Genomic DNA, 144,179 nt, shown 5'->3' with positions numbered 1-144,179 from the left:
CAGTGCGCCCATTTAACCGCTGAATTGACTGGTCGTGCCAGAAATGGAGATGACTGCGTTAATTGTTGGTTTGAAGCCATGACTTGTAATAGCTAGTAAAGCAGGCATCAGTAGACATGATAACAGGGTCACAATTTGAAAGAATATGTGTAGGAGGAAGTTGAAAGGTTATAAAATGTGCAAATACTTTGTTTATCAGAGCAACAAGAATAATATGTGTTATATCCTGTGCGGGGTCTCGTGAAACCGGGAATTCAGCTGCGTCACGAGACTCCGAAAGGAATGTGTGGCACGTGTGCCCGGTGGCGTTTGACGGCAGTTGGAGCCATTCTAGCTATCGGCCGGTGTTCTGACGCTTGACGCTCCCCCGTCCGAATCTGCACCCCCTACGTCAGAGGGTGCTTGTTCAGTCAGCTCCTTCCTGAATGTTTCAGCTCGTGCGCCCGTCTCCGCTCCCCCAGCGCGATGTTGCGCATGCGCGAGCGCTCACAGCAACACAGATTCAAACGAGGTGTTTAACCCCGTCGCTGCCAATGTTTAACCCCTTCGCAGCAACACAGATTCAAACGAGGTGTTTAACCCCGTCGCTGCCAATGTTTAACCCCTTCGCTGCCAGGACTTTTCCTTCTCAGGCGCCAGGGATTTTTTTGTCTATTTGGGGATCTTCGCTTTTAGGCCCTCATAACTTTTTGTCTATATAAGCTACGCAAGCCAAATTTTAGTCCTTTTTTCCCCACATCCCAGGGATTCTACAGGTACCCAGACTTTGTCGGTTCCCCTGAAGGAGACAAAGAAATTTGCCAAAATGCAGCAAAAATTTCGTTTTTTCAAACAAGGGAAAAAAGGGCTGAAGATGAGGGCTCGTGTTTTTTCCTTGAAAATGGCATCAACAAAGGGTTCGCGGTGCTAAAATAACCATCTTCCCAGCTTTCAGGAACGGGCAGACTTGAATCAGAAAACGCAGTTTTTCAACCCAATTTTGGCATTTTACTGGGACATACCCCATTTTAATGTAGACAAAATTTATAATTCACCAAGGGGTCATTTGTGTAGATCCTACAGTGTTTTCCTACTGAAATAACAACATAAATAAAAAATAATAAAATTGATGTAAAAAAAAAACAACTGTTTTTCTCCACGTTTTACTCTGTAACTTTTTTCTGCGAAGTTAGATTTTTTAAAGCAATATACTGTTACGTCTGCTGGACTCTTCTGGTTGCGGGGATATATTGGGCTTGTCGGTTCATCAATAACCCTAGGTACCCAGAGCCAATAAATGAGCTGCACCTTGCAATGGGTTTTCATTCTATTCCGGTCGAACATCAATTAATTTGCTGAAATATAAAGATTGAAAGATAGGATTCAAGAAAACCTTTGTATTTCCAAAATGGCCACAAGATAAGGTGTTGACAAGCAGTGGTTATTTGCACATCTCTGAATTCCGGGGTCCCATACTAGCATGTGAATTACAGGTCATTTCTCAAATAGATGTCTTTTTTACACACTGTCTTACATTTGGAAAGAAAAAATGTTGAATAAGACAAAGGCCAATAACACTTGTTCTTCTATTCTGTTTTCCCACAAGTCTCCTGATAAAAATGGTACCTCACTTGCGTGGGTAGGCCAAGTGCCTGCGACAGGAAACGTAACATGGACACATCACATTTTTACATTGAAATTTGACGTGTTTTTTGCAAAGTGCCTACTTGTGGATTTGGGCCCCTAGCTCATTCAGCACCTAAGAAAACCTAGCAAACCAGGACATTTCTTAAAACTAGACACCTATGGGATTACAGAATGGGTTGGCTTGTGGGGCACTCACCAAGTTCCTTTACCCAGAATCCTTTGCAAACCTCACAATTTGTCCCCAAAAAAACATTTTCCTCTCATTTCAGTGACAGAAAGTTCTGTAATCTGAGAGGAGACACAAATTTCCTTGCACCCAGCGTTCCCCCAAGTGTCCTGATAAAAATGGTACTTCACTTGTGTGAGTAGGCCTAGCACCTGCAACAGGAAATGCCCCAAAACACAACGTGGACACTTCACATTTTCCTAAAGCAAACAGAGCTGTTTTTAGCAAAGTGCCTAGCTGTGGATTTTGTCTTCAAGCTCAGCCGGCACCTAGGGAAACCTACCAAACCTGTGCATTTCCCCCAAGTCTCCCGATAAAAATGGTACCTCACTTGTGTGGGTACTCCTAGGTCTTGCGACAGAAAAAGCCCCAAAACACTATCTGGACACATCAAAATTATTAAATACAAAACTACCTGTTTTGGTGGGGAGGGGGGCACCTGCGTTTTTGTTCCTGGATTCAGCAGCCATCTAGGAAAACCTACCAAACCCAGACATTTCTGAAAAATAGACACTAGAGGGAGTGCAGGGTGGTTTGACTTGCGTGGATCCTCCAATGTTTTCTTATCCAGAATCCTCAGCAAACCTCACATTTAGCTAAAAAATCTAAAATTTCCAACATTTCTGTTTGGGATCACCCCACCGGGACACATTTCCTACCACCCAATGTTCCCCTCAGTCTCTCGTTAAAAATGATACCTCACTTGTGTAGGTGGGCCAAGTGCCTGTGATAGGGAAGAGCCAAAAACATGTGGAAATCGAGGGGGAAACAAAGCGGGTCCAAAAAGGCAGATTGAAATAAAAAAAATGTTGTCTGACAAATACAGCATAATCTTTATCGGTATAGATGAGACAATGTTGAGAGGTAGGAGGTTTGTGTATTCCTGCAGATTCCGGAAGGTTCCATCACAAAAATGTAGTAGAAATGTGTGATTCCCAGCAAAGTTGGAGGTTTGCAAGGCATTGTGGGAAAGAAAATGGTGTGGGGTGTATGTGAAGCACACTATCCTGGAATCAACTAGATGTTAAGTTTTCAGATGTGTCTAGGTGTTGTGGATGTTTCTAAATGGCAGCGTCCCAAAGTCCAAAAAGCGCAGCCCTCAACATTCCAAGTGGCATACTTTTGAGAGTTACCAAGCTCTCATGGCCCAAACGTAAAACCAAGACCCAAAATAATTGGGGGGGGGCAGGAATGGCCTAAAAGTAATTAGGCCCCACCGGGAGTGACCCTTGACTAAGGGGTGGCTCCCCACATATAAAAAATAAAAAAGAAACAAAAAAATAATTTATCCCTGGTCTCTAGGGGTTTTCTGCCCACCCTGGGGGCAGATCGTCCTAATTATATAAGGCCGATCTGCCACCGTGGGGGCAGAAATGGCCTACAAATGTTTTGCCCCTCCTTGAGAGCGGCTCTTGCCCAAGGGGCCACTCCCCTTCTGAGTAACTATAAAAACAATAAAAATTCCCTGGTGTCTAGTGGTTTCTGCCTCCCTGTGGGCAGTAATGGCCTAAAAATAATTTGCCCCCCCCAGGGGGTGACCCTTGCCTAAGGAGTCACTCCCCACATATAAAAAAAAAATATATATATATCCCTGGTGTCTAGGGGCTCATATTAGGCCGATCTGCCCCCTGGTTTGGTGGGACTGGGCAGAAATGGCCTAAAAATATTACGGGCCCCTAGGGAGTGACCCTTGCCCAAGGGGCCGCTCCCCTTATGTGTCAGCATGCTAAAAAAATAAAATTCCCTGGTGTCTAGTGGTTTCTGCCCCCAGGTGGGGCAGAATTGGCCTAAAAATAATTTGGCTCCTGGGGAGTGACCCTTGCCTAAGGGGTTGCTCCCCCACATAAAAAAAAAAAATAAACAAAAAAAAAATTATCCCTGGTGTCTAGGGGCTTTCTGCCCCCGGGGGCAGGTCGGCCTAATTATATTAGATCTGTCTGCCACCAGGGGCGGCAGAAATGGCCTAAAAATAATATGGACCCCTAGGGAGCGATCCTTTCCCAAGGGGCTGCTCCCCTTATTGACAGTACCTAAAATAAAAATTCCCTGGTGTCTAGTGGTTATTTCGGCTGCCCAATCGCATTGCGATCAAACAGCAGAAATGCTGTGAGAGACAAGAAAGGTAAGGTCTTTCCTTTCCTTTCTTGTCCCTCCCGCCCCACCTCCCGGTCGGAAGAGAAATGCAAAAGCATTTCTCTTCCGGTGTTCTAGCTGTCTGCGCATTCCCGTCTGTCTGCGCATCCCCGTCTGTCTTCGCTCCCCCTGATGTCAGAGGGTGCTCAGGAATACCGCTGCTGCCTGTATGTTTGAGTTTGTACGTCTGTCGGTGCCTCCCCAAACGTGATGTTATACAGGCATATCGCTGGATGAAATACTTATCCTTGCAAGGTCACACAATCAGTCCAATAGTCGCAGAGGACATGGATGCTGCCCTAGCGCGATCTGCTCCGGCACCAGGCCAGGCCAAATTGGGCACAGTAAAGGAAGAACGGGTTGACGCCGTCCAAGGATGCTACAATCAGCCGCATGTGGCTCGACCACCGAGACTGGAGAAAAAGAGGTACGGTAGCTGTGGTCTAGAGCACAGGATACCAGGAATATGCCCTGCCAAGGGAAAGAACTTCTCCAAATGTGATAAGCCCAACGATTTTGCCAAAGTTTTCCGAGGGAGGTGGCCCAGATCCGTGACCATGTTGGCCCGGAAGGCGGCAATAAAGCAAGTTACGCCAGACGATGGCACTGGGATGGTGGCGGTTGACGCATACCCAGGCAACAAACCCTACGAGGATGATGAAGATAAGGAGATATTTGTTGTTTCGTTTGCTGACAGGTTGGACCAGAGTGGAGACCACCACCCATGTGTACCATAACGGTAAATGGCACGACAGTGCTCATAGACACTGGGGCGTCAGTAAACGTTATGGATGTGGAACAATACAGCAAGATATCTCCCCCACCAGAGCTCACACCATGCTGGACCAAGATATATGCCCATAGGGGCGTGGACCCTTTACCCCGGCGAGGGGCGATAGAGGTTACTGTTGGTAGTGAGCGCCGTTCGACACATGCCAAATGCCATGTGTTGGAAGGCAAGAAAGGAACCCTTCTCCGATGCCACACGGTGGAAGACCTGGAGCTAGTGTTTTTCGCCTGGCAAGTCCACGACTCCCTGGCTGAGGCGGTGCTGGCCCATTTCCCGGAGTTGTTTCAGGGGCTAGGAAAACTGAAAGGAAAGTAGTTCCAGTTACATGTTGATCCTGCAGTACGACCCATTGCCCTAAAGCACCGGCGGGTGACTTTCCACTTACGAGCCCAGGTGGAGAGTGAACTACAGACAATTGAGGAGTGGGGGTCATAGAGAAGGTGACCGGCCCGACGCCCTGGGTGTCGCCACTCGTCATCGTCCCAAAGCCTAAGCAGCCTGACACCATTCGCCTGTGTGTGGGCATGCGCCTTCCCAACATTGCCATAAATTGAGAACGCCACATCACACCCACCATGGATGATATTGTTGTGGATCTTAACAGGGCCCAGTGGTTCTCTAAGTTGGACCTATACTCGGGATACCATCAGCGGGAGCTAACCCCAGAAAGCCGTAACGTCACCACATTCTCAAACCAGGTGGTGCTGTGACGTTACAAATGCCTTAGCTTTGGGGGCTCTTCTGCCGTGCATATCTTCCACAATGCCATACGGGAGACACTGTCCGGTTTGACCGGTGTCATTAATCGACATCTTAATTTTCTCCAACACGTTAGAGGAACATCAAAAACAGCTGAGAGCCACTCTCCAGAGGTTAGCAGAAGCAGGACTAACGTTGCACCGGAAGAAATGCGCCTTGTACCACAACTCCATTGAATTTTTCTGGTTACATCTTTGCAAGGGAACTTCTGAAGGTTGACCCCAAGAAAGTAGAGGCCATCCAAGGAGCAGCCTTACCTCGCAACGCCACTGAAGTCAGGAGCTTCCTCGGTATGGCAACGTACTTTGGGAGGTTCATCCCCAATCTGGCCACACTTTCCGAACCTCTTCGACAGCTCACGAAGGCCAACACCCCGTGGGAGTGGGGCATAGAAGTGGACAAGGCGTTCCAAGCAGTCAAAAGTTCACTGTTGGACTCTGTGGTCATGGCATACTTCCACCCGCACAAGAAAACGGAAGTCATGGTGGACTACAGCCCCATTGGGCTCGGAGCCGTATTGCTGCAGGACAGAGCCAACAGCAGTGGACGCCAGTGGCCTATGCCAACATGGCCCTCTCGGCAACGGATGCCCGGTATGCGCAAATTGAGCTGGAAGCGCTGGCCATACGACGGGCCTGTCAGCAGTTCAACTTGTATTTTTGAGGGCACAAATTTATGATGGTTACCAACCACAAACCACTGGTATCCCTCTTTGCGGGCACGGCCCGAATTGCCCCGCCAAGAATTGAAAGGTGGGCGGTGCTCCTCCAGCCCTACCGGTTTTACATTGTCTACTGGCCTGTAGTCAACAATCCTGCAGATTACTTATCACGCCATCCGTTGCGGCCACGCTCGCAGGTAGAAGAAGAGGAGGAGGATGGACGGACAGAGAGTTTCGTAAACATGATTGTGAACCTAGCATGTCCCACAGCGCTGATGGTGACGGAGATCATTGATGCCTCAATCCGAGATGCAGTCATCGGCTGAGCCAATCGGTCATGGAAATGTTTCCTTGACAAGAAGTACGATTTTGACTCTGAGGAGCGCAAGACGATGCAGTGGATTTTGAATGTGAGGGCTGGAGCTCTCTGTGAGTCCAGAAGGTCTTCCTCTCCAGGGCCAGCGCTTAGTAATACCCCGCAGTCTACACCTTAGAGTTGTAGAATTAGCTTACCAGGGTCATCAGGGGACAGCGAAGACTGTTTGCGTGAGAAGGTGTGGTTCCCCAGGATGAACGCCATGGTAGATGACCTGATACCAACAGGTGATCCCTGTGCGATCACCGCTCGAGATCCCGTCCTTGCTCCAGTGATGACCAAACCTCCCAGCACTCGACCATGGCCCCGGGTAAGCCTGGATTTTGGTAGTTTTCCTGATGGATGGCTGACGGCTGTCATGACTGACTTGTGCGCCCGGTTCCCGATGGTGGAACTGGTGACGTCCACGGCATTTGAGCATGTCCATCCTGTCTTGGAGAAGGTTTTCGCTCTCCTGGGTCTGCTGGAGGACATAACAATGGACAATGGTCCTCCATTTCACGGCCAGGAGTTTCAGGTTTTGTTCGCCATATCACACTGGTGAATTACCCCTCAATATCCCCAGGCAAACGGGGATGTTGAGCACTTCATGTGGACCTTGAACCCTGCTTTACGAACTGGAGTAAGTCAACAAGAGAACGCCAAGAAATGCCTGCATGCGTTCCTGAGGGCATACCGGCAGACACCCCATAGCACGACGGGGTGTGCCCCGGCAGCGTTGATGTTTCTTTCGCCACCACAGGACTGCAGATACGCTGATGAGCAGTGGAAACCTACTGAATTGGATATACTCAAGACGCAGGAGAAGCGAAAACAGACCAATGTCTAGTCCAGCAAGAGGAGAAGGGCGAAACATTCTGACCTAAAAGTGGGGGAATCCGTCATTCTGAAGGATCGCCACCCAGGTTGGAAGTTCCGTACCCCTTTTGAACCTGACATCTAGATAGTCGAGAAGAACGCTGGGACCATCGCTGCTGCCACAAAAGTGGGGCGTCAGGTGACCCGGAATGTGTCTTGGTTCTTGAGGGTGGAGCCTCGGGATGGCGATTCAGGAGCTGACCCGCTGGAGGAGAGTGGCGAAGAGCTTGAAGGAGGCTACGTTTCACAGCCAAGTTCTCCAGATGAATGCTGACCAGGAAGTGACGGAGGTCCCAGCAGAGATCTCGAAGGGTCCTGTTCCCCATATCGGGGACCCGCACGAGGGCTGAAGCAGAGCGGGAGAAGTGAAAGGTACGACCTGCTGCCCAACCCTGAACCCAGCCAAAGTCTTAAGAGACTTCATGTGTTTAAAAGAAAAGTGACTGGTGTGCATGTACAGCCAATAACTCCTGCTGTTATCTTCTTTTCCTTTCTCTCTCTTTTCTTTTGTATCTCTGGTTGTTATTGTTATTCATATGCCTTGTTCGAGGGTGAATGTTTTTGTAGTAGTTCACCTAAACATGTGGGGGAAGTAGACAATCACCCGGGCTCTCCCCTACATTGTTGCCTGCTCTGTGACACCATACGTTGTCCGGGGCGGAGGTTATAAAATAAAGAGGTGCCCGGCCTGCGCGGTATTGGCACACTAGTTAACTGTACAGCTTGCTCCAACGAGGTTTTGTTCCCCCATTAGGCCGTACAGTCCACAGTCAGCGCGACGCACCCAGCCGTGCTACAGTAACTAGAACCTCCGCCCCGCCATGCAGTTATGTCATCGAACATTTTCCTACAAATGTTATGGCCACAAATCAATTTTGTTATAACAGATGTAATGAGTGCTGTAATATATGGGTTAATTATCAGCGCACAGCGAGTGCACAAGTTATATTTAACCTCTATCATATTATTTTACTTTTAGCCCTGCGGAAGTGGTGGTCTCCAGGGTGTGGGGGCTAGGCGCAGCCCTTGCATAGTTACTAAGCTTAGCCCTGGGGAGGTGGTGGTCTCTGGGGCTTCTAAAAGCACTAGTAGGGGGGATCCTGTGTGCCCCCATCCTATTTTTAAGCCATAATGCCCTGAGGACCTGGCCAACCCTGGGGAAAAATAACTGTGAAACTTGGGAGACCATTTTTTTAAACCTCTGCAAAATCTACAGATCCAGCCGCAGATTTTGCAGATATTTAAGAACAAAATACCTTTAAGCCCTGGTGGGGTCCCAGGGGGACCCCTGGACCAAAGCTAGTCTGTTAGACTATACATATCCCGTTACATTTTCATTTTATGTTTTTATTGGGACTCTGGGAAGCTGAATTCCACAGGTGCCTGGAAGAATGTATGGGATTTAGGAGTGTACGTACGTCTGATGTCTTAGGGGTCACCTCCTCTCCATTCTTAGGTCTGCACTACCCACAGTGCATTTACTGCCTCTGCAATATATACAGCATACCTTTTGGGGTTTGTAGCCTATTCATTGCTTGCTGTTGGACCGGACGCAAAAACGACAAGGTGATGGATGGAATGCTTGAATTAATCCCGGCCCATGGAAATTGCTCGGGCAGCATCCCATTACAACATTTCTTTTGCCCACCATGCCACCATATCACCCCAGTTTGGAACCTGCCATATGCAAAGCAGTTTTTACCCTACTGCTCAAGGAACAGTCCAGCCTGAAATGCCAGGCCAGATCCTCCCTGGACCATAAACAAGCATTCTGGGACCGTTTTTAGGGTATCACCACCTATGGGCCAGGCTAGCTTGAATTCAGTGGCACAGTGACCACAGGATAAACATCTGGGCATAAGCTTCCTACGTAGGGCAACACCACACCACTCCACTTTACACTACTCCTCCCTACAACACTCTACATCACTTCACTCTGCAACACTCTGCTCCACTCTATGCCCTTCTACTCCATGCAAGCCTCACTTCATACCGTGCTACTCCACTCCAAGACACTCCACTGTAAGACTTTCTATGACACGGCTCGCCACTCCACTCCACACCACTATACTCCATTCTACCCCACTCCACTCCAATTCAATACAACCCAATCTACCCCACTCCACTGCACTACAATCTATGCCACTCCACTCAAACCTTCCAGTTCAATCTACCATACTCTAAATTACCCAATCTACTCTGCTCCAGTGTATCACACTCCATGTTAACCTACCCCCACTCTACTTCAGTCCAATCCACCCCACTGTACTCCACTACAGTTTAGCCCACTCCACTCTAATTCCCTTTACCACTCTGTATTTAACCCCAATCTACCCCACTTCACTCCAATCAATCCCACTAAAAATGTACCACACACCACTGCAATCTAACCCACTCCACCCCAATCTACGGCATTACAGTCTACTGCAGTATACTCCACTACAATCTACTTCACCTCAATCTACTCCACTATACCCTATTCTTATCCACTCCAACCTACACTATTCCACTATAATCTAACCCACTTCAAACTACTCCACTCCAATCTACTCCAGTATACCCCAATCCACTATTCCCCAATTTACCCCATTCCAGTGTATCTCAGTCCACTCTACTGCAGCTTACCCGGATATACCTCAATCCTATCTACCGCAATCAACACAGACTTATTCCTTTGAGACGTGCATCAGCTGCAAGGTGCTTCATTTGCATCTATCTTTACTTATATAGCTGAGCTGTTGTCTTAATGTATCAATGCTCATGCTGTATGACAGTTTATTCACACCTCATGATAGTATATTTCATTAGTGTGTAGCTCACTCTTGCAGGGATGCATTTCTTGCACTTACCTTGTTGGAGACTCAATAGTAGCCAAGCCTGGTTTGTGTTTATGTAACTTTCTTGACATAGAGAGGTAGGCCTCTTTTTGCCCTTGGTTGTGTGACCTTAGCTGTTCTTGCTAGTCCAGTTGATGCCTTGTTATTTGTTGTTTAGCAGGGCTCCTTCTCTGCCCCACCATCTCCTAGCACCGTTTTTGGTCTGCAGTTGCTCTTTTCATTGCTCAGCTCGGCCCCTAGGCACTGTTACTCGATGCTTGTTGTCGGTTATGTCTTGGCTGGTGGGTCTGTGTGTTTCTTTTGTACTCTTTGCATTTTATTTTGCCCTTTTATTGTTGTCCTACTGCTACTGCATTGACTTAATAGTGTCTTATTCAAATTCCAACATGTAGTCCTCTTTTGTACTTGGTGTACTCCTCTGTGTCTATGGCCGGAATATTGCTATTCCTCTTTTTCTCATAAGTCCATGTATATCTGTGGGTTCCAGTATGGCTCCACTCCACTCAATGCAACTGCAAGCCACACAGTGCCACTTCACTATACTCAGTGCCTCACCACTTCACACCTCACACCACATAATGACTACACTCCATGCCACTATACTCCAAGCCACACAATGCCACCCTACACCACACAATTACACCGCTCTTAATACCACACCACACAATACCAACTCCACTCCACCAGCACTAAGCCACTCCACCCTACACCACTGATCTTCAAACTTTTTAACCCCAAGCCCACACAGACACATACACCCACACAGACACACACACCCACACCAACTTTTTCACAATTATTCTATTAAATGTGCAATGTTTAAACTTTTTTAAATATTGCAGATAACTTGTGTTACTTTTATAAAAAATGCAATCAAATACATGATGCCAACCATACTATTCTGGTCAGGCATGTACTGTTCATTTTCTTCAGCTTAAGACACAGCACGGTTCTCACCGTAATGCTTCTCTTGGCCATAGCCTGGTGCCTCACCTCCCTGGGATCATTTGAGGCCCCCCCAGGGGAACCCACCTCCCAGTTTGAAGGCCCCCTGTTCTACACAATGGCACCGTACTTCACTCCTCTAAGTGCAACTCCACACTACTTAATGCCACTCCAGTACACTCCAAGCCACACAGTGCCACTCCATCCCACAATGTACCACACTACTCTAATCCACACAACGCTACTCTTTTACATGTTGCACAATGCTACTTCAAACCATGCCAGTCCACTAAATGACAATACACTACACTCCAGGCCACAAAATGACACTTCCCCCAAGCCAAGGCACTCCACTTCAGTCAGTGCACTATACTTATTGCAACATAACATAAGTCCACTTAATAACATTTCACTCCTCTACACTCCACTCCACACAGTGCCATGCAACACAATGCCACTCCACTCCTTCTAAATCAATATAGTTTACATATGTGCAGGAGCAGTGCGTGGTGGGGGCGGCTGGTGCAGGGGTGAAGAAAAATTAATAATTGAAGAAAAAAAACTTACCTGAATGCGCTGCCGCCATCACCACCACCAAGCATCACCTCTTTCCTTGGCAACAGGCACAGGCTCCCAGCCTGCCCTGCGGCCAATTTAAATGTTACCATCATGACACAAGTGTTCAGATTTGGGGGAGTGCCAAGCCAGGGTGCTCCTAGGCAGACTGTGAGAGTCTGCCTGTTCTCTCCAACCCAGCACTGCATTGCTGGATTGGACAGAGCTTAGTGCGCATGTATGTTTGCCCAGCCTGAGACGGCCGGCTAACATACATGCGTACTGAGGGGGAGTACTGAGTATTCCCCCTCTGTGCTCGTCAGGGCCCGTGGCCCCACCCCTTCTACAATACAACAATAATAAACATAGTTCATTATTGCTGTATTGTAGAGGTTTGGCAGCTGCCGCTGCTGGCGGGGGCGATGCTCCTCCGACCTAACGGAGGTTCCACCCCTGCATATGTGAGATCTATTGATTTTGCAAATGCTTGTTTTGCAACATCTTTGGCGTTCCGTAATCTTTGTGTTCCCTGGAGGTATAATGAGGGCAGATCTTCCAGTCTTTCCCACGGGTGAGTGAGAAGGACCATTAGAGTCCAAGGGGCTGGAATTCTGGTCTGAGGCTGGCGGTCTCCAAACATATTTTACTTTCATATTTTTAGATACATCTTTGAGTGCAATGGGTTTTTAACCACCCCTCATGCCCCCACCTCCAGAGATCATGACGTTTGGACTGTGGGTAATCCTCCAATATCATTGATAACTGTATTCGCAGCAACTGATGCTGTGACTGTTTGTTATGCGTCATATCATTTTAAATGTTTTTATTTGTTCTCTTTTTAAGTTAAATCAGAGTTTAACTTGTTGTGGAGCAAAATATACATGACAGATTAGAGGCTAACCGTAAACTTTCATACGACAATACAGGTGTTGGAAATATGGCTGAAGGTGGTCTAGTCTTTTCAAGGGCAGAAACAGACACACTTGCCACGATTCTTAAGGAAGTTAATTATATATGAAGATCTCAACCTTTAACACTACTCTACTAGACATGGCACCCAATGTAAAATATTTCATATTAGAACTGATTTTTATTCATCAACATGTAGATAACACTAATAAAAGTATAGATGAAATATATCATGTCTATGGTCAACCGCCTGATTGGGGTACAGATATTGCCAGGTTACAGTAGAAGTTAACCAATTTGAAAGTCCGTGGAGATATACATATTATGTCCATCCCATATTAATAGGCCTCACTTTTTCGGGCAATCTGTAAAATATTTCCGACATTATGATGTCATGTCAGATGGCTATTTTGTTCTTCGGTGAGTCTGACTGCCAGGGTACATTACAGAGCCTTATTGTGTGAGCCCTCTGAAATTCAAAATCTGCAATACTCAAACGTCCTATTACCTAACATTACATGGACGCTCTGGCAGAAAAGGTCTAGGTTGAGTTTTTGATGCCCTGTTGCTAGAACATGGCAAAGAGAAATCAAGACCTCCCCCCTCCCCCCGGAAAGAATAACTCATGGAAGGATTATAAAAATTACCTTTTCATCAAGGTTTTGTCCATGGTATGCTGTGGCTTACAATTGCTAAATCTTTATTGACGAGTGTTGAAAGAATGATAAAACAATTCGTATTGGGGGTCAACTAAACCTAGGACCCGGAGGACTAAACTGTAGGCTCACACAGAGGCTGAAGGCCTGCGTCTCCTAAAATGTGTTTTTATTATAGGGCTAGTCATCTGTCACAGATTGTATCTGATAAGTGCAAAATGAGATTGCAGAATGAATCCTATGTGCTGACAACTGGAGTTTTTTATGTTGCTAAGAAACTCTGCACTGGACTTGTTTCACTCAACTAAGGGCCCGGTTTAATTAGTGGCCAACCCATCATTGAGTAAATTATGAGAACACGGAGTCTTGCGTATATGGAGGGGGGCTGGATCCATGCACACGCCCCTACATGGAATACTGCTCAATTTAACTATACCCAAGGACCTCCCTGATATGCAAGCCCTAGTAGATCCAATGGGCTCTTAACACAATAAGATATTGGGGTATTAACCTAACTCCCACACTGCCACCTTGGACGCAGGCCAGTTGGCCGCAACACTGGTTCCACATGGATCTGTCAGTGGACTGCTAGCCCCTCTTGGTTCTAGGCTGGCTACCCAAGCACGTTTCATTGTTCAGCACCTACATAGCTACCCCCCATTAGGACGGCACTTGACATATGAGACAGATTGGGAATCAGGTGAGGGCTTACTACCTTCCCCTCCTCCAACACTCCAATTGCACGCAACCCGGATTTCACTCTTGTGCTACTGCCTCCATTATTTACTAGCTTGGAGGCAGAGGAGTTTAGGAAATTAACAGACCTCTTTGCGAGAGCCTCCATTAAGTCATTTGAACAGTGTAAGGCTTATTACTCTCTCCCTGAAACAACAAGGCTACAGTACTGCCAGCTGCATCATTGGGCATTGCACCCCTCCAATTATTTTGGGGCTACCATATCCTATACTGACTTGAAAAATTAGTGAGCGCATATGACGGGTCTAAAGGACTACTCTCCAATACATACCGGACCATTCAACACTCTACACCTCTTCAAACCCACACATTTCAAACTTTCAGGCAGACTACCACTGCAGATGGCATTTTGTCTAAGCAATTGGAACCCCTTTGGCGAGACATACCTAAAACTTAAGAAAGCTTATCCCACTGTAAAATAGCTTATATGATCATTTTTCAATGGTATTATACACTGGCTTACCTCTCCACCATATACCCCTCCACATCTTTTTTCTGCTGGTAAAGCAGACTAGTTGTGGGAGATTATTGACAAATCCGCTGTTGACCCCCAAGCAGGAATTGGAATGTTTGGGGATCAGAGTGTGCTGGTGTCATGCTAACTGACCAAGCAGGCCGCATCCCTTTTGCGACCCACCCGCCACCACAAAACTCTTGGCCACAGAAAGGCCTGATACCGGGGGAGTTCAGGGCATAGGCGACCTTAGATAGCATCTTACATTGAACTGCCGTAGCATAGGAGCTTGCACCACACATCAGTGAACAGACTTTGGTTGATACCAGTTACTGAGAATCCCGGCGACCCAGTGGGCCTGAACTTCGACCAACAACCCCACTGCGGGCTTCACGAAGGAGTGCAGACTGAAAGTGGGTGTGGGCTACCACCCATTTTTTCCCCAGGGCCTATAGTGACCACACTTGAGTATTTGCCAGTGCAGCACTGGGACTGCCTGCACCCTTTGCTACGTGGGGTAATTCGGGTCTTACAACATATATTACTGGGTGTAGAGTGCAGCAGGGGCTGACATTGCTGCTGGTCAAGTGGTGTGCACAGGCTCTCAGCTAGAACAGCAAAGCCATTCCGTTACAAAAATGCCAGTATTCCTCTTCCCGGATTATATCAGTGCAGTGCCGCAGGGCTCCCTTTTTGGGGGTGACGTGCAGATTGAGACAGGCTGACCTCCACTATTCCCTCCTTTTTCAAGTTAAACTGAAGGACATGGTTTGAATTAAAAGTTAATGCTTTACCAAGCCCATGGATGCCTGGGACTGGGTTGAGACATCCGCTTTCCCTTCACTGCCATGCCGACAACATGAGGCACAAACATCGCATCGCCAGAAGCACTGGGCACGCAAACATGGTGGTGCTGGATTCAAAGGGGCATCTACCCCAGAACAGGCAAAGGAGGGACAAACCCAGACTTGAGGTTGGAGGTTACATTGTGGGCAGACTGCATTCACCCCTTGTTTACTGTTCAGACGATGGCATAGCCGATGTCAAAGCATGGTCTCAGCAACCCTGCAGGAGCTGACAAGGGAAACAGCAGAGGAGCTTATATCACAACAAGAACCTCAGGTGAAGTAATCTGTATTCATCAGATTGTAGTAACAGGTCGTCCCAACTGACCCAGAGAGAGTAGAACTGCAGACTGCTTACACACTGTGGAAACTGAAGACAGCCTGGCTACCCCCCTTGCCTAGCAAACATGATGCATGCTGGTAACATGCAGGACCTTTTCAGCCATGGGCCTTTTTTTTTTTTTTTTTTTACTGTTTAGGTGATCATAATGTTTGAGGGCTGTCCACGGTAGGATTTTTTTTTTTTACAGTTTTGTATAACTGTGATGATGTGGCTTATGATCCGCTACAGAGCCCACACTCTCCCCCTTTAGGATACTGACATGTCTAAACTTAGCATAATCTGGTAGAATGTCCATGGTATGGGCTCCACACGTAACAGACATGCGGTTCAGCAGTATCTTAGGTGATGGGGTGTTCAAATTGCACTGCTATAAGAGACTCATATCATGGGAGGGGAGGGTTCCCGTTTTAAAAAATGCTTTAAGGAAATGTTTTGTACCACATAGTCTGGCTTTGCTTGCAGAGCCATAATCTTGCTTAGACCAGGTGTTCTCTTCAGGCTCACAGTAATCAAAATTGACCTGAAGGGCGGTCCCATGCTGGTCGAGGGGCAACTAGATGGGAGGACGGTCTTGTTTTTAGGGCCCTCCATTCAACATAGCAGGCCTACTTCTCACGTTTGTTCTCCATATTCACTAAATGGGCCCGCATCCCCTGTATCATTGACTCTAGGTGTTTAGTTGACCCACAGCGTGATTGATCCCACCTACAACAACTCCCATACTCCCCGGTGTAGGCTTCAACACTGGACTTTGTTGGACTGAAGAAGATTGCTGAACTCACTCTAGGGAATGTTCCTTTAATTCTCCCGCCCCCCCCCACCACCACCACCACCACCACCACCACCACATGCTTTGCGTATCTGATTCGATTGGATACTCTGTGTCACAGCTACTAGGCTATTGGCATCAAGGGCATAATATCTGGGGGAAGACCTATTCCAACCTTAATCCCCTCCAGGTACAGTTTTAGTGGGGTGTGTCATAGTCACAGGTTCCCACTAGGCATTTACAGCCCACCATGCTTGTAGATAAGGTATTCTGTGACACAACAGCAGAGACACTCTCCCATAGCCTACTCGACAACTGGGGAACATCTGTGTCCAAGGTAATTGACTGGGAAGCGATGAAAGTTATCCACAGAGGTCACTGCATCCATGCGGTTGTAGGGGTGAAGGCAGGCCCACACAGTGACATGTCCTGTATTTAGACATCCCTGGGTGCACTGCAAACTACGGCCCAAGCTGACTGTACAATGCTGGGTGCAATGATTAAGGCACTGCATAGACATGCTCAAATGAGTGAGCAACTACAACACCTCGACATCCGTGCGTACCATGCGAAGCAGTATGCAGATGTTTATTGTCCTTGCTCCTGCGCAGCATGAACCTGCCCACACAGATCACGATAATCAGGGATTCACCAGCAATTGTCACAAATCAGTCAGATTCACAAGGCATTTACTATGCATTATCAGACCGCATATGACCCTCTATTATGGACAGTCAGGTTGCAATATGTCACTTTCTTGCGTCTGTCAACTTAGTAGTCCGTCGTCCACTAGATAGGGAAGATCTTAACGCACCCCTTTCATGAGAGAAAGAGACGGTGTCAGGCGGGGCACAGCAACTCATAAAACACTGGGTATGAATTCCAAATCTAATTCTACAAAGCCTACAAGCACCTTTTAGCCCTGAAACTCCTCAAACCTTAACAAGAGTTCCAAACGGACGGTTGACTTCTGCCCACCCTCCGCAAATCTTAGTATCCTTTTCCAAGCCTGTGAAAGACCCCATGGAGCTTGCCTCTTAATACCCGCATTCTATGTTGAGGTCTGATTATAAAATCCTGAACAAGGTTATAACGGGCAGGCTGTGTGAACACATGCCACGTCTGGTGCACACAGGTAGGTCCACCACCACTTTAAATATACACCTTCTGCACAGGGTAATGAAGCTTCCTCTGGTCCAGTTGCCATTTGCTGCATGCTTGGTGCTGGACTTGCATGAAGCATTTGATATAGTGGATTGAAATTGCCCGTTTTTGACCATGACTACTTTTGGCATCAAGGGATGACTAGATGCGTTAATTTTACTCATATACATTGAACGCACAGTGCGGGTGAATATTGGCCAGTGTATCTTCCCCTGTTTCTGAGTGAGCAGAGGAATGTGGCAAGTCTGTCCGCTGTCCCCTCTGCTCTTTGGCCTCGCAATGGAGCCCTTATCCCTGAGGCTCCAACAGCAGGGGCGTTCCTGGAGTATCCCATTGTCTGAGGAGATCCATGTAGTCTTGTTATATGCAGATGATTCATTATTCTACATCCGAAACATACAGTAGGGTATAGCTGATATCCAAGACATACCCCTGGAGTTTCATGTTGCTTCTGACCTGGGGGTGACCTGTGCCAAATCATGCCTGTTTATGCTGCACCTGAACTGTCCCCAGCAGCATTTCATTGTGGATTCCAATCCTTTGTGTTAGGAGCCCCGCACGTTTTGATACCTTGGCATAAACATCTATCACGAGACAAAGTATCTAATAGATGACAACCTTATAAGAAGCATAGCAACCCACATCCCCACATGGCTTTTTGCAGCACTTTGCAAGGTAGAGTGTCCCTATCGAAGATGGTAATGCTCCCTCTGCTACTTTACTTTTCCTATAACCTCCTGGTCTGTCACCCAGAGGCACATCCCATCCATTACACTTGGCCATAAGGAGTTTCATTCAAAACAAGGGGAGTTGCCACATTGCACTCCGTAAACTACAGTTGTCCTTAGACTAAGGGGTATTTGGGGCTCCAGATTTTGAACATTACTAGTTGGTGGCCCAGGTGCATTGGTCGGCAAGTTGTTTGTCAGGTCATCACACAGAAGAACTTGAATCTCCCACAGCAGCCCGAGCACACTTTGTGGTCTAGCGGATCTTCCTCCCCCAGGACAAGGTTTCACAGTATGGTAATGGATTATTGCTGATCACATGAGAGTTTTAATCAGAGCTTGCGATACATCACGCAGATTCTTTGCTTGAGATACCACTGAGCTACATAACCTCATTCAGCAAAATGTTTGGTAGCGTGGGGACGAGGGCCTGGGTAGAGGCAGGCATAAGTACACTAGTTGCTTTGTATCAGGGGGGTACATTATTTTCTTATAAATGCTTACAGGAGGAACATGCCCTTCCAGCAGGTCATTTCTTGGCATACGGGCGCTTGCTGGGCCACCGTAGAAATACTCTGGGCCATCACAGACAATATGCCAGTACAGCGATGTAAGGAAATGCCTCCTTGGCATGGTTGCCCCCTGACTTTTTGCCTTTGCTGATGCTATGTTTACAATTGAAAGTGTGCTGAGGCCTGCTAACCAGGCCCCAGCACCAGTGTTCTTTCCCTAACCTGTACTTTTGTATCCACAATTGGCAGACCCTGGCATCCAGATAAGTCCCTTGTAACTGGTACTTCTAGTACCAAGGGCCCTGATGCCAAGGAAGGTCTCTAAGGGCTGCAGCATGTCTTATGCCACCCTGGAGACCTCTCACTCAGCACAGACACACTGCTTGCCAGCTTGTGTGTGCTAGTGAGGACAAAACGAGTAAGTCGACATGGCACTCCCCTCAGGGTGCCATGCCAGCCTCTCACTGCCTATGCAGTATAGGTAAGACACCCCTCTAGCAGGCCTTACAGCCCTAAGGCAGGGTGCACTATACCATAGGTGAGGGTACCAGTGCATGAGCATGGTACCCCTACAGTGTCTAAACAAAACCTTAGACATTGTAAGTGCAGGGTAGCCATAAGAGTATATGGTCTGGGAGTCTGTCAAACACGAACTCCACAGCACCATAATGGCTACACTGAAAACTGGGAAGTTTGGTATCAAACTTCTCAGCACAATAAATGCACACTGATGCCAGTGTACATTTTATTGTAAAATACACCACAGAGGGCACCTTAGAGGTGCCCCCTGAAACTTAACCGACTGTCTGTGTAGGCTGACTAGTTCCAGCAGCCTGCCACACCAGAGACATGTTGCTGGCCCCATGGGGAGAGTGCCTTTGTCACTCTGAGGCCAGTAACAAAGCCTGCACTGGGTGGAGATGCTAACACCTCCCCCAGACAGGAGCTGTGACACCTGGCGGTGAGCCTCAAAGGCTCACCCCTTTGTCACAGCCCAGCAGGGCACTCCAGCTTAGTGGAGTTGCCCGCCCCCTCCGGCCACGGCCCCCACTTTTGGCGGCAAGGCTGGAGGGAACAAAGAAAGCAACAAGGAGGAGTCACCGGCCAGTCAGGACAGCCCCTAAGGTGTCCTGAGCTGAAGTGACTCTAACTTTTAGAAATCCTCCATCTTGCAGATGGAGGATTCCCCCAATAGGGTTAGGATTGTGACCCCCTCCCCTTGGGAGGAGGCACAAAGAGGGTGTACCCACCCTCAGGGCTAGTAGCCATTGGCTACTAACCCCCCAGACCTAAACACGCCCTTAAATTTAGTATTTAAGGGCTACCCTGAACCCTAGAAAATTAGATCCCTGCAACTACAAGAAGAAGGACTGCCTAGCTGAAAAACCCCTGCAGAGGAAGACCAGAAGACGACAACTGCCTTGGCTCCAGAAACTCACCGGCCTGTCTCCTGCCTTCCAAAGATCCTGCTCCAGCGACGCCTTCCAAAGGGACCAGCGACCTCGACATCCTCTGAGGACTGCCCCGGCTTCGAAAAGACAAGAAACTCCCGAGGACAGCGGACCTGCTCCAAGAAAAGCTGCAACTTTGTTTCCAGCAGCTTTAAAGAACCCTGCAAGCTCCCCGCAAGAAGCGTGAGACTTGCAACACTGCACCCGGCGACCCCGACTCGGCTGGTGGCGATCCAACACCTCAGGAGGGACCCCAGGACTACTCTAAGACTGTGAGTACAAAAACCTGTCCCCCCTGAGCCCCCACAGCGCCGCCTGCAGAGGGAATCCCGAGGCTTCCCCTGACCGCGACTCTTTGAATCCTAAGTCCCGACACCTGGGAGAGACCCTGCACCCGCAGCCCCCAGGACCTAAAGGACCGGACTTTCACTGGAGGAGTGACCCCCAGGAGTCCCTCTCCCTTGACCAAGTGGAGGTTTCCCCGAGGAACCCCCCCCTTGCCTGCCTGCAGCGCTGAAGAGATCCCAAGATCTCCCATTGACTTCCATTACAAACCCGACGCTTGTTTCTACACTGCACCCGGCCGCCCCCGCGCTGCTGAGGGTGAAATTTCTGTGTGGACTTGTGGTCCCCCCGGTGCCCTACAAAACCCCCCTGGTCTGCCCTCCGAAGACGCGGGTACTTACCTGCAAGCAGACCGGAACCGGGGCACCCCCTTCTCTCCATTCTAGCCTATGTGTTTTGGGCACCACTTTGAACTCTGCACCTGACCGGCCCTGAGCTGCTGGTGTGGTGACTTTGGGGTTGCTCTGAACCCCCAACGGTGGGCTACCTTGGACCAAGAACTAAGCCCTGTAAGTGTCTTACTTACCTGGTTAACCTAACAAATACTTACCTCCCCTAGGAACTGTGAAAATTGCACTGTGTCCACTTTTAAAACAGCTATTTGTGAATAACTTGAAAAGTATACATGCAATTTTGATGATTTGAAGTTCCTAAAGTACTTACCTGCAATACCTTTCGAATGAGATATTACATGTAGAATTTGAACCTGTGGTTCTTAAAATAAACTAAGAAAATATATTTTTCTATACAAAACCTATTGGCTGGATTTGTCTCTGAGTGTGTGTACCTCATTTATTGTCTATGTGTATGTACAACAAATGCTTAACACTACTCCTTGGATAAGCCTACTGCTCGACCACACTACCACAAAATAGAGCATTAGTATTATCTATTTTTACCACTATTTTACCTCTAAGGGGAACCCTTGGACTCTGTGCATGCTATTCCTTACTTTGAAATAGCACATACAGAGCCAACTTCCTACATTGGTGGATCAGCGGTGGGGTACAAGACTTTGCATTTGCTGGACTACTCAGCCAATACCTGATCACACGACAAATTCCAAAATTGTCATTAGAAATTGATTTTTGCAATTTGAAAAGTTTTCTAAATTCTTAAAAGACCTGCTAGGGCCTTGTGTTAGATCCTGTTTAGCATTTCTTTTAGAGTTTAAAAGTTTGTAAAAGTTTGAATTAGATTCTAGAACCAGTTGTAGATTCTTAAAAAGTATTCCAACTTTTAGAAGCAAAATGTCTAGCACAGATGTGACTGTGGTGGAACTCGACACCACACCTTACCTCCATCTTAAGATGAGGGAGCTAAGGTCACTCTGTAAACTAAAGAAAATAACAATGGGCCCCAAACCTACCAAAATACAGCTCCAGGAGCTTTTGGCAGAGTTTGAAAAGGCCAACCCCTCTGAAGGTGGCAACTCAGAGGAAGAGGATAGTGACTTGGAGGAAAATTCCCCCCTACCAATCCTATCTAGGGAGAACAGGGTCCCTCAAACCCTGACTCCAAAAATAATAGTCAGAGATGCTGGTTCCCTCACAGGAGAGACCAACACCTCTGAAATCACTGAGGATAGCCCCAGTGAAGAGGACATCCAGTTAGCCAGGATGGCCAAAAGATTGGCTTTGGAAAGACAGATCCTAGCCATAGAGAGGGAAAGACAAGAGATGGGCCTAGGACCCATCAATGGTGGCAGCAACATAAATAGGGTCAGAGATTCTCCTGACATGTTGAAAATCCCCAAAGGGATTGTAACTAAATATGAAGATGGTGATGACATCACCAAATGGTTCACAGCTTTTGAGAGGGCTTGTGTAACCAGAAAAGTGAACAGATCTCACTGGGGTGCTCTCCTTTGGGAAATGTTCACAGGAAAGTGTAGGGATAGACTCCTCACACTCTCTGGACAAGATGCAGAATCTTATGACCTCATGAAGGGCACCCTGATTGAGGGCTTTGGATTCTCCACTGAGGAGTATAGGATTAGATTCAGGGGGGCTCAAAAATCCTCGAGCCAGACCTGGGTTGACTTTGTAGACTACTCAGTGAAAACACTAGATGGTTGGATTCAAGGCAGTGGTGTAAGTAATTATGATGGGCTGTACAATTTATTTGTGAAAGAACACCTGTTAAGTAATTGTTTCAATGATAAACTGCATCAGCATCTGGTAGACCTAGGACCAATTTCTCCCCAAGAATTGGGAAAGAAGGCGGACCATTGGGTCAAAACAAGGGTGTCCAAGACTTCAACAGGGGGTGACCAAAAGAAAGGGGTCACAAAGACTCCCCAGGGGAAGGGTGATGAGACAACCAAAACTAAAAATAGTAAAGAGTCTTCTACAGGCCCCCAAAAACCTGCACAGGAGGGTGGGCCCAGAGCCTCTTCACAAAACAATGGGTACAAGGGTAAAAACTTTGATCCCAAAAAGGCCTGGTGTCATAGCTGTAAACAGCATGGACACCAAACTGGAGACAAGGCCTGTCCCAAGAAAGGTTCCACTCCAAACTCCCATCCAGGTAACACTGGTATGGCTAGTCTCCAAGTGGGATCAACAGTGTGCCCAGAGCAAATCAGGGTCCACACTGAAGCTACTCTAGTTTCTGAGGGTGGGGTGGATTTAGCCACACTAGCTGTCTGGCCGCCTAACATGCAAAAATACAGACAGCAACTCTTAATTAATGGGACTAGAATAGAGGGCCTGAGGGATACAGGTGCCAGTGTCACCATGGTGACAGAGAAACTGGTTTCCCTTGGCCAATACCTGACTGGAAAAACTTACACAGTCACCAACGCTGACAATCAGAGAAAAGTACATCCCATGGCAATGGTTACTTTAGAATGGGGAGGGGTCAATGGCCTGAAACAGGTGGTGGTCTCCTCAAATATCCCAGTGGACTGTCTGCTTGGAAATGACCTGGAGTCCTCAGCATGGGCTGAGGTAGAACTAAAAACCCATGCAGCAATGCTGGGTATCCCTGAACTGGTGTGTGTGAAAACAAGAGCACAGTGCAAGGCACAGGGTGAAAAAGTAGAGCTGGAGTCTGGAAAAATGGCCCAGCCTACCAAGAGAACAGGAAAGTCAGTTGGGAAACCAACTGCAACACAGCAAAAGAAAGGGAACCTCTCTTCTCAGGAAGAAGTTCTGCCCTCTGAGGGAACTGAGCCTTTGGAGCTTGAACCTTATCAGGTTGAGCTCTTAGGCCCAGGGGGACCCTCAAGGGAGGAGCTGTGTACGGGACAAGAAACCTGTCCCTCTCTTGAAGGCCTTAGGCAGCAAGCTGCTGAAGAGTCCAAGGGCAAGAAAAATGGAACCCATAGGGTCTATTGGGAAGATGGACTCCTGTACACTGAGGCCAGAGACCCCAAACCTGGTGCCACTAGGAGAGTGGTAGTGCCTCAGCTGTTCAGAGAGTTCATCCTAACATTGGCCCATGACATTCCCCTTGCTGGACATTTGGGACAAACCAAGACGTGGGAGAGGCTAGTCAACCACTTCTACTGGCCCAATATGTCCAACATGGTTAAGGAGTTTTGCCTCTCCTGCCCCACCTGTCAAGCCAGTGGTAAGACAGGTGGGCACCCAAAGGCCCCCCTCATTCCACTTCCAGTGGTGGGGGTCCCCTTTGAAAGAGTGGGTGTGGACATAGTTGGTCCACTAGAACCTCCCACAGCCTCAGGAAATATGTATATCCTGGTAGTAGTGGATCATGCTACCAGGTATCCTGAAGCTATTCCCCTTAGGTCGACTACTGCCCCTGCAGTAGCCAAGGCCCTCATTGGTATCTTTACCAGAGTGGGTTTCCCTAAGGAGGTGGTGTCTGACAGGGGTACCAACTTCATGTCAGCCTACCTGAAACATATGTGGAATGAGTGTGGAGTGACTTATAAATTCACTACACCTTACCATCCACAAACTAATGGCTTAGTTGAGAGATTCAACAAGACATTAAAGGGCATGATCATGGGGCTCCCAGAAAAACTCAAAAGGAGATGGGATGTCCTCCTGCCATGTCTGCTTTTCGCTTACAGGGAGGTGCCACAGAAGGGAGTAGGATTCTCACCCTTTGAACTTCTGTTTGGTCATCCTGTAAGGGGACCACTTGCCCTTGTTAAAGAAGGCTGGGAGAGACCTCTCCATGAGCCTAAACAGGACATAGTGGACTATGTACTTGGCCTTCGCTCTAGAATGGCAGAGTACATGGAAAAGGCAACCAAAAACCTTGAGGCCAGCCAACAGCTCCAGAAGTTTTGGTATGACCAAAAGGCTGCACTGGTTGAGTTCCAACCAGGGCAGAAAGTCTGGGTTCTGGAGCCTGTGGCTCCCAGGGCACTCCAGGACAAATGGAGTGGCCCTTACCCAGTGCTAGAAAGGAAGAGTCAGGTCACCTACCTGGTGGACCTGGGCACAAGCAGGAGCCCCAAGAGGGTGATCCATGTGAACCGCCTTAAGCTCTTCCATGACAGGGCTGATGTGAATCTGTTGATGGTAACAGATGAGGATCAGGAGGCAGAGAGTGAACCTCTCCCTGACCTTCTGTCATCAGACCCAAAAGATGGCACAGTAGATGGAGTGATCTACTCAGACACCCTCTCTGGCCAACAGCAAGCTGATTGTAGGAGAGTCCTACAACAGTTTCCTGAACTCTTCTCCTTAACCCCTGGTCAGACACACCTGTGTACCCATGATGTGGACACAGGAGACAGCATGCCTGTCAAAAACAAAATCTTTAGACAGTCTGACCATGTTAAGGAAAGCATCAAGGTGGAAGTCCACAAGATGCTGGAATTGGGAGTCATTGAGCGCTCTGACAGCCCCTGGGCTAGCCCAGTGGTCTTAGTCCCCAAACCTCACACCAAAGATGGAAAGAAAGAGATGAGGTTTTGTGTGGACTACAGAGGGCTCAATTCTGTCACCAAGACAGATGCTCATCCAATTCCAAGAGCTGATGAGCTCATAGATAAATTAGGTGCTGCCAAATTCTTAAGTACCTTTGACTTGACAGCAGGGTACTGGCAAATAAAAATGGCACCTGGAGCAAAAGAGAAAACAGCATTCTCCACACCTGATGGGCATTATCAGTTTACTGTTATGCCCTTTGGTTTAAAGAATGCCCCTGCCACCTTCCAAAGGTTGGTGAATCAAGTCCTTGCTGGCTTGGAGTCCTTTAGCACAGCTTATCTTGATGATATTGCTGTCTTTAGCTCCACCTGGCAGGATCACCTGGTCCACCTGAAGAAGGTTTTGAAGGCTCTGCAATCTGCAGGCCTCTCTATCAAGGCATCCAAATGCCAGATAGGGCAGGGAACTGTGGTTTACTTGGGCCACCTTGTAGGTGGAGGCCAAGTTCAGCCACTCCAACCCAAGATCCAGACTATTCTGGACTGGGTAGCTCCAAAAACCCAGACTCAAGTCAGGGCATTCCTTGGCTTGACTGGGTATTACAGGAGGTTTGTGAAGGGATATGGATCCATTGTGACAGCCCTCACTGAACTCACCTCCAAGAAAATGCCCAAGAAAGTGAACTGGACTGTGGAATGCCAACAGGCCTTTGACACCCTGAAACAGGCAATGTGCTCAGCACCAGTTCTAAAAGCTCCAGATTATTCTAAGCAGTTCATTGTGCAGACTGATGCCTCTGAACATGGGATAGGGGCAGTTTTGTCCCAAACAAATGATGATGGCCTTGACCAGCCTGTTGCTTTCATTAGCAGGAGGTTACTCCCCAGGGAGCAGCGTTGGAGTGCCATTGAGAGGGAGGCCTTTGCTGTGGTTTGGTCCCTGAAGAAGCTGAGACCATACCTCTTTGGGACTCACTTCCTAGTTCAAACTGACCACAGACCTCTCAAATGGCTGATGCAAATGAAAGGTGAAAATCCTAAACTGTTGAGGTGGTCCATCTCCCTACAGGGAATGGACTTTATAGTGGAACACAGACCTGGGACTGCCCATGCCAATGCAGATGGCCTTTCCAGGTTCTTCCACTTAGAAAATGAAGACTCTCTTGGGAAAGGTTAGTCTCATCCTCTTTCGTTTGGGGGGGGGGTTGTGTAAGGAAATGCCTCCTTGGCATGGTTGCCCCCTGACTTTTTGCCTTTGCTGATGCTATGTTTACAATTGAAAGTGTGCTGAGGCCTGCTAACCAGGCCCCAGCACCAGTGTTCTTTCCCTAACCTGTACTTTTGTATCCACAATTGGCAGACCCTGGCATCCAGATAAGTCCCTTGTAACTGGTACTTCTAGTACCAAGGGCCCTGATGCCAAGGAAGGTCTCTAAGGGCTGCAGCATGTCTTATGCCACCCTGGAGACCTCTCACTCAGCACAGACACACTGCTTGCCAGCTTGTGTGTGCTAGTGAGGACAAAACGAGTAAGTCGACATGGCACTCCCCTCAGGGTGCCATGCCAGCCTCTCACTGCCTATGCAGTATAGGTAAGACACCCCTCTAGCAGGCCTTACAGCCCTAAGGCAGGGTGCACTATACCATAGGTGAGGGTACCAGTGCATGAGCATGGTACCCCTACAGTGTCTAAACAAAACCTTAGACATTGTAAGTGCAGGGTAGCCATAAGAGTATATGGTCTGGGAGTCTGTCAAACACGAACTCCACAGCACCATAATGGCTACACTGAAAACTGGGAAGTTTGGTATCAAACTTCTCAGCACAATAAATGCACACTGATGCCAGTGTACATTTTATTGTAAAATACACCACAGAGGGCACCTTAGAGGTGCCCCCTGAAACTTAACCGACTGTCTGTGTAGGCTGACTAGTTCCAGCAGCCTGCCACACCAGAGACATGTTGCTGGCCCCATGGGGAGAGTGCCTTTGTCACTCTGAGGCCAGTAACAAAGCCTGCACTGGGTGGAGATGCTAACACCTCCCCCAGGCAGGAGCTGTGACACCTGGCGGTGAGCCTCAAAGGCTCACCCCTTTGTCACAGCCCAGCAGGGCACTCCAGCTTAGTGGAGTTGCCCGCCCCCTCCGGACACGGCCCCCACTTTTGGCGGCAAGGCTGGAGGGAACAAAGAAAGCAACAAGGAGGAGTCACCGGCCAGTCAGGACAGCCCCTAAGGTGTCCTGAGATGAAGTGACTCTAACTTTTAGAAATCCTCCATCTTGCAGATGGAGGATTCCCCCAATAGGGTTAGGATTGTGACCCCCTCCCCTTGGGAGGAGGCACAAAGAGGGTGTACCCACCCTCAGGGCTAGTAGCCATTGGCTACTAACCCCCCAGACCTAAACACGCCCTTAAATTTAGTATTTAAGGGCTACCCTGAACCCTAGAAAATTAGATCCCTGCAACTACAAGAAGAAGGACTGCCTAGCTGAAAAACCCCTGCAGAGGAAGACCAGAAGACGACAACTGCCTTGGCTCCAGAAACTCACCGGCCTGTCTCCTGCCTTCCAAAGATCCTGCTCCAGCGACGCCTTCCAAAGGGACCAGCGACCTCGACATCCTCTGAGGACTGCCCCGGCTTCGAAAAGACAAGAAACTCCCGAGGACAGCGGACCTGCTCCAAGAAAAGCTGCAACTTTGTTTCCAGCAGCTTTAAAGAACCCTGCAAGCTCCCCGCAAGAAGCGTGAGACTTGCAACACTGCACCCGGCGACCCCGACTCGGCTGGTGGCGATCCAACACCTCAGGAGGGACCCCAGGACTACTCTAAGACTGTGAGTACAAAAACCTGTCCCCCCTGAGCCCCCACAGCGCCGCCTGCAGAGGGAATCCCGAGGCTTCCCCTGACCGCGACTCTTTGAATCCTAAGTCCCGACACCTGGGAGAGACCCTGCACCCGCAGCCCCCAGGACCTAAAGGACCGGACTTTCACTGGAGGAGTGACCCCCAGGAGTCCCTCTCCCTTGACCAAGTGGAGGTTTCCCCGAGGAACCCCCCCCTTGCCTGCCTGCAGCGCTGAAGAGATCCCAAGATCTCCCATTGACTTCCATTACAAACCCGACGCTTGTTTCTACACTGCACCCGGCCGCCCCCGCGCTGCTGAGGGTGAAATTTCTGTGTGGACTTGTGTTCCCCCCGGTGCCCTACAAAACCCCCCTGGTCTGCCCTCCGAAGACGCGGGTACTTACCTGCAAGCAGACCGGAACCGGGGCACCCCCTTCTCTCCATTCTAGCCTATGTGTTTTGGGCACCACTTTGAACTCTGCACCTGACCGGCCCTGAGCTGCTGGTGTGGTGACTTTGGGGTTGCTCTGAACCCCCAACGGTGGGCTACCTTGGACCAAGAACTAAGCCCTGTAAGTGTCTTACTTACCTGGTTAACCTAACAAATACTTACCTCCCCTAGGAACTGTGAAAATTGCACTGTGTCCACTTTTAAAACAGCTATTTGTGAATAACTTGAAAAGTATACATGCAATTTTGATGATTTGAAGTTCCTAAAGTACTTACCTGCAATACCTTTCGAATGAGATATTACATGTAGAATTTGAACCTGTGGTTCTTAAAATAAACTAAGAAAATATATTTTTCTATACAAAACCTATTGGCTGGATTTGTCTCTGAGTGTGTGTACCTCATTTATTGTCTATGTGTATGTACAACAAATGCTTAACACTACTCCTTGGATAAGCCTACTACTCGACCACACTACCACAAAATAGAGCATTAGTATTATCTATTTTTACCACTATTTTACCTCTAAGGGGAACCCTTGGACTCTGTGCATGCTATTCCTTACTTTGAAATAGCACATACAGAGCCAACTTCCTACAAGCGACAAACAACACATTACACATAGTTTATACAGTGGAAAAGGAAATTTGGCAGTGAATTACATCATGCAATACATAGCTATCAGCTATGTAGGTACCTTGCAATCTCGTGTGCATGGGAACGTCACTCGAGGGTGGCCGTACTCCAGCTTGGGGTATCATGTGCACTGCATTGTGAGGGCTGTCTGGTTGGGGCAGTGGAAATTGCCTGGTACTATTTGCAATTTGAGGGCGGCTAACTATGGTGGAAGGCTGCTGGTCAAGGAATTCAGGAGCACTCAGAGTTACGCTGTATGTAATAAGTGCTGTGTTGGGAAATAAATAATTATTTTGAAAAGAGCTGAACTCTCTAATTGGGAGCAGAAAGGCAAACTTTGGCCATGTGTCGGTTGTCCTTCAGGCCTCTTAATTGTATGAAGTTCCTTGTGACAGTGAGCACATAAAGGGTAGTTACATGAGAGGTTTCTTTAACAGGAGGGGATGGGTGGATTGAGGAGAAAGGTGGCGGTACTCCTTTGTGATGTGTACACCTGCATAGGGGCATTGCAAGAGAAGTTCTCATCTGACTGGAGAATTGAGAGGTGTTGTGTGGGTAAACTGATGAAATCGTGATGCCTTCATCAATATGGGGCCTCCCGTTGGCATGGGTAAGGTTCCACTTTGTCATTGGGTAAGGCTGTGGTTTAGTGAGTTATGGGTTTTTCAAGGGGAAGCACCTGCTGTAAGGGCCTTATATTGTAGCAACATCACATCCCATGCTGCTGCGATAGGGCACTGTCTGATACAGCCGGCCTACAACTAGTGTAGTGCAAGCCTATCTGCCTCATCCTAGCAGGACACTGCCAATTGCCATGGGCCTGCGACGCGGTTGCGGGGCCTTTCAATACAAAGAGAGGAGGCATTTGGCCAATAAGAGGGCCAGCTTAGCAAATTTGGCTTGTACTTTGTGTTGGTTCCATCAATGGGAATAATCCTAGTGCGGTGGCATTAAGTTATGGGACTGTGGCCAAAGTGCTATGCAGCTTGTCCCAAAAGTGTGCCAATGTGGAGCAGGACTAGAGCATGTGTTGAAGGTGCACCACTGGGAAAGAGCATCTCAGGCAGGTGAGGTGTGCCACTAGGAATATTCTGTTAAGGGGAGGGGGGGGGGGGGGGGGGGAGGAGGGGTTGAGATAGCCCTTATGTAGAAGCACTTATTGGTTATTCTTGTAGCATGCTTTATGTCTTACCATCTTATGTGATTCCAGGGCCCTGGCATATTGATGATCATGAAAATGCCTCCTGTGGTTCTCCGTACAGAACTGCCTAAGTTGCATCAGGGGTATGTCGAAGTGTTCCAATGGCTTTACAAAGCCAAATGATAAGATGTCACCCGTGTACCATTTGATATATTATACAAACAACTTTGTGTCTAGTTTTTTCTGTAAGGATTTACCATAAGGAGTCCATTGAGGTAGCAGGCATCAGTATGTGATGAATTGTCCTGGGAGATGGCATAGTCCTGGTCAAAAGCTGGCCGTCCCGGAAGAGGTCTTCCACTGTGTCAAATCAGTGTGCCTGCCAGTCTGGTAGCTGCTCTCTTGTCAATGAGCCCTACACGCTGGTGAGGCCCTGTATTGCAATGTTAGGGGCATATGGAACAATCTGGTTTGTTTGTTAGGCGAAAGTTTCTGGTTAGACATTTCCACGACAACCATCCAGGAAAGGAGCAAGGCATCATCAGTGGTGATCTTGAATGTGTTTTTGCCCACCAGCCATCGAGCCAATCAAGCTGTGCCACCAGGTAGTAAGACTCGAAACATGGGTCCCCTCAAACCTCCCTGAACCACTATCAACCCATCATTCCAAATTGTATCCCCCATCAAATGATCTAGATCACAGAAGTGGTATGGTGGAAAGGCTGGTACGTTGACAAAATACTGCAATTGGGGAAGGATTATCATCTTTGAGAATGCAATCTTGCCGGTGAGGGCTCTGGGGAGCTGCTGGCAGAGTTGCCCTCAAATTTGTCTTCCTGCAAGTGGTGAAGTGGAACCCCAGGTAACGGAAGGCTGTGGACTTCCAAGCTAAGAGTGTAGGGGCAATGTTGGCGGTGTGGGGTTTCACCTCGGAACAAGTATAGAATTTTCCCTAGTTAACTTGGAGCCCAGTCACCGCTTCGAAGTCCTGAAAGGCAGATGTCGAACAGGAGGTGTCGATTTTCATATCTCAGATGTAAAGTAGAACATAATTTGCGTAAAGGAACACTAAGTTCCTCCGTGCAGCTGTATTCCCCCCCCTCCCCCCACAAACGGGGCTCTTCCAACTGAGGCAGTGCGCCATTGGCTACATGGATACGGAGAACAGGATTGGGGAGATGGGACAACCCTGTTTAACCACGACCAACAGGAAAGGGGGGCAATATTAGGCAGCCCTCTTGGACCCTTGAAGAGAGGTTTATGTTTAGTAGTTTGTTGTAAGCTAGGAGGCATGGACCTAGAACGAAGGATGATAGGGTCGCAAACAGGTGCTCCATAAGAGTCAATCAATACAGACTATTAGGCTGATCTAGTATATAATGGGGATGCCTGGTCTATTACACTGAATAGGCGACGGATATTATAGGGGTGGCCAGTTAGCTGTGTAGGTCAGAGTGATACATACTGAAGAATGGCAGATTGCAATTGTAATATCCAGCCTGTAGGCAGGGTCATTCCAGCAGTTATCAAGGTTTGTCCCCTTATGAGTGGATTCGAGCTGTGTATTTGCTAGAGTTAGGCTGGCAATCCGAGAGATACTGCAGTACGGTGCCTCAGGAAGCCCTCGTTAATAGTGTGGAGCAGACTGATTAAAAAGCCGCCTACAGTGTTGAAGAAAGAAGTGGATGGGCTGGCCCGTGGTCTTTGGTTTTTACAGGTAGTCTGCTAATGGCAGGGTCACAACCTGGTCCTGAGTTTCATTGGCATGCTTCACTTGGCGTTAGCCTGGCATGACTCAGCATGTACCTAACAAGTGCACTTTGTCCAGAAGGTCTTGGGTGGTCTGTTTTTGGTTCTTCAGCTGTGGTACCATCTCTGTGATATTACGTTCTGTGTTGGTGAACCGGGAAGTCATTTTTCGCAGGTCCTTCTGAAGGAGACCAAATTCCACACATATCTCCTTTATGTGCGCTTCTACTGATGAGCAAGAGGATTTATTGGTAAGTAGGATGGTGGCCTGTTTTTCACCCAAGTCCTGTGGAGAGCTGGAGGTCTTTGCCCGTGTCAAGGCTCCTCCCCATGATGGAGTGTGGGATAGGGTGGACGGGGGTGAGGTTTTGGTGATGCTGGATCACTGTATGCAGGATGACTAAAATCATGTTCCGTGGGGTAAAAGTCTGCTAGTGTCAGCTGTGGTCTTTGTAGTAGCCAGCTCCCTACACCCTCCCCCTGTGCCGGGCATGCCCGGTATGGTATGCAAGGGGGGGGGGGGGGGGGGGGGGGGGGGGGGGGTGTGTGTGTGTGTGTGTGTGTGTGTGTGTGTGTGTGTGTGTGTGTGTGTGTGTGTGTGTGTGTGTGTGTGTGTGTGTGTGTGTGTGTGTGTGTGTGTGTGTGTGTGTGTGTGTGTGTGTGTGTGTGTGTGTGTGTGTGTGTGTGTGTGTGTGTGTGTGTGTGTGTGTGTGTGTTACTCCACGGCTGCCATCTTTGGCTCCATGGCAACCCCATAAACACCCTCTCATACACACACTGTATATAATGGGTTGAGGCTGTAGACTTGTCACCTGGTTTGTTTGTGCACTAGCATACACCGCGCACAACCTGTTAAATGTAGTCCTTAGGGAGTGGGGCTTAGGTGGCGAGTCGACAAGGAAATACTGGAAACAGTACTTACATACCCCAGGATGATGCAGAATACCCAGTTCAGTAGATCCTGCATAATATATTTCATATAGCTTACCTCACTCCTGCAACTCTGTCCTAAATGTTTGGGTCCTCCTCTGTTTGCCCGAGATGCCAACATGCAGGTGCTGACACGATGCACGTATTCTGGAGTTGCTCAGTCTGTAACCTTATGGGTGTCAGTGTCCAACTTGCTGAGAGGTGACTGGATGTGTTCACAATGGAAGTTGCACTGTTGGGATTGTTCAGGTGCTCAAAAACAGATAAAGCTGCGAACCGGTTTATAAACCAAGCATTGCTGATAGCATGCAGACTAATTGCCATGCACTGGAAAGCCCAGGTATTGTTAGATATAGCCCACTGGTGTGCGGCAATACTGAAGTGGGGACAGGGAGAGGAGCTCAGGAGGCAAGAAATATGAGGACTACGCAAATACCCCAGAAATGTGGAATGGGAAGCACTATTACTTGACTTGCACACATTCAAGAGTTGGTGGCCCGTACTTAAACCTACCCTGGCGGGGACATAACCCCCTCTTCCCCCATCCCCTTTTATCCACATTTCCACACCTCCATCATAACCCCTTCCAGCCTGTCCATGGGTGAGTGACAACACCCTTCTGTTACACCCTTTGATGTCCCCGAATAGCTTCCTAGTGGCCATTATAGCTTCATGGATGTCACTGTTGATTTTCAATGTTTGCAGTACCTGCTTGAGATAGGAAGATTGAATAGCACTTATGGTAATGGCAGAATGTGAGTTAACATCAACACATGACTTGTTTTTTCCAATGTTGCTGTTTAAGGACTGAACCAAGGACTCCTGCTGATACCGATGTGAAACTATTTTATTAATGACGATGTAGCTGGATTGCGGATTTTACTAATGATAATGTAACTTTCATAGATGTAATTTATTCAAGATTGTGATATTGAAAATGCAATTTAAAACTGGTTAAAAAAAAGTTATTGGAGATGCAGTTGGGTAGTTAGCTTTCACTAAAAAATACTAATGGTAGGTCAGCACTAATGAGGGACACATTAGCAAAGCACATTTACTTTTGATAATTATTGAAAATATGAACTATGATTCAATCTCAAGACCGGAGCCATGGATTATGCATTTCCTTTGTCCATTTTATTAATCAGCAGCCTTTACAATTAGAAAAATAAACCTTTATTTCACAGAAATCTTAGGGAAGGGGTATTCCACATAACCTCTCAAACTCTAAATTAATAACATAGTCCATGTTTATGTCCCCTCTTTCTTCGTGAGATAAAAATGGTCAGTTCCTTCTTGTTCATTCCCGTTTGGAGCCGTCATTCCCTAGAAGAGAAAATACACCTTGTAACTATTCCATGCAGAACCAATATGACGTTCAAGTGGAGGGCACGCAAATAGCAATGTCACCTTAAATCTCAAATACAGTATTCAAAAGCATGATAATGGCAAAATAGTCATACTACTACCATAGGAAAGTCCCAAATGTATCCTGCCTCAACTTTGTCACCGGGTCAACAGAAACCTCTTGCTAAAGCGGGTGTTGTCTTCATGTCCTTAACCCCTTCACTGCCATGGACATAATGCTATTAAAGAACGAGTTACTTACCTTTGGTAGCGACTTTTCTGGTGGATACATTAGCTTCCTGTGGATTCCTCACCTAATGAATACTCCCATTGCGCCAGCATTCAACGGAAATCTTCTTCCTAGCTTCTGCACGTCGACGAGCAGTTGCCAACGCGATGCCGTCTGACGTCATACAGGCAATAAGAGGTCCTCGCCGACGTGAGTACCAACATTTTTTTACGAGCCTGAGAATAATAGGCCATTGAGATGAAAGAAAAATAGTAATATTTAATGATATTCCAAACAAACACATCATTCTGAGAATTCAACCTACCATTTTTTTTTTTTTTAAGTAAATAAATATATTAACTATATATATATAGATATAAACATATATACATAATATATACAAATCCTCAAAACCAAGAGGAGCACACTCAAGAATAACTTGGTTAGACCAAACAGGCAACGGGGAGGCGGGTGGGACCGCGAGGAATCCACAGGTAGCTAATGTATCCACCAGAAAAGTCGCTACCGAAGGTAAGTAACTCATTCTTCTGATGGATACAACTACCTGTGGATTCCTCAACTAATGAATAGAGTCCCAAAGCAGTACCGCACTCGGTGGTGGGTGCCTGAATGGTCAAACCAAGAAATCCTGCAGCACTGACCGTGCAAAATGGCCATCCCTTCTGACCTCAGAGTCCAAGCAGTAATGCTTCGCAAAAGTATGAAGGGATGACCAAGTTGCGGCCTTGCAGATGTCGACCACAGGAACACCCCTAGCCAAGGTCGAAGAGGCCGACTTAGCTCTGGTGGAATGAGCTCTTATACCATCAGGAGGATCCTTCTTTGCTAAAGAGCAACACATTTTAATGCAAAGAACAACCCACCTGGAGAGTGTTCTCTTGTGGACTGCCTTTCCTCTCCTCTTTCCCACGTATCCGATGAAAAGCTGATCCTCCAGCCTGAAATCCTTTGTCCTGTCTATATAAAAGCTTAGCGCCCTCTTTGGGTCTAAGCGGTGTAGTCTCTCTTCTTCCTTTGACGGATGAGGCGGAGGATAAAACGTGGATAGAGTAATTGTCTGGGCCAAATGAAAGGGTGAAACAACCTTCGGAAGGAAAGCAGCCTTCGTCCTCAACACCACCTTATCCCCATAAAAAGATGTATAAGGGGGTTTTACCAATAGAGCCTGCAACTCACTCACTCTCCTTGCAGAGGTAATTGCAACCAGGAAAACCGTTTTAAGAACCAATAATCTTATGGGGCAAGAATGCATAGGCTCAAAAGGGGACCCCCATAAGGAAAGTTAGAACCACAGTCAAATCCCATTGAGCAATAACGAAAGGAGTTGGAGGGATTTTATTCATAAGGCCCTTCAAGAATCTAAGTACTATTGGTGATTTAAATAAAGAAGGCTGGTCTGGAAGACAAAGAAAGGCTGACAAGGCAAACAAGTAACCCTTAACAGTAGCCACTGCACAACCCCTCTGTGCTAAAGACAAAGCAAAAGATAAAACATCTGACAAATGAGCACGTAAGGGATCAATCTGCCTCTCTCCACACCAAACCACAAATTTAGACCACCTATTAGCATAGATAGATTTAGTGGAGTGTCGCCTGGCCAATAAGATAACATCCACTACATCAGGCAGGAGAGAGAAAGAACTCAGGTTGCCCTGTTCAATCTCCAGGCATGAAGGTGCAGGCTCTGGAGGTGGGGGTGTAAAACCTGCCCCTGCGACTGCGAGAGGAGGTCTGCCCTGAGAGGGAGACGGAGCGGAGGGCACAGTGAGAGTTGGAGAAGGTCCGAGTACCACACCCTCCTTGGCCAATCCGGAGCAATTAAGATAACTTGAGCCCGGTCTTGGCGAATTTTACTCAACACACAAGGAATCAAGGGTATGGGGGGAAACGCGTAAAGCAACTGGTCGCACCAGGTCATCTGAAACGCATCCCCCAAAGCTCCTTGTACCGGATACTGGTGGCTGCAGAATAAGGGGCAGTACGAGTTCTCCTGGGTGGCAAACAGATCTATCCGAGGAAACCCCCACATCTGGAAGATTAACTGGACTTGATCTGGATGGAGACGCCACTCGTGATCGGCCGAGAAATGGCGACTGAGATTGTCCGCACGTACGTTCAAGACTCCGGCCAGATGATTTGCTACCAAGCAAATCTGATGGTCCTTTGCCCAGGACCATAGCCGTAGAGCTTCTCTGCAGAGAAGGTACGACCCTACCCCTCCCTGTTTGTTTATATACCACATCGCAGTAGTGTTGTCCGTCAGGACCTGAACCGACTGACCAAGAAGGGACGGGAGGAAGGCCTTGAGAGCCAGACGTACAGCCCGTAACTCCAACAGATTGATATGAAACACCTGTTCTACTGGAGACCAAAGTCCCTTGATCTCCAGGTCCCACAGATGAGCTCCCCACTCTAGAGTGGAAGCATCCGTTATTACTGTGGCCACAGGCGTAGCTTGCGAGAACGGCCTTCCTCTGGAAAGATTGCCGTCCGCAATCCACCATTTCAAATCCATGGCAGCATCTCTGGAGATTCTCACCGAGCCTTCGAGATCTCCTTTGTGTTGAGATCACTGCCTTCGGAGGCACCACTGAAGAGCCCTCATGTGCCAGCGAGCATGCATGACCAACAGTATGCAAGAAGCAAACAGACCGAGCAGACGTAGGACCTTGAGGACTGGAATGACTGCCCCACTTTGAAACATTGGAACCAACGCCTGAATGTCCTGAATCCGCTGAGGCGGAGGAAAGGCTCGGTTCAATGTTGTATCCAGTACTGCCCCTATGAACAGGGGGCGCTGAGAGGGCTCTAGGTGAGATTTGGGCATGTTCACCCAAAAGCCCAGGTCGAACAACAACTGGGTTGTCGACTGCAGGTGATGCAACACGAGCTCCGGAGACCTGGCTTGGATCAACCAGTCGTCTAGATAAGGAAATACTGCTATCCCATTCCTTCTGAGCTCTGCCGCAACCACCGACATCACCTTCGTGAAGACGCAAGGTGCTGAAGTAAGACCAAACGGGAGGACCGCAAACTGATAGTGCTGCGACTCCCGCAACATAACAGAGATACTTCCTGTGCGACCTGAGTATCGGGATATGAAAATAAGCATCCTGCAAGTCGACAGACACCATCCAATCTCCATTGTTCAGTGCCAAAAGCACCTGAGCTAGGGTCAGCATCATGAACTTTTCCTGTTTGAGGAACCAATTCAAGATCCTTAGGTCCAGGATTGGTCTCAAACGACCATCCTTCTTGGGAATCAGGAAGTACCTTGAATAACAACCTTGACCCCTTTATTGCTCTGGAACCAACTCCACCGAGCCCTTTGAAAGGAGGACTTGAACCTCCTGTTCCAACAACAGGAGGTGTTCTTCTGAACAAGAAGATGGGCGGGGCGGGATGGGGGGCGGAAAGTCCCAAAAGGGAAGGGTGTAGCCTTTTCTCACAATGCTGGTAACCCAGGAGTCTGAAGTTATGACCTCCCACTTGTGGAGAAAATTCAGTAACCTCCCCCCTACAGGAGTGGAGTGAGTGGGAATTGGTGGAAGCCTAAGGCTGCTTCCCCTGCTGCACCCCTCCAGAGGAAGAGGAAAAGGCAGAGTGCTGCTGAGAGGCTCCCCTGGTACGGACCCTACCCCTCCCTCTAAAAGATCTATAGGAGAGAGCAGAGGTAGGCTTCTGGAATTTCCCTCGAAAGGAGGAGGAGGAGGAGCCACAATCAAATCCTCCTAAAAAATCTGGAGGAGGCAGAAGAAGTGGCTTGCAAGCCCAGCGACTTGGCCGTGGCCCTGCTCTCCTTGAACCTCTCTAAGGCCGAATCCGCCTTGGCACCAAAGAGCTTGTTCCCAACAAAAGGACGGTCCAGTAGGGTTGACTGCACATCAGAGGAAAATCATGAGTTACGAAGCCAAGCCTGCCTCCTCGTAACTACAGCAGTGCCCATTGCCCTAGCAATGGAGTCAGTTGTATCCAACCTAGATTGGATAACCAGAGTTGCAGCTGCCTGAGCGTCCAATACTAGATTTAACAGCCCCTGAGGGACCTCTGTATGCGTTGATGCAATCTCGTCCATCAGGGCATAAATGTATCTTCCTAAAATACATGTAGCATTGGTGGACTTCAATGCCATGCTACATGAAGAGAACACCTTTTTGGATGCCATGTCCATCTTCTTGGAGTCTCTATCCGAGGGCACAGATGGAAAAGAGCCAGGAGCAGACCTTGCCGAGCAGGAAGCCTGGACCACCAAGTTTTCAGGTGCTGGATGTCTGGTAAGAAAACCAGGGTCAGCCGGTGCAGCCCGATACCTCCTAGCCACAGATCTATTGACAGCTGAAGAAGACCCCGGCTTCTTCCAGACTTCCAAAACAGGGTCCAGCAAAGCCTCATTGAACGGCAAAAGTGGTTCTGCCGATGTATAGGCCGGGTGCAACAGCTCTGTCAACAAATTCTGCTTGGCTTCAGTTACCAGCAAAGGAAGATCCAAGAAGCTAGCTGCCTTCCTGATAACAGAATAAAAAGTGGCCGCCTCTTCTGTATACTCCCCAGGAGATGACAAGTCCCACTCGGGGGAAGTATCTAGGCCACTAGCAGTGTCCAGCCCATGGAGACCCTCACGAGAGTCCTCAATCTCTCCTTCCTCCATGTTTTGTCTCTGGTACTCCTGCTCTTCAAGGAGGTGGAGAGCAAGCCTCCTCGAGTGCAGCCTCTCCTCTATCCTCGGCGTCGACATGGCGTCAGCTGATGTTGAAGAACGACTCCGATCGAGGAGTCGCATGGAGAGAAGACTGCTTCGGAGTTGCAGGAGGTCTAGACGGCGCCACTGGTTGAAACATCGAAGCCACCGGAGCCGAAGTCTCAGGAGCCACCGGAGCCGATACCGGCGCCGAGCCCACGTTCCCCAGGGGGAGAAAGGGCATAAAGGGTGCCGGTCGAAGCGGAGCCGGAGCACCCATGTTGAAGGCCAAAGGGCCCGAAGGACCAGCCGGTCCACCACCTGGAGCCATCTGCTGGAAGATGGAAAACATCGCATTTAAAAATGCGGTACTATCAGCTCCAGGGGCCGGGAAAGCCGGGTACTGGGGTGCTTGGTTCGAAGGCGACACCGACCTCGACGTCTGCAACGACGGAGAAAATATTTGAGGCTGCGGAACCTCAAACACTGAAGGTGGTTGGCCCGATGACCCGGGCGAAGTCGGTGAGGCTGGAGAAGGCAACGGCGTCGCCGGATGGGGAGTGACAGTGGGACTGACCTCCCAAGTCTTCAGACTTGGAGTTGATAGTGACCTCGACCTCTCTTTACTCGACCGGCGCCGTGATTCTCGATGACGCCGGGAGTCCCGATGACGCCGATGAGACTTCGGTGACGAGGATTTTCGATGACATCTCTTTTCCTTCCTTTTCGACTTCGCCAGAAAAAGCTTAGCCTCGCGCTCTTTCAGGGCCTTAGGATTCATATGTTGACACGAATCGCACTTGTCAACATCATGATCGGAACTAAGACACCACAAACAGTCTTAGTTAGTTACCGACATTTTGCCCCCACACTCACGGCAGGGCTTGAATCCTGACTTTCTTTGCGACATTGTAATCTCAAAGAAAAAAATAGATCCAAAAAACACACTGTAACTGTCGAACAGCAACAGTAGCTCCCTCTAAGATAACCGTTTCGAATGGCACGGAAAAAAGTGAACTGACGTCGGCGAGGACCTCTTATTGCCTGTATGACGTCAGACAGCGTCGCGTGGGCAACTGTGAGGTCCTCGTCGACGTGCAGAAGCTAGGAAGAAGATTTCCGTCGAACGCTGGCGCAATGGGAGTATTCATTAGGTGAGGAATCCACAGGTAGTTGTATCCATCAGAAATAGGCTGATCTGCCCCCAGGGAGGGCAGAAGCCATTAGGCACGAGGGATGCTTTTATTTATATTGAGAACAGGAGTGACCCCTTAGGCAAGGGTTGTTCCCCCCTCAAGCAATTTTTTAAAAAGATCATTTCTGCCCCCCCCCCCCCCCCCCCCCAGGGGGCAGATTGGCCTTTATTAATTAGGCCGATCTGCCCCTTTTGGCAGGGGGTGGGGTGCCTAAGCCACTAGAAACCAGGGTTTTTTTAAACATTTTTTTTAAACCTTTATACTGATAAGGGGTGCGACCCCTTATGCAAGCTCACAAATGGCCTAAAGTACAAATTACTTACCTTCGGTAATGAAATATCTGGTAGAGACATATTCTAGTTGCAGATTCCTTACCTTAGAATTTCCCCCCAGGCGTTAGACTGTATCTGGCGATTTTTCTTCGAGCAATACCCTTGGGGGTCTGTAGGTGGCGTTGTTCGACTCCGCAGGCATCGACTGATGCCTTGATGACGTCTGGAGTAGTACACTGACGCCGCCCTCCCGCAGTGATGTCAGTTTCTTTTAACGACTTTCCACGCCAGAGCGCAGAGCCGCTAAGAACACTGAGATTGGTGTGACAGAGCTAAGGACCTGAAAGGGTGGAACACCTGTCCCCAGAAATAATTTCGCAAAGCGGGGAGGATGGGCGGGCGGTAAGGAAGCTGCAACTAGAATGTGTCTCCCACCAGATATTTCAAATACCGAAGGCAACTAACCTGTACATCTGATAGAGACTTCTAGTTGCAGATTCCTTACCTTAGAATTGATACCCAAGCAATGCCATCCTATGTGGTGGGCTGCGAACAAAGATAAGATCATACTAGAAAGTCTTGCAGGACTGAACGACCAAAGTAGCCGCCTCGACGGACCTGACTATCCAGGCAGTAATGCTTATCAAACGTGTGCAGGGATGCCCATGTAGCTGCCCGACAGATATCCAGGACAGGAACTCCGCGTGCTAACGCAGTGGAAGCCGCAATTTCTCTGTTGGAATGAGCACGCAAGCCTTCAGGAGGTTGCTTTTTAGCCAAAGTGTAGCACATTTTGATGCAAAGAAGCACCCATCGAGAGATGATATGCTTTTGCACCGACTTCCCTTTCTTAGCACCCACATAGCCAAAGAGTTGATTGTCCACCTGGAAATCTTTAGTACAATGGAGGTAGAACACCAACACTCTTTTTGGGTCCAGACAGTGGAGTCTCTCCCCTTCTCATGGGAAGGGTGTGGGAGTGAGTAGAAGGTAGGCAAAGTGATGGACTGGCCTACATAAAATGGTGTAAATACCTTAGGAAGGAATGAAGCTCTAATGCGTAACACCACTTTGTCAGGGTGTACAGACAAGTTTGGAGGCATTGAAGAAAGCACCTGGAGCTCACTCACCCTGCAAGCAGAGGTGATAGCGACAAAGAAAGACAGTTTGAATGCGAGGATCCGCAAGGGACAATTATGCATTGGCTCAAAGGGGGTACACATTAAATAAGTAGGTACAAGATTAAGATCCCACTGAGGCATAATAAATGGAGTGGGAGATAATAAGTGGGTGAGCCCTTTTAAGAACCTACTGACAATAGGAGATTTAAAGAGCGAGGGCTGATCAGGTAACCTTTAAGGGTGCCCAAAGCAGAGCCCTGCTGGGCTAAATAATGAACAGAAGAACCTCTGACAGAGGGGCACAAATGTGATCAACCGATTTGTTGGTACACCATGCCACAAGATATATTCCAACGACAGGCATATACAGTTTTAGTCGATGGATGCCTGGCTGCCAAGAAACATTGCAGACTTTGGGTGGAAGGGCAAATGCATTCAACTGTTGCAGCTCAATCGCCACGCATGAAGGTGGAGGTTGGACAGGTGCCGGTGGAGAACCGTCTCCTGCTGCTGTGACAGAAGATCCGCCCAAAGAGGCAGTCTGAGTGGAGGATGGATGGACATGCTCAATAGCTCTGGATACCACACTCTTCAAGCCCAGTCCGGAGCCACCAAGATAACTTGGGCCCGGTCGTACTTGATTTTCTTGAGAACTCTGGGTAGAAGAGGGCTAGACGGGAAGGCGTACAGGAGGCTGGAGCTCCACTCGAGATGAAAAGCGTCTCCGAGCGAGTGCCGTCTTCGAAAATTCCAACGTGCAAAACAGCTGACATTGCGTGTTCTCTGCGGAGGCAAACAGATCTAACCAAGGCTCTCCCCACTTGAGACCTTGCGTCACCTCTAGATAGAGACGCCATTCGTGATCGACTGTGCGTCGGCGGCTGAGTTTGTCTGCTCTGGCGTTGAGAGCCAGCCAGATGTTCAACCATCAGCGTAATGACCTGATATTCCAGCCATGTCCAGAGGCGTAGTGCTTCCTGACAAAGGGTCCAGGACCGAGTTGTCTGTTGGAGTACCACATGGCGGTAGTGTTGTCTGTGAACACCTGCACCACTTTCCCTTAGAGAGGGAAGGAATGTTTTTGACCTAAGCCTGATTGCCCGGAGCTCCAGCATTTTTATGTGGAGCCCGACTCCGCCGGAAACCAGAGGCCTCTGATCTCTGCTTCTCCCATGTGGCCACACCAACCCACAAGTGACGCATCTGTCACTATAGAGATATCTGGTTGGGGAAGGGAGAGGGATCTGCTGTTGACACAATTTGGATTCTAAAGCCACCACTGCAGGTCTTTCGCAGTCCCCTCCGAGATATGGACCATGTCTGAGCGATTTCCCTGATGCTGCGCCCACTGGAACTTTAGGTCCCACTGCAGAGTGCGCATATGCCATCTGGCATGTGTACTAGCAGGAGACAGGAGGCCATGAGGCCCAGCAGGCTCACACTCACCGAAACCCAAGACCGAGGCTGAAAGAAAGATCTGAATCATAGCCTGAAGGTCTTGGACTCGCTTGTCTGGAGAATAAGCGAGAAATCGCACTGTATCCAGAACAGCTCCAATGAAAGTGAGCGTCTGAGAGGGAGTCAGGTGGGACTTCGGCACGTTTATAGTGAACCCCAGCTTGTGCAGGAGGTTCGCCATAGTCTGAAGGTGAGAGACGACTGTCTGGGGAGAAGGCGCCTTCAACAGCCAGTCATTGAGGTAGAGGAAAACTGAGACCCCTAACCTGCACAGATGAGCTGCAACCACCGCCATCATTTTTGTGAACACCAGAGGGGCGGTGGTAAGGCCGAAAAGGAGCATGGTAAACTGAAAGTGCTCGTGACCTACCATGAATCGTAGGTAACGTCTGTGGGCAGGCAGGATGGGGATGTGAAAATAAACGTCCTGCAAGTCCAACGCTACCATCCAGTCTCATGGGTCTAAGGCAGAAAGAACCTGAGCCAGGGTGACCATTTTTAATTTCTCCTTCTTGAGGAAGTAGTTCAGGACCCGAAAGTCTAGGATTGGATGTAAGCCCTTGTCCTTCGTTGGTATAAGAAAGTAGCAGGAATAACAACCACGACCCACTTCTGGCACAGGGACTCTTTCTATAGCTCCCTTGGCCAAGAGAGCCATGACTTCCTGGTGGAGAAGCACAAAATGATCCTCCGGAAGATGATGGGAGGATGGTGGCATGTGTGGTGCTGCAGATTCCAAAGGAGGGTGGGGAGGAGTAGCCCTTCCGAATGATCTGCAAAACCCACCCATAAGTGGTGATAAGTTCCCAGAGGGGCAGGTGATGGCGGATCCTGCCCCTAACTGGGTAGGAGTGAAGGGACTAGGAGGGTTTGGAGACTGCAGCGGGGGGGGGGGCAGAGGTGGAATGGACAGACCTATGGTTCCCCGTCTCACAGCCACGTGGAATTCCGCGACCTCGGCCATGCATAGGCTGCCCAGCGTGCGTGGCACGATGGCTGGGTTGAGGACATGACAGGGTGCCCCTTCCGTGTCCCACGAAATGGATGAAAAGCTGAATGCGGTGGGCGAGTGGCGGAGGAAAGACCAAGGGTCCGAGCCGTAGACTGGGAATCATTGAATCTCTCCAAGGCAGAGTCCGCTTTGTCTCCAAAGAGACGGGTGCCATCAAAGGGCATGTCCATGAGTGACTGTTTGACATCCCCCGAGAAGCCACAAGTGCATAACCAGGCATGGCGCCGTAAGACCACTGTTGTTGCAACCGATCTGCCCAGAAAGTCTCTCGTATCCCGCCCACAACGGATAGAGAACTTTTCTGCATCTCTCCCATCTTTCACTGCTTGGGAGACGATAGCACGGGCCTCCTCCGGTATCTGCGGCAGGACTTGCGCAACTGTAACCCACAGGGAGTGGGTATAACGTCACAAAAAACATGCAGTGTTCACAGACCGCAGTGCGAGGCTGCAGGAAGAAAACAACTTCTTGGCAAATTGTTCCAGCCTTTTGGATTCACTATCCTGGGGTACGGAAGGGAATGCGCCTGAAGAAGTGGAAGCCTGGATAATACGACTCTCAGGAGTGGGGTGTTGGGACAGGAATTTTGGGTCGGTCGGTGCAGGCCAATGGCGGCTAGCAATAGTCCTGTTCACAGGAGCCCCTGTGTTGGGTTTGGACCATGTACCCAAAAGGACATCGGTGAGGGCCTCATTGAATGAGAGAAGGGGTTCTGAAGTAGAAGCCCCAGGCTGAAGCACCACAGCTGCCCTACTGACCACCATACTGTAAGTTGCTTCCTTCGCCGTAGCCACACTAGGAGGAGACAGCATGCCAGCGTCAGGAGAAGTATCCAGACCACTGGCTTCACCCAAATCCTGTTCCCAGTCCACAGCATGGTCATCCTGGTATTCATAATGGTCCAGGGATCCATCCAATTCCTCCCCATAGGAAAAAGGGTCCGAATCAGACCTTGGGTGAATAGGCCCCACTGAAGCCGATGGTGCAGTCGACCGATGCCTCTCCGAGTCGTCTGGGATAAATTCTTGTTCTCCTCCAGGGGAACCCACAAACTATGGGTACCTCTCGAATCCCTATGAAGTTGGCAAAAATATAAATAAAAATAAATACGTATTTTTTTTTTAAAAAAACTTCTTAGCCAAAGCGTAGCACTTTTTGATGCAAAGAAGCACCCATTGTGAGATGTTACACTTCTGCACCGCCTTCCCTTTCTTCGTCTCTTCCCACCCATGCCGATCCTGGTATGACCAGACAGACAACTGGGAGGCGGGAGGGACCGTGAGGAATCCACAGGTAGCTAATATATCCACCAGAAAAAGCGTTACCGAAGGTAAGTAACTTGCTCTTCTGATGGATACAACTACCTGTGGATTCCTCACCTAATGAATAGAGTCCCAAAGCAGTACCACCTCGGAGGGTGTCTGTCTGGTCAAACCAGGAAATCCTGCAGCACCGACCGCGCAAAATTGACATCCATTCGCACCTCTGCATCCAAACAATAATGCTTCACAAAGGTGTAGAGGGAAGACCAAGTCACAGCCTTGCAGATGTCCACCATCAGAACACCTCTGGCCAAAGCCGATGAGGTTGACTTGGCCCTGGTGGAATGAGCCCTGATTCCCTCAGGAGGATCCTTCTTTGCCAATGAGTAACATATTTTAATACAAAGAACGGCCCACCTGGAGATCGCTCTCTTGTGGACGGGCTTCCCCTTCCTCATGTATCCAATAAAGAGTTGTTCATCCAACCGGAACTCTCTCGTCCTGTCGACATAAAAACTGAGAGCCCTCTTAGGGTACAGACGATGGAGTCTTTCCTCCTCCTTAGATGGATGAGGAGGAGGGTAGAACGTCGAGAGTTATTGATTGTCCCAAGTGAAATGGAGACACCACCTTGGGGAGGAAAGCCACCCTGGTCCTCAAAACCACCTAATCCTTATAAAAAGTGGTGAAAGGCGGGTGAGCAGAAAGAGCCTGCAGTTTGCTAACACGTCTAGCCGAAGTGATGGCCACCGTTTTGAAAAACAAATATCCTAATGGGCAGCAAGGAAGTCAACACCAAATTCAAGTCCCACTGCGGCATAATAAAAGGCCTGGGAGGAAATTTATTAGTAAGCCCCCTCAAAAATCGAACAACAAAAGGAGATCTGAATAGGGAGGGCTGATCTGGAAGATATAAAAAAAGTCGAAAGGGACGAAAGATAGCCCTTAACCGTGGGCAAAGCACAACCACGCTGAGCCAATGACAACGCGAACAACAAAACATCAGAAAGATGGGCACTTAAGGGATACATTTTCTTCTCCCCACACCAACGAACAAAATTAGCCCACCTACTTGCATAGACCAACTTGGTGGAGTGTCGTCTGGCTGATAAAAGAACGTCCACCACCTTCGGTGGGAGAGAAAAGGAACTCCGGTTGCCCCGTTCGATCGCCAGGCATGAAGCTGCAGGCTTTGTAGGTGGTGTGTCGAACCTGCCCCTGCGAAAGGAGGTCTGCCCTGAGAGGGAGACGGAGCGGAGGGTACAGTGAGTCGGAGAAGGTCTGCATACCACACCCTTCATGGCCAATCCAGAGCTTTCAGAATGACTTGGGCCCGGTCTTGCCGAATCTTCCTCAAAACCCGAGGAATCAAGGGTATGGGAGGAAACGCGTAAAGCAACTGGTCGCACCAGGACATCTGAAACGCGCCCCCCAACACTCCTTGCATCGGATACTGGAGGCTGCATAACGACTGACAATGCGCATTCTCGAGTGGCAAAGAGGTCTATTCAGGGAAAAAAACCCATCCGAAAGATGTAAAGAACTAGATCCGGATGCAGACACCACTCGTGGTTGTCCGAGAAGAAGCGACTGAGCTTGTCCGCATGTACGTTTAGGACCCCGGCCAAATGGTTTGCCACTACACAAAGCCGATGGTCCCGCACCCGGGACCAGAGTCGCAGAGCCTCTCTGCAAAGAAGGTACGACCCTACACCCCCCTGTTTGTTGATATACCAAATCGCAGTTGTGTTGTCCATCAGAATCTGAACTGACTGACCGCAAAGGGAAGGGAGGAAGGCCTTGAGGGCCAAACGAATGGCCCGTAGTTCCAGCAGATTAATATGAAACCTCTGCTCTACTGGAGACCAACGATCCTTGATCTCCAGATCCTCCAGATGAGCTCCCCACCCTACGGTGGAGGCATCCGTTATCACTGTGGCCACCAGAGTTGGCTGCGAGAACGGCTTCTCTTGAGAAAGGTTGCCTTCCACAGCCCACCATCGGAGATCCGCTGCAGTGTCTCTGGAGACCCTCATCGATTCCCCGAGATCTCCTCTGTGCTGAAGCCACTGCTTGCGGAAGCACCACTGAAGAGCCCTCATATGCCAGTGTGCATGTGTGACCAACAGAATGCAAGAAGCGAACAGACCGAGCAAACAAAGGACCTTGAGGACCGGAACTACTGCTCCTTCTTGAAACATTGGAACCAGCGCCTGAATGTCCCATATCCGCTGTGGCGGAGGAAAGGCTCGATTCAATGTTGTGTCCAGTACTGCCCCTATGAACAGGAGACGTTGAGAGGGCTCTAGGTGAGACTTGGGCACATTTATTGAAAAACACAGACTGAACAACAACTGGGTTGTCAGCTGCAGATGACGCAGCACAAGCCCCGGAGACTCCGCTTTGATAAACCAATCGTCCAGGTAAGGGAATACTGCTACTCCCTTTCTCCTGAGGTGTGCTGCAACAACTGCAATCACCTTCGTGAAGACCCGTGGTGCGGAAGTAAGACCAAAAGGAAGGACCGCAAACTGGTAGTGCTGCGATCCTACCACAAACCAGAGATACTTCCTGTGCGACTTGAGAATGGGAATGTGAAAATAAGCATCCTGCAAGCCGACCGACACCATCCAATCCTCCTTGTCCAACACCAAAAGCACCTGTGATAGAGTCAGCATTTTTAATTTCTCCTGTTTGAGGAACCAATTCAAAATCCTCAGGTCCAAAATAGGCCTCAGATGACCATCCTTCTTGGGGATCAGGAAGTACCTGGAATAACACCCCTGACCCCTTTCTTACTCTGGAACCAACCCCACTGCACCTTTCAATAATAGGGAGAGAACCTCCTGTTGTAACAGCAAGAGATGATCTTCTGAACAAAAAGGAAAGACGGGGAGGGAAGTGAGGCGGGATCTCCCGAAAGGGAAGGGCGTAACCTCTCCTCACCAAACTGATGAAGTCTGTTGTTATAGACTCCCATATGGGAAGAAAGAGTGAAAGCCTCCCCTTACCGGAGAGGTATAAGAAACAATGGTGAGAGAACTAGGGCTTCTTTCCTTGAGGTAACCCTCCCGCGGAAGAGGAAGGGTGCTGCTGCTGGGTGGCACCTCTTGTGCAGACTCTACCCCTCCCCCTGTATGAGCGATAAGGGAGGCTGGAGGACTGCTGCGATCTCCCACGAAAGGAAGAACCTCTTCCAAAAACATGCAGCCGTCTAAGAGATTGAAATGGGGTAGCAGCAGCCTGCAGACCCAAAGATCTAGCTGTGGCCCTACATTCTTTAAAGCGCTCTAGCGAAGAGTCCGCTTTTGAACCAAACAGTTTTGCCCCATCAAAGGGCAGATCCAGCAACATAGACTGGACGTCTGTCGAAAATCCGGAAGTGCGTAACCACGCATGACGTCTGGAGGCAACGGAAGTCCCCATGGCTCTTGCAATAGAGTCCGTGGTATCCAGCCCTGTCTGAATAACCTGTGTAGCCGCCACCCGAGCGTCCGAAAGAAGACTACACAAATCCTGGCACATGTCCGGAAGTACAGTCTTCGTCGCATCCATTATGGCATGGATATACCTGCCCAGAATACATGTTGCATTGGCAATTTTAGAGCCATGCTGCAAAAAGAACACACCTTCCTGGCCGATTGGTCCATCCATTTGGATTCCCGGTCCGAGGGTACTCCCGGAAACGAACCAGGGGCCGACCTCAAAGAGCAGGATGCTTGCACCACCAAGCTCTCTGGTGAAGGGTGTTTGGATAAAAACTCCGGGTCCCCAGGCGCAGATCTATAATGCCTGGCCACCGACCTACTATCAGACAAAGAAAAAAACAGGCTTCTTCCAAACCTCTTCGATCGGATCCATCAGGGCTTCATTAAATGGTAAAAGAGGATCCACCACGGCTGTAGCAGAATGCAAATCCTCAGTCGAAAGGTTGGTCTTCACCTGCGCCGTCGGTAAAGGAAGATCCATAAATGCTGCGGCCTTCCTAATAAGATTGGAAAGAGGCTGCCTCCTCTGTATATTCATCAGGGGATGGCAGATCATATTTGAGAGGTTTCAAGACCACTTGCTGTGTCCAACCCAGGGAAATCACCCTGGGGGTCAGTGATCTCCCCTTCTTCGAGGAATTGCTGTTGATATTCCCTCTCCTCTAAAAGTCTAAGTCATGGAGCAGAGCAACGTCGGTGAATGGCGCCGGGAAGGCGTCATGACAGGTTCTCCGGATCCACCGACGCCGCAGATGGATCCATAAGCGCCATGGAGAAGGCACCCACATCCGATGCCGACATCCGACCCCATCACCTCCAACACCAGTATCAAAGGTCTCTCCCTCGACGTCGAGGGCTGCACTGTCGGCAGAGGGGCCTGACTTGAATCTCCAGCCAAACAAAATGGTATAAACGGCGTCGGTTTATATGGAGCTGGAACGAGATTGAAAGCCAGGGGACCAGTGGGGCCAGCCGGCGCACCACCTCCCGGAGCCATATTTTGAAAAATCTGGAACATGGCATTAAGGAATGCCGCAGGATCCGTACCCGGAGCCGGGAACGAAGGATAAGCCTGTGGAGCCGGTGCCGGGCTGGACTCTTCAGGTTCAGGATGCACCGGCGAAGCCGGATGACTGAGGATCCACAACTTCAAAGACTGACGGGGCCGGGGACGTTTGCGGCGTCGCAGGTTGAGGGGGACACAGTCGGACTCACTTCCCAAGACCTTTGGTGCCGGGACGATGGAGACCTCGACCGACTTCTGGACTGACGTCGGGAGTCACGATGACGTCACTTCTTATGGGATGACTTTCCAGAAGAGGACCGATGGTGCTGCTTCCTCTCCTTCTTGGACCTTGCCAAGAAAAGCTTTGCCTCGCGTTCCTTCAATGCCTTCGTATTCATCTTTTGGCAGGATCCGCCTTCTTGGAAGTCGTGATCGGAACTGAGGCACCAAAGACAATCGTTGTGCGGATCAGTCACAGACATGCAACCTCCACATTCCCTGCAAGGCTTCAACCCCGACTTTTTCGGAGCCGACATCCTGGAAATACATACCTTCCGAAGAGCTAATGATACAGGTAACAGAAAAGGGTCGGTGGAGGAAATCAAGAGACTTGTTTCTACACCATGACACAAATTGATGCCGACAAGCGTATACCATTTTGGTGGAGGGACTCCTGGTTGCCAAGATAAACTCACAGACTTCGTGTGGAAGGTCAAAAGCCGTCAACTGCCGCCGCTCTATCGCCACATGGAAAGCGAAGATTGGACAGCTTCAGATGGAGAACCATCCCCTGCTGCTGCACCAGAAGTGCCTCCCTAATTTGCAGTCTGACTGGAAGATCGGTGGCCATGCTCACTCTGGATACCGTACTCTCCGTGCCCAGTCTGGAGCCACAAAGATTACTTGGGCCAGAAGTGGTATTGGCAGGAAGGCGTAAAGGAAGCCCAAGATCCACTCAAGAATAAAAGCGTTGCAGAGCGAGTGCAGTCATGAAAACTTCAACATGCAAAACAGCTGACATTGAGTGCTCTCTACAGAGCCGAACAGATAACCAAAGCTCTCCCCATTTGTGAAAGAGACCTTGCACCTTTTCTAGATGTAGACGCCATTCTAGATCGACTGACTCAATGACTGCATTTGTCTGCTCTGACGCTTGGGGATCACACCAGATGTTGAACCACCAGCGATATGCCCTGATGTGCCAGCCATGTCCAGAATCACAGAGCCTCTTTATAAAGTGTCCAGGACCCTACTCCACCCTGTTTGTTGCAGTACCACATGCCAGTAGTGCCGTCTGTGAACACTTGCACTACTTTCCCTTTGAGAGAGGGAAGTATTTCAATGCAAGCGCGATTCCCTGGAGCTCCAGAAGGTTGATGTTGGGCCCAGAATCCGCATGAGACCAGAGGCCTATGATCTACGCCTCTCCTATGTGGCCGCCCAATCCCAGTAGTGAGGCATCGGTCACTACTGAGATATCTGGTTGGGGGAAGCAAGAGATCCAGATTCCAAAGCCACCACAGCAGATCTTTCACAGTCCCCTCCGAGATCTAGACCATGTCGGAGAGATTACACTGATGCTGTGCCCACTGGAACTTAAGTCCCATTGAAAAGCCCACCTATGCCATCTGGCATGTGTCACTAGCAGGATGCAGGACGCCATGAGGCCCTGCAGCCTCTGAGTTGTTTTCACCGAAAGCCAGGATAGAGGCTGAAACATCAGAATCATAGCATGAATATTCTTGATTCGCTTTTTGGGAGGATAGGTCCGAAACTGCACTGTGTCCAGAACAGCCCCGATTAAACGGAGCATCTGATAGGAAGTCAAGTGAGACTTTGGCATGTTTATAGTGAACCTCAATGTATGCAGGAGGTTCGCCTTAGTCTGAAGGTGGGAGACAACTTTCTGGGGCGTGTCTGCCTTCAACAGCCAGTCATCGAGATAGGGGAAGACCGAAACCCCTAACCTGCACAGATGAGCTGCAACCACCGCCATCACTTTCGTGAACACCCGAGGGGTGCTGGTAAGGCCCAAAGGGATCACAGTAAATTGAAAGTGCTTGTGATCTACTAGGAATCGTAGACAGTACCCGTGGGCAGGCAGGATGGGAATATGGAAACAAGCACCCTGCAAGTATAACGCTACCATCCAGTCTCCTGGGTCTAAGGCAGACAAGACTTGAGCCAGAGTGATCATTTTGAACTTCTTCTTGCAGAACAGAATGAGGGCCCGAAGGTCTAGGATAGGACATAAGTCTTTGCCTTTTTTGGGCACCAGAAAGTAGCAGGAATAACAACTACAACCTACTTCTGGCACAGGGACACTCTCTATGGCATCTTTGGCGAAGAGAGCCGTGACTTTCTAGCAGAGAATTGCCAGATGATCATCTGGTAAGGGGCCGTAAGATGGAGGCATGGCCGGTGGGGATTACCCCCTTTGTATGATATGCAAAACCCACCTGTCTGTCGTGATGGTCTCCTAGTGGGGCAGGTGAATGCGAATCCTGCCACCAACTGGTATATGAGGGTGGGTACTGACTAGGAAGGTTTGGAGGCTGCACCAGGGTGGAGTGGGCAAACCTGTGTTTTCCTGTCCCATGGGCCTGCAGGATTCTGCATCCCCGGTGGCTGTAAAAGGGACCCAACAGGAAGCCCGTTCCGTTGCCACGAAAGGGGCAAAATATGGACTGTTGGTGGTGAGGTGAAACAGAGAGGCCAAGGGATCGAGCCATAGCCCGGCACTCAAACCTCTCATGCGCTGAGTCCGCCTTGTCCCCAAAGAGACAGGTGCCATCAAAGGGCATGTCCATGAGGGTCTGTTGGACATTTCCTGGAAAAACAGATGCCCTCAACCAGGCATGGCTCCTCAAGGCCACCGTCAACGCATCTCATTTACCTGTAGAATTGGTTGTGTCCATTTCACAGGGAATGGTGAACTTAGCTGCATCTCTCCCATCAGCAAAGGCTTGGGAGATGTTAGCCCGGGTCTTCTCCAGGATCTGCGGCAGAACTTGCACAACCGTATCCCACAAGCAGTGGTTAAAGCAGCACAAAAGGCATGCAGTGCTCACCGACCGCAACGCCAGACTGGAGGAAGAAAACCTCATCTTCTTACCAAGTTCGTCTTTGATTCTCTATCCGGGGGAGTGGAAAGTACTGCACCAGATGACAATGATGCCTGGATGAAAAGGCTCTCAGGTGAGGGGTGTTGGGCCAGGAATTTAGGGTCGTTTGGAGCAGGCTGATGGGGGCGAGCAATTCTACTGTTTACAGGAGCCCATGTTCTGGGTCTGGACCAAGTACCCGGAAGGACATCAATAAGGGCTTAATTGAAGGGGAGGCTCGGCGGTAGAAGCCCCAGCTTGAAGCACCTCCGTCAGGAGATTCGTCCTGACCGCTACAGTGGACAGCTCCATGTCAATGACCTCAGCCACCCTACTGACCACAACAGAATAAGAGGTTCCCTCCACCGTAGCCACGGTAGGAGGAGAATGCATGCCAGCATCTGGAGAAGTATCCAGACCATTAGCTTCACCCTATTTCTGTGCCCAGTCCAAATCAGGGTTATCTAGCTGGTATTCTAAAGGGTCCAGCGTCCCCTCCTATCCTTCCTTGTATTTGTACCCATAGTAATAAGGGTCCAAACCCAATCTGGGGTGAGAACCACATCGAAGTCAGAAGCAGCGTCGGCAGGTGCCGTTCTTTCTCCGGGTCATCGTGGGTAAGAATTGGGTCAACATTGATCGTGTGCACCACCAATGTCAGAAGCACTGATGACCTAGCTGGTGTCGGGGAAGGTCGCGATGGCACGACCAGGGTCAGCAAGGATCCGGAGGGACCAGTGGGGGCAGAGGCCAAAGACGCTGGTGTGGAACCAAAAGGGCCCTCATATGAACCCCTAGGCCTCGAAGGTGCCACAGAAGGGTCAGAATGACCAAATATGAGGCGCATGGCCGCAAAACACATTGAGTTTGGCAAGGGTCGCCCTGGCTCACGGAAAACTGGGGAGGTGCGGAGCACAGCAAGGACACTCCTCCCACGTCGCATCGGCTGAGCGATGCGGTGAAGTTGGAAAACGCCTGGCCTTCTTTGACGACTTCTTTCTCTGACCTGAATGACACGAATATTATGATGATGAGTGGTGGTGACTCCGCGAACAGTCTCAAGACACTCCACATGAGTGACACCAAGAACGATGCAGAGTCGAGCGTCGGGCCTTCATGAGCTTTAGGGACCGCTCCCTCAAAGCCTTCGGGTGCATGGCCTGGCACTCAAAGCACAACTTCGGGATGCACTACAAACACAAACGGACCGGATGCCGATCTGTCCCAGACATCATATGGGGACAGGCCTCGCAAGGCTTGAACCCGTTCTTCGGGGACATCATGAGGCGCCAAGGGTCAACACAAAAAACAGACAAAAGGGTCCAATACACTTAAAAAATTAACAGGGTATCTCTTCTCCACATCAGCGTGTGGCACAGAAAAGAACAGACGTCACTACGCCGATTTCCTCAAGTAGTGAAAATGCCCCAAACTTGAGACTTGTAAGTGTCTGTCTTATCTCCAAAACTAACCTTTACTTACCTCCCCCAGGAACTGTTGATTTTTGCACTGTGTCCACTTAAAATAGCTTATTGCCATTTCTACAAAGACTGTACATGATATTGTGTTTATTCAAAGTTCCTAAAGTATCTATGTGAAGTACCTTGCATTTAAAGTGTTTGATGTAAATCTTGGACCTGTGGTTCTTAAAATAAACTAAGAAAAGCTATTTTTCAATATAAAAACCTATTGGCCTGGAGTAAGTCTTTGAGTGTGTGTTCCTCATTTATTGCCTGTGTGTGTACAACAAATGCTTAACACTACCCTCTGATAAGCCTACTGCTCGACCACACTACTACAAAATAGAGCATTAGAATTATCTCTTTTTCCACTATCTTACCTCTAAGGGAAACCCTTGCACTCTGTGCACACTACTTCTCAATTTGAAATAGTATATACAGAGTCAAGGTCCTACATATATGTACTCCCTTAAACATACACTGCAACCTGCCCATGAGGCTACCAAGGGCCTACCTTCGGGGTGCCTGACAAGTAGTAAAAAGGGAAGGTTTAGGCCTGGCAAGTGGGTAAGCTTGCCAAGTCAAATTGGCAGTTTAAAACTGCACACACTGACACTGTAGTGGCAGGTCCGAGCCATGGTTACAGGGCTACTAATGTGCTGCAGGCCCACTAGTAGCATTTGATTTACAGTCCCTGGGCAACTCTAGTGCACTTTACTAGGGACTTACCAGTAAATCAAATAGGACACTCATGGATAAACCAAACGGTACAAGCTCTATAGGGAGCACTTGCGCACTGATTAGAAGTGGTGAAGTGCACAGACAATAAACCGTCAAAAACGGACCAGAAAAATATTGTAGGAAGGCAGCAAAACGTTTGGGGATAACCCTGCAAAAAGGGCCATTTCCAATATCACACCTGCAGGAGCTGATGGTGAGCCTCAAAGGCTGAAGCCTCTTGTTACAGTGCCATGGGGCACTCCAGCTAGTGGAGTTGTCCTCACACAGACAAAGCCCCACTTTTGGCAGCAAGGTGATCAGGAAAATTATGGAAAGCAGGGAGGAGTGACCCCCCCCAAAACTCACCCCTCCCCCTGCCATCTAAAGCTAGGGCCATCCCTAGGGTGTCCAGAGCGGAGGTTGCCCCCCCCCCCTTCCTGCAGAATCATCCATCTTAGTTTGGAGAACAGAAACCAATAGGGTTAGGTTTGCGTCCCCCTCCCCAAAGGTAGTGGACACAAGAACGGGGTGTAGCCACCCTCTGGGACAGTAGCCATTGGCTACTGCCCTCTGACCCCTGTAACCCCCCTAAATCCAGGATTTAAGGGCTTACCTGAACCCAGCTCATGAGATTCAGGCTGACCTGACAAGAAAGAAGGACTGCTGAGCTGAACCCCCAGCAGAGAAGACAACGACAACTGACTGCCTCAAAAAACCTGCACAAAAACAGTGAGGCATCCAGCGGGGCCAGCCACCTGGACCAAGTTATAGAAGTCTGTCCTGCACCCAAAAGGACCAAGAACTGCAGTGGACAGTGGCCCTGTCCAAGAAGGAAACATCCAGGGACTCTGGCACACCTCCAGACACGCGAGTCCTGACCACCCTGCACCAGACACCCTACGGCCGGTGACCACGTGGCCCAACCAGCTAAAGAATCATCAGGTGATTGTGAGCAAGTGCCCACCCTGGGTTGACCTTTCGACCCCCCCACAAAGATGCCTACAGAGGGAAGACCGAGGACCCCGACCCCTGAACGCGAAAGCACTGGATGAATATACCCGCACTGTGAGAGACTGGCACCTTATTGCAGTACTCCCCCACATTTTTGCCTGGTTTCCGAATGCAACTTGGACTGGAGTGCACTGGGATCCTGCTAACTAGGTTCCCGGTACCAGTGTTCTTTCCCTAAAACATTTTAAAAGTGATTGGATACATCTTTAGCTATCACTACAAGTCCCTAGTAAAAAGGTACTTAGGTACCCAGGGCATGCAGTACTTTGGATAAGCCCCTGGTGGCAGTGGCACTGATTGTGACAACCTCAAGGGACATGCATCAAGATGTGCACAGCACTGTCATAGCAGACAGTCTCCTGCTGCAAACCTAAAATACAAACTCTACTTGGCACACTACCTGTGTGCCCGGTCCACCGTACACTGCATTAACTATGGGTAAGACACCCCTATAGCAGGCCTTACAGACCTTAGGCAGGATACTCCATACTATATGTGAGGGCACAGCTGAATGAGCAGTATGTTCCCACCGTGTCCCTGGCAAACCTGGGATATAGTGAGCGAATAGAGCTGCCATTTTAATGTATGTGCTGGACACTGGGCAACACGAGATTCCCAGCAAAATAATGGCTACTCTGAACCCTGGGTTGTTTGGTATCAAACCACTCCGAATGATAAATTCAAACTGGTACCAGTACTGGATTTATAATAAAATGCACCCAGGGATCACCTTAGAGGTGTCCCCTGCAAAAGCCAACTATCCTGGCATATTTTCTGACTGGTTTCATCCAGCCTGCCACACCCACACAGTCCATATACAAACCTTGGTGGAGAGCCCAGTCTCCCTGGTTCGTAAACCAATGCCCTCCCTTGGTGGAGGAGCTAACCACCCACTCCCCCAGGAACGTGCAAAACCCCGGTAGTGAGCTTCAAAGGGCTACAGCCCCTGAAACTGGAGCCTCCAGGCCTGCTGCTAGCATCTGAGGGGTTGCCACTTTGCAAAACACCCACTTTTTGAGTGAGCAAAGGTGGGAAACCACACAAAGATTAGGAGTGGCGGCCTAGCATGCACCACCTCTAAGGTGTTGTCTGCGAAGTGGACCCTCAAATTCAGTTTCCTCTATCTTGAAATGAAGGAAACTAGCCAATCAAGTTTAGGGAAGTCACCCTTCCCAAAGGAAGTGGACACTAAAGTGGGTGGAGCCACCCATAGGTAAGTGTCCCATTGGACATTACCAGGTTTCCCCTAGAACGCCCACTAAATTCTGTATTTATTGGACATCCCTAGAACAAGAAATCAGATTTCAAAATACAAAGAAGACCTGCACCAAAGAAGATCCAAAGCAAAAGAACTACAGACCTGTTGCACAAGAAAAGGCACCAAACCCTGCCTGCTGCACCCAGGACCTGCAAATTGCTGCTGTGGAGGAGCTGAACACTGGACCGAGCCCGAGAAACCCAGGTAATATCCAGGCTTAAAGAATCACCCCAGATATCCCTTTTGAGTGGAGGCACCACTCAAAAACCAAGCAAGATCCAATAAGCCAGTGAAGGTCGCTTCACTGGCTGGCCGATATGTCCACAACCGGAATTTGCAGCTGGACACCACAACACACTAACTACCGTCCCGGACGTGACCTACAAGTGTGCCAAGATTGGTGGCACTGTGCCCTCCAGTGGCCGAGTTACACCAATTCCCTGGGACAACCTCAAACCAGCTCCCCAAGAGCTGGAGGATCCTGTAGAGGGACTTTAATAACACCCTGGGACCTACCACCAGAATGCTCACAGTGTCCTGTAAGCAGCCAGAGAGACTCACCTCCAAAAGGACTCAGTTGCTCACAGCTCTGGATCTCACCCCGCATCCGGCCGCTCTGCGCCCGCAACAAGGAACCAGCTGTGCTCCACTGATCCCCAAACCCTCGCGACCTCGACAGCCCAAGGGGACCCCGAGAAACCATCTTTTCCAAGTGGCCCCTACAGGTGGCCATGTGCCAAAAGCGTTTCCTACACTGCTCCCGCCGGAAATGGGAGCCGCAAGAGGCTCTCCGGCTGGTGCAAGGTGCCTACTGACTGCTGCGACCACCCTGCAGCAAAAAAAAAAAAAAACACACAAGAGACTGGTAACTTAATTGTACGATTTTGAATGGTAACTGTACATTGATTCCAATGATGCGTAATTATGGGCAGAAAGACTAACTTTATTACAACTTTTAAAACTAATATCTAAAAAAGTATTTGAAAGATCTTGGTCTTAAAAATTAAATAAAACTGAAGTATTTTTATAAACTCTGGTCTTGAGTTATTTATTGAGTGCATGTGCTGCATGATTGGTTTTGTGAGCACAACAAATGCTTAGTACATCTCCTGGATTAGTCTAACTGCTCGACCAGCTACCTTAAAAATTGTAGCATTAAGTGGTCTAATTTTTGCTCATGGAAACCAAAGTGTGCTCGCCTGGACCCACTGCATAGTGTGCCTAGTTTTGCACACTGCATAGAGGGGCCAGCCTCCTACAGATGCCTAAAAGACCACTGCACCCGCAGCCCCCAGAGAACCCGACCTCCAGCACAGGTACATTCCTCCCTGTCTAGCTTAGGGTTTGCTCCAGGGGACCCACTGGTCCTCACATGCAGCATCTGAGTGACCCCGGGGTCTCCTCACAGAGATCTATTGGAAAACCAATGCCTTGTTTGCATCCTGCACCCAGCTGCCATAGTGCCACTGAGGGTGTGCGTTTGATGCCTCCTTGTGGCCCCAACAGTGCCCCTCTAACCCTCCCCCTCCTACCCCCAGGTCTGCCCACCAAAGAACAGGTACTTATCTGCTGGGAGATCTGATTCAGAGTGCACCCTGTCTCTGTGGGAGCCCACTTTAAAATGGCTCAAATTTGACCTCTGCACCCGAACGGCCCAGTGTTGCATGGGGTCCCCTCCGACATCGGTACTTGCAGCAGGCCCTCTGGGCTAGGAGGCCCTGCCTTAGGAGTGACTTACAGGGACCTGGTGCAGTGATCTTCAGTGAAAGGGTGCATGCACCTTTACATGCAGGCTGCAATGCCAGCCCTGCAAACACATTTTACATAGGTCCCCATGGGTGGCATAACATGCTGCAGCCCATGGGGAACCCCTGGTGTCTCCCCGCCCTGGGCACCATATACTAGGGACTTACATGGGGGAACCAGTATGCAAATGTGGGAGGTATGAAGTCATAGCAAACAAATGTACAGGGGGAGTGCACAGTAACTGGGGTCCTGGTTAGCATACTGACAAGCAAAAAGTGGGGGTAACCATGCCACAATAAGGGTACTTTGCTACAGCTACATACCCTGGAGTCACAACACCCTGTAGATGACCACTTTCTGTGGGGAGTGGGCAACACCATGTCCAGAGGTCCTAAATTCCACCAGACACAAGTAGAATTTCCTAGGCTGTGTCCATTTCGGGCTGGTCACCCTAGGGGTGTGTCCAGCCTCGAAATGCAAAATGCCTCCTACATAGCTAATGTTCCTGAATATCCAGGTGCCAGATGGGGTCTGGGGGTGGGCATCTCCCTTTCAGAGACTAGATCTGTCTCGGAATGCAGATCATGCTATGGGAAGGGGTGTCCAACACCTCAACCTGAGAAGCTTTGTGTCTGACCTCCAAAGAGCAAAGGATCTCACCCCTGGATCTCACTCTAGTCTGTTGGTGGCAAACTGGCTAGAACTGGTCAGTTAGCTCAGAAGCAGTTGTTATGTTTTCAGGAGGAAACTGTAAGGTACACTCTGGATGCGTGCATTAATAAATCCATCGCCAGGGCTTATAAAACCTGAGAGGTTCAACATCCCTATTTTCATTAAAGACATCATGGAGCTGGGCAACTCGTATTAATCAGTGGCCAACTAAAATGGATTCCCTGTTCACCTAATATATCTAAGAAACGACAGACCTAGCAGGGGCATATCTTCTCTTGCAGATATGACCACGCATATAATAATATGCACCATGCCTTAGGGCTAGAAGGCCTGCTATAGGGGTGACTTACAAATATTACATGCAATGTTTTGGGGACATGGCACACAGTCCATAATTTATGTTGCGTTTTCACTTTTAGGGGGCACCTTGTCAAGCAGTCTGCATGAGGTCAGTGCTGGGTCCCTTAGAGAAGAACAAGTTCTGCTACAGCTCTTAGCGACCCTCTGCAGTACCGAGGCACTCTAGGTAACACTTACTATGGGACTTAGAAGGGTGTTACAGAGCCTTATCACTTGGGATCAAGGGATCAGGTGTCTTGTTATGGGGAAAGACTGGCACTGGGGACCAGCTTACCAGGAAGCCAGTGAACTTCAGTTAAAGCTGCATCAAAACTTGGCAACAAGTTGGGAGGGGGCAAGGGACGGACAGCTAAGTACAAGTGTGAGTATGACTTTTTTGTGATGTTCGTTAATTGGTTGCAATGTTACACAAGGAGGACGGGCTGGGAGTTGAGATGAATTTGTGAGTATGGCACGTGGTGCCAAAAAAATCTTGCCATTGAATGTATTATGACCGCCCATGTTAAATATAGGGCTGCTCAGTTCAAAGGCAAACGAGACTTACTTGGTTTCACCTTATCCCATTTTCTTCTACCGTACTACTCTTCCGTTATCCTTATTTTATCCTTGCAGGTTCATTTTTTTCTCTACTTTCTACTGGTGATTGCTTCTCTATGACCCTGTTCTCCTTCCCATTCTGCCTTTTGCTCTTTGGCCAGGTCACTGGCACACTGGTCTACATTCTAAAAGTTTTAACATCTCATTTTCAGGGATAGGGAGGTCTTTCCATTATTGTAACACGGGAGCAGCTCACTACTATTCATGGAAATAATGTGTGACACCCTCACATTTACAATATATGAGGTTCTATTTTGATGTATGTAGGAAGTTGGCTCTGAATATACTATCTCAAAGTGAGAGATAGACTCTGTGCACACTAAGGGTTCCCCTTAGAGGTTGATAGTGGGAAAATTAGATAATTTGAATGCTCTATTTTTTGGTGGTGTAGTTGAGCAGTAGGCTTGTCAGAGGGTAGTGTTAAACATTTGTTGTACACACACAGGCAATAAATGAGGAACACACACACTCAAAAGACTTAACCCAAGTCCAATAGTTTGCCTGCAGAACATCAGGATCCCTCGGCACCGGCGAAAAGTGAGGGCTACTTTGAGCGACCTCAAAAACTGAAGGGACCAGTGACAACTCCGGACTCTCCTGCTGAGGTGTGACAGTAGGACTCATCTCCCATGTCTTCTGGCATCGTGAAGATCGAGACCTCGACCTCGATCGGCTCCGCTCCAAACGGCGCCGAGAGTCATGATGACGCTGCTTCTTATGCTTTTTGGGAGAAACATGGAAGGAATCCTTTTTATGGCCCTTCTTCTTTGCTTTGGCTAAGAAGAGCTTCGCTTCGCGCTCCTTCAGAGCTTTTGGATTCATGCTCTGACACGAAGAGCAACCTTCCACATCATGCTCTGAACTAAGGCACCAAATACAGTCCGAGTGGGGGTCGGTCACTGACATCCGACCCCCGCATTCTCTACACAGCTTGAAACCGGACTTCTTCGGAGACGACACTGTAACCACCGAAAATCGTTACAGTTAACAACGAGCCAGGAAGAAAAACCATTGGCGAAGGCACGGAAAAAAGGAAAACTGATGTCAGTACGCCGACAAGGACCTATTATTGGCACGTTGACGTCAGACGGAGTCACGTGGAGCCATGCCATTATGACGTACTCGTCGACGTAGACAGCTAGGAAGAAGACTTTCCGTTGGATGCTGGCGCAAGGATACAATTCAAAAGGTGAGGAATCCACAGGTAGTTGCATCCATCAGAAATATATTTTAATTTATTTTAGAACCACAAGATTCAACTCAGGTTACTCACGTTATCGCAGTCGCCTGGGAGTCCCCTCTGCGGTATTTGTTTTCTGGAGCTCGAGGTGGGGGCATTGGATGCAGAGTGAGAAGTCTCACGCTTCTGGCGGGAAGGGAGAGTTCTTTCAAGAGTGGCTGTTCCCCGACAGATGCGTCGCTGTGTAGTTTGAGTCTGGGGACAGGCCGGTAGGGCTGGAGCCAAGTCAGTTGGTGTTTCCGTCATCTCTGCGGGGCTTTCAGGTCAGCAGAACTTATTTGTGCAGGTTGCAGGAATCTGATTTCCTGGGTTCAGGGTCGCCCCTAAATACTCAATTTAGGGGGGTGTTTAGGTCTTGGGGCAGTAGCCAATGGCTACACCCTCTTGGTGCCTCCACCCTTAGGTGATGGGGGCACATCCATATTGCTTTTGGGGGCATCTTCCAATCTCAATATGGAGGAATTATAAAAGTTAAGTCACCTTAGGGGCTGTCCTGACTGGTGGGTGGCTCCTCCTTGTTTCCCTCATCATCTCCTCCAGCCTTGCTGCCTAAAGTGGGCGGGGGTGGGGGGGGGGAGTCCATCTCCACTAGCTGGGATGCCCTGGGGTGTTGTAACAAAAGGCATGAGCCTTTGAGGCTCCCGCCAGGTGTTACAGTTCCTGCAGGGGGAGGTGAGAAGCATATCCACCCAGTACAGTCTTTGTTCCTGGCCACAGATTGACAAATGTACTCTCCCCATGTTGCCAGAAACTAGTCTGGTTGTGTCAGACTGGCAGAAACTGGTCAGCCTAGCACTAGGAGTCGGACTGGTATTCCGGGTCTCTCTCTAAGATGCCCTCTGGGTGTATTTTAAAACAAATACCACACTGGCATCAGTGTGCATTTATTGTGCTGAGAAGTTGGATACCAAACTTCTCATATTTCAGTTTAGCCATTATGGAACTGTGGAGTTCGTGCTTGTTAAACCCCCAGACCTTATACTCTTATGGCTAACCTGCAATTACAATGTCCAAGGTTTTGCTAAGACACCGTAGGGGCATAGTGCTCATGCAGCTATTCCCTCACCTGGGGCATAGTACACCCTGCCTTAGGGCTGTAAGGCCTGCTAGAGGGGTGACTTATCTATGCCATAGGTAGTGCGAGGTTGGCATGTCACCCTGAGGGGAGTGCCATGTCGACTTAGTCATTTTCTCCCAACCAGCACACACAAGCTGGCAAGCAGTGTGTCTGTGCTGAGTGAGGGGTCTCCAGGGTGTCATACGGCATGCTGCAGCCCTTAGAGACCTTCCTTGGCAACAGGCCCTTGGTACCAGGTGTACCATTTACAATGGACATATCTGTGTGCCAGGGCCGTGCCAATTGTGGGTACCGGTTAGGGAAAGAACACCAGGCAGATCTTATCCTCCAAACCCACCCTTGCTGCCATCCACAGAATCAGGAAGAGCACATCTGAAGGCAGATGGTTTTCTTACCTTGTAGCCCAGTCAAACACGCTTCCACTCAAACTCAGACATGCAGACTCACTGAACCAGCTCACAAAGGATCTAAAGACATGGATCGCAGAGTGTGCAGCACGTCCGCAACAGCTATTTGAGCCTCCATGGGTGATAAGCCACCCTTTAAAAGCGTCTGATTGCTCAAATGACTGATGTGTGCAAAAATACCTTTATTAGGAATGAAAAACTTGCCTAACAATAGCTTTACAAGTATGTCTCAATAAAAACATAAAAGAAAAGAAATGTTTTACCTAGAAGTTATTTTGAAAGATTAGCAACACATAACTCACCCACTGTTCAATATCAGTCATGTTTGGCCACTAGAAATGGCTGCCAATACTCTTTTTAGTTTTGTTAGTTCCAGAGTGATCTCCAATTAGTGAAGAATGTAACTTATTAAAAATGTGTTTTGCCAATTCTTCACCAACGATAACTTGAGCCTTCTTCCCCTTTCCTACAAAGAACACCTTTTCACCTAATTTGCCAAAAAAACATGAGAACGTTTAAAGGACGATTTCTATTTACTGCAGATGTTGCACGAGAGATACATTAAAAGCACGTAATATATATATACACACGCTAACAATCATTTAAAAAAATAAAATATAATGAAATGAATCAGACTAAACAATATTTGTTAACACATAAGTAGGTAGATCAATATAATTGAAAGGATCACCAATTCATGAAGCTTCATTCAAACAAGTACAGTAAATTGTATGAATGTATAACAATTTTCGAATTCCAAAGTAATTTGAAAAATAACTTACCATCAATGGTGATTTTTTTGGAAAGTCTCCGTAATCCATGCTTCCTTATTTTACTGAAATCATCAGGGTACACATTACTGCGTATATAAAATTCAGAATCTGGTTGTACTTTGTAGCATCCATTGTTCTTTACAATAACAAAATAAGTATAAACTGAAGAAAATCTAAACATCGTAATAGTAAAAAAATAAAATCACATGGATGAATATACGTTAACAAAGGTAAATAATGTGTTCCTCTGATTGACAATTTGCACCCACACATTCGTTTTTTGAGAATGGATACCATAAGAATATCTCTCCACAGTAGCTGCCTCCGCTCTGGTGGGAGGAGCACATAAGCCATCAGAAGTCTGCTTCTTCGCCAAGGCATTGCACCTTTTAATAGGAAGAAAAAGATAGTTGGAGATGGTCCTCTTCTCTCATCAGCTTGCCTAATTTTCACAGCAATTAAGCAAATAAAAAGCTGATCATCCATTTAGCGTTCTTTAGTACAATGAATGACCGCTGTGGGTCAAATATATGTAAGAATGAGGAGGTAGAGAAAAAGTCGTCAGGACAATATTTCGACCAACGTGAAAGAGTGAACACTTTTGGAAAAAGAGAACCAGCTTGCCTCAATAGATGGTAGTTAAATGTGTGGCTACAGAGAGGGTTAGATGCTCGTTAACCCTTATGTAAGAAGTAATTACGGGAAAAAAAGATTATTGTATCGTCAACAAACCTATAGGTCCTCATTACAACGCTGGCGGTCGGTGTTAAAGCGGCGGTAAAACAGCCAACAGGCCGGCGGTAAAAAAAATGTAATCACAACCGTGGTGGAAACCGCCAACATAGACAGCCACTTTAACACTCTGACTGCCACAGTGGTACAAACAAACAGCATGGTGGTCACCACCAACAGACAGGCGGAAGACAATGTATCGCCCACAGTATCATGAGAGGCTAATCCGCCACCTTTTCAGGGGCGGATTCAACGCGAACAAAAACACGGCGGAAAAAGAACTTGGAAGGAAAAATGCTCACCTCTACACACCATACGAGGAAACAGGATGCCATGGAGCCGGAACTCCATATTCTACCAGCCATTGTCTTCCTGCTCCTCTACCAGGAGCACGAACGCCAGCGGCAAAGACCACAGTGAGTATTGCACCTACGACACAGGGGAGGGAAAAGAGTGACACACACACACACACAACACCCCCACCCTCACCCACTACAGCACACACACACACAAATACATGTTGATACATTACAGTTACACCCCCCAAGGCCCCCGGAAGAAGGCAAGGACAATGGAAATGACTAACGATTCTGATCAATAAAAATCCAGTACTCATATATATATATATATATATATACACACACACTATTAACAAATATATACACCAAGAATTAAAGTCCATGTGCTGCACATACATAGTCCGTGGACCACTGGGCCCAAAATGCATGGGCGAGGCCCACACAAGATATCCAATCAAAACGGAGCGAACACTGCAGGGGCATCAGATCGAAATACAACAGGCACCTCAGGGGGAAGGGAAGGGGGGAACCTCAGCCGGATGAGTGCACAACGCCAGATCCATGAGGGGCCTCCATGCCCATTGATGTATCCTGGGGAGTGCAACGCCACAGTCTCAAGTCTTTTCAGTGGGTGGTTTGCCCACTGCTGCATCCTGGGGAGTGCAAAGCCACAGTCTCACAAGTGAATAACAGTCTCCACTGGTTCTGGAGGGGGGTTTGTGCCCAGCGTGCTTCATCCTGCCAAGGACTGAGGTAGTGGATGTGAATCTCCACTGGTTCAGGAGGGGGCTTGGTGCCCAGAGTGCTTCATCCTGCCAAGGACAGAGGTAGTGGATGTGAATCTCCACTCACAGTGGGCCATGGAAGCTGTCCAGGCCCCTGAAACGGACCACCAGCTTCGTACGACTGACCACGGAGGATGGCAGCCATATCTGCGGTAGTGCCACTGGCATATGTGGCGTGTCCAATGGCAGTGATTGTGGCAGCCTCAGTAGCGGCGGTGCTTGCGGCGCTCATTGGCCTGCAGTGCTGGTGGGTGGCTCAGTGAGCGTGCTGGTGGCGGTGGTGTCCTGGGACGCGGTGATGGTAGCGCCGGTGTCCTGGGAAGCGGTGCTGGTGGTGGCGGTGTCCTGGGAAGCAGTGCTGGTGGCGGCAGTGTCCTGGGAAGCAGTGCTGGTGGCGGCAGTGTCCTGGGAAGCAGTGCTGGTGGCAGCAGTGTCCTGGGAAGCAGTGCTGGTGGCAGCAGTGTCGTGGCGGCAGTGTCCTGGCAGCAGTGTCCTGGGAAGCAGTGCTGGTGGCGGCAGTGTCCTGGGAAGCAGTGCTGGTGGCGGCAGTGTCCTGGGAAGCAGTGCTGGTGGCGGCAGTGTCCTGGGAAGCAGTGCTGGTGGCGGCAGGCGACTTCCCTTTCTTTCTGTGCCCCTTCCCCACCTTGGATGGTGGCGCAGCTGTCTTCACACTCCCAACTGTAGTCCTGGGAGAGCCCTTGGTGGCAGGTATTTTGCCCTTCTCCCTCCGGGCTGTGGCCAACTTCTTATGTTTCTGAGGTGGGGGACTGTCTGTGGTCTGGCTCCTTGGCACACTGGCTGCCCTGCTGCTTGGCGCACTCCAGAAGCCGGTTACTGCTGGCACCACTGTTCCCGTTGATGTGGTGGCTGAGGTGCTGGGTTGTGACCTGGAAAGCCGTTCCATAGGGGACGGAAGGGGTGGGGGAGGTGAGGGGGAAGAGGTCAAGGTTTGACAGGAAAAGTTTTAGACAAACTGGGAAGGGTAGATGGAGGGGGTTTGGGAGTGGAGGAAGAGGTAGTGGTTGTAGGAGGTGTACATCTGCTGAATTTGGGTGAAGGTGCATGGGCTGGAGGCTGTTGAGGTGGATGGGTGTTGGGTGGGTGGGTGCCTGCGTTTGTGTACTTTGGGAGGAGGGCTCACAGACACACTGGGAGAGGAAACTGGGGATGTGTGACTGGTAGTGGTGTGGTGAGTGCACGAGCGGTGTGTGGTGATGGACGTAGTGGCTGAAGATGTAGTGCATGCAGGTGTGAGTGGAGACGTGACAGGGAGGGATGAGGGAGACGAGGAGGAGGGGGACACAGTGGAGGCAGTGGATGTTGGTATGTCTGCATGGGTATGATGCTTGTGTGAGTGCCTGTGGGATGTGTGGTGCTTATGTTTGCCAGAGCTACCCTTGTGTGTTGAGGTGTGTGCATGCTGGTCTGATGGTGTGCTTGGGATAGGCTGAGGTACAGGGGATTAGGTCTGGGTGGAGGAAGTTGGAGGGGGAGGCTGGACACAGGGACAATGGCTGCCATCAGTGCTGAGGCCAGCGTATGAAAAGCTTGCTGTTGGGCTGCCTGACCAGAATGAATGCCCTCCAGGTATGCATTTGTCTGTTGCAACTGCCTCTCTACACCCTGGATAGCATTCAGAATGGTAGACTGCCCAACAGTGAGGGATCTGAGGAGGTCAATGGCCTCCTCACTGAGGGCAGCAGGGCTGACAGGGGCAGGGGCTGAGGTGCTGCTGTGAGGACGGTGCTGGTGGGGGGGGTGGCTGTACCTGTAGGTGCAGGGGGCACAGAGGGGCCCGCCACCGCAAGGGAGCTCCCATCAGAGGAGGAGTCCGTGTCGCTGGTCTCAGCGCCTGTCCCCGCTGCGGAACTCCCCTCGCCCGCCGTCCGCTGTTTCGCCCTCCAGGGCCATGTGGGATGCAGATCCCTCCTGCTCCGGTGCCACTGCTCCTCTGCCTGATGATGCTAATGCACACAAGAACAGGTAGACCACAAAAAGGTGGGGAAGACAGAAGAAAGACATATTCAGTGCATGCAATACCGCTACAGTTGGGGGACACTACAGACACAGCAGCCCTCTGCACTACGCCATGCACTTAGAGTTCCCTAATTAATCACAGGGACATGGGGTACAAGGCCTATGCCCGACTGCTGCACACATGAGTCACAGGAGCCTGACTAGGTGTAGATGGCTCTTAACACTGGTGGGGTGGCACATAGCCTGCCTTACGGAGGTAACATGCCTACAAAACTCGCCCTGGCCAAGGGGTACCCACAGCCCACCTCCCCCAACCAGACACCTCCAATGTGCGCTGAATCAGCTGAATGAGAGCGTACTCACCCCCTTGTGGCTGCTGTGATGCTCTCAAGCGCCCATCCAACTCCGGGTACGCCACCACCAGGATCTGGAACATCAGGGGTGTCATCGTGCAACAGGCGCAACATTGGGAACTCATCCCCAGCTGGGCCTCCCCTGTCTTCTTGCTCAAGCGGCGAATGTCCTCCCATGTTTTCCGGCAGTGGGTGCTACGTCTGTGGTGGACACCCAGAGTCCTGACTTCCTTGGCGATGACACGCCAAATATCCTTCTTCTGGTGGGCACTGAACTACAGGAATAGGACAGGGGAAAAGGAGAAGATATAACCGTCCGCACCGTCACAGTCATTGGCCTGCATTCCTACCCTTGCCATGACACACATACACTCACCGTCGTTTCATGCACGCCTAATTCTCCCCTTCCATCTTCCATCCACACAGGCATTGCCCATACAGCATGCTCACAGTGTACTTACCTGTTTGTCTGGAGGAACGTAGAGCAGCGTGTACGGGGGGGGGGGAGGACCCCATCCACTAGTTTCTCAAACTCCTCCGTGCTGAAGGCAGGTGCCCTTTCCCCAGACACATGAGCTATTGTCTCTTCCAGACTGAGGTCACAGCAGCACTTGCAGTGTAGGTAATCTCCTGTTGAACATCAGGTATCAACTGAGTGAACAGATAGAAAATGACGGTCATGTCCGCTGCGGTGCGTACCGTCACCGCCAGCGTACATCGTCATTGGCTCCTGGGACCCATAGGGCCCAATGTTAACCAATGCAGGATTGCGCCGTGGTCTTCGACCGCCTACTGCGACGGTGTACACCGCCAGCGCAGTTACCTCATATCCCATTGTCCCACCTTACAGGTCAGGCAGCCGCCATTTCAGGGGGCCACATGGCATTATGTTTAAATGCGTCACACATACCTAGGCCTTGCATACACACTAAGACAGGCACATATCGGATTGAAAAATATGTGCAACAAAGTTGTGTTTTCGTACATCAGTGTTGGCTGACCCTCTGATCGCTGTTCTCCTCCAGAGTATGTCTGCTGGGGCAGGTGAGGAGATGGCGGCATCCTCCAGTGTACAGACCGCTGGTGGACCTGTTGACAATGGAAGAGCGACATGTAATTGTCACCTACAGACTGGACCGTGCCACAATCCATGAACTGTGTGCCCAGTTGGAGCCAGACCTGATGTCAGCTATCCGCCATCCCACAGGTATCCCCCCCTATAGTGCAGGTGCTGTCAGTACTCCATTTCCTGGCAAGTGGGTCTTTTCAGACGACAGTGGCCATAGCCTCTGGGATGTCCCAGCCTATGTTCTCCAACGTGTTGTCCAGAGTGTTGGCTGCCCTGCTGAAACACATGCACAGCTACATCGTGCTCCCTCAGATGGAGGATTTGCCTACAGTGAAAGGTGACTTCTATGCCCTGGGACATATCCCCAACATCATAGGTGCCATTGATGGGACACATGTGGCCTTGGCCCCCCCGCATGAGTGAACAGGTGTACAGAAACCGGAAGAGCTACCATTCAATGAATGTACAGTTGGTGTGTTTGGCCGACCAGTACATCTCCCATGTGAATGCCAATTTTCCTGGATCAGTGCATGACGCTTACATTCTGAGGAATAGCAGCATCCCTTATGTGATGGGGCAACTCCAGAGGCACTGTGTGTGGCTATTAGGTGAGGACATGGACCCTATATAGTGTGACTAGGTGTCTGGGAATGGGGTTGCCCCTAAGGGTAAGTGTGTGTCTAACAGTTATAACAACATTTGCAGATGACTCTGGCTACCCCAACCTGTCATGGCTACTGACCCCAGTGAGGAATCCTAGGACAAGGGCAGAGGAACGCTACAATGAGGCACATGGGCAAACTAGGAGGGTTATAGAGAAAGACCTTCGGCCTCCTGAAGGCCAGGTTTAGGTGCCTACATGACGGGTGTTTCCCTATTCTACGCACCAAAGAAGGTGTGCCAGATCATCGTGGCCTGCTGTATGCTGCACAACTTGGCTTTGCGACGACAGCTGCCTTTTCTGCAGGAGGATAGTCCTGAAGGAGGTCTTGTGGCAGCTGTGGAGCCTGTGGATAGTGAAGACGAGGAAGCAGAACAGGAAATCGACAACAGAAACAAGGTGATTCATCAATACTTCCAGTGAGACACAGGTAAGACGACATCACTGCCTGCTACATCTGATACACTTGTTCTACCTCTCATCTGTCTGTCACTTTCACCCAGTGTATGGACCCTGATTTGTCACTTTCCCTTTCGATTTCACAGATGCGGTCCCACTGTGTGACCTCTGCTATGTTTCCTCATGGACTAGAGCTGTGTGACATAGGTATGCTGACAATACAATGGATATTGCTATTTTCCTCAGTTATTGCAAATACACATTTGTGAAAGCACAGACTGACTCCAGATTGTTTTGTGATTTAAGTGTGTTTATTTAAGTGCTAAATAGTGGAGGGGGTTGTAAAATGGTCAGGGGTGATGGTGGAGGAATGTCCATGGCAGAGTCCAGTCTATTTGTTTCACAGGTGCATTGTCCAAAGGGACATAGGAAGTGGAGCTGGGGCAGTTGGTGGATGGACAGGGTGTCAAAGTGGGACAGAAGGATGACAATCAGGGTGGTCTTATTTCTTGACGGGGGTCTTGGCATCGTGCTCGGTCTTTGTCCTTGATCTCAGGGACCGCTTGCAGGGTGGTTCTCCATCTGCAGGGGGTGGGGTGCTGGTGTCGAGGTCCTGTGGCGGTGCCTCCTGTCTACTAGCGCCGGCGGTGGGCAGTTCATCGTCCAGGCTAGTGTCAGGGGCCCCTTGTTGTGCCACAGTGTCCCTCCTGGTGTTCACGAGTTCCTTCAGCACCCCTACAATGGTGCCCAGGGTGGTATTGATGGATCCAAGTTCCTCCCTGAACCCCAAATACGGTTCCTCCTGCAGCCGCTGGATGACCTGAAACTTGGACAGTACTGTTGCCATCGTCTCCTGGGAATCAATCAATCAAGGATTTGTAAAGCGCGCTACTCACCCGGAGGGTCTCAAGGCGCTGGGGGAGGGGGGGGCGCTACTGCTCGAACAGCCAGGTCTTGAGTTGCTTCCTGAAGGAGAGGTGGTCTTGGGTCAGACGGAGGTGGATGGGGAGGGAGTTCCAAGTCTTGGCTGCCAGGTAGGAGAAGGATCTTCCTCCCATGGTGGCTTTTCTAATGCGTGGAACGGCGGCGAGGGCGTGGCTGGTTGATCGTAGCTGGCGGGTGGGAGTGTAGAAGTACCTGGGGCCCAGGTCGTGGAGGGCCTTGTGTGCGTGGGTGAGGAGGCGGAACGTGATTCTCTTGCTGACGGGGAGCCAGTGCAGGTCTCTCAGGTGTCCGGAGATGTGGCTGTGTCGGGGGATGTCGAGGATGAGGCGTGCGGAGGCGTTCTGGATGCGCTGGAGTCTTTTCTGTAGTTTGGTCGTGGTTCCGGTGTAGAGGGTGTTTCCGTATTCCAGTCGGCTGGTGACGAGTGCCTGGGTGACCGTTTTCCTGGTTTCGGTGGGGATCCATCAGAAGATCTTTCGGAGCATGCGTAGGATGTTGAAGCATGATGATGAGACGGCGTTGACTTGTCTGGTCATCGAGAAGGAGGAGTCCAGGATGAAGCCCAGGTTGCGTGCGTGGTCCGTTGGTTTGGGTGCGCATCCCAGGGCAGGGGGCCACCAGGAGTCGTCCCAGGCGGAGGGTGATGATCCAAGGATGAGGACTTCCGTCTTGTCTGAGTTCAGTTTCAGGTGGCTGTTCAACATTCACTCGGCTACGTCTTTCATCCCTTCGTGCAGGTTGGTTCAGGCGGTGGCTGGGTCGTTGGTGAGGGAGAGGATCAGCTGGGTGTCATTGGCGTAGGAGATGATGTTGAGGTTGTGTTGGCGTGCGATGGCTGCGAGGGGGCTCATGTAGACGTTGAAGAGGGTGGGGCTGAGTGACGATCCTTGTGGTACGCCGCAGATGACTTCGGTGGCCTCGGATCTGAACGGGGGGAGGCGGACTCTCTGGGTTCTTCCGGCGAGGAACGAGGTGATCCACTCTAGTGCCTTCTCTTGGATTCCGATGTTGCGGAGGCGCTGCACTAGGGTGTGGTGGCAGACAGTATCGAATGCTGCGGAGAGGTCCAGGAGGATGAGTGCCGCCGTTTCCCCTTTGTCGAGCAGTGCTCGGATGTCGTCACTAGCTGCGATGAGGGCGGTCTCGGTGCTGTGGTTGGCTCGGAAGCCGGACTGCGAGTGGTAGAGGGATCCGTTGGTCTCGAGGAAGGTGGCAAGCTGTCTGTTGACGGTCTTCTCGATGACTTTGGCAGGAAACGGGAGGAGCGAGATGGGGCGGTAGTTCTTGAGGTCGGTGGGGTCTGCTGAGGGTTTCTTCAGGAGGGCGCTGAGTTCGGCATGCTTCCAGCTCTCCGGGAAGGTGGCGGTGTTGAAGGAGCAGTTGATGATGTCCCGGAGGTGGGGTGCGATGACGGAGTCGGCTTTGTTGAAGACGTGGTGGGGGCATGGGTCGGTTGGTGATCCGGAGTGGATGGTGTTCATCGTGTGGATAGTATCTTCGGTGCGGACCGGGGTCCAGGCGCGGAGGGTGGTGTTGGGGGGTGTCGGTTTGGGGGTTGGGTGCGTGGTCTGTGCGCCGAAGCTGTTGTGTATGTCGGCTATCTTGCGGTGAAAGAACGAGGCGAGTGAGTCGCAGAGGTCTTGTGAGGGAGTGATGTCGTTGTTTCCGGCGCTGGGGTTGGAGAGCTCTTTAACGATGTTGAAGAGTTCCTTGCTGTTGTGTGCGTTGTTGTCTAGTCGTTCTTTAAATGCTGTCTTCTTGGTGGTGTGGATCAGCTGGTGGTGTTTGCGGGAGGCGTGCTTGAGGGCGGTCATGTTGTCTGTAGTCGGGTTTTTTCGCCAGGCTTTCTCGAGGGTGCGGCAGTTCTTCTTGGAGTTCTTGAGGTCGATGTTGAACCAGGAGGCTTTCTTGCTGTTGGGCTTGATGGGATGGGTTTTCAGCGGTGCGAGGTTGTCGGCGCAGTTGGTGATCCATTGTGTGAGGTTGTTGGCTGCTTGGTTGGGGTCCGCTGAGCTGGCGGGAGGGTTCTGGTTCAGTGATGTGGAGAGCTGGTCGGTGGTGATCTTGTTCCAGCTCCTGCGGGGAGCCTGGTGTGGGTGGGGGTGAGTCGTGGTTCTTCTGAAGCTGAAGTGGACGCAGCTGTGGTCTGTCTAGTGGAGTCCGGTGGAGTGGCTGAAGGAGATGTACTTGCTGGAGGAGAAGACTGGGTCAAGCGTGTGTCCGGCGTAGAGGGTGGGGGTGTTCACCAGTTGCTTGAGTCCGAGGTTGGCGAGGTTGTCCAGCAGGGTGGTGGTGGTGTTGTCGTCGTTCTCCCGGTGGAAGTTTAGGTCCCCTAGGAGGATGTAGTCAGTGGAGGGGAGGGCGTGTGGGCTGATGAAGTCTGCTATGTCTTCGCTGAATTGTGTGCGGGGTCCTGGGGGTCTGTAGATGAGGGTGCCTCGGAGTGTAGTCTTGGGGTCGGTGTGTATCTGGAAGTGAAGGTGTTCGGCGGCTGTGAGGGTGTCGTCGGTGTTGGTCGTGATGCGGATGGTGTTCTTGTGGACGATGGCGATGCCTCCTCCTGTCTGGTTGGCGCGGTCCCTCCGGGTGATCTTGTATCCGTCCGGGATGGCGATGGCGATGTCGGGCGCTGAGGAGGCGTTCATCCAGGTTTCTGTGAGGAAGGCGACATCTGGAGATGTGGTGTCGAGCAGGTTCCAGAGTTCCACGGCGTGTCTGTGGATGGAGCGGGTGTTGAGCAGGATGCACTTCAGGTGGTTGCTGCTGGTGCTTGGTTTGGCGGGTGCGGTGCGGGTCTGGATGCAGGAAAACTTGCAGGATTGGCAGGTGAAGGGTCCGTGGGTGCGTCTTGGGGCGGCACAGCAGCACCCGGGGATCCGGCCGGTGTTGAGTGCGAGGAGGGTGGCGGCACTGTAGGTCTTGCGGGTGGGCTGGCCTCTGCGAGGGCCAGGGGGTCTGGCGCTGGGTGCGGGCCAGGCGCGGACAGGCGCAGACGGGCTTGCCTTAGGCGCGCCTTCGGCGCGGCCTCTATATGAGTGGGAGAGGGAGGGAGGAGTAGCTGGGAGGTGGGAGCGGGCGGCCAATGGGGTGCGAGGGGGGCGGAGCTACGGGACGCAGCGGCGGGAAACGGGCGACAGGGGGGAAAACGCGGTGTGCAGGGGAACCGAGGAGAAGGACCCCCAACAGGCAAAAAAAGGAGAGGGGAAACCCAAGGCAGCAAGGACACAGGTAAACAGGGGCGAAGCAGGCACTTACACGAGGGAGCAGGGAAGAAGGAGGAAACTGGCACTCGACGCTGGGAGGAGAAGAGCAGCGGTCACACAGGGGACTGCGTGGCGGTGAGGGGAGCGACCTGCCTTGAAAACAGGAATAGTGGTAGGTTCCCATGATGTTAGAGGGCTTCATGGAGAGTGGGTTCCCTAGGCCTGTCCTCCCCCTGTTGCCCAGCAGCCCTCCTAGTTCCCCTGTGTTCCTGGGCCTCTGTCCCCTGACCGTGTGCCCACTGCCAATGCCCCCAAGTCCCTGCTGTTCTTGGGGTGGTGGGTTAGCCTGAGTTCCCTGAAGTGGTGGACACACTGCTGCTTGACGTGTCATGGGGACAGAGATATGGGCCCGGTGGGTGCTGGTGTTTCCAGAGGGGGGAGGCTCTGTTGTGGCTTCTGCCAGTGTGAGGGGAACCGACTGTCCTGAGGTCCCAGATGGGCCGGGCTGGTCATCTAGATCCAGTTGGACAGAGCTGCTGTCATCAATGTGGGCCTCTTCTGTGGGTGGAGTGGACATGTCTGGAACATCCTGTCCGGTGACGTTGGTTAGGGGTCCTGCAGGGGGTTTAAAGGCATAGTTTATCTGTGTGTTCCATGGTGTGCAATGGGTGGGTGACCCTGTACCCCAGTGGTTGCATTCCTGTGTAGGAGCTTGTGTGATTGATGTTTAGGGGTCTGTGTGGGTATGTGCAGTGGACATGCATTTATGATGGGTACCCATGCTTTGTTGTTGCATGAAGGGCCTGGTGTTGGGATGTGTGGTTTGTGATAGTGGGACATCTGTGAGGAGTTGGAGTGATGGGGGGGGAGGGTGAAGGTATGTGATTGCATGCAAGTAGGGTAGGGGATGAAGTAGTGAAGGCTTTGACTTACCAATTCCTCCAGCTACTCCTGTGAGGCCCTCAGGATGCAGTATAGCCAAGACCTGCTCCTCCCATGTTAGTTGTGGGGGAGGAGGTGGGGGTCCGCCGCCAGTCCTCTGAACCGCGATGTGGTGTCTTGAGACCACGGAACACACCTTCCCCCGTGGGCCGTTCCACCTCTTACTGATGTTATCCCGGGTTCTTGGGTGCTGTCCCACTGCGCTGACCCTGTCCACGATTCTGCGCCATAGCTCCATCTTCCTAGCTATGGTGGTGTGCTGCACTTGTGATCCGAATAGCTGTGGCTCTACTCGGATGATTTCATCCACCATGACCCTGAGCTCCTCCTCAGAAAACCTGGGGTGTCTTTGCGGTGAACATGGGGTGGTGTGGGTGATGTCTGAGGTAATGTTTAGGGGTGTGTGGTGTTTTGTGCGTGGATGTGTGTGTGATGGTGTTTTGTGCCTCTGTATGGTGTTGTCATCTTTGCTGTCTCTCTGGCCTTCGTCAATATTTTAGGTAGTAAGGGATTGTGGGAGTGGTGTGTGTATGTGTATAAGGTGCGTGTATTTGGAATTGTCCAATGTGGTTGTGTTTTGTAAGAGTGTATTTTGAGCGCAGCGTTGTGTTATCGCAAGTTTATCACTGACCTTTGGTGTTACCGCCAATGTTGTAATGAGGGCCATAGTGATTATGCTCAAATGGCGTTCACGAGAAAATCTCAAAAAACAAACGTACGATTTCAGTGTGCTCTAAAAAAAAAAACAATTTTTAGGCTGCTAGTGAAACAAGCTGCTTGAAATACTATCGACAGCTGGTGACTAACATGGAAGATCGGTCAGGCACCCGCAAACAGGCTGGAAACACTGAAAGATAACCTTTGTTTGTGCTCAAAGATGACGATAGTCCCACGCCAATGAGCTGACACCACCATCATCAGTTTTGTGAAGACACGAAAGAGGATCACAGTAAACTTAAAAAGCTACTTTCTCACTTTGAAACACAGTTAACATGTGTGAAAAATTCAGGATGCGGGTGTGTGAATAAGCATTGTGAAGGTCCAGCACTACTACAAAGTATCCTGTTTGAGCACTGACAACACCTCAGCCAGGGTGTGCATTTAGAAATTGTCTTTGTGGAGGTAGCTGTTGACAGACCACCAAAAAAAAAAAAAAAAAGGACCTTTTAGTTTTTTTTGTGCACAAAGAAATGAAAAAGAAAAAGAACCACAACCTATCTCTGGAGGTAGGACAACCTACTCTGCGCTTGTGCAGAAGAGAGATGGAAACACCCGCTGGAGCAAGGAAGATTAGCTCTCCATCAGACACTGAATGAACATAGCAACAGCTCATGAGCTTCGCAGGTTTCTAAACGTAGATGACCACTGCTGTTGCTTTTGCCATCTCCATTCCTCCCAATGACTCCCTCCCATTTCTGTTAGTCAGCACAAACCTTGGCACTGAAAAAATAAAAAAATACCAAGCCAAAGGCACTTTACCGTCAAGTCTGCGAAGATCCACATCCAGAGCTGATCCCACATAGCCTGCTCTTCCTTGCCAGCACCAAATGTTGCGGCGTTAGTCACACAAGCGCAGAACATTTTGATAGCTGCCTGTGGATCTTCCATGGTGTGTACAAGCTTGAACTTTCTGGTGCAGAGCCTGTGGGTGTCTAAAACTGAAACTTTATAACAGAGGGCACAAAAACGCATAGACCTCAGCCAGATTATGTTGTGACTTTAAAGACTCATATTGACAAGCAGGCTGTATGTCACCACACTAGACTGAGGAATAATAGTGGGTAAGAGACAAAGAGCCCACACAAACAGTTGTAGACTACAGTTCTAAGAAAGACTATTATTTTGCCACACTATGTTCTATCTTGCGTGTGATGTTTAATTAAAAGACAAGTATTAAATGGAACATTTGTTGTACACACACGGGCAGTAAATATGAACACACACTCAATGACTTAGCCCCAGACCAATAGGTTTTTTATATAGATAAATATTCTTCTCTTAATTTACTTTAGAACCACAAGATTCTGAATTCAAGTAAGTACATAAATTGTAAGGTACCTGGCATAAGTAAATATAGAACTTGGAATGAAAACAGTAAGGTACACAGTTCTGGCAAATATGCAAATAACCTATTTTAAAAGAGGACACTGCAAAATTCAACAGTTCCTGTAGGAGGCAAGTAGAAGTTAATTTAGCAGGTAAGTAAAGCACTTACAAGTTCAGTCTCCAGGGTATAAACAGCCGACTGTTGGGGGTTCAAGTCAACCACAAACACCCAGCACCAGCAACACAGGGGTGGTCAAGTGCAGAGGTCAAAGTAGCATAGGCGCTTATGGAGAAAAGGGGTGCTCCGGTTCCACTCTGCTAGCAGGTAACTACCTGCGTCCTCTGGGAGCAGACCCGGGGAGTTTTGTATAGCACTGGGTTGGGGGATGTCCCAAACAGGCGCACAGGGCCAGCCAGGTGCAGTGTGCAAAGTAGGTGTCAGGTTTTGAATAGAAATCAATGGAGGGACCCAGGGGTCACTCTGGTGATGCAGGCAGGGCATGGGGTTCTTCTTGGGCCAGCCACCGACTGGGCTAGGATGAGGGACGCCTGCTGGTCACTTCTGGACCGGTAGTTGGTTCCTCTTGGGCCTGGGGGCTGCAGGGGCAGTGCTTCTTCCAGGCGTTGGGATCTCTGTTACCAGGAAGTTGCGGTGAGGGGGAGCCTCTGGATTCTCTCTGCAGGCTTCACCGTGGGGATGCAGGGAGATTGTCTCAGGGTGGCCACGTCGTTGGAGTCACCTGGGGGTCCACGCTGCAGTGTTGGTTTCTCTGGACACAAGCTGGGGGCGTTGGTGCAGAGTGGTGGGGACTCACGCTTCAGGAGTGAGGTGGGTGTCACTTTAAAGATGGTTTCTTCCTTGTTGTTTGACAGGGCCCATATCCACTAGAGTTTTTTGGTCCTTTGGGTTGAAGGGCAGTACCCCGAGTCGGCAGAGGTCGCTGGTCCCGCAGGATGCGTCGCTGTTGCAGGTTCTTTGAGTCTGGAGACAGGCAGGTAGGGCTGGGGCCAAGTCAGTTGTTGTCTCCATCTTCTCCACGGGTGTTTTGAGGTCAGCAGTCCTTTAGGTTTTCAGGAAATCTGAAATCCTGGGTTCAAGGTCGCCCATAAATACCGAGTGTAGGAGGGTGTTAGGGCTGGAGGGCAGTAGCCAATGGCTACTGACCTTGAGGATGGCTACACCCTCCTTGTGCCTCTCTTTGGGGAGGGGGGCACATCCCTATCCTTATTGGGAAAATCCTCTAAAACAAGATGGAGGATTTTCCAAGGAATGGAGGGGGGTCACTACAGCTCTGGTCAACTTAGGGGTGGAACTGGCTGAGGGGGTGACACATCCTTGTTTTTCTCATTATCTCCGCCGGACTTTCCGTTCAAAGTTGGGGCTGTGTCCAGGGGGCGGGCATCTCCACTAGCCAGAGTGCCCTGTGGCAGTGTAACACGAAGCCTGAGCCTTTGTGGCTCACTGCTAGGTGTTACTGTTCCTGCAGGGGGAGGTGTGAAGCACCTCCACCCAGTGCAGGCTTGGTTTCTGGCCTCAGAGAGCACAAAGGCTCTCACGCCAGGAGGTCAGAAACTAGTCCCTCTGGGGCAGGCTGGCACAAACCAGTCAGTCTTGCATTGAAGGATTGGGTAAAATACAGGGGGCATTTCTAAGATGCCCTGAGTGCATTTTGTAATAAATCCAGCACTGGCATCAGTGTGGGTTTCTTATTTGGAGAAGTTTGATATCAAACTTCACAGTGCTCAGTGTAGCTATTATGGAGCTGTGGAGTTTGTTTTGACAAACCCACAGACCATGCTCTTAATATGGACACACTATATTTACAATGTCTAAGAATGGACTTTGACACTGTAGGGGCATATTGCTCATGCAGCTATGCCCTCACCTGTGGAATAAAGCCGTAAGGCAGGGTGCATTAAGGCCTGCTAGAGGGGTGACTTACGTATGCCAAGGCAGTATTTGGTGTGCATGCCATCCTGAAGGGGATGCCATGTCGACTTTGCCTTTTTATCCCCACCAACACACACCAACTGCAATGGCAGTGTGCCTGTGTTAGGTGAGGGATCCCTTAGGTTGGCACAACACATGCTGCAGCCCTTAGGGACCTTCCCTGGTCACAGGGCCCTTGGTACCACTGGTACCTTTTGCCAATCAATCAATCATTAAATTTATAAAGCGCGCTATGTACCCGTTAGGGTTTCAAGGCGCTGAGGGGTGGGGGGGGGCAGCTGCTATCGGTCGAAGAGCCATGTCTTGAGGAGTTTCCTGAAGGTGAGGAGGTCCTGGGTCTGGCGCAGGGAGGTCGGCAGTGAGTTCCAGGTCTTGGCGGCGAGGTAGGAGAAGGATCTGCCGCCGGAGGTCTTGCGTTGAATTCGGGGAGCGATGGCGAGGGAGAGGTTGGCAGAGCGGAGTTGGCGGGAGGGGATGTAGAAGTTGAGTCTGTTGTTCAGGTAGGCGGGTCCGGAATCGTGTAGTGCTTTGTGCGCGTGGGTGAGGAGTTTAAAGGTGAGCCTCTTTTCCACAGGGAGCCAGTGGAGGTCCTTCAGGTGGTGGGAGATGTGGCATCGGCGGGGTATGTCTAGGATCAAGCGGGCGGATGCGTTGGAGTCGTTTGATGTCTTTTGCTGGGATGCCTTTGTAGAGTGTGTTGCCGTAGTCAAGTCTGCTACGGACAAGGGCCTGAGTCACCGTTTTTCTGGTTTCCGTCGGGATCCACTTGTAGATTCTGAAGAGCATGCGGAGGGTGTTGAAGCAGGAGGAGGAGACTGCGTTGACCTGTTTGGACATGGTGAGAGCGGAGTAGAGGATGAAGCCGAGGTTGCGTGCGTGGTTGGCAGGAGTAGGTGGGGGACCCAGTACGGTGGGCCACCAGGAGTCGTCCCAGGCCGAGGGGGAGCGTCCGAGGATGAGGACTTCCGTCTTATCGGAGTTTAATTTCAGGCGGCTGTTGCTCATCCACTCGGCGATGGATTTCAGTCCCTCGTGGAGGTTGGCTTTGGCAATGTGAGGATCTTTGGTCAGGGAGAGGACGAGCTAGGTGTCGTCGGCGTAGGAGAGGATGCTGAGGTTGTGCTGACAGGCCAGTTGTGCGAGGGGGGCCATGTAGACATTGAACAGCGTTGGGCTTAGCGAGGAGCCTTGGGGGACGCCGCAGATGAGGTTGGGATGGTGGGACGTCGTTGGCGTTGGGTTTGGAGAGCTCCTTCACGATGCAGAAGAGTTCCTTGCTGTTGTGTGCGTTGTTGTTCCGGCGTTCTGTGAAGTGGGAGCGTTTGGCGAGTCGGATAAGTTGGTGGTGCTTGCGGGTGGCTTCCTTGTGGGTTGCGAGGCTGTCGGGTGTGCGCCCGAGAAGCCATTTTTTCTTGAGTTTCTGGCAGGTGCGTTTGGAGATGATCAGTTCGTCTGTGAACCAGGCTGCTTTTTCCTTTTCTTGGTTGACAGTGGGCCTCTTGAGTGGTGCGAGGGTGTTGGCGCAGTTGAGGATCCACTGTTGGAGGTTGATGGCGGCGGAGTCCGGGTCGGTGGGGTCGGACGGTGGGTTCTTGGCGAGGGTGCTGGTTAGTTGGTTTTCAGTGACTTTTCACCAGCGGCGGTGTGCCGGTAGTGGGGTGCGGTGGTGTTCGGTGTTTTTCTTGAATGTGAAGTGGACGCAGTGGTGGTCGGTCCAGTGGAGTTCGGAGGTGTGGCTGAATGAGATGTGGTTGCTTGCAGTGAAGAGTGGGTCTAGGGTGTGACCGGCGATGTGGGTGGGTGTGTTGACCAGTTGTCTTAGTCCGAGGTTGGTGGTCAGTGATGCGGTGTTGGCGTCGTCGTCGTTCTCCAGGTGGAAGCGGAGATCTCCCAGGAGGATGTAGTCCGTTGAGGCGAGGGCGTAGGTGCTTGCGAGGTCGGAAATGGTGTCACTGAAGGGGGCTCTTGGTCCTGGAGGTCGGTACCAGGTACTTATCTGTGTGCGAGGGGTGTCCCAATTTGGGGAAATAATGGTACATTTTAACTGAAAGAACACTGGTGGTGGGGCCTGATTAGCAGGATCTCAACACACTTCAGTACTCAGTAGAGTCAGCATCAATAGCAGGAAAAAAAGTGTTTGGGGTAGGTGGGGGTTGTGGACTGCAAAAAGGAGGCATTTTCCTACAGAGGGTGTGTAAGCTTGTTGAGGAGACAGCGTTAATTTGTTGTGTTATTGATAGAGAAGCCAAGGGTAAAGGCCAGGTTACGCAATTGATTAATGTGGGTGGGGGCATTAACATGAGTGGGGGGGCCACCAGGAGTTGTTCCAGGCAGAATGGGGTGTAGGCAATCACAAGCATTTCTTGTCTGAGTTGAGCTTGAGGCAGCTGACGTCCATCCAAGGGCAGACTGCTCTCCTCCCATTGGGAAAATGCATCTTGGCTTGAGCAGAGTCGTCCGACATGGAGAGGATCAGTTGGGTGTCATTGTCGTAGGAGACTATCTTTACCTCGTGTTTGATGATCTTAGCGAGCGAGCCATGAAGAGGTTAAAAAGCTTCTGGCAGTGTGTGGATCCTTGGGCTACTCTGCAGCAAGTGTCTAAGTTCTGATGTGAATGGTGGTAGTCTGACCCTCTGTGTTCTTCTGGTGAGGAAGGACCAGATCCAGCTCAGGGCTTTGTCTCAGATGCCAGCGTTGAGCAGCCTGTCACAGAGGCTGAAGTGGGAGACTGTCTAGAATGCAGTAGAGAGGTCTAGAAGGTTGAGTGCGGCAGTGCCTACGCTGTGCAGTATGATGCGTATGTTGTTGGTGGTGGCCAAAAGTACAGTTTCGGTGCTGTGATTGCTTCCAGATCGGAAATGGGAAAGTTCTAGAATACGGTGTCTCTCGAGGAACTCTACGAGTTCCTAGTTGATGGCTTTTTCCGTTACCTTGGCTGGGAAAGTGAGCAGAGACATGGGTCAGTAATTCTTCAGCTCCCTAGGGTGGGCTTTGGGTTTCTTGAGTAGCGGGCGGATTTCTGCGTGTTTACAGTCTGAGGGGAATGTGGCAGTCTTAAACGATAGGTTGATGGTTCAGCAAAGCTCTGGTGAAATGATGGGAATGACAAGCTTGAGGATGTGATGAGGGCATGGATCTGAGGGTGCTCCCAAGTGGATGGAGTTCATTATTCTTTGGGTGTCCTCTACAGTAATGGTGGTTCAGCAGTTCGTATCTGGTGGGGGAGCAAGGTCCATGGTGCTGAGCGGTGAAGGCGGGCTCTGTATGCTGAAGCCTTTGTAGATGTCCCAGATCTTACAGTGAAAGAAGGTGGGGAAGATCGTTGCGGAGGTCTTGGGAGGGAGGGATGGATGGGTGAGGTTTCTGCCCTGCGGTTCGTGAACTCTTTGACAAGGATGAAGAGCTCTTTGATATTGCGAGTGCTGGTGTTGAGGCATGCTTGAAATGCAGCTTTTTGGGTGGCTCGTATGTTCTGGTGGTACGTTGTATTTTTGCAGGCGGTGCGGTTTGGTGGATTTGCGGAGGCTGCATTTGCATTACAATCGTCTGAGGCGCGCTTGGATTGATGTAGGTCTTGCGTAAACCACTTGGGAGTTTTGCTATGTAGATTCCATGCCAATTTCCTTAGGGGGGCTACATTGGCTGCACATTCAGAGTCAGCGCTTTAGTTTGCCTGCGGATTCATTGGAGTGGTTGACAGCGTTTGGTGATCTGTGCTTCCGTGACTATACCCCAATGTTTGCCAGGGGGTTAGGGAATGTGGTGGCGTGCAGTGTTTGAGTAGGTTAAGTAGATGCACTTGGTCAAGCCAACAGTGTTTGGAGGTGTGGATGAAGGTGAGGTTGTCCCCTGCTGAGAGAATGGCGTAGAGGATGTGAAGGGGTTTGTGGGTAGGGACGATGACTAGTTGTTTGACGCCGAGAATTGTGGGGTCGTACAGGATGTTTGATGTATTGGGGGTCATTGAGGGTATCAAGCTGTAAATCGAGATCACAGAGTGGGATGTAACAGGAGGAAGTGAGTGCTTGGAGAGGCAATGAGGTTGACAATGTCTTGTAAAGACTGGGGTTGAGGTGCAGGTGGCCTGTAGATGAGGGTGTCACGTAGGAAGGTGTTTCGGTTGGTCAGGATGTGGAAATGTAGATGCTCATGCGTTGACAGAATGTGACTAGATGATGAAAGGCGGAGGTTGTTTTAGTAGATTATGGCAATGACACCTCCAGGAAGGTTGGCTCTGTCCTTGTGTATGATTTTGTAGTTGTGCGTAATGGCCGTGGCAATGTCCGTGGTAGCTGCAGGGGTGATCCAACTCATAGCGAGATGGTGACGTCCAGAGCTGTTGAGTCGAGGTCTCAGACTTGTAGTGCATGCTTGACGAGGGAGCATGTGTTAAGAAGCAGTGAGGAATCATGAGGTGGTACTTGGGAGTATGCTGGAGCAGGCGCAGCAAGAAAATGATCCATGTTTGTACATGTGGTCAGCTTGGTGGCATGCTGATGATCTTATGGGGTTCAGGGCACGTAGAGTGCTTGCGTTAAACCAGCAGAAGGGGTGAGAACCAGGGTCCCTGGTGCTGGGTGGCGTCCATGCACAAACAGGCTTCCCTGTGGCGCACTAGCGTGGCGGCCGTCATTAAGGAAGAGAGGTATGGAGGCAGTGGTCCAGCGATAAGGAGGTGGGAGAAGCGCTTTGCATGGGGTGGGTGGGGATGCTGGGACACCAGCATTGCGGGGTAAACACAAGAGGGAAAAAACGAGAAAAGGACAGAAAAGCAGCAAGTGAAAGGGAAATAAAAGGTCCAATTATTATGCCCAGTGGTGCCTCTGAAATGGGGGAGACTTAAAAAAGAGGCCTTTGAAGAAAGTGCAAATAGGACAGGAAGTGCAGTGACTAGTTGCAGACTCGCTAAGGGGGATTATGCATCCATGTGTGGGAAGAATAGCCAGCCCATTTAGATGTGCCAGCTGCACCATTTCATCCTGCCCAGGGTGGGCCATCAGGATATTTATGATCCAGTCACACCTGAGCTCCCTTGGCGTGTGCCTTTCTGGAGAGAATGCACAAGAGATGATGCGTCACCCACCCAAACATGTAGACATGCCAGTAGGCAGTAAATATTTAAGAAAAAAAAACGGCAAATTTATTAATGTGACATTTTCAGCCACACAAATTAATGTTAGACTTGACCATAAGTTGTGATTTTGAATTGCGAGTCCATAGACACCAAAGTCCAAATTTTGTTTTTTTCAATTCGAAATTAGACAGGCTGCTTCAAGGTAACCCTGATGTTAGCTTAAGTGAAAGTTAGGCCTTGCAGTGGTGAAAGACAAGTGTAATAGTTTTTGAATTACCACAACAGGTTAAAATTAAAAATACACGTCCAACTTGCCCCTGCCCTTTGATCTGTCCCAGGCCCACTAAAGGGGTTACATATGTTTTAAAAATAAAGGTTTGAACCTGGAAAGATTTAACTTGACAGATCAAAATGGAAGTTTAGAACTGCACACACAGACTCTGGAATGACAAGCAAGTTATGTTGACCTACTACTTGGGATGCGCAATCATTACTGTGGGCGCACTAGTAGCCTTTAATTTACAAATCCAGGGCATAGGTTAGTACAATTTATTAGGGACTCATAAGTAAATCTAATATGCCAACTGTGTTAAGCATACATCACCATATTTTAAGGCAAGAGCGCATGCACTTCAGCACTGGTTAGTAATGGTAAAGTCCTCAGAGGCCCAACAACAAGAAAAAGTCTGAGAAAGAGTAGGAAGGCCAATGTTTGGGGGTGAACCTTAAGAGAAGGACATTTGACAATAAGCAAAACGCAAAATACATACAGATATTGTATTTGATTCTCATTTTTGAACCACTGTAACAATATGTCCTGCAGAAAAAAATATAAACTGAGCAGATAGGATAGATGCTCGTACAAAATACCAGTAGACTGGACTAACCAATTAACTGAAAGAAGAAATTGACTGCCCATACACAATTAAGTTCAGCTGCTAACTGTAAATCAACTATATTAACAGGGGAGCTATACTATATGTGAGTTATACTAAGTATGATGATGTACCTCAACTAACCAGTACCTCACCTACTTATCTCAAATGTCCGTAATACAAATGAAGGTCACTCTTCTTTCCATGAAAGAAACAGTAATGGGGCAGATGTCAGACAATACAAGATTGTATAGATCCTCTGAAAAATGGCCATTTAATTTTGGAATCTTTGAGAAACACTGCACTGGTCGCCACCATACTCTACACCACTCTACTCTGTACTAATACATTCTGCACCAATACACTCTATTCCACTGTATTCTATGACACTGCTCTGTCCCATGCCACTGTACTCTACGCCAGTGCACTCTAAACAACTGCACTGTATGCCGCTGCCCTTTACTCTGCACCACTGTTCTCTGTGCCACTCCACTGACACTACAAAACTGCACTCTATCAATCAATGAATCAATCATTAGATTTATAAAGTGCGCTATGTACCCGTTAGGGTTTCGAGGCGCGGGGGCAGCTGCTATCGTTCGAAGAGCCATGTCTTGAGGAGTCTCCTGAAGGTGAGGAGGTCCTGGGTCTGGCGTAGTGAGGTCGGGAGTGAGTTCCAGGTCTTGGCGGCGAGGTAGGAGAAGGATCTGCCGCCAGAGGTTTTGCGCTGGATTCGGGGGACGATGGCGAGGGCAAGGTTGGCAGAGCGGAGTTGGCGTGAGGGAACATAGACGTTGAGTCTGGTGTTCAGGTAGGTGGGTCCAGTGTCGTGTAGTGCCTTAGTGTGCGTGGGTGAGGAGTTTAAAGGTGATACTCTTGTCCACAGGGAGCCAGTGGAGGTCCTTCAGGTGGTGGGAGATGTGACATCGGCGGGGTATGTCGAGGATCAGGCAGGCGAATGCGTTCTGGATGCGTTGGAGTCATTGGATGTCTTTAGTTGGGATGCCTGTGTAGAGTGCGTTGCCGTAGTCGAGTCTGCTACTGACGAGGGCTTGGGTCACCGTCTTTCTTGTTTCTGTTGGAATCCACTTGAAGATTCTGCGGAGCATGCAGAGGGTGTTGAAACAGGAGGAGGAGACTGCGTTGACCTGTTTGGACATGGTGAGAGAGGAGTCGAGGGTGAAGCCGAGGTTTCGTGCGTGGCTGGCTGGGGTGGGTGGGGGGCCCAGGGCGGTGGGCCACCAAGAGTCGTTCCAGGCCGAGGGAGAGCGACAGAGGATGAGGACTTCCGTCTTGTCGGAGTTTAGTTTCAGGCGGCTGTTGCTCATCCACTCGGCGATGGATTTCAGTCCCTCGTGGAGGTTGGCTTTGGCAATGTGAGGATCTTTGGTCAGGGAGAGGACGAGCTAGGTGTCGTCGGCGTAGGAGAGGATGCTGAGGTTGTGCTGACAGGCCAGTTGTGCGAGGGGGGCCATGTAGACATTGAACAGCGTTGGGCTTAGCGAGGAGCCCTGGGGGACGCCGCAGATGAGGTTGGTGGCTTCGGAGCGGAAGGGTGAGAGTCGGACTCTCTGTGTTCTGCCGGAGAGAAACGAGGAGATCCAGTTGAGGGCTTTGTCTTGGATACCGGCTTCGTGGAGGTGATTTAGTAGGGTGCGGTGGCATACCGTGTCGAAGGCAGCGGAGAGGTCTAGGAGGATGAGGGCTGAAGTTTCGCCGTTGTCCATTTGTTGTCTGATGTCATCTGTGGCGGCGAGGAGTGCAGTCTCTGTGCTGTGGTTGCGTCTGAAGCCGGATTGGGAGGGGTCTAGGATGGAGTTGTCTTCGAGGTAGTGGGTGAGCTGGGCGTTGACAATCTTCTCGATGACCTTCGCTGGGAAGGGGAGGAGGGAGATCGGGCGGAAGTTTTTGAGATCGTTGGAGGTCAGCCTTAGGTTTCTTGAGGAGGGGTTGGATTTCTGCGTGCTTCCAGCTGTCCGGGGAGGTAGCGGTGTTGAAGGAAAGGTTGATGATCTTGCGGAGTTGGGGGGCGATGGTGACGTCGGCTTTGTTGAAGACGTGATGTGGCAGGGGTCAGAGGGAGATCCTGAGCGGATGGAGTTCATGGTCTTTAGGGTTTTGGCGACGTCTACATGGGTCCAGGTGGTGAGGCGGTCGGCGTGGGAGGAGTTGTTGGGGGTGGAGGTCAGGGGGAGGTGAGGTGTTGAAGCTGTTGTGGATGGCTGCGATTTTCTGCTAGAAGAAGGTGGAGCTATCGTCGCAGAGTTTCTGGGATGGTGGGACGTCGTTGACGTTGGAGTTGGAGAGCTCCTTCACGATGCAGAAAAGTTCCTTGCAGTCGTGTGCGTTGTTGTTAAGGCGTTCTGTGAAGTGGGAGCGTTTGGCGAGTCGGATCAGTTGGTGGTGTTTGCGGTTGGCTTCCTTGAGGGCTGCAAGGCTGTCGGGTGTTTGCTCGAGGATCCATTTTTTCTTGAGTTTCTGGCAGTTGCGTTTGGAGGTGATCAGTTCGTCTGTGAACCAGGCTGGTTTTTTCTTTTCTTGGTTGACGGTGGGTCTCTTGAGTGGTGCTAGGATGTTGGCGCAGTTGAGGATCCATTGTTGGAGGTTGATGGCGGCGGAGTCCGGGTCGGGTGGTGGGTTTTTGGCGAGGGTGCTGGTTAGTTGTTCTTCTATGGTGACTTTTCCCCAGCGCGGTGAGGCGGTAGTGGGGTGCGGTGGTGTTCGGTGTTTTTCTTGAAGGTGAAATGGACGCAGTGGTGGTCGGTCCAGTGGAGTTCGGAGGTGTGGCTGAAAGAGATGTGGTTGCTTGCAGAGAAGAGTGGGTCAAGGGTGTGACCGGCGATGTTGGTGGGTGTGTTGACCAGTTGTCGGAGTCCGAGGTTGGAGAGGTTGGTGGTCAGAGATGCGGTGTTGGTGTAATTGTTGTTCTCCAGGTGGAAATTGAGGTCTCACAGGAGGATGTAGTCTGTTGAGGCGAGGGCGTGGGTGCTTGCGAGGTCGGATATGGTGTCGCTGAAGGGGGCTCTTGGTCCTGGAGGACGGTATATGAAGGTTCCTCTGAGGGTAGTGTTGGGGTCCGTGTGGATCTGGAAATGAAGGTGTTTGGCTGTCTTGAGGGTGTCTTCTGTGTGGGTGTAGATCTTGAGGGTGTATTTGTGGGCGATGGCTATCCCTCTACCGATTCCGTTGGTGCGGTCTCTTCTGGTGCTCTTGTAACCGTCAGGGATGGCGATGGCGATGTCTGGGGCCGAGGAGTCGTTCCACCAGGTTTCGGTTAGGAAGGCTACGTCTGGGGCGGTGGTGTCGAGCAGGTCCCAGAGCTGGATGGCGTGCTTTCGTGCGGAGCATGTGTTGAGGAGGATGCAGTTCAGGTGGTTGGTGTTGGTTGTTGTAGGCTTCGTTGTTCTGTTGCAGGTGAACTTGCAGGTGCGGCAGGAGAAGGGTCCTTTGGTGTGCTTCGGGGTGGCCTGGAAGCAGGCTGTGGATGGGCCAGGGTTGAGGGCGAGGAGTTCGCTGGCCGAGTAGCAAAGGCTGGGGATGCGGGGGCGTGAGGACCAGGGGGGGGGGGGGGGCACTGGGCGCAATCCAGGCGCGGACGCGCAGCGCCAGCCATTAAGAAGGGAGGGGGGAGTGAGGGAGGAGCAGCTGGGGGCAGGAGGAAATGGCGAATGGGGGCGGGCTGCAGGGAGGCAGCGGCAAGGGTAGATCGGCACGGAGGAGCGCCCAAGGGGCGAAAAAACCAGGGGAAAAAGCAAGGCACAAACAGTAAGGATAAGTTCAAAAACAGTCACAAAATACAATTCTGGCACAAATTACAATCGGGGTACAGCAATCAGAAGGGGCACAACGGGGGCAGAAGCGCAAGGAGGCAAGGCGCTGAAAAAGGAAAAAAATACTTACAGGACGGCGAAAAGCGGCACACGGGTCAAGTGAAGCTTAAACAGAGCCCACTAGACACCAGGGATGAGACGCAGGAGGATGCCTGCGGGTGGAGGAGGGCCTCGAACACACTAGCAGCAGCGTGGGCGGGGGTCAGGGGCACGAGACAGTAGGGTGGTGCTGCGGACGTGGGGGGCGAGCTCTAGACCTAAAGCAGGTCAGAGGTCGCTCACTCGCGACGCGCAGCGCCAGCCATTAAGAAGGGAGGGGGGAGGGAGGAGCAGCTGGGAGGCGGGAGGGAGCGGCGAATGGGGGCGGGGCCGCAGGGAGGCAGCGGCAAGGGTAGATCGGCAAGGGGGAGCGCCCAAGGGGCGAAAAAACCAAGGAAAAAAGCAAGGCACAAACAGTAAGGAAAAGTTCAAACAGTCACAAAAAACAATTCTGGCACAAATTACAATCGGGGTACAGCAATCAGAAGGGGCACAACGGGGGCAGAAGCGCAAGGAGGCAAGGCGCTGAAAAAGGAAAAAAATACTTACAGGACGGCAAAAAGCGGCACACGGGTCAAGTGAAGCTTAAACAGAGCCCACTAGACACCAGGGATGAGACGCAGGAGGATGCCTGCGGGTGGAGGAGGGCCTCGAACACACTAGCAGCAGCGTGGGCGGGGGTCAGGGGCACAAGACAGTAGGGTGGTGCTGCGGACGTGGGGGGCGAGCTCTAGACCTAAAGCAGGTCAGAGGTCGCTCACTCGCGACGCGCAGCCCCAGCCATTAAGAAGGGAGGGGGGAGGGAGGAGCAGCTGGGAGGCGGGAGGGAGCGACGAATGGGGGCGGGGCCGCAGGGAGGCAGCGGCAAGGGTAGATCGGCAAGGGGGAGCGCCCAAGGGGTGAAAAAAACAGGGAAAAAAGCAAGGCACAAACAGTAAGGAAAAGATCAAACAGTCACAAAATACAATTCTGGCACAAATTACAATCAGGGTACAGCAATCAGAAGGGGCACATCGGGGGCAGAAGCTCAAGGAGGCAAGGCGCTGAAACAAAAGGAAAAAACACTTACAGGACGGCGAAAAGCGGCACACGGGTCAAGTGAAGCTTAAACAGAGCCCACTAGACACTAGGGATGAGGCGCAGGAGGATGCCTGCGGGTGGAGGAGGGCCTCGAACACGCTAGCAGCAGCGTGGACGGGGGTCAGGGGCACGAGACAGCAGGGTGGTGCTGCGGACGTGGGGGGCGAGCTCTAGACCTAAAGCAGGTCAGAGGTCTACACCACACTATTCTTTACTACTGCACTCTATGCCACTACACTGCATCACTGCACCCTATGCCACTGCACTCTAGGCACTATACTCTGCACTGCACCACTCTACGCCACTGCACTCTGCAACGAGTCTACTCTGCACTCTATGACACTGCACCACTCTGCATTAGTGCACTCTCTGCCACTATTGTATGCCACTCTATGCTACTCTACCACATGCCACTGCACTCTAAACTACACTGTACACCACTACCTTCTACTCTACAACACTGCACTCTCCGCCACTGTACAGAAATTTACTCTGTACTACTGCATTCTACGCTACTGCACTCTATGCCACTCTACATCAATCCACTCTACGCAACTGCACTGTACAGCACTATAATCAACTCTGCACCACTCAACACTACGTCACTGCACTCTCTGCCAAACAAGTCTACTCTGCACTCTATGCCACTGCACCACTCTACACTACTACACTCTGCCACTCTATTGTATGCCACTCTAATCCACTCTACTTTGTCCCATGCCACTGCACTCTACACAACTGCACAGTACCCCACTGCACTGTACTCTAAATGAACTTCACGCCACTATGCCACTAACTTATAGCCATGCTAAACAGCAGCCACTCTGGTCAAAACACATTGGCAAAGCCAATAACTCTTGCGTAGACAAGACCTATTGGCTTTGCCAATGCCTGTTAGTACTATGAGGTAGGATGTCCCTGAAAGAACTGTAAATGTGTAAGTCCTTGTTTTAAACATGCAACTGATGCCTCGTCGGGGGTAGTAAACGTTATATAAATACAATTACATCATAATATAGGCTGCTACAAAATGTGCAAATACATTCCAGTTAAATTTAAAAAAAAGTGTTTTTCAAATACAGATTTGATTAATATATAGTTTATACCTAATACTAACATTATTTATAACAGTCTAATAAAACCACACACTCCACAGCTCACCTTGGAACACCATTACAGTATCTCTCCGAAAGAAAATATCTTTGCTATTAAAAAACTTCAAGTGACTCCTTTGGTTAAAGTCAATGCAGGTTTTCAATCCCCTTTATGTTTGCAGATTTACCAGTTGCCCACGTTTGAAATGCGTGCGGCGTCCCGAGCTGCTTCTAACGGCCCAATGAGGTGCCGTGACGCAGCTCGGGAACAGGTAACTAGAAGGGCAGTGACACAAAAGAAAGTTAGTGAAAGAGGAAAGCCGAGATTATATATATATAATATATAATCGGCACGAGTACTGACCTTAAAGAAGGGGTAGCGCCGCTCCGACGAGTCTGTAACGCGGTACTGCTGCTCCGACCGCAATCCGTTGTGCCCCTGGGGATGCGACCGTTAAAATGAAAAACGCGCATGCGCGTCATCCGCGCTAAAAAATTCAAAGCGCGCATGCGCTTCCGAAGTGCCCGTTGAGGGGAGTAGTTTAAGACGGCGAAATTGACCAAATCGCCGGTGCGCATGCGCACAGTTCTGCGCATGCGCACATAAGAGAGCCGACCCGATTCGGACGGGGAGCGGCTAAAGATAGAACACCGGTCGCTGGGGGACACGCTACATGCTGACTTGTACTTTTGCCAAATACAAAAGAAAACTTACCTGCCTTGTGTGCGTCCTTGTTCTTTGGAAGACTCAACACAATTTGGCAACGAGCGGAAAGAGGACTCACGCTGTCAGCGTGTCGTCTCAGTGGCCCCTCTCCAATTTATTTCTCTCTGCAGAGCCGGTGGGCGGAGTCGGAGGAGTGCAGAGATTCATTTCTGGAGCCTTAAAGGGGCAGGCTCCTGGCTTTGTGGTGCTGCCTTGCTGGAGCCTTAAAGGGGCAGGCTCATGGCACTTCTTAAAGGGGCAGGTTCCTGGAACTTCTTAAAGGGGCAGGCTCCTGGAACTTCTTAAAGGGGCAGGCTCCTGGAACTTCTTAAAGGGGCAGGCTCCTGATTTGAAAGCTGCTGCCTTGCTGGAGCTTTGAAAGGGCAGACTCCTGGAAACCTCTGTGCAGGAGCTTTAAAGGAGCAGGCTCTTGATTTTAAAACTGCTGCCTTGCTGAAGCATTTAAGGGGCAGATTCCTGGAGCCTCATTGCTGGAGCCTTAAAGGGGCAAGCTCCAGGATTTAAAGCTGTTCCTTCCTTTATTGGGACAGATTCTTGATGTAAGCTGCGTTTTGCCTGCGTGGTACTTCATGAGGAGTATTCCTTGTGCAAAGGTGCTCCCTGCCTGCAGCTTTATTGGAGCTCTCCAAGGTACTGTTAATACAGGAGCATTTTGCTGGAGACGGTGTGGGGGCCTGGAAGAGGAAGTTTCACTGCTTCTCACACATCCTCAGCTGGCATCTTTGGTGCTGGGTTAGAAGTCACATAACTGTGTACATTGGAATTTACAACTGCGGTTGAGGCTCAGGATCTTTATGAGACAGTACAGGAAACTGGGATGTCGAATGCGTGTTGAACAATAGCAACGGTGACACGGACACCTCTGTTGTACTCTATTTCTCTATATGTGCCTAGTGTGTTATGTCATATTGTGTAGCATTTTAGAGGTCGTCTAAGTCACCGGTTTTGTGGGCGCGATTAGAGGGAGGCAAGGTTTGAACATTTAAAGTTCTGTGTGCGAATGGAAAATTTACACATGGCCAATTTACCCTCTGTGTTTTTAGACGAGCCAGGGCTGCCAAGGGTCAGATGGAGTCAATGGTTCAGATCGTTCAAAAGTTACTTGATTGCTATTGATGGGGAAGAATTCTTGGTAGCTAGGAAGAAAGCTTTGTTATATAATTGTTTGGGTAGAGAAGGTAAAGGATATTTGATCATTTATCCGAGGTGCGCTCATCTTTTGATGGAGATGTAGACGAGTACACTGAGTCTATTAGGAGATTAGAGAAGCATTTTGAAAAGGAGCCCAGCACAATAGTCGAGAGGCTTAAGTTTTTCACATGTAGGTAGTTTGAGCACAAGACTATTGATGACTTTATTGCTGAGTTGAGAATATTAGCATCCTCCTGTGAATTTTTTGGACCCATTGAACAGTATCTGAGGGATCAACTAGTGGTGAATTGTTTCTAATCCTAAGGTTCAGGAAAGGCTTTTGTGCAGTAGGAACCCGACTTTATCGGAAACGCTTGAGATTGCAAGAGGAATTGAAAGATCACAGATGGCCTCAAAAGTGTTAACCAAAAATAAGTTTTCAGGTCTGAGTGTCAATGCGGTTGCCTGCAAGATGAAGTCTACTTTGTCATGCAAGGGAGAAGGGAAGAAGGAAGTGAATAGTGGAGTCTGTTTTAGATGTGGGTCTAAAAATCATTTGGCGAATGTTTCTTGCTGCCCCACTATAGGTAAATCTTGCTTGAAATGCAAAAAGGTTGGGCATTTCGCACGTGTGTGCAGGAATTCTTCTAGGGTAATGTTGATTGACGACCTCTCTCAGCAAGATGGGAAAGTAGGAATGCGGGAGGATGAACGAAGTGAAAGGATGAATCTCTCGATAAACATGCTTGACACTGATATGGAAGAGGGTGGTAAAGTTGGGGAACCGGTTTGTGTGGTAACTATGGGTACCAATGATGTGAAAGTCACAGTTGATTCTGGGTCACCTATCACCATAATTTCAGACAAGTTGTTTGATAGGGGTAACATTGCATGTGCCCAATATTCATACCATAGCTTTTGGGGGGCAAGAGACTGAATTAGGTGGCTATTTTATGGAACGATTGCAGTACAAGGACAGGTTCATTCATACCAAGGTATATGTTGCTAAACGATGGTATAACATTCTAGGATGGAAGGACCAGGGTAAGTTTGGGATGATCCTCAAACCTGGAACTGCTCATCCAATCTCTTTAGTGGGCAGTGTGGAAGGGATTGATGGCACACTGGAGGAAGTGTTGAATAGTGCTGTGTTTGCAGACAAACTGGGGATGGTAAAAATATTTTGAGCACAAGATCATCCTCAAGCCTAATGCTATTCCAGTCACACATAAAGTTCGCAATGTTCCATTATGTATTAGGCAGAAACTTAAAGATCATCTGACTCAGCTGTGCAAGGACGGAGTGATAGAACCAATAGAGTCCTCTTAATGGATTTCGCCCATTGTGGTTGCCGTTAAGAAATCCGGGGACCTGAGTCTTTGTGTGGACCTCAGATCTTTGAATAAGAACATTCAGGTTGATTGTTTCCCTTTGCCCAAGATACAGGACATGTTGGCCCAGTTGGGTGGAGCTAAGATTTTTTCGATTCTTGATCTGAGAGCGGCATACCATCAGGTGGAACTCAGTCAGTAATCTAGAGATCTTACTGCTTTCAACACGCCGTTTGGGCCTTTTCGGTTTCTTAGGCTGAGGTTTGGGTTGGCTTCGGCAGCTTCCGTCTTCCAAAAACTGATGTATCCTCTATTTGGCGAAGTGAAGGGAGTTTTGATGTATCAGGATGATATTTTGAATAGTTCAGATTCTGTGCAATCTCATTTGGTCAAGCTAGACAAAATTCTTAATATCTTTGAGGTTCAAGGGATGACAGTCTCTAAACAAAAATGCAAATTTATGCTGAATGAAGTAGAGTATTTGGATCACAAGATTTCTGAACTTGGCATCAAACCTAAAGATGATCTTTTATTAGCTATAGACAAGTGTGCACCACCCAAGGATAAAGACCAATTGAGATCTGTTGGGGTCTGTGTGAATATTATGCAAGGTTTGTGCAAAATTTTGCTTTGCAATGTGAGCCCTTAAGGAAATGATTGCGTATGTAAAGTATGCATGGGGAGAAGAACAAACTAAGGCTTTCATCGTTCTAAAGAAGGAGGCACCTGCGATTCAACCATTCAATGAAAAAGGGCTGTCGGTGGTGACGGTGGATTCAAGTAATACTGGGATTGGTGCAGTATTGCCACAAATTATGGATGGTCGCGAGCACACTGTGGTGTTTGCTTCACGTGGACTGACACCATCTGAGAACAACTACAGTACTATTGAAAAAGAAGCTCTAGCTTGTGTGTGGGCTGTACATCATTTTGCTACATATTTGTGGGGATGGGAGTTTTTTTTGGTCACTGACCATAAGCCATTGATGCATTTATGGAACGAGAAGGAGATGGGAAATGCAAGTCCTTGATTGGTTAGGTTGTTGTCCAAAATGCATACTTTTAACTTCATGATGAAACATTTCCAAGGAGGACGGAATTGCAGGGCTGACTTTTTATCGAGGTGTCCTGTTACCGATGAATGTAATGTCACAGAGGGGAGTGAGGATGATAATGAGGTGGTAATTGGTTTGGTGAATGGGGCGGTAATGTATGAAGGTGTGATTTTGAAGGAAAGTTGGGAGAAGGAAGTGGCGAAGGATTGTGTGTTAAAGATTGTAAAGGAGCACATCACAAAGGGGCGGCCCAGGGAGGGTCAAGTAACGGAAGAGGTGAGACCCTTCTTTAAGGTTAAAGAAGAGCTGAGTGTGGAAGGTAATTTAGTCATGAGGGGCACAAAGTTGGTTCCACCATTGGTTTTGAGAAACCAACTGGTCAGGGCCATGTGCGGGTTACAGGTACTAAGAAGAAACTTCGTTTGCACTCTTGGTGGCCTGGCATGGACGTTTGTGTGGAGGTTGTTTGGCAATTGTAGTAAATGTAAGCAGTCATGGAAGTCTGTGTGTGTGCGGAACACTCCATTGTGTCCTGTCAATTTTCCGGAGTCACCATGGGAAAAAATTGGTGTGGATTTAATTGGTCCCATAGGTGGCAGGAATGAGGGGAACCGGTTCATTTTGGTGGTCGTGGATTACCATTCCAAATGGGTTTCATATAAGTTTATGAGAGAACCCAATACTACAGAAGTTATACATTTTTTGAAGAAGCTTTTTCATTTGGAGGGTGTTCCGGCGTTTATGGTGATGGACAATGGTGTGCAATTTGTTTCCCATTTCATGAGGAAGTTTTTAGACGAGATGGGGGTGAAACATCTGACAACAGCATTGTACAGTCCACAACGTAATGGAATGGTGGAAAGGGTTAATCGTGTGTTCAAAGAGACTGTACAAATGGCAATGAAGGCAGGAGAGTCTATTCAGGAAGCTGTTGCGGAAAGAATATGGGGCCAGATGTAGCAAAATAAAAAATTGCGACTCGCATTTTGCGAGTTGATGCGAGTCGCAAAATGCGAGTCGCAAGATGTAATGCAAGGAAAAAAAACGTTCCGAAATTGCGACTCGCACCCGGACTCGCAACGCAGTGTGCGAGTCCGCAGATTGCGAGGTCGCTTTTTGCGAGTGTGCAAAAAACGAACTCGCAATTAGCGAGTAGGTGTCGCAAATTGCGATTACCTTGAAAATTGCTTACAGGTGCAGCAGAACACTCCAGAAACCACAGCAGAACACTCTGGAAACACTTCTGCATCCGGGCTACTTCCTCCAACCACCAGTGAGGCACATCTGCTGCGTGGTCAGCGCCTGCAGAATAGAATTTTGGGCAGAATTAGTGGTGTGCTGCACCGCTTTGTGCGAAACAACCATGCCAGCATGCAGCACCTCAACACACGGATGGACATGATCTGCAGGAACACTGGGGACCTTGCCCTTGCCATGAGGGAACTGGCGGGAGGACTACTGGCCCAGGCAGAGGGTGGGCGGCGCAGAGATCGGCAGATTATGCACAGACTGGACAGGATGGCCACATCCATCGGCAGGCTCGCCATGAATACCACAGGCCTGTCGAGGAGGACAGTTGGGCTGCAAGTGGAGATGGGCCATTTCGCTGGGGATGTGGCTAGGGGCCTGGGACGTCTCACCCACATTATCGAACTGATGGAGACACGGGAAATGTCGAGGGCCACCGGGGAAACACCCCAAGACAGTGAGGAGGGCTCAACAGTGAGCACTGTCTCTGCCACTGACAGCAGGGTGCTCAGGAGTGGTAGGCAGAGCACCACGGAAGCAGCAGGGACCAGCCAGGCTGGCAGGAGGGGCAGAAGATCTTAGAGATCACCCAGGACCATTAAATGTGGCACATGGCGTTAATGTGCAACATGACTGGTTGGCATTTCCCTGCCCATGGACAATCTATACTTGTAAATAGTTTCTTTAATACACTGATTAAATAGTTATTTTTGTTCCACTTAACAAATGGAGTATTTGGTTAATAGGTGAGTATGGTGGGAGTTGACACGTACCGTCCAAAATATTGTGTTGCAATGTGGTCCCGTCTCAGTCTGCCTTGATTAGCTATACTCCGATCCCCATGATGGCGATGTGGTTGTTCTTGCTCTTCATCATCAGGATCTGGGTCTGCAGGGGTGAGAGGTAGCCCACGTCGGGTGGCTATGTTGTGGAGGATGGCGCATGCGACCACAATTTTGAATGCGGTAATGGGGGTGTATTGGAGGGTACCTCCACTGCGGTGGAGGCATCTGAATCTTGCCTTCAGGAGTCCGAAGGTGCGCTCTATCAGGTTCCTGGTCCTCTTATGTGCACTGTTGTATTGCCTCTCTGAATCATTGCTGGGTGTTAAAAACGGAGTCATGATCCAAGGCCTGAGAGCATATGCACTGTCACCTGTTGGGCACAAAAGTACACAGTTAGGAAGTCTAGATTGTCGTGCACAGTGACCTGTGTGTATGTCTGCAAGTGTCTGTGGCTCTACCTAGGAGGTAACCATCTCCGAATTCCCCACGTTCCAGGCGTTGATGTATCCCACTATGCCTAAAAATGTATGAGTCATGGGTACTGCCTGGAAACTTAGCTACAATGTCGGTGATGACATAATGGGCGTCACAAACAACCTGTATATTGAGTGAGTGGGTACACTTTCTGTTGCGGAAAATGTGTTCCAGATTTGCAGGGGGGCATATTTGAATGTGTGTCCCATCTACACACCCTATGACATGGGGAAAGTGGGCAATGCGGTAAAAGTCTAGCTTGGTGCTGTTCATTTCTGCCTCATTCCTTGGTAAGTATATGAAGTGAGACATGTGCGTGACTAAGGCATCTAGGAAGGCCCTGTGGAACCTTGACACTGCACTTTGGGATACCCCACCTGCCACAGCAATGACCCCCTGATAGCTCCCTGAGGCCAAGAGGTGCAGTGTGCATAGCACTTGCACATGCGTAGGGATGGCGCAGCCACGCAGAGTCTGGTGTTCTAGCTGTGGTTTGATTAAATTGATTAATTCTAGTATGGCTGCGCTGCTAAGGCGGTATTTGTCATAGATCTCCTCTTCAGTTTGCTGAAAAAGAGTCTGCCTTGTTCTATATATCTTCTCCTGTCTGTGGCCCCTCCTCCTCCTCTGCTGGGCTGCGTGGACTCTCCTCCTCACTGCTATCAGGTATATCTCCGCCATCTTGAGTAACCCAGATGCCTTCTGGGTCTCCTTTTACACTTTGGTAATGGTTACCACCTGCTCTGAGTTAGTGGTAAATGGGACATGCAAACTGGGCTTTTTGCGACTAGTCGCAATTTGCGAGTTGCAATTGCATAAGGTTTGCGACTCGCAAATTGCGACTTGGTATTTGCGGGTCGCAAAATGGGGTCACAACGGATGCGACTCGCAAACGGGTCCCATCGCTTTTTGCGAGTCGGAAATGGGCTTTTTGCATCCCATTTCCGATTTTGCACTGTCGCAAATAGCGAATCGGCCCGTTTGCGACTCGCAAACGTTTGCTACATCTGGCCCATGGTGTTATTTGAACACCCCGCACTCCACGACGGGGGTTACTCCTTTTGCTTTGTTGAGGGGTAGACACTCGTACATTGAGCTGTCCCTGAAAAGGGTGATTGACAAATCAAAGCCAGACAGCAACAGGCCCAGCATTCAAACTGTTAGAGATAAGGTGCAAGCTTCACAGGAAAAGGCTAGGTCCAGATATGATGAACAAAAAAAGGTGAAAGAGGTTGATTTTGCAATAGGTGATTGGGTGAGGATAAGAAGACCTCACAGGGTAAAAGGTAGCAAGTATTTTCTGGCAACCAAGGTGGTCCGAGTTTCCAAACACTCTGTTATGGTTGAAGGGAGGAAGTGGTGGAGCAAAAGGAAAGTAGTCAAAGTAAATGTGAAAGAGAATGCTTGTAGTAGTGGTAAGGAGGATGTGATTGCTGGGGTGGTGTCGCTAGTGGAGGGTTTGTGGAAATGGATGGTTTGGGTATGGATCGCTTATGTGATTGGAAAGTCTTTACGTCTGGTGCGTGTGGAGGTGTGGGTGCAGAGATCGTTATGAGTGATGAAGGGGGTGCTGAAGAGGGTACGCAGGGAAATGGTCAGAAGTCGAAACGAGTGGTGGGGAAATCCAAATATCTGGAAGGTTATGTGTTCAATTAATTTGGTATTGTTTTGGGGGTTTTTGTGTTCTTGTTAAGGGGGAAGATGTGTTATATCCTGTGTGGAGTCTCGTGAAGCGACGAAGTCAGCTGCGGCACGAGACTCCGAAGGGAATGTGTGGTGCGTGTGCCCAGTGGCGTTTGACAGCAGTTGGAGCCGTTCTAGCTATCGGCCAGTCGCTGGGGGACACGCTATGCACTGACTTTTGCCAAATAAAGAAGAAAACCTACCTACCTTGTGTGCGTCCTTGTTCTATGGAAGACACAACTATATGTCTTCGAGAAATCTTGATGGAGTCTGCAGGAGAAAGTCGTCAGTGAGTACGTCTGAATCAGCATAAAGCATAAATCGGATTCAAAATGGCCCCCATGCATGACGTGATGGTGGGACAACACGCATGCGTGTGACATCAAACACTGAATGTTCATGGCAGACGAGCCGGAGATAGAACCAACCAGCCAGAAGGAAGCAGTGACATAGGCAGGGAAGTGCAGCGGCTTGTGCATGAGAGGCATGAGAGAAATCTTGAGTGGTGCAACAAATGCTTGAATTTCCAAAAATGTCCCACTCCTCGAAATACCAGCGGCAGAGCATACAAAGCTGCAATACCTCGAGCCTTGTGAACTGCGATTCCAAGTTGCGCAGAAACCAGCAAAAGAGTTTGACAAGATGAAAGTGGGGGTCCAGAGCTGCCACAAAGAATGGCCACAGAAAAAATAAGTTGAAACGTTGGTGAGCGATAATGAAGTGGAATCCTCATCACTGTGGTGTTGTGGGCCCTGAGCCCACATGCTACATAAATAAGGCACACTGACACATAGTGAAGGTACTGATTATCAGCCTAAGGACATGTGCTCCTGGCTCCTTTCACTGGCAGGCTTACCTGACCTGAGATGGATGGGTGTGGGGTGAATGTGGAAGCCATCCCTCACAGAGGCGCTGGTAGAAACACTAGAATGTGTCCAGCAGCACACTACACCCCACCCCAAACTTTATTTAAAAAATGTTTTTTAAAAGAGGGAGGTCGAACCTGTGGAAAAGAAATAAACAACACAATAAATCACCACTGAGTCTCTCTGTCACATCAGGCATTCTGCAGGACATACAGGATCACTGGACAGGTGAATCAGGGAGCACCCGGTAATCACTGTATGCATCTGTAATTTAATTAAATACCTCTGGGCACAAACACAGTGTGGATGGAGTCCGGATCCTTCGACAGCATGTTAGATAGGTCACTGTTCACACATGTACAAGTTGGTCAGTCCTGTCTGCTCTCAAGGCGTTGGAATTGGTGTCAACAATTCAAACAGGGGTGCATCCGGAGTAGAGTCTGCTGCAGAGGTTTCTTTGGAAGTGCCCTGGCTCTGTCGACGGCAAACCGCAAAGACTGGGTCGACAGTGCAAAGTTTGGATGTCTTCCTCTGAGGCCTTGGTGCCTCGTGGTACCTGATGGTGAGCAGCCTCAGACTCATCTCTCGTGCCAGGATTTCATGACGCAGGGATTTCCTTGAGGCCCTTTTCAGTGGTTTGCCACTGGATCACGTCAGCTGTGCAGGGCCTTCTTGTAGGCCGTGCAAAAGGTCACCGAGGAACAGCCAACAGGGCCACGGCCAACTTGCTCATGCAACCACAAGGGTAGGTGATTCATGGTCAGTTGTGCTCTTACCAGCAGGACTCAGGGGCACGTAGAGCGTAACAGATGGTCTCTGGGTGATTGGCCTCCGACAACACCAGAATGCCTCGTCGGTCTCCTGGTGTTAATGTTACACAGGCATAAGGCTCCACTCTGGTGGTGAGATGCTCATTAGGTGATTCTGGTGATGTATGTGGTAATGATGACATCCTTACCATTTGACAACTAGTGCTACAATTGGTTATGTCTTGCTCAGAGTGAGGATGACTTCACTGTCTTTGTAGCCACGTGTGCTTCTTCTTCTTCTTCTTTGGCATGTGCAGCACTAGCAGGGATGCCATTTGTCCCAAGCAGCCGGTGACAGGTGCTGGATGGTCGCACTGTGAAGCAAGGGGCAGGCATGCAGTTCATGCACGCAGGTGGCTTACATTCGGTACTCCCACTGGGCTGTCTCCGGTGATGCTGCTGAACCCCAGTGGCTGTCTTGTGTTGATAGATGCACTCTTAGGTGGTGGTACGAGTCCTTGGTCCTAACATTTCTTCACTCATCCTACGCACCTGTGGTAGTCGGAATCCTCTGTGTGACACGTCTGTCACACACCTTTCTCTCCTCTTTTCTTCTTCATGACATGGCGTGGTGCCACATCCTTCTCCTTTCCACTTCTCTTTTGAGATGTGGGGTCTTGCCACACTCTTTTCTCTTCTGACCAGGTGTCTCCTTGTGTGTCACATGCCGACTCCACATGGACCTCTCCATTGTCGCGTCCCATTCCTAGGACTGTGTACCTTCTTCCAGCATGGCCTCTCACAGGCCCAGTCCTTTCAATAGGACTTGACTCTTTCTCCTCGTGGACCTCTATCAGGTCCTGTGCTGTTGGTAGGACTTGGCTCTTTCTTGTCATGAACCTTCCTCAGGTCCTGCGCTGTCAGTAGGACTTGACTGTTTCTCCTCATGGACCTCTCGCAGGTCTTTTCCTGTCAGTAGGACTTAACTGTTTCCCCCCCCGAATGGACCTCTTGCAGGTCCTGTCCCTTCCTTAGGGATCTTCTTTGTGCTCCGCTCGCTGGACCAGCTCTCTTCAACCTTTACTCTAGAGTGTGGTGCTTGCACCTCGAGGCTGCACTGTCACAGCGTCTAGTCTAGCCTTGGTTAGTGCAGGCTTGGTCACTCCATGTGACACCGTCATTGACAGGCCAACGGCAGCCATTTGGTACTCGGGGTGCCAGCTGACACGGCCTCTTTCCTGCAGCATTACTTCACACTCTTGGAGGGTTCTCTGTTTCCAGGGCTCCTGCCCTTACTGTTAGATTCTGAGTTGCTGCACTGTGTCTTTATTTTGCTAGGGCGTGCCCTCTGCTGGCGCCCTGAATGCCCGTTCTTATTTCTACAGTGATGGCTGTTCATCACCAGGGGGTGAGCGGTACTTTGTGCTTGATTGCAGTGGCTGCAGTACTTGCTGATGCTGTGGGGCTGTGCTGCTGTATTCCCTTTCTTCTTCTTGGGCGCTGTGTGTTTAGGCTTTGCTGCTTTGGGTTTAGCTGCCTTCGGTTTCACTACCTTAGCCGGAGATTTCAATTTTGCCACCTTGCCTGTCTTGGCAGCTTTCTTGACTGGGGAAGCTTTGGGCTTCTTGGGGCTCTTTGTGGGGATTTCCAGTATCTCCCCTCCTTGCGCCAACAGCAAGCACCCACCAGGGGAGTATATCACTCTTGTGGCCAGTCTCTGCTTTCTCCTTCAATGAAAAGTAAGTTTGTTTCTCCTGGAGGCAGCAGCCTTCAACTAGGAGGCATGCACAGCAGTTGCTGCGCTGGGTTCACCTCATGCCTTGCAGTGTATAGTTCAGGACTAGTGTTGCACTCTTGACACTGCCCATATGTCTCCTCTCTCATACTGAGGCACAGGGCACTGAAGACATGGCACAATTGCCACAAGAGGCAACATGGGTTTTCTCATGCTGTGGTGGGCTATTGCCACTAGGGGGCATGTAGCACTTACTGTGCTGTGTTCTGCCTCGCAGGCTCTTCCTCCGATGGTCTCTGCTGCAGCATGGGAGACGGGGAGTTGTTTACACCACGCTTTGCATCTGGTGAGTTTATGAGGTTGCAGGGCACTGTAAGCTTATTTTTCCTCCTGATGCTTGCCACTGAGGCCCAAGGCAGTCTTCCCAGCGCTGAGGGTAGTGTTCTCCTCACCTGTGAGCTGTGGCTGTGCTTGGCATATGAGGCGCCCAGCAGCACGTCTTTCTCTATGTTACTGCAAACTTTCTGGCCGGTTGACGTCTGTTACTGGGCGGCCTGCTCTCTCAGTTGTTATGGGGCTGTGTACAGGGTGCAGCGCCCCCAGCACTTGACCCACATCTCTTCACCATCCCACCCAGCAGTGGCAGCAGACATTTACCAGAAAGTGCACAGCACTCTCTGCACTTGTCATGGCTTTTCCTCTTGTGAGCGCAGTCACGAGACAGCACTGGCCCTTCGACGATCAATGTCTTTTCCTTATTATTAGGCCAGCTGGGGATGTTTTGCACGCCAAGTTGCTTCCAACGCCAGGTGCAGTTTAATGATCACCGCTAGGTGGTGTTGTTGCATGAGGTCGTGACAGTCTTTCCTGAAGACTCAGGCCACGCAGAGTTGGAGATGCAGGCACAGGGGTGGCAGCAATGCCGGTGCAACTTGTACTTTCCCCCTGTATCACTAGTCAGGGACACCCTTGTTTGTAATCACTTATGGGCCCCTGGCACGGTACAGGTATGTGCAGCAGCCACTCATTTGATGTAGGCAACCTTCTCAGGACAACGGGCCACTCGGAGCAGGAGATGTCGGCTTGAACTGCCTCTTGTGCGGCATCGGGCCAAGGGTGTACTTTTCACCATGGGGCCAGGTGGCAGCAAGTTCACACGGCGAGACGTTTCTCACTCAGGCCGCAACACTTCTTCGAGTGACCCGAGCGGTGCGCAACAGGCAGTGTTCTCACCCGCGCTGGATATATAGGTGCAGAAATGGAGTCTTGCAATGAAGGTGTGGCAGGGCGGCTTATATTTTCTCCCCACTTTAGTCCTGACCGCCGTGCACAAATCACTTGGTGCCTCAAATACGGGCCACAGCAGCCTTCCTAGTGCTGTGTGCCAATTTCCTTGCGGGTGCTTTTGAATGACTGTAGTGTGGGTGATACACTGTGGATACTGTCACAGGCAGATCGCTTGTAGTGGTGAAATCCTTGAATGAGATACAGAGCCAAAGAGTTGAAGTAAGTGCTATTCCTCCTTTATTAAGAACGCCAGTACAGTAAAAAGGGAACAGGTCTATACAGCAGTGCGTCCTGGCTCAACTGACTCCAAGAGCATTCCAACGTCGTGGACATTGGAACTCTCTTGCGTCACCAGCCATACATTCCATCAAGGAATGTGCTTACACACACAACACATCTTCCTTCTTTATTTTAAAATAAATAACTAATAATAAAAAAATAAAAAAACAAGAACAAAACAATTCAAAGCTAAAGTATAAGGATGAAGAAGTTCCCTGAAACATAGAAATAAGATTTACCCTTCCAGTATATGTCCTAACACATAATCCTTCAGCCAACCCGGACGTGTCACCTTCCTCTTCTCCACACACATAGCATCGCTACCTTCACACGTTACACAACTTCCCCCTTCATCACAGACGGAACCCTGTTGGGACGCAGGCAAAAGGCAATCACCCTCACCGGAAATCCTAACATCTTGTAACTCATCTTCTAACCAATCAGATCTTCCTTTCTCAATCTTACGACCAACAGCCTCCCGCACAATATGCTCCTTATTGTTAATCAAGGCAATGCGTTTTAGATTCCAAACCTTTCCATCACTCAATCTAACAGCATTATGCAACACTTCCATTACTTGTTCTGGTTCAAAATATTGACTTTCATTCTTCTTAACTCTATAAGGTTTCTTAACCCGTACCCAATCACCCACAGCAATCTTTACCGGTTTCACATGATGAGATTGGTCATAGTACGACTTGTTTTTTTTTATTGATTTGTCCAAATTATCCCTCACCGATTCCACAGACCAATGCTCAGCACCCACATCACACAACCACGCAGGATTATGCTTACCCCTGGGTTTCCTACTTCTCATAATGACAAAAGGACTCAATCCAGTAGTTAGATTTTCAGTAATTCTGTATGCCCACAACGCTTTGAATACAGCCGTGTGCCAATCGCATTTACTCATAGAGCTTTGAATGACATTTTTGATGACCCTATTAAATCTCTCCACAGTACCATTGCCACTGGGATTGTACAAAGACGTAGTTTTGTGTTTAATTCCCACTCTTTCAAAATACATTCTAGCAGCATCTGAAACAAATTGCACACCGTTATCACTTAACAACATCGCTGGAATACCTTCAGATAAAAATACCTTATCCATAAACTCCAGCACATTTGAAGTGTCCGCTCTTTCTATTATACCGATTTCGGGCCATTTAGAAAATAGATCGATAAGAACAATTACATATTCTTGTTCATCCGCTACAGGACCAAACAAATCTACAGCAACACAATCCCAAGGTTGTTTAGGCAAGAGAACTTGTTCCATGGGTGGTCTCAAGGTACACAAACTTTTGTCCGCTGATGAACACACTTTACAGGATCTTACAAACCTTTCCACTGCTTTGTCTATTCCCGGCCACCAAAATAAATCCTTAACAACTGATTTGGTACGAACAATGCCAAAATGACCTTCATGGCACAAATTCAAAACAACATCCCTCATACCACACGGTGGAATAATTTTACTCCCCCTCATGATGACACTTCTTTCTATGGATAGTTCATGTCTAACCTCCCAAAAGTGCTTATTCTGCTCAGTAAGTTGGTCCTTCCTAGGCCAACCTTACAAAATGAACTTCCATACCAATTTCAAGTCAGGATCCTTATCCATCTCATTACCCCAAGATTCCTTATCAAGAGAAGAACTACCAGTATCATGTATAAGAGCAATGCTATAATCCTCCCAAAGATCATTCACACAACTTTCCAACGGGCCTGGCAACCTTGATAAACAATCTGCCATCAAATTGTTTCTCCCAGGGACGTACACAATGCGGTTTATGAAATCTTTCATACGCATGGACAATCTCAAAATTCTCGCAGAAGCAAAAATGCTACCTTCCGATGTAAGTAGCTTAATCAAAGGCTTGTGATCACATTGAATAGTGATGTTCTTACCCCAAATAAATGTACAAAAGTGTTCCAAAGCCCAAGCACATGCTAAAGCCTCCTTTTCAATTACAGAGTACTTCTCCTCAGAAGGCGATAATGATCTTGAAGCAAACAATATTATCCTCTCCCTTCCATCTATATCTTTCTGTGATAAAACTGCACCTAATCGCTTATTGCTGGCATCAGTAGTTATCACGGTATCCAGTTCAGGGTCAAAACTTCCTAAATTCGCAACTTTGCTCAAATATTCTTTAATATTTCCAAATTCCTGCTCACATACATCACTCCAAATAAAATGAGCATTCTTTTTAAGAAGAAGTCTCAAATTATAAACCTTTTCAGCAAAATTCGGGACGAATTTTGCACAAAATTCTGCCATCCCTAAAAATGATCTTACTTCCTCCTTAGTAGTGGGGGTCGCTGCACTAACAATGGCGCTAACTAACGACGCCTTTGGTTTCACTCCATCACCACTGATTTCATGCCCCAAATACTCCACACTTCTCCTGGCAAACTTGCACTTGCTCAATTCTACCGTCAAACCCTTACTCTCCAACATCCCCAAAACATGTTCCAATCTCTCATCATGCACCTTACGATCACATCCAAATACCAAAATATCATCTTGGAAACACATCACTCCTAAAGATTTTCCGAATAGTTTATACATTAGTCTTTGAAAAACTGCAGCTGCAGACGCTAGTCCAAAAGGCATCCTTTTGTACTGGAAACATCCAAAAGGCGTGATGAAAGCTGTCAATTTCCTTGATTCAGTTCTCAAAGAAATCTGATGATAAGCAGCAGATAAGTCAATTGTAGAGAACCAACTAGCACCTTTTAGATTGGAAACCATTTCAGTGATCTTAGGTAAAGGAAAGCGATCGATCACAATATTTTCATTCAAATATCTCAAATCGACGCATAAGCGGATCCTCCCATTGCTGCGTCGAGCGATAACCACCGGAGAAATCCATTCTGCATTCTCTATCGGTTCAATAACATCCATACGTATCAACTTCTCCAACTCTTTCGAAACTTCATCCCTTATCATCAAGGGTACCGATCTCACTTTATGAATTTTTGGTATGGCATTCTTCTTCAATACTATTTCATGTTCAAAACCTACCAATTTTCCTAACTGCGTACCAAAGGCTTTAGGAAATCTTCTTTCCATTTCCATAGTTAAAGAAACCCCATCACCAACTATTAACACTTTTTCTCTGCTGTTAGGATCCAGGATCATCTGAAGTTTTCCTTGATCTTTCCATCCAAGGACTGATGGCCCCCTTTTTGATACCTACAATTTTCCTCTGGTACACCTATTTTTAAAAGAGAATAAGAGCCATCTAAAACCTAGGAGATCAACTTTGTCCCCAGTATAGCTCTCTGGCCGGACATCTGGTTGCGACAATTGTTTTCCTAATTTATTCACAAATGTTGTATTCCACACTTCTTCATTCACAATGGTGAAGGGTGAGCCAGAATCGGCATACATAGTAATTGGAATCCCACCAATTTGCATATCACACATTGGTTTCCCTTTGGTCTCTGCATCAGTTATATTCAGGATAAAGTTCCCATCCTCAGTAACGTCTCTAGATTCCGAGGAATATTCTTCGTTCACAATTCCCTTGTGAGCATCACTTTCCAATATACACTTAACTATTCTCTTTTTACTCCTGCAGACCTTCGCAAAGTGGCCTACAATACCACATTTGCTGCACTTCAATTTCAAAGCCGGGCACGACTTAGCATATGCCAGGTGCTCTTTACTGTCACACCTATAACACCTCTTCTCATTGTCATTACTCTGTGATGTTTTCTGTTCCTTCTGTGTTCTACGATTAGTAATTTTGAAAATGTTATCAACACTCCTCTCTGTTGACTTTAATTCTGAAACACACCTTCCAGAAATTTCTGCCTTCCTAGCAATGGCCAATATCTCCTCCAGCGGGGAATCACCATTGATCCATAACCTTTCTTGAATAGATTGATTGTTGCCATGCATAACTACTTGATCCCGTATCAAATCATCATGTATAGGACCAAACATACAGTCAAGAGCCAATTTTTTTTAAGTCTGCCACATAGTCATCCACAGACTCACCCTTTTCTTGTTTCCTTTGGAAACACTTATAACGAGTAATTCCAACACAAACTTTGGGTGCAAAATATCTGTCCAGATCTTGCATTGCAACATTAAAAACACATATGTCACCACTAAAAGGGCCCTTCTGCATCTTATTATAAGTTTTCAAACCAATAGGCCCCAATGAATGTAGCAAGAGTCTCTTCTTCTGTTCTGCAGGCATTTTGTTCTCAAGATCAATGGCTCCTATATAGTTCAAAAAAGAATCCTTCCATTCAGTCCATTTAACTGGAGGAGCATTCCCTGCAGCCCAAAATGCTTGTGGTGGAATAATAGTAAAATTAGGTTGTGCAGACTGTGCCATGACACCCACACCTTAATGCACCGTTTAGTAATTTGAAGAAAGAGATAAAAAAAAATTCTAAGACCTGTTCCCCTTTTTATTTTTAAACTTCAAAACTTGTTTCTTTTTTTTTTTCCTTCCTTCTTCTTCTTTAATACGCTAATTCCCAAACAGCAGCGTCCCGAACAATGTGCAGAGCGTCTCTGGTTGCTTAGGAGACGCTCCGCTAGTAGACCGTGCCGTAGTGCATGCGTTGTTTCCGTTCCTACGGAAACACGCTTAATTCCTTAGGAGAGGCAAAGGAACGCGTATCCGTTTCCCTGGATACGACGTCCTGGCTCAACTGACTCAAAGAGCATTCCAACGTCGTGGACATTGGAACTCTCTTGCGTCACCAGCCATACATTCCATCAAGGAATGTGCTTACACACACAACATCGCTGCTCACGTCTCGTTGAGAGCGCTCCAGCCGCTTCACTGTTGGTGCAGTCTCTTTGCCCACACAGGCCCTTCAGGAGTGGGGGCTTCTCGCCTAGTGCAGTGAAGGTCAGCAAGGCGGAGGCACCTCGAGCACGGTGCTGGCTGCGACGCTTCACCCTCTTTCACTTCTCTCAGGTACTGTCCTACTGGCAGCAGGTGTGGGTGCCTTAGTCTCAGTCCCCACCCCCACGAGGAGCTGCATGGCTGCTGGCAGCAAACATGCGGGGTCAGACCCGCTCGTCGCCACTGTGGTGTTGTGTGCCCTGGACCCACATGCTACATAAATAATGCACATGAACACATAGTGAGGGTACTGATAACTGTCCTGAGGGCACGTGCGCCCGGCCCCTTTTATTGGCAGGGTCTCCTGACTGTTGACACCTGTGATGGGTGGTTTTGGGGTGAGTGTGGAATCAGGCCCTCACAGAGTGGCTGCTAGAAACACTAGAACGTGTCCAGCAGGATACTAGGCAATATGTGATAGATATATTGTGCTGGATAAGTAACTCTATTCCGGAGAACAGGATCGCCCACAGAATACAGACTCCGGCCAGCTAGCTCAGCGTCCAAGAAGAAACTGACACTGCTCGAATGTAGGCTGACCGTTCCCTGTACACGCGGACAAATAAAAGAATAACATATACTTCACAATGAGAAAACGCATGCTAACCAAGCGAGCTACAATTAAAGTAACAAGCATCTAACTTACATTGACATATATTACACGATGTTATACAAATCAACTACACGCCACAATACTGCATAAATATAACTCATATAAGGATAAGCATAGCGGAAATACTGTAGCAATTAGAACACTGCAACGTCACGGACCATAAAATACGTTGTCGTGAGGGTAATACGTTGACAAAGTTATTATTTTAACTAACTCCAATATAACTACCTTACTAATACCTAGCAGGTATGCAAAGAAGAACAATACATTGCAAAATCTTCCTTCCCATAGGTTCCTCATTATTAAGCTTCGTCAGGAGTAGTAAGCGGTATATAAATGCAATTTAAACACACTTATTGTGGTAAAGAGAATCCATACAAGCAGGTGAGTGAAAGAGTGCAAATACTGTTTTCCACTAAACTCTCTGGGCCGTTCTTGCCCTTACTTCTCTCCCATTCCGCGTCCCTACTCCCACTGTTCATCGCTCCGCCCCAGGCACAAGTCGGAAGCGTCGAGCCATCGGACCGGAAATATCTAGATTTTAGAACGGAGGCCAGTTCCGGGAATAACTTTTCCCCTCTCTAACATGGCGGCAGCAGGAAGGCGACGGGTGCTTCAGGTGTTGATGCGATTTGGCTCGGTTTTGTTGACCCGTTTCCCGTTCTGGAACTGCTTTAGCCTACTTATGCTATACGCCGAGAGAGCCGACGCAAAGAGGTAAAGAAGGCATGGACTGCAGAGTGAGGGTTACTGTGGGAGGCATGGGCTGCAGAGTGAGGATTGCCCTGGGATGCATGGACTGCAGACCGACGGTGGCTCTGGGAGGCATGGGCCGCAGAGTGACGGTGGCTCTGGGAGGCATAGGCTGCAGAGAGAAGGATGCCTTGGGAGTTACTTCCCTCGGTAGGAGGGGTACCCTGGGAGGCGCTAGTTGCAGAGCAAGGTGTGCTTCGGCAGACACTGGCTGCAAAGTGAGTGGTACCTGGAGAGGCACTGCATGAGGGCTTGAGTGTTGCCCTGGGAGACGCTGGGTCTACTGGGTTGAGAGTGCCATGGAAAGTAGTGACTGTGGAGCGAGGGGTATCTGGAGAGACCCTGGTTGAGAGGTGCCTAGGGAGCCACTGGCTCTGGAGCAAAGGGTTCCCTGGCAAGCACTGGCTGCGGGATGAGTGTGCCCTGGGAGGCACTGGCTGCCGAATTGAGAATGCGCTGGGAGGCGGTGGCTGTAGGGTGCCCTTGGGAGTCAATGGCCGCAGAGCGAGAAATGCCCGAAGAGGCACTGGGTAAAGGGGTAGAAGGGTGGCCTGGGTGGCTTTACTCCCATTAGGAGAGGTATTTTTGCCCAAAAAGTATTTTATCAGTTTTAACAAGACTAAAGCCGCTTCCAAGCATCAGACATATACAGTTTGTTTCATCTTAAGTAGCGGTGGCTCCATCCTCAGGGAAGGAAATAATTAAAACAAAACAGTCATTGTATCAAGCATAAGGCATTGGTAAACGCATTAGGTTTTGCCAATGTGATTATAATATATATTTTTTGTTGTAGTTTGGTGAATAGTTGTGCAATATAAGTTAGGAAGCCACATCTAAAGCAGTCTCTCTTCATGCCGAGTGTGGTTAATTACCCCGGGAAAATGTGACACTGGAAGTAACACCGAAATGAAACACAAGGAAGACTATTAATTACAAAGCTGAAACGGGTAGAGGGATCAATCCGAGGTGACAACTGGTGAGTGCGTGTTGCCCCAGGGGGGACTGGTGAGTGCCAAACCGAAAGCGAATGTACACAGTACTTAGGCCTTGGGATGCAGATAACACCAAACACACAAGGGGGAAAAAAGCATTGGTAAATGGAAGAAAATATCGTGACAGCCAATGGAAATGGAGGAAAAGTTAGTGACTATCACAGAAAGCAAGGAAAGCAAGAGGGGTCGGATCGAGGGCCCTTTTTTAGATTTATATCAAGTACATTAGATTTCATAAGCACAGCGCAAGAGCACTGTAGGCGGTACCTAAAAAAATCAATCACAAGGTGTACATTGATGTCCTTTCAGGAACTGCTGGACCATTTCCTTGTCTCCTACGTGCAGTTCTTTCACTACCTTCAGCTCCGTCATGGCCTACTTGTCCTTATCTCAGTAGCTATCAAATCCCTGAGTATAATCCTTTCAAGGCTAAACTGCTGATGGGGAGATTGGGCAAGGGGGCTATATCTGTACTTTACCACTCCTTGATGATTCATGCCCCAGGTAGCTTCTTCCTCCATTTAAGACACAAATGGGAGAGCGGGTGTGGGTAAATTAGATGATGGCGATCGAAGGGAGGCCTGCCTGACCCCCAAGAAAATTGGTGATATCTTTGCGCCTTCGAATGTTACAAATCACCTTTCGTCATGCAACATACTTTGCCTCCCCTCCCCACACACACACAAAACGACAGCAGCGGATGGGCCTTGACACCCAGGCCTCTTGTGCAGGATGCTTCCTCCCTGCTACAGATTTATTTTATATGGTCTGGTCTCACCTGGCTTTATCAAAATTCTAGAGATGGATGGGGTGGAAGATTTTCGGGATGCTGGGCTGTCATGTTGGCCTCGGATGGCCCTCCTAGATCTCCTAGAAGCGACTGGGGGACTGTGATCTGAGAGGATCTTCATAGATGTGGCCTCCTTAGTAGCGAAAAGGGACATTGTCCGTACCTGGAAACTACTGGAACCACGTTTGTTGGCAGTCTGGAGAAAGGGAGTTGATTGATGTGTGCGCTAGGATAAGCCAGTCTATGATGCGAGGGGCTGCCCTCGGAAGTGTGGGAGCAGCCAAATTATAGAATACTTTGCCATCCCACATAGCGGATACAGAATTTTTTTGTACTTTCAAAAACTTGGGTTTTTACTCTGCACAGTCTTGAGTGAATGCTTTTGAGGCCCTGGGGTTTGATACGCTCTACAAATGTTTCTAACATAACAAGATAGGGGGTAGGTGGTAGGCATATCATGACTATCAATGTAATGCTGCTATTGTTTCCTGAATACTGGTAATTTGCTCCATGGTTCAATATGAGCTATGCTGTTATTCCTTGAGTGTTGGTGGAGGATGCTTGTTACTGTTAAAAAATAATTAAATTTGGTTAGTTTAAAAAAAAAAAGAAAAATAAATCAGTCACCTCATATCATTTATATTATCTTCATGATGAAGGTCCTGTCTAAAGTTTCACGTTGCCATCTCAAGTTTTAAGGAGTGAAGAGCTCTGGAGCAGGCCAGGGTTCATAAACATTTGTTAAAACACTGTAATTGAGGTCTCTATAGCTTTTCAAAACCCCACTCTCCTCTAATTTGCCATCAACAACCACAGCTTCAGGACTCACCCGTGAGAGCTCAATATTATGTTATATTAATTTGTATAGCACACTAATCACCTGAGAGGGCATCCAGGTGCTTGGGCAGGTTTGTAGGTTTGTGATTTCCAAGGTGCTCATACGTAGAGACAGTTCTTCAGCTTCTTACATAATTGAGGAGGAGGCTCTGTTGTTGAGGGAGGTCATTCCATGTCTTGCGTGCGACGTAGGAGAATGAGTGACCTCCAGTTTTACTTTTGTGGATGCAGGGAATGAGTGAGAGTGAGGCAGAGGGTAGGTGTCTGATGGGTTGGTGAAAGTGTAAACAGCTGTTCAGGTATTCTGGTCCTGTGTTGTGTAGGGCTTTGTATGTGTGTGAGAGAAGTTTAAATTGACCTCACCTGTGAATGGGAAGCCAGTGAAGCTTTCTGAAGTGTGGTGTGATGTAGTTGCAACGTGAGAGGTTGAGTATGAGTCTTGCAGCAGTTTTCTGGATGGTCTGGAGTCTGTGTAGGAGGTGTTTGGAGATTCCGACATAGTGTTGCCATAGTCAGTCTTTGTGTCAAAAATCGTTTCCCAAGTAGATGACACAACAGTTATTTTTTTCTTTTAATTTCACCTTTGTTCAACTAACTCTATTGCACTATTGAAAGAATATCTATTAGGCATCCAGCAACCAATGGATTTTTTTTTTTAACTAAATGGTGTTAAAATTAAAGTGCTGGGGGCAGGAAGTGAATCCGAGATATTGTTCCTGGAGTTGGGGCCTAGACAACTTGGTGCTTCACGGCACGAGTAACCCCCGTTTTCCTGGGAACTAAGGTAAAACTAAAGTAATTAAAAGTGGATCAATCTGATTTACTTAAGAGAGAGGTTTGGTCCCTCAGAAGGGAGCCTTTTAATTACCTTCTCCACGCTGAAAACAAACGAGCACATAGATTTTAAAAACAAGATTAACTTATACTGGCACTCTTCAGTTGATTTGAATAAAACAAATAGGTGATGGCGCATTGCAAGTGACCAGTGAAAAATGGGTGGAAGTGCACAGCTAAGCATTAGGAAAAGAAACAAACTACAGGCTGCATAAACAGTTCATTTGTAAGAGCTGACCACAATATTCATTCAATATCGACTCCCAAAGTTAATGAATTATAGACCCTTCATCAGGACAAAACTATGATGGTAGCATCCACTATGTGTGTGAATTTGTAACAGAAAAACTATAGCACAGTTTGTGACCTTTGGCGGTGAACATCACAAGACCCTCCTTTTTGCAGATGTAAACCTATTAACATTGACAGTCTCTGAATCATCAGTGCATGCTGCATTAGATAGTGTACAGCAAAGTATCTGGGTTCCAAGGCACCCTGAACAAATCTGGGATGTTAAACATGGGGTTGAATCAGGTTGTGTGGCAGCAAGGTGCCAGACTATCATGACTCCACTGTGTAGGATGCTGGCCTGGTGTGTGGTGAGCACCTATGGTGTTATCACCTTATACCCATATTAGTGGGGTGTAGACAGTGTCTAGGAAGCCACGGCTCACTAGAGGTAGCTGTGGATGACCAACCAAGACTTATCCAGGAGACGTGCAAAGCTTATGTAACACCAATATAGTCACAAAGCACTTTCACACACAAAAGATCCACACAGTGTTACAAAAATAAAGGTACTTTATTATGGTAACACAAATACTAAAATACTGTATAGGCAATACTCTACTAGCAGGTGAGGAAACAGTATTATGTATACATTAGTAATCAGAAAATAATGGGAGACCAAACCATATCCTAAGTAAATGGAATGCTAGAGGCAGGCCCCACTCAAGGAAGTGGAATCTGTAGAGGAGAGCTGGAGGAACTAGGAACCCCAAAAGGTAAGTACCAGAGTGCCGCCCGCTTCCAGCGACCAGGAGAGAAGAGGTAAGTACCTGTTTTTTCCCAAACCCACAGGTAAACTTTGTGAAAGGTCTGTGCAAGACTGGAAGAAACAGAATAGGACCTGTAAATGAAGGGGACCAAGTCCAGTTCCAGTTGGAGTGTCTGGTTGGGACAGGAGCTACTACCGACCCTTCTGGAGATGCAGGAACAGATCGATGGTGAAGACCAGGAGTCAGCTATGCAGCACAGGAGCAGAAGAAGAGTTCCAGAAGTGATGTAGTCGCTATCCCACAACAGAAGAAGAGCTACAGTCAGTGGTGTGGAAAAAACACCAACAAGCCTTGGCAAAGGCAAAAGTTGCAGAGCTGCTGGGGGCCAGGATGGTCCAGGGGGACTCAACCTAAGGAATGGAGTCCCAGATGACCCTCAGCAGTGAGGAAAGCCAAAAGTCGAGTATGCAGCCCGCATGGGCAACTCACATGCAACCGGCACAGCAGCTGCAGTGAGGCCCAAGTCAGCACACCTGGAGAGGAGTGCCACGTCACTGGAGCAGCAGGTAGGTATCTGTGCTCTGCAGAGAAGAGTGCTGGAGGCCGGGGCTATACAGAGCATGAAGATCCCTTGGAGAAGAGCCAACATGCCTTGGTAGCTCCAAGAGTCACAGTGCACAGGACTACTCTCCTGCAAGGAGAGGCAAAGACTCAAAACCTCCTAATTTGGACAACTGGTCAAGGGGACCACTCCAGATCATCACCTGTGTTGCAAGATCCATGCAGTTTTGCAGGAGAGAGGATCCACACGGCCGGTCGTTGTTGCAGTTGGTGCCGGCGAATTCCTTCATCATTCTAGGTAGTGACCTGTGTCCAGTACACAGGTAAAATGGCTTCCCTGCACTTACGAGGTCCAATGTAATGGAACTGCAGTTCGTAGGGGCACCTCTGCTAATGCAGGGGTGCCCTCACACACAGGTACCTGCACTCAGCCCACTGGGCTAGGAGGGCCTACCACAGGGGCAGGTGACAGTGACCTGGTTTAGTGAATGGGTGCATGCACCTTTTCACACAGGCTGCAAAGGCAGGCCTGCAGACACAGTTTTGCATAGGCTCCCATGGGTGGCATAATACATGCTGCAGCCCATGGGGATCCCCTGGGGGCCCAATGCCCTGGGTACCCAAGTACCATATACTAGGGACTTACATGGGGGGAGTGTACGAAGTCACGAACAACCAAATTTAGAGGGAGGGAGCACAGTCACTCTTGTCCTGGTTAGCAGGATCCCAGTGAAGACTGCCAAAACACACTGACAGCAGGCACAAAAATGCGGGGTAATCATTCCAAAAAGAGGCTACTCTCCTACACTCTGGGCAAATCACAACATATTACTTTTAAACCTGGCAAATTGCACTACGTTATCTATCCTAGACTTTTCTCTGCAACCAAGGCAGAATTGCACAAATGGCAACCTCTGTTTAAACAGACTAGCTGCCATTCAAATTAATGTGCTGCCTAAGCTTCATAAATTTCGGACCCCTACCACTCCCAAGATTTAAGAAGATGACTGCTTTTCAGGGGTAAATAGACCCCCTAATTTTGGGCTGGCAAGAAATTTAGGATTTTTAAGTATTTGTTCTCTGCAAAAGGTTGTGGGGATGATTCTTCTTAGCATAATATATTATCACCAAGCCGCCCAGTTGCAGATTCTGTTTAAGTGGTTCCTCAGAGAGACAAACATTGGAGCCATATGGCAGCTGTCCATTTAGGGGGAGCCCGATGGGATGTTGCATTTCTTACCAGGAAACACAGACTACAAGTGGGATATGTATCGGAGGGCCATCGTTCAATGTTAGAGACTGGGGATAGAGTCACAAAAAACCATTAAATTACATCCTTACCCTCTCCCTTTACATCACTGTTAATGAATCCAGATTTTTTCCCAGGACAAACTTGGAGTCAGTTTGGCAAATGGCACAAAGAGGGTTGCGTGATGCTGAAAGATTTGTTCCTTCAGTTGGACACTAAACCCTTTGAAGTTTGTAAAGGGAAGTTTCAACTAAACGAATCTGTGTGCAGGGGCTATTTCCAAATTAGGCACTATGCCCTCTCCCAAGAAAATAAAGTGTTGGGACCTACACCTCCACATAAGTCTGATTACTAACATCTACCCCACTTTGTTTGTGTGACTATCAGCAATTGTGCGAAGGAATCCCCAAGTTGTGCTGTGGTGTTTAGAATACAGAAGCATTATACAAACATGACTTTATGCTACATTACGCTATGAGGGCCAAGACATGTAAGGACTTTAGTGGGAAATGTTGGCAAGACTGTGATCAGGATGGAGACATGCTCTGTGTCTCGTGGTCCTGTCCCAGCCTGCAGCCATTCTGGAAGGAGCTCCTCAGGCACATCTAAAGAGCCTTAGGATACCAAATTCCACATAATCAGTCTGTATTCCTGCACGGGATGAGACCAGCTGCCTTGAAGGACATGACTAACATTAACTGGAGATTAACTGTCAATGTGTCACTAGTAGCTAAGCAACTAATTGACCTTAACTGCAGCATGCAGTATATTTCTGTGCGACAAGATGAAGTACTGGTCTTTCGCAACAAGACCTCCCCATGGGACTCCATCTGGTTGCCATTGAAGTTAGGACCAACACTGACACCCACAGTTTATGCAAGAAATCTAGGGATCGTCCTAGACTACAAGCTCAACACGATGGCTCAAGTCAACACAATATGAGCCTCCTGCTTCCATATCCTATGCATGGTTCAAAAAATCTTTAAATGGTTGCCCCAGAACACTAGGTAGACCACCATGCAAGCAATCATCCCCCTTTTGAGGAGTTCTGGTATAGTTATGTAATTGGTGTTCTTTATTGCGTATATGAGCACAGTGCTGACTCATAGTTTTACAATAGCAATTTGTAATAATGATTTTTAAAGTACTACTAGATAGGTAAATGAGAATTGATGCATTGTTACCTAGAAAAGTGAAACTATACATACCTCTGGGATTCAAAAAAGTGATATTTAGTTTACAGATCTTTCTGAAGCTATTGTTTTCAGACCTGTAGCAGCCTTAATTGGCATCATAGTTGATGATTCATTTACAGGTGCCGCTTTTTTAGGTCTCGATTTTGACAGCATAGCTTTCAAACGGGCTTTTAAATATACACAGAGTGGGCTTTGGGTTGCCCCTTTCAACAATTGTCTTTTTAGACCAGCCTGTTTCAGCCACTGACTTCAGACAATTTCTCAAACAACAAGATGTAACAAGTCTAATCAGTGTGATGTGACCAGGAGCAAGTCGGTTGCAGAGTCCTTACCTAAAGGACGCAAAACATGCACCCACTGTTGTGGCATGGTTCATCATTAGGTTTTTGTTCCTCATTTCAGACATGAATTGAGTCTGAGGTGGTCTCTCTTATAGTAAGACCTTTATCAGGCCATTAGATGACCTTGGTGTGTTCTCTCAGGCCAGATATACAGAGATTTTAGTTTTGGTTATGATCCACTCTGTACATGAAATGGACCTGTATGATTAAAGTTGCCTTAAGGTAGACTAATTTCTTCTTTATTGGTGTCTCACTTTAGTAATGTTAAAAACAAGAGGGCTTTTTGTGGCCCTTCACGTCTCAGTGTCATTGTGTTTTCTTGCCTCTTAGCTGCTCTATCCGAGTCAGGGGCAATTTCCTAGGATAGAAGGTCCCGGTTATCTGCAATCTCATGTACTATCTAGTCTTTTGTAGTGTTAGTGTGGGAGTAGGTGAACAAGCCATTAACGACCGTAATTATTGTACTTATCAGTAGTACTGTTCAGGATTGGAACTGGGTTAATTCCTGGCAACAAGTACAGAAGAAATTAATATATTGATTCTCAGTTTGCATATATTTTATAGTCCTTGATTGGCATATTTATGCACTGCACACACTCATTGTTTACAGCTAGGAAGCCAATTCTTGATGTAAGCATAGATTCAGTTAGTGGCTGTTGCATGCAAGATTACAAACCTTCCCCACCTCAGTACATCTGGCAAGGTCACCAGCAATAATGTTAAAAAAGATTTATCATTTTTGATTTTGAATACTTGTACATACTATAGCAGTCATATACATACTATTGCCAGCACCTAAGAAAGAACATACTGAAAATATTTACGGCCTGATTCAGAAAGGTAACTCACGGTTTTGACTAAGTTTATATTTTTAAAGTTAAATTATTTAAAATACTTAAAATAATATAAAAATAGAACGTATTTTATATATATATATATATATATATATATATATATATATATATATATAAAATTATTTCCTATGGGGTTTTATTCGAAGTCTCTTATGTATTTTGGGAGGGTGCCGCAGTGCTAGTGGTTGGCCTTGTTGTAGTGTTGAACTAACTCCAAAAGTGTCAGTTACTACAAACGTTCAGTTTGTGAATACTGAAAAATAGTAAATTTGCTCAAAGGTGCAGTTTGTGAATCAGAACCACACGTTTTTCTTTAAAATATATATTTTTTAAATTTTGGAAACCTGTTTAATTTTTACCAAACAAAATCTTTTCTTTTACTTGGTATGTCTGTACATTTTGGAGCTACTCCAATGTAGCTGAAGAACTACCAGTAGCTCCTGAGCTGTTTGTTGGAGAACCCTGGTATTGTCCATATTACGTATTGCCATGTTATAAGTTCATTTAAGCGAGATACACAAATGGGGCTATGTTATTAAAATATCACAACCAGTGTAAAGAGAGTTTTGAGCGTCCTTGCTAGATTTTCTTTCTCCACTTTGTAATGTTAGTGAAACACCTTTTTATCTTGAGGGTTCAAAAAATCAAAGCGTAAGAATTATAAGTGTCACTGCATTTACAGTCACGCTGATTCACTGGCATGGCCTTGCTGGGGAATTTACATAGGTGTAGGATTAATGCCATACCCACATCCTTTTTAAGAAGACGGGATGCTCCACAAATTCCATTAAAGAGTCTTCATCAACATTATTTTAGATTTGTGTTTTTGTGCAAGATCAATTCATTTAATTAAAATGTTATACGTTGATGTTCAAAATTGAGGTGCCTTGCTGTCCAATGTCCTGCCCAAGACTCAGTGCTGTGATTTAATAAGTAAGTTTCGTATTCGTTAAATTTTTCAGCAGAATTCTCATCTAAGGTTGATGTATCTCTTGGTAGCTGTAGGAGGCTGGCCTGGCTTATAGTGGGTACCTGATGGTACATACACCTTGTGCCAGGTCCAGTTATCCCTTATTAGTAGTGGTCTAGCAGCTTACGCTGATAGAGGTAGCTATAGGAGAGCAGCTTAGGCTGCACTAGGAGACATGCAAAGCTCCTACTATACCACTTATATAGGACTATATCATAAGAATCACAATACCCAGAGTTACTAAAAATAAAGGTACTTTATTTTAGTGACAATGTGCCAAAAATATCTCAGAGGATATACTCCCTTAGGAGGTAAGTAAAATACACAAAATATACACACAAACCAAAATCAGGTAAGTAAACCGTTAGAGCAAACATTGTAGAATACAATAGGATGCAATAGGCCTATGGGCAACACAAACCATATACTAAGAAAGTGGAATGCGAACCACTTAGGGACCCCAGGCCTAGTGTAGTGTGTAGAGGGTCACTGGGAGTGTAAGAAAACACTAAGGGTGTCCAGGATACCCCACCCGAAGACCCTGAAAAGTAGGAGTAAAGTTACCCTACTTCCCCAGAAACATACTAAAGTTGTGATCGGAGATTCTGCAAAGACCACAACTGACTGCAAAGCACTGAAGACTGATTCCTGGACCTGAGGACCTGCAAAGGAAGGTGACCAAGTCCAAGAGTCATGAAAGTGTCCGGGAGGGGCAGGAGCCCACTAAACCCCGGGTGAAGGTGCAAATTGGCTGCCTCCGGGTGGAAGAAGCTGAAGATTCTGCAACAACGGAAGATGCCAGGAACAACTTCTTTGCACAGAAGATGTCCCACGGCGTGCTGGAGGATGCAGAGTTGTTTCCACGCAGAAAGACCGCAAACAAGCCTTGGTAGCTGCAAAGGTCGCAGTTGAAGAAAATGGGTGCTGCCAGGGCCCAAGAAGGACCAGGAGGTCGCCCCTTGGAGGAGGAGACAGAGGGGACGCTCAGCAACACAGAGAGCCCACGCAGAAGCAGGCAGCACCCGCAGAAGTACTTGAACACGGGTTCAAGAAAACCGAGCACGGTGTTCGTCTCAACACTACAAAGGAGGGTCCCACGAAGCAGGCGGTCCTCTCATCAAATTGAGCAATGCAGGATGGAGTGCGGGGACCTGGGCTGTGCTGTGCATGAAGGAATCCTTGCAAAAGTGCACAGAAGCCCTAGCATCTGCAGTTCACGCAGTACACAGGATTACTGTCTGGCGTGGGGAGGCAAGGACTTACCTCCACCAAATTTGGACAGATGGATCACTGGACTGTCGGGGTCACTTGGATCTAGCTCTTGTGTTCCAGGGACCACGCTCGTCACAATGAGAGGGGACCGAGAGGACCGGTGAAGCAGATGTTTGGTTCCTGCGTTAGCAGGGGGAAGATTCCGTCGACCTACAGGAGATTTCTTCTTGGCTTCCAGTGCAGGGTGAAGGCAGACAGCACCCAGAGCATGCACCACCAGGAAACAGTTGAGAAAGCCGGCAGGATTAGGCGCCACAATGTCGCTGGTAGTCTTCTTGCTACTTTGTTGCAGTTTTGCAGGCGTCCTGGAGCAGTCAGCGGTCGATCCTTGGCAGAAGTCGAAGAGGGAGATGCAGCAGAACTCTGGTGAGCTCTTGCATTCGTTATCTGAAGAGAAGCCCACAGGAGAGACACTAAATAGCCCTCAGAGGAGGATTGGCCACCTAGTCAGTTAAGCAACTATCAGGAGGGGTCTCTGATGTCACCTGCTGGCAGTGGCCACTCAGAGGCCTCAATTGTGCCCTCACAACTCTGCATTCAAGATGGCAGAGGTCTGGGACACACTGAAGGAGCTCTGGGCACCACCCCTGAGGTGGTGATGGACAGGGGAGTGGTCACTCCCCTTTCCTTTGTCCAGTTTTGCGCCAGAGCAGGGGCTATAGGATCCCTGAACCGGTGTAGACTGGTTTATGCAAGGAGGGCACCATTGGTGCCCTTTAAAGCATTCCCAGAGGCCAGGAGAGGCTAATCCTCTCAGGCCCTTAACACCTATTTCCACAGGGAGAGGGTGTAACACCTTCTCTCAGAGGAAATCCTTTGTTCTGCCTTCCTGGGACTGGGCTGCCCACACCCCAGGAGGGCAGAAGCCTGTCTGTGGGTTGGCAGCAGTGGTAGCTGCAGTGAAAACCCCAGAGAGCTAGTTTTTCAGTACCCGGGGTCCATGCTGGAGCCCCGGGAATGCATGGGATTGGCACCCCAATACCAGATTTGGCATGGGGGGACAATTCCATGATCTTAGACATGTTATATGGCCATATTCAGAGTTACCATTGTGAATCTACATATGGGTATTGACCTATATGTAGTGCACACGTGTAATGGTGTCCCTGCACTCACAAAGTCCGGGAATATTGCCCTGGACTATGTAGGGGCACCTTGGCTAGTGCCAGGGTACCCTCTCACTTAGTAACTTGGCACCCAACCTTCACTAAGTGAGGGTTAGCCATATAGGTGACTTATAAGTTAATTAAGTGCAGTGTAAAACGGCTGTGAAATAATGTGGACGTTATTTCACCAGGCTGCAGTGGCAGTCCTGTGTAAGAATTGTCTGAGCTCCCTATGGGTGGGAAAAGAAATGCTGCAGCCCATAGAGATGTCCTGGAACCCCAATACCCTGGGTACCTAGGTACCATATACCAGGGAATTATAAGGGTGTTCCAGTGTGCTAATTAGAATTGGTAAAAATGGTCACTAGCCTGCAGTGACAATTTTAAAGGCAGAGCGAGCATAAGCACTGAGGTTCTGGTTAGCAGAGCCTCAGCGACACAGTTAGCCACCACACAGGGAACACATTCAGGCCACAGCTATGAGCACTGGTGTCCTGGCTAGCAGGATCCCAGTGAGACAGGCAAAAACAAACTGACACACAAGTAAAAATGGGGGTAACGTGCCAGGCAATATGGTACTTTCCTACAGTAGCCAAGTGTATTGCACTAAAATAAATGGCATGATGAAAAAAAAAAACGAATACAAAATTTAAAAATATGACCGTGAGGTATGTGCAATCTTTGAAACTGGACCGAGCAATACTTTAGCTGAGCTCTGTCATCTTTCTTGAGTTCCTGGATTCCTTATGTGATTTTCTCATATTTGCAGGAAGCCTGATATCCCTGTTCCGTACCTCTACTTCGATATGGGGGCAGCAGTGCTCTGTGCAAGCTTCATGTCATTCGGAGTGAAACGACGTTGGTTTGCACTTGGTGCCGCTCTTCAGTTGGCCCTCAGCACGTACGTATCCTATACCGGGGGCTACGTGCACTACAGTGACTGGTTAAAGGTAAGAGCCAGGTCTGACACGTTTTCAAATGTCTGAAACTGAATTCAAACAAAACCCCCATTGGAAGTTCCCACAGGAGGAAATGTGTGTTAAATTATCTGCTGGTGTACCATAACATCTGCACTGCATCTAAAGTAGTGGTTTTCAATCTCTCAGTCTTTCTAAAACAATTTTATTTGTCCCAACCTAAAAATGGTGGAAAAGCCTAATACTTTCCTAACAACAAGGTACAAAATTTTAATTATTTGACATAGTTAAACCTTTGTAGCAGAGGACTTTGGTGGATGTGATCCAAAAGATGTGGATGGGATAATGATATCCATTTCATTTATAAAAAAACCCCAAAAAAACGCAGCACATTGTAGTTGTGTTTAAACGAAAGTGGCTACAGTTCAAGTAATGCTCTCCAACAATTATGTTCTGTAGCACATTTTAGGTCTGGACCAAAGACAGCGTTAGCTGTTTTGCCAGACTCATGTCTTAAAGAAAAAAACCCATAAAAGGCGCCTTTTTATTTACAAATTAAGCACTGCACAGCGGTGCTCCTGGCCAGGGCAAAGGCATCAACACCTTGCGGGCCCACTCCACTGTGGAAAAGTTTGAGTCTCTTGGGACGCAAGGTACTAGTTATCCAGTCTTCCAAAAATAGTTTTGCTGATTGTCCCTCAGCCTTTTCTGGGAATCCTACAAATCTGGGATTGTTACTCCTGGATCTCCTGTCGAAGTCCTCTATTTGTTCCTCCATACGCAACATGATTTTTTTTTTTTTTTTATAGTGATGGCACTATCTCGTACAGCACAGTCGTATCTCACTGCAGCGTCTTCACATTATCCTCTGTGACCTTGTCTGCCACTTTCCGAAGGTCCATCTGCAGGAGTTTAACATCAATTGCCAAAAGTCAATCTTGGTGGCAGGTTCAGCGCGGGAGCTGTTGATGGCAGTCATTGCATCCGGCAGTGACGGGCCTGTTCCGTTTGATAAATAGTACGGGTTTCTGGGTCTTTAGGCTCCCCATCTTTTGGTGGGTCCCCTGGTTGAATGGCCTGAGTGTAATTTATGATTTTATTAGACTGGCCAGTCCGAGTCACTTTGTCCTTCACTATGATTGTTGGGGCCTGGCCAGGGGGGCCATAGCTGTCTGTGCTAGGACCTAGCAGCTGCCTAGATACAGTCGTTTATTATCAGAATGTCAAAATGTGAAGAACACCCTTACCCCAGCCACCAGGGCTGTGATCCACTGGACATGGTGAGCACCAACAGTTTGTCCCTCAAAAACATTCTCGGGTTAAATCAATGCGGGCCTGCCAGGTGACCCCCGTCATGCCTTCCAGCCACAGGTATACAGGAACCCCAGGGGAGTTGCAGTGGTGCTTAGGGGCTCATCCAGCACCTCCTCTTGGCTTAAATAGTCTGTTCCTTGGGGGGGTTCGTCTACAGGTCTCAGCCCCCAGCTTTCCTCTGCGATACCCCTCAGAGGCCAACCAGTGCTCACAGGAGATCCAGGCCCCCGGGAACACGGCACGGCCGGGAGTCCTACTAGACCCGCGCCTCCCACACAGTCCAACTTGAAGCTGCAGTCACTGCACAGGCCTGGCCTCTGCACAGGTCTCAAGGCAGCCCCCCGCACCCCTTCACAGGTAGCTGCTCACCACACACCCTGTTCCGGCACCAGTGCGCAGCCCCCATCTCCACTGCAGCCAACATACATCAGGATGCAAGAAAGGTGAACAGCAGCGCTCCAGTTTTCCCTTAGTTGCTGGGGGCAGTCACCACTCGAGGCCCAGGTGTGTGGTCTAAGACCGGATTGCCCTGGCTTTAACACCAGCAGCACCTTGTCGATGGACCAGGATTCAGGCAGGATACTTCCTTTTCTGTCTCTTCTTCACGCTCATGACGGCCATGGCGTTTTGAATTGGCTCGCTTATGTCAACTGTTTTACTTTTCATTTTCAATTTATGTGGCAAGAAAAGTCCAGTTAGGAATTTACAATGCTAATAGCTCTAACTCGAGCAAATGTGAGACCCATTGCATTACAAATGCTTGTTTTACTTTCTTCATGTTTTCCCTTTTTCTAATAGTTCATAATTCTCTATAAATTGTCAAACTGGATTGATCACTCTTATGCAGCAATGTGCAGTCTTTGTTCACTCCAACTCATGTTGCACCTTAAAGAATGGTTATAAACAAATCAAGCAAAAATTTACCTATTGTAGGTTTCCTATATGCTTCCATTGCAGTACATATTTTTAGAGCGGGCTTCGGGATAGCCACTTGTTCATGTGCTGCAATTACCATTCATCTGATTTAATGTAGCAATTGTTACTGTCTTTTTAAGCTCCTAGACCACAAAATGTTTTTATTTAACTTTCACTATCAAGGTTGTTTCAAATATCCTGTTAAGTTCTTACTAGACACATGGAGTTAATCTTAGTCTTTCAATGCATATTGTTAGTTTATGTTATGACATGTGTCATAAAGTTATTTTCTTTCTTATGCACACTGATAATCCACTGTCCCCTAGCCAAGTAATTCAGTTTCTCAGGAGCAGTCTTTAGGTGACCTTTTGACAGTATTATAAATATTATTGTGATCAGCACCATAATGTAATTACAATTTTTGATCCTTCTGTTTGACTTGGACCCTCCTCATTTAGCATTTGAGGGATTTGCCTGGAGAGGATTCCATTTGTGCACCAATGTTCATGATGGTGGGATTAAAGTAAATTTGATTTCCACTGAGTCATGCAAACTGTGGCTTACTGCATTTTATTTTAGGGCAATATCTCTGGGTAAAACATGTTATGTTACCATGTAGTTTAATTCGTTTACCATCCCTTGGTGACTAATTTGTCAAATGTGCTAATTGTTCTTGTAATACACACATTTGTTCTTTAGACAACTACACCTGCCTTCTACATTACTGGTCATTTGCTAATGTATTTTCTTTTTCTTTTTCGCAGGTGAGAATGTATTCTCGAACAATCGCCATAATTGGCGGATTGCTGATCCTGGCTAGTGGTGCTGGTGAAATGTATCGTCAGAAGCCACGAAACCGGTCCATGCAAACAACTGGACAAGTCTTTGTGGGCATCTACCTGATTTGTGTGGTATGTAGGCATCACAGCCTGTTTACACTCTAAAAAGACATGCTAAAGATTTGAATTCCTTATTGCAAAGAACAAGATCAAACCTCCTAAAGAGCAGCACTCATCACCTAAACCTGTGATCTAAATGCAATGTGGCTTTTGCAGTTTAATTTCTGTGATGAATTGCACTTATCCATGAACTGTAGCCATCAAGGGTCTCAATTCTGAATAGTGTGACATTTTGATTAACCATATGGTGGGTGTCAACAAGACAGAATGTTTGGAACTTGACCCTAATTAACTCGTACGAAGCCCCAAACATTTTGATATAGCTCGGTCCTCAGGTGTGATTGTTGGTGCGTATATTATAGATTGTTTACATTTCTTTGGAGCTAGTGGCTTCTAAAAATGTATTCAGATACGTAGTGTGGGAACCTGGCCTGGTGTGTAGTGAGCACTTGTGGTGTTATCACCTTACACCAGGTCCAGGTATCACCTATTAGTGAAGTGTAGGCAGTGTCTAGGAAGCCCGGGCTGTCTAGAGGTAGCTGTGGATGAGCAGCCAAGACTTATCTAGGAGACATGCAAAGCTTATGCAATACCACTATAGTCACACAGCAAATTATCACATATGAAAGAACCACACAGTGTTACAAAAATAAAGGTACTTTATTATAGTAACACACCACTAGAATACTTATAGGCCGTTCCCCTCAAATGGAGGTAAGTACAAAATATATTTGTTAGAGGGGAACTGGAGGAACTAGGAACCCACAGAGGTGAGCACCAGAGTGGTGACCAGGAGAACAGAGGTAAGTAGCTGGTTTTCCCAGAGACTTAGAAAAAAAAAAAAAAGGGTTGTACGAGAACAGAACCAGGCAAGAAGGTGAATTACGGTAAAAGAGGACCTGCAAAGGAAGGGGACAGAGTCAATTCCACAATGGAGTGTCCAGTGGGGGCAGGAGCCACCACTCTCACTTCTGTGGATACAGAACCAGGTCGACGAGGGAAAATGACAACCAGCTGTAGAGCCCAGGTGCTGAAGAGGAGTCCTTGGAGCGGTGCAGATAGTGTCCTAAGTCATTTTTCGGGCCGCAGATGGTCAGTGGTGCAGAAGTACCACCAACAAACCTTGGCAAATGCAACAGGAGCAAAAAAAAAGAGATGCGAAGCTGAAGAGGGCAAGCAAGGCCTGGGGGACACGACCCAAGGAGGGAAGTCCGAGGTGACCCCCAGCAGTCTGGAGAGCCAACTGAAGTAGTTGCAGATCCACAGGCAACTCACTGGCAGCAGGCAAAGTAAGTGACAGTGAGGCCCAGTCATCACTCCTGAAGAGGAGTCCCACGTCATTGGAGCAGCAGAGAGGAGACTGCATTGCCGGAAGAAGTGCTGGAGGCCGGGGCTACTCCGAGCCTGAAGATCCCGTGGAGCAGGAACAAAAAAGCTTTGGTAGCTGCAAGATTTGCTATGCTCAAGGGTACTGTCCTGCTAGTAGAGGCAAGGGCTTACCGTCTCCCTAGTTGGACAGCTGGCAGAGAGAACCAAGGGGACCACTCCAGACCACCATCTGTGATGCAGGAACCATGTTGTTCCAGAGGAGAGCAGATTCACGTAGCCAGTCATCGTTGCAGTTGATGCCTGCAGATGCAGGGGAGTGACTCCTTCACTCCAAGGGAGATTTCTCCATGCTTCTTAGTGCAGGCTGAAGTCGTGCCGACCTCGGAGGATGCACATCTGGTCAAATGTTGCAGTTGCTGGAAGGAGCTGAAGAGACAATGTTGCAAAGCAGAGTAGTTGCTGAAGTTGCAGATTGTCGGTTCCTGAAGAGTCTAGTTGTGGTCAGAAAATGAAGTAAACGATGCAGAGGAGTCCTGGAGGAATCTTGCACGTTGAATCTGGAGACCCACCATCAAGGGAGTCCCTAAATAGCCCTAAAAGGGGGTTTGGTTACTTAGTAAGGTAACAACCTATCAGGAGGGGGCTCTGACATCACCTGCCTGACCTGGCCACTCAGATGCTCCCAGGGGCCACTGGACATCTTAGTTTCAAGAAGACAGAATCAGTTGGCCACCAGTAGGAGCTTGGGCTCCACCCCTGGGGTGGTGATGGACAGGGGAGTAGTTACTCCCCTTTCTTTTGTCCAATTTCAGGCCAGAGCAGGGACCAGGGATCCCTGGACTGGTGCAAACCCGTTTTTGCAAGGAGGGTACCAAATGTGCCCTTCAAAGCATACCAGTGGTTTTGGGAAGCTACCCCTCCCAAGCCATGTAACACCTATTTCCGAGGGAGGGGATGTTACCTCCCTCTCCAACAGAAATCTTTGTTCTGTCTTTTTCTGCCTGAGCTTATCAAGCAGTAGGATAGCAGAAGCCTGTCTGAGGGGTGGCAGCAGCACGGGCTGCTCGGAAAACATCAGAAGACTGATAGGAGCAATACTCTGGGTCCTCTAAGGAGCCCCCAGAGTGCATGGATCCATACAACCAATACTGGCAGCAGTATTGGGGTGTGATTCCGACCTGTTTGATACCAAACATGCCCAAGTTCGGAGTTACCATTATGTAGCTGGACACAGGTTATTGACCTGTGTCCAGTGCACGGGTAAAATGGCTTCCCGCACTTACGAAGTTCAGTGTAATGGAACAGGAGTTCGTGGGGGCACCTCTGCACATACAGGGGTGCCTAACACACAGGAACCTGCACCCTACTCTCTGGGCTAGGATGGCCTACCATAGAGGTGACTTACAGTGACCTGTTGTGAAAGGGTGCATGCACCTTTTCACGCAGGCTGCAATGGCAGGACTGCAGACATTTTGCACGGGCTCCCATGGGTGGCACAATACATGCTGCAGCCGATTAGGAACCTTTGGCCATATACTAGGAACTGAAAAGGGGCACCAGTATGCCAATTTTGGGGTGTGCAAAGTCCTAAGTGACCAAATAAAGAGGAAGAAAGCACAATCACTGCGGTCCTGGTTAGCAGGATCCCAGTAAACAGTCCAAGCATACTGATAGGAGGCAAAAAGTGGGGGTAACCATGCCAAAAAGAGGGTATTTTCCTACAGGTACTGTCATCGCATCTCCACTAGATGCAGCTCATGGCTCGGGCTGACTGGTCTAAAGCCAGATGTTCAGCAAGAACTATAAACGTACCTTTTTGAGGCACCACATTATTTGGGTCACATACAGACAACAAATGTTTCAAATGCAATCTGAGATTGACGGAGAAGGGTAAGGTTATTCTTCGGGTACCTCTCAATGGATAATTTTGTGTTGTCTGTATACCTGATGACTGATCAGTGGGTCTATCGGTTGAATGGAATAGTAAAAGCTTCTGAAATTATTCCTTGCAGGGCACAACAAAAACGTAATTGAAGAATTAACTTGACAACTGGTATTTTGGCACTGTGCAAATTTTTTAATTTTTTTTAAATGTATTTATTTATTTTTTTCCTCCAAAAATAGGTTAATCACTCTATCACACAAACCATTTTAATCATTAGACCTTTATAAGGAAGTGCTTGTTTAGGATATCACAGGCTGTGCTTTAGTCTGAGAGGATCACGCCTGACTTTACACCCCTTGTTCAGAAGGTTAAATATTTATCCAAGATCCTGACCATGCCTATTTGTGTTCTCTCCAATACAGACTCAAAGTGGAAATTGCATTGCTAAAGATTGGCTTTTTAGTATCTTTTTGCCAAAAGTCAGGTTTGAAACAGGGCAGAACTTTTGATGGTCCATGAGGATCATTATTTTTTTTTAAAGGGATACTGCTTTGAGGTCTAGCTGGTCGATGTAAAGCTTAGTCTCTGCTGCTGCCACCCCATACCATTAATGCTAGTGGCTTAAATGTCCTTGCACTATCTTGCATTGATGTGATGCTCCCACCGCCTTTGCTGTATATGTTTCTGCCTTGTTCTCTTGGAGAACTTAAGACACTTGGAAGCATACAAACTGTGTGATTCAAAGGCTTGCTGATCTCATTGGTTAGAACATCCGTGCTTTAGTTCAGAGATTCTGTTGTATAACATCCCTGTAGAATCCAGATAGGCACTTCGAAGGTTGACAATTCTCTAGATATGAGCCCCCAGTACTGCACACAAAACACAAGATATGGTCTCTAAAAGTGGCAATACAAAGGGTTAAGTGCTGAGAACTAGATAGTTCAGATGGACCCTTCAGGTGGACAATACACTGGCTGGCCTCTAAAGGAAGAAGAGATACTACAGACAAGATACCTTCTCAAAATATTGCATATGGGGCATGCAGAGGAAACAACCCAATTATAACTTTCCTGTAAGGAGACAAACTTTAAAATAAGGGAAATAGCATCAAACAACAGCCTAAAAGGGGAGTGTAGGTTTTGGATGTGTTGGAAAATGTAATCAGACAACCAACAACATGAGCGATTATTGTCTACTTTGTAGTGCTTTACTTCTCGGTATTGTCACTACTTGTAGAGGCTGTGTCCAGTGCATTGTAGCCTGATATGCTTGACTAGAGGGAATGAAATCGTCATGCTAAGTATCTCAAAATCAATGGACTGATCTCTGCTGGTGATGGGGGATAGCGAACACCTTGAATTGTGATATCGGTCACTACAGTGAACTGCGTATGCCACAATTCATTTGGCAGGACTGGTGCTAACTGCCCAGCAATATGTTGCCATCCATTTCAATGTAATGTATTTTGCTTGGTCTGGAGCCCCCATTTAAGGAATTGTCCAGATCTTGATGGCACACCTGAAGTATTGCATCTATTTTATTTTTTGTGCCACCTGTAATATTTTTTTTCCATTCTTTTTTTATTTTTTATTAAAACATTTTTATTGTTGAAACAATACACGAATATAGTGACACAGCAACAACACAGTACAATTCTGAGCAATAACCATCTCCCCCTCGTTTCCTCCTTCCCCTACACACGCACATCATGCATCTTGGGTGGTTGTGGTTATGTACTTCATGTGTGGGTGGGTCTGGTGTTTCCCTTTCCCACTTTACAGTGGAATGCACTTTCCTACCCACTTGGCCTAGCATGCCGCCTGTAATATTGTTTTTACTAGAGAGCTGTTTCTGTCATTTTTCATCTCAATCTATGGTTAATTTCTGCCAGATTATATTTGGTACTGGATACCCCATCTGTGTACTATTCAGAAGGCCAGGATTATTTTCAGTTTTGTAGGCCTTCTCTGTTGTGTCCTGCATGTCATCCGTGGCATACGTTGTCTGGTTCTGAAGGGTGCCACTGTAGTAGTATTCTCAGTTCTGCTGACACCGGCTGAAACCCTGATATGTGTGATGACTAGAATGTGGGCGAGGAAGGAACTGTCAATACAAAGCTTTGAAATAGTACTACAAATCTGATTCAGTTTGACATTCAACGTACAAATGCTTTATTCGTTTTTTGTAAGAGTACAGGAACAGCATCACACCATTTTCCAATTTACCAGCTGCCTTACATGGGTTGCTGACAGGAAAAGTGCTTCCATTAACAAACCTTATGGCGAATCCGTGGCACGAAGTAGCGTGACGCTGTAAATGTTAATGGATATGAATATTTGTCAGTGAGGTGAGACAGAAGAGTGCAGCGAAAGATGGTTGGGAGTAGGGAGAAGTTAGGATTCCTGTTGAGAATATGATATGGGGAGATGTTTAGATGATGCTGGGGTAGGTGGAAGGAAATATAAAGGTGAGGGTGGTGGAACATAGAGGAAATAAGTAATACACTTTGTGGAGTGAGTGTCTTTCGGAAGAACAAAAATGAATGCAGTAGTGTTGTGGCTAGCTTGCCTTAGGCATCTCTGCCAAGTAAGAAGAGTGGGAGCTGAAGAAGCCAGTAGGTGGAAGTTGGAGGGAGTGGTATCCGCTTGCTATTCACCACGAAAGGCTGTAGGGAAACCTGTTGACTGTAGTTAGAATGGAATTGAAGACGATTAAGCACTGAGGCAAGGCACTTCGATCTGAGATGCAACATAAATGCTGGGATGTTGAACAGCCTTTTCTTGGGGTCATGAGATAGCAGCTACTTGGGGACACAGAACAGAAGCACTTCAGTGGATAGCTGAGCTGCTTCATTTAGGCACTTTACTCTATCAGGGTGGTTAGCCCGAGTAGTCAAGGCTTCTTCAAGCAGCTGCTTTGAATCTCTGATTCATTAGAACATGAAAAATAATAGTCAATAACATCAATCTTCAGTGAGTGCTTTGCCTTATAAAGTATTGAATTTGACAGGTGGATAAATGGTTAATGTGAAAAAAAAAGGAGCACAAAAAAGGGGATGGTACACGTTTTTATAACCTCTTAGCAGAAATCTAATAAGAAATTAGGAATGGGTGGATTTCACCTATAGCGCCAAAATGTATTCTAGACTAAGGAATGGGTTGAAAGCCTTCTGCTGTGATGTCTGAGAAAGGCATAGCCATCTCAACACCACCATTTTGTGAATCACATTTCCCGCGTGCTCAGCAACATACATGTATACAAATGGGGATAGGGCCAAATGTGGTAAGGCCTGTTACAATTTAGAAATCTAAAAATTGGCCACTTGTGCCATTATTATAGTAATGAATCAAACTTACATGAATCATGCAACGTAATTTAATATTTTATGAGGTTTTACAAAAAAGCCCACTGTGAAAAATGTAATTCTTCACACATTCAATTCAGTTCAGATTTATAAAGCGCATAGCTACCCCAATGGGTTTTCCCAGTGCTGGCGGAAGATAAAAAAACAGAATTGAGATCTAAAAAAGTTAGGGCTTGAACATCTTTCTAAAAATCGCAGAGGAGTTGCATAGGCGGAGATTGAGTGGCAAGGAAATCCATAACTTCGAAACCAGGTAGGAAAAAGAGCGACCTCCCTGTCTTGGCAGTCTTATTTAGAGCTTCCTGATCTGAGTTACCTCTTAAGGATAGAGGGGCAGATCAGAGATGATATATATATAGAGGACCAGCCAGATGCATTGCTTTATACACATAACACAATGCCTTGAACTTTGTGCGTGTAGATATTTGAAGCCAATGCAGCAGGCGGAGACGCTGGGAGATTGAAGCATTGCGAGGAGTGTGGCATAATAAGCGTCCCAGAGCATTCTGAATAGCCTGCAGCTTCTTTAGCTGGAAATGAGTTCCACCGAGATATAAACCATTACTATAATCCAATCTAGTAGTGTTTTTGAGTGTCCAAAGGCAGGAACCATAGGATCTTTCTGAAGCATCAAAGCATGCCGCTAAGGTAGTAATTTGCTGATCCATGTTCAGTCTGTCATCCAACTGAAAGCTTAAATCCTTAATCACCTGACTAGGAGTGGGGAAGATATCCAGTTTCTCGGTGAACAGCAGAGGCCCACAGTTTAGGTTGATTGCCCAGTACCAGCACCTCCATCTTTTTGCCATTTAATTTCAGGCAGTTGCGCTGCATCCAGTCTGCCACTCCTTGAGACAGTATATACCATACTAGGAGTGGTGCTTTTGTCCATCCTGGAGAGCAATAGCATGATTAGCGTGTCATCCGCATAGGAGTAAAGGGAGAGGAGATTCATAAGGTTTTGCAATTACCTGAAATAAACGAACTTCCAGAAATGAGACCAGGATAAAGCTAGTCTTTGAAGCCTGATATCTGCTGATCTTTCAAACAGTGATGAGAAATGAATGCAGCACTTAAATCCAGGAGAATCAGAGCTGCAGTTCCCCATCTAGCTAACTCCTGCCTGAGGTGTTCAGTGATGACTAGGAACACTGTTTCAGTTCTGTGCTTTGTATCAAATCAAGATTGCGAAGGATGGAGTACTTTATGGGCTTTTAGGAATGCAGAGAGCTGGCCATTATTGTGGTTTCCAAGGATCGTGGTATAGGGAGGCAGTAAAGAAATAGGGTGATAGCCCGTTGAAATAGCTCCCAAGATTCGTTTTTTTAATAGTGGTAGAACCATAGCATGCTTCCATGCTCTATGGACCTTACTGCAAACTATGGAAGCATTCAGCAGATCAATTTAGACCAGACAGAGCATATCACTCACTGTGCTTAACTTATCTGGTGGTAAAGAGTCAGAAGGAGAACCTGATTTAATAACCTTTAATGAGGTCAGAAAGGTTGTGGTTTCTAAAGGCTGAAAGAAAGTGAGTCTCTGTGTAGACACTAATTGTAGTAGTAACTTATTCTAGGGGGGCTGAACTATCAAAGGTGGCATATATGGTAGGTACCTTATTACAGAAGAATTCCGCTAGTTCATTGCAATCTTTTATTTTTTTTGATAAGCACAGTCAATATGCTATATTGGGGGGGATCCAATAAAGATTTAACAATCTGAAATACTTCTTTCGGGGAGTTACTGGCTGTAGAAATTATTTTAGAGTAATAAACTGCATTTGCAGATCTACAAACCGTATGGAAGATTCTAGAGGCCTCCTTCAATCTTAATTTATCTTCTACTAAATAATGCTTAAGGCAAATGTACCGAAACATTTGCAGTCCTTCTTTAGGGCTAGGACTGCATCTGTAAACCATGGGGCAGGAGGACGAAAGTTGACTTTGCTTCTAAGTTGCAGCAGAAGTACTAAATTCAAAGTGGATTGAATCCAATGATCCACCATACTAATGTGTGAATCCACCAATCTCTTGAGCTTAGGCTGCGTATTTTGAAGTCAAAGGCTAAAGTCTGTGGAATCTAACATAGCCCATCTCCTAGAAAGGATCACAGGAGCTTGGTGCCGGGCATTGGGTAAATTGGTAAATATCAGGTCTAGGAGATGTCCTGCATTGTTTGTGGGTCCTTTAACTAAAAGATGTAGCCCCAGTGCTTTAAAATTGACAAATAATGACAGAGCTTTATAGCACTTTCTTTTATCAAATATTAAAGTCACTAAGATGATAAAATTTGCACATTTGAAATTATAGGGCGAGAATCCCTCAGCCAACCTGGAGCTCCAATTGCCCACAGGAAGGGCTAATGCAGTATTATGCGCAGAATGCTCTCAGAGGTTGGCTTTTGTAAGGAAAATGACATCAGGCTTATGGCACCGTTAAAAATAAAAATAAAAATAAAAAATCAGATCTCCAAGTGATGCTGCGCCAGAGAGCGGCAATTAAAACTGAAGAGGTGATAGATTGATTGCTTATTCCGCTCCAGGACATTTGCTCGAAGGGAGGCATCTACCTCCTCTGGCTCTGTGAGATAACTGCAATGATGACATCTTCCTTGAGTACCAGCAAGGGAGTCTAAACTAGCCCTGCACCTCCGTGCTGTAGTCTGCCAAAGTAGACACAGCTGTTCTCTTGCGTATGATATCCTCCCTGAAGGTATAGTACCAAGGTTCCAGGCCTCTGGGTGTGGACGGGCTTGCCTTTGGTGCGCCAGTGGTATCCTCCCTCTAAATAGCAAAAAGAACAGATGACGGATGGAATGCTAAACAATGCAAACCTTTACCCCGAGTCACAAAGATCTGGGTTTAATCCATCATGTTTTTTTTGCCCACCACGCCATCGCAGTTTGGACCAAGCCATATGCAGATCAGTCTTGACCCTGTTCCCAATGTGAACAGTCCAGCCTGAACTGCCAGGACAGGTCCTCCCTGAACTGGAATCAAGCATCCTGAGACAGATTTCTGGGTATCACCCCTCATCAGCCGTGCTAGCTTGAATCCAGTGGCGCAGTGAGCATGGAACTCACGTCTGGGCATACCTTTCCCCCTTAGGGTGACAAAAAGAACAGCTGATGGATGGAATGCTAATAATGCAAACGTTCACCCCAGTCACAAAGATCTGGTTTTAATCTATTGTTTCCCAGCCATATGCAAATCAGTCTTGACCTTGTTCCCCATGAGAACAGTCCAGCCCGAACTGCCAAGCCGGGTCCTCCTTGGACCAGAAACGAGCATCCTGGGACCGGATTCAGGGTATCACTCTTCAACTTTTTTTGGGTAGTTTTCTAAACAAACATTGGCAAAGTGAATATGTTTGATCTATAAAAGATACTGGTGATGTCAGTATGTTTTTAGCCATGTTGGACAGCAGCATGGCTGCTGTGCACAGTGTTGGGGGAAAAAACGCTCTCGCGTGGCAGCTTTCCGCTTCATAGCACTTAATATTTTTTTTTTTACTTTCAGACATGTTGCAAAGCTGCCGTGCTGCTGTATAACATGGCTAGAAAAACATTGACATTGCTGTTAGCTGTTGTTGGGGAGACCTATTGGTATTGCAAATGTTTGTTAGTTAGTGCTATCTACCTCCCTTTTCTCTTCCATGTGTTAGAGGGGTCTGTAGACTGTCTTCAAATTTTAAGTTATTTTTGAAAAGCACTAATAAGCATAATTTCTTCAGACTGTCCTTGGAGGGGGGCAACTGTGGTTATCAAATGGATAGTTAAGTGTTTGGAATGTTGCCCAACTCTCCCTGGTGGCTCGCTTGTACCCTGCCCACAGATACCAAGATGGTTCTCTCCTAACCTGATGCCCCTGTTGGTTCTGTAGATTTCCTAAAGGTTGCCTCTTCCTTTTTAGGCTTCGCCTGCACGCGCACTGCTTCCAAAATCGAATGTGAATTTAAAAAAAAAAAAAATTAAAAGGGGCTAGAACCAGCCCCTTACTTACCTGAACTTACTATTGGCATATTCCAACGTCGCTCAATTTCCTTGCTTCTGATTGGCCGGTACTTCGCTGCTTTCACTTCCTGCTTGCTGCTTTGCCGTCCTGCCGCTGTGTTGCCTCGGAACCAAGTACTCCTTCCAGACACTGCCATTGGCTAATGATCAGTGTTCTTCCACTGACCATATGCTACCAAACTTACTTTTTTGTTTACTTCCACAGTATACAGGGCTGTGTGAAGTACATCCTGGAGGTGCTTGGTCAGACTACGTCAATCCCCCTTCCCACCAGGCCTTCTCCAATCATCCAAGCTTTTCTTTTTAATCCCTCCCACCACATCGTCATAGCATTTTTATTTACTTTAAGCCATGTTGTACAGCAGCTCAACTGTCATGCAACATCTTAAAAAAAAAAAACAATGACACAGCTAATAGATTCAGTAAAGGCCTAACCTCTTGGCTTTGCCAATGCTTGTTTATTCCCTCAAGCCCTTAACTCCGTGGCTCTACCACATTTGCTGTCTCATAACCCTACCTCTGTTATTACCCAACCTCATAGCATTTAATGCACGGCTGGATGAACATTTTATATAACTCTGCAAGACTTGAACCAGTTACAGTTCACACAAAGACCTCAACCATAAGCATATAAATCTCTAAGCTAAATGAACGGGCATTTTTTTAAATACGCATTTGTTATTTCAGATATTTTATGTCACTAATATACATGCTAGAAAAGTTTATACACAAATGGGTTCTTTTTGCCAAATTATCCATATTTATGAATAGTACCAAGCTGCATCTATGCCAGGATAGTAAATAACATGTCGCAGTTTTACAACCCTACCTGAAGATATGTTCTCTTACATGCTAATGCTTTCATCCTCCCTAGGCCTATTCTCTGCAGCACAGCAAGGATGACCGCCTGGCATACCTGAACCACATCCTCGGGGGAGAGTTCACCCTGCAGCTACTCTTCGTTATGTATGGTCTACTGGCCCTCTCCTTCCTGTCGGGCTACTATGTCACTACAGCAGCACAGCTCCTCGCCATCATCCTACCTCTCAATATTCTGTTTATTGATGGGAACCTAGGCTACTGGCACGACTCGCACCGCGTGGAGTTTTGGAACCAGTTAAAGCTCATTGGGCAGAGCGTAGGCATTTTTGGGGCAGTTGTCATCTTGGCGACGGACGGTTGAACCACCGACAAGAAGTTAACCTGCCTGAGAAGAACTTTTTTTATAAAGTAAATTATGCATTTTTGTTTCTTTTGCAGGAGGGTGGGTGGTTTGTCTATGAGCCACTACCCTACTGATCTCTCTGTAAATCTTACTTATCATGATGGACATTTTAGTGCCTTTTAATGTTTACATCCAGTGCTCAAAGATACATATTGTGGGTCCAAAATTGCTCTTTCACTGTCCTTCAAATTCGACACCGCAGAGCAATAAGAGCGGACAGCATCCTCTACATTTAGTACCCTTCACTTAAAATGACTGCTCTGTGAGGAGGACATTGTACTGACTTAATCTACATAATATGTTTATTTTATCTTGACAGGAAGAACCACAGAAAAACTGTTAAGAATGGGTCTACATTTCCTTATTGGAATCAAGGTCTTATGTCAATTGTTTGTGAATTATTTTGGTGGGGTCTTTTTTCAGTTTGCATGCACCTCTTCAGCTTTGTCAAGAAATTGGGATTTGAATCATACAAGAGAATCTCCTTATTTAAGTGTTACTGTTCCAAATGGCTGAAGAAGTAGTGTGCAAGGCCCTGACTTGAGTTGTTTCCTTTTTCTACTTACTGGCTTTATTAAGTTAAAAAGGTGGAACAGTTCTAACTTTTCTATCCTGGATAGAATATCTCTTGGTAGACAGCGTTGCTTTGTCCTTTGCCTATTTTCCGTGTGTCACACCAAGCAAGCATTTAATTTAGCCCACGTGCAACCTGACTACATACTGTTCATTTGTCAGGCTATAATTAAAGTTGAGTCCTGCAAAGCCAACGTGATAGGTGCACTCTTTATTTTCAGAGTGAGACATTTTTGGAAGGCTTGTCAAGACTTCCGAGGACAGTAGAAGTGCAAAGTGAAAACTACCCCTGCACATACCTGGCTTTGTCAGTTGTTGAAAATTCACAAGCAGGTCCACCAGAAACATGATTGATGACAAAGTAATAGTGGAATTAGCACATTAAACCATGTAAAACATTTTGAGGTTTATTTCTTTTTTGTCGGTAGCGACTTAAAATTCTGGATGTTTGGCATGGCTCTTCTAGTCATTTTGGTAGGCTTTGTTCAATTCTGCTGCGAGTGGCTCTCGCAATCAAAGAATTGAGATCTGCATGGAAGTCTTCATCTGTTCACCCATTTGCTCATGTCTCTTTCAGGACGTTATGTTTTAGCAGGATTGCTGTTTTTTTTACTCTATTTTGGTGGAAATTATAATTATACATTTAATGTGACCGATCCTTGAATTAGACTGTATTAACAGATGGTTTTCTGCATTTCTTAAATTATTTTTGAGAGATGGTTTTATTGTTAGGAAAAATTTGGCGTGTTGGGAGGGACACTAACGGCATGTATAACCAGCCGCTGAGCAAAGAGGTCACAGCTTGGACTGATGATAGTTGCTAATTGTGGCATCTTGGCCACTGCAAAAATACATTCCTGTGCCACATCTGCACACCAGTAGTTCTCAGATGCAGAGTGGAAATGCAGCCATACCGACAAGTTCCTAGATCACATTTTCCCCACAGCTTGAAAATAGAATTCAATAACAAAAGAATTTCCGCCTTTGACTTCCCTCCCCCGTGGCCCCCACCCATTCCCACTTACTCAGTGGCTGCTCCAAACCAGACGATGGGGCGGACGTGACAGGAGGATATTGTCCATATTTATGCAATGGCAGCCAACTAAAGGTAGCCTGGTTATTGTCAACCTCTTCCCTATTGTCTGTGAAATTTGCTCTTGCGCTGTTCTTGGCCATTCCTTGAAACAGACTTCAGCAGGTGGTCACAGAAAAGCTATTGTCGGCAGCCGGGGAAACTATCTACCATGCCAGAGCTGGCCGCAGGCAGGAGCTAAGTGAGGTTAAAACCTTGAATCAGTCCAATGTAGTCAACTGTTATTGTTAATTGGTAGATGTCTATTGGAAGGTCTTGGCCACTATGTGGCTATTTGTGTGATGCTTTATCTCTAAAACTCCTGCCCTTTCTCATCACTGTTCAGGTCGGTCAACTGTATTCTACTTGGGTGAGGCTGCTAATAAACAAATGAATTCCTTGGGTGCATATCTGCATCTTACTTTCACACCACATTTGTGTCTTATATGACCTGTTAATGAAAAGCCAACCGTTTCGGCAAGTAGAAGCTACCTCTGCAGCAGATTTATTTTCAAGGAATGATGAGCGTCTGGCAAGTACACATGGAAAAAGAACCGCACACAAACTGGTTCTGAAAGAGAAGACAGTAAATCCACCTAAGCTGTCTGCCCTAACTTTAAAAAACATAAAAGCAACTGACTTACTTGTTGCAGTTCTAATTTCTGTGTGACCAAGGAAGGGACTGCTCCACACAGTACTTAGTGGACTGCTGTGCAACCGAAGCTGGTGTCTACCTGACAGCCTGCTTCCCATAGGTGAGGGGACATTACCCGGAGTCTTGCCTTCAAAGAAGAAGCTGCTCCTCTGTCCTGAAGTGCCTGGAAGCCAACTTGGCGCAGAGAGAGGGAAGGAGCCTGCCAAACCTGCAGGAAGTGGGACTGCCTAGGGAAAGCCAGAAGCAGCTAGACACCAGAAACGTTTGTCCGTCCCCACAGGGGGACTGAGTAGTCCAATCTGCCTTATCTATGAAAAGTGAGCGCACTCTTACCTGATAGGAAGCTCTAGTCGGAGACTACAGAATTTATGAACTGTACCCAAGCAGACTGTTCTGTGGCATCTGTAGACTGCACAAGCGGACTGTACTGCTGAGACAGGGAATTGGGCCAGAGCATACTGTGGGGCTGTATCTGCTGTCCAAAGAAGATGACGTCTAAGTGGACGAACACCACCACCCCTCCACACCGCCAACAGCCCAAGGCCCCATCTCAACCGAAGTCCAGAAGCGAGTTTGTCAAGGGACAGGGATCTACAATGACAATGGAGCCCTGCATGCTTGCACAGACTTCAGCTGCCTGCCCACACTGATACCTCTTGCGGTCGCAGCTAGATTGCGAGTGCACCTTCAGGTGGTGCATCTCATCCCAGAAGAGGGAGTGAGCCGGGTGTATGGCATGTATACCTGACTGCTACGCAGGAGGAACTTACAGACTCCACTGCAGTGAGAAAATAATACGTGGGGACTGACACATTAACTGAGTGCACAAACTAGAGAAAAAGTGTAATCTGCACATGTTCTCTGATACTTGCCCAGACAAAACACAAATCAGTGAGAAGTCGATGGGAACATTGGCTGGAGTACAGTGTCCGCATCACTTGTATAAAATCGATTTTTTCAGTGTGTTAAAAGTACTTTTCTTTAACAAAATCAATACGGAGTTGGACAATCTGTTACACTGCTGGGTGGTTATTAGGTTCTGAGCTTGAAGCACCCTCAAACTATCCGCCCTGAAAAGCCTGTGACTGCTTTCTATTTCTACCATTGAGATTCAAGTGCTGAGGGGGCTGTACCTGGTCCATTTTGCTGAGCCATAATAGGATGGCTCTGAGATCATCAGAGACAAACGACCCCATAGTTGAGGCGCAGAAGCTCCTGCTGTCCTCCCACCTCACAAACAGGAGTGATACCAATGTTGTTTTCTTTCCATTCTTTATCCTTTTCTGGTTGAAGCCCGCTAGACAGCAGAGCTGTCTTGATTGCTAAATACATCTTGAGGTCGTTCAGGAAGCTTCCCTGGGAATGTATCCCGCCCTTTACTTACCATTGGCTTTGTTGATTCTAACTCACATTGGCTGTCTTTCTGTTTGCTGGATTTATTTGTTTTAGGCTGTCCAGGGTGTGCAAAGCCTTTTCAAATCAAGTCCCCATGTATTCTTCCACAAGTGCTTGCTTTCTGCAGACAGGCTTTTAAATCTTGTTATCTTTTTCCAATTGCTGTGCATTTAGACAGAGGTCAGATGTCAGGCTTCGTCTTCCAAGGGAGCTTGGTCTTTACATTTCTTCATTTCTTTCTATGACTTCAAAGTGAGAGGATTTATGTGACAAACCTGCTCAATACTTTTTTTTTCTTTCTTTCTTCCTTCCATAGCACACAACATTTAAATGAATTGTGCAAGTATTTCAGAATACATCAGAACTATGAACACACAAATGAAGCACATTTTTTTGTTAATTCTGAACTGGGTTACAAACAAATACTTTCATATAATCAAAACAAATCAATACACTAGGTGATGCTGTTTCCACACACTATTGTTTGTGCACTGTATAGTGTTATTAGTAAAACTATGTCTGTGCACATGTAATAGAACATGTGTTGTGTGTAATAGCAGTGTGCTACCCCAGCATGCATATTCCACTCTGTACCACTCCATGCCACTGCACTTACTTTATACCACTCTACTTTACACCGCTCCACGCCACTGCACTCTACCCCATTCGGCTCCACTCCACGCCTCTATAGTCTGTGCCAATGCACTCTACTTTACACTACTGCACTATTTATCACTCCAGTCTACTCTGCACACCTCACTGCAACACTGCACTCCATATCTCTGTAATCTGTGCTAATACAACATGCTGATGCACTTTACCCTGTAAAACTCAGCTCTATCTCCTTCTTTTTAGGT

The 144,179-nt window shown here is 48.3% G+C and overlaps 1 protein-coding gene and 1 long non-coding RNA gene across 2 annotated transcripts; one reads left to right on the top strand and one right to left on the bottom strand.

Moving 5' to 3' along the window:
* Positions 1–34,415: 34,415 nt before the first annotated feature.
* Positions 34,416–92,615, bottom strand: LOC138301906 (uncharacterized). The gene is made up of 2 exons (XR_011205152.1): positions 92,537–92,615; positions 34,416–34,626 (listed from the first exon to the last, which is right to left on the bottom strand). It is a non-coding gene; the product is annotated as an uncharacterized lncRNA (long non-coding RNA).
* Positions 92,616–111,551: 18,936 nt separating this feature from the next.
* On the top strand, positions 111,552–140,880 carry TMEM101 (transmembrane protein 101). Its single transcript, XM_069237846.1, has 4 exons — positions 111,552–111,732; positions 124,538–124,718; positions 127,679–127,825; positions 139,277–140,880. Exons 1-4 carry the CDS (start codon positions 111,602–111,604, stop codon positions 139,583–139,585), a joined length of 768 nt encoding a protein of 255 aa, XP_069093947.1. The 5' UTR covers positions 111,552–111,601; the 3' UTR covers positions 139,586–140,880.
* Positions 140,881–144,179: the final 3,299 nt, after the last annotated feature.

The sequence above is a fragment of the Pleurodeles waltl genome, chromosome 6 (genome assembly GCF_031143425.1).
Source record: "Pleurodeles waltl isolate 20211129_DDA chromosome 6, aPleWal1.hap1.20221129, whole genome shotgun sequence".
Lineage (NCBI taxonomy): Eukaryota > Metazoa > Chordata > Amphibia > Caudata > Salamandridae > Pleurodeles > Pleurodeles waltl.
This window is presented reverse-complemented; position numbering and strand designations above follow the sequence as displayed.

What these genes read in the sequence shown, in the direction of transcription:
- TMEM101 (XM_069237846.1), top strand. Translation starts at nt 111,602, where the DNA reads ATGGCGGCAGCAGGAAGGCGACGGGTGCTTCAGGTGTTGATGCGATTT. An exon ending in GAGAGAGCCGACGCAAAGAG is followed by an intron (nt 111,733 to 124,537) that starts GTAAAGAAGGCA and finishes TCATATTTGCAG; the next exon opens with GAAGCCTGATATCCCTGTTC. An exon ending in GCATCTACCTGATTTGTGTG is followed by an intron (nt 127,826 to 139,276) that starts GTATGTAGGCAT and finishes CATCCTCCCTAG; the next exon opens with GCCTATTCTCTGCAGCACAG.